General features: G+C 45.5%; 3 protein-coding genes and 2 long non-coding RNA genes across 5 annotated transcripts; 3 read left to right on the top strand and 2 right to left on the bottom strand.

Moving 5' to 3' along the window:
- The first annotated feature begins 19,628 nt into the window (after positions 1 to 19,628).
- TNS3 (tensin 3) lies at positions 19,629 to 101,124 on the top strand. Its single transcript, XM_082196064.1, is given in 20 exon segments — positions 19,629 to 19,699; positions 34,395 to 34,470; positions 40,042 to 40,168; positions 41,016 to 41,054; positions 41,057 to 41,080; positions 42,703 to 42,807; positions 55,834 to 57,084; positions 61,056 to 61,216; positions 63,729 to 63,855; positions 85,669 to 85,828; positions 88,247 to 88,878; positions 89,325 to 89,411; positions 90,934 to 91,065; positions 93,406 to 93,501; positions 94,614 to 94,691; positions 96,721 to 96,798; positions 97,252 to 97,420; positions 98,081 to 98,149; positions 98,280 to 98,306; positions 99,458 to 101,124. Coding segments are annotated over 20 exon segments (3,639 nt in total). The 5' UTR covers positions 19,629 to 19,643; the 3' UTR covers positions 99,603 to 101,124.
- LOC309517101 lies at positions 44,153 to 44,531 on the top strand. Its single transcript, XR_014213152.1, has 2 exons — positions 44,153 to 44,237; positions 44,491 to 44,531. It is a non-coding gene; the product is annotated as an uncharacterized lncRNA (long non-coding RNA).
- A 2,423-nt stretch (positions 101,125 to 103,547) lies between the features above and the next one.
- SART3 (spliceosome associated factor 3, U4/U6 recycling protein) lies at positions 103,548 to 130,240 on the bottom strand. The gene is made up of 19 exons (XM_082196074.1): positions 130,000 to 130,240; positions 128,721 to 128,847; positions 128,188 to 128,292; positions 127,169 to 127,353; positions 126,148 to 126,253; positions 125,521 to 125,645; positions 116,406 to 116,561; positions 115,244 to 115,382; positions 114,580 to 114,687; positions 114,298 to 114,375; positions 113,721 to 113,779; positions 113,461 to 113,570; positions 112,508 to 112,620; positions 111,335 to 111,411; positions 110,687 to 110,864; positions 108,387 to 108,850; positions 105,447 to 105,599; positions 105,085 to 105,266; positions 103,548 to 104,591 (listed from the first exon to the last, which is right to left on the bottom strand). Exons 1-19 carry the CDS (start codon positions 130,195 to 130,197, stop codon positions 104,411 to 104,413), a joined length of 2,844 nt encoding a protein of 947 aa, XP_082052200.1. The 5' UTR covers positions 130,198 to 130,240; the 3' UTR covers positions 103,548 to 104,410.
- On the bottom strand, positions 109,772 to 110,676 carry LOC309517100. Its single transcript, XR_014213151.1, has 2 exons — positions 110,479 to 110,676; positions 109,772 to 110,430 (listed from the first exon to the last, which is right to left on the bottom strand). It is a non-coding gene; the product is annotated as an uncharacterized lncRNA (long non-coding RNA).
- A 1,627-nt stretch (positions 130,241 to 131,867) lies between the features above and the next one.
- On the top strand, positions 131,868 to 136,166 carry ISCU (iron-sulfur cluster assembly enzyme). The gene is made up of 5 exons (XM_082196150.1): positions 131,868 to 132,025; positions 133,566 to 133,679; positions 133,830 to 133,940; positions 134,519 to 134,597; positions 135,362 to 136,166. The coding sequence occupies exons 1-5, from the start codon at positions 131,927 to 131,929 to the stop codon at positions 135,457 to 135,459; spliced, it is 501 nt and encodes a 166-aa protein (XP_082052276.1). The 5' UTR covers positions 131,868 to 131,926; the 3' UTR covers positions 135,460 to 136,166.
- Positions 136,167 to 142,742: the final 6,576 nt, after the last annotated feature.

Below are 142,742 nucleotides of genomic sequence, written 5' to 3' on the forward strand. Positions count from 1 at the left end.
TTTTGACTTCCAAGTAGCCATGGACTTCTAGGGTCAGGGCACACACATCAGAAACTTTAACTATATATATATATATAGAGAGAGAGAGAGAGAGGCAACAATGTTTATCATTAAGAGGATCCTCTTTTCTAAGCAATAAATGAAGTTTACTAATTTGTGGGTATGTAAAGTAATTCTAAAAATGCATCATACTGTTAGAGGTTTGTAGGTGCTAGATTCAGGCTTGGGCATCAAAAGCTTATTAAGGTAGGCTAGTCTCTGGTGTGAGGTGAAAGCTGGACCCATGCCTGTATTTGAGCTCTGTGTTAGATTCTTTTAATTCTCTGAAATTAAAGGTGTGAAAGAACTAATTTAGCTAGACCAGGGGTGGGCAACCTAAGACCTGGGGGCCGGATGCGGCCCTATCACCTTCTCAATCTGGCCCACAGACGGTCCGGGAATCAGCGTGTTTTTACATGAGTAGAATGTGTCCTTTTATTTAAAATGCATCTCTGGGTTATTTGTGGGGCATAGAAATTTGTTCATCCCCACCCCAATATAGTCCGCCCCTCCCCCAACAAGGTCTGAGGGATGGTGGACTGGCCCATGGCTAAAAAAGGTTGCTGACCCCTGAGCTAGACAAACCTCCTAAATTGTGTCTTAGACACCTTGCTAATCCATTGGAATTTCATTGCCCGGCATCCAACTGTCTTAGGAAACAATGGAGGAGTGAAATCAAATGGTTGAAAGGTTGCAGCGCCTGCTGTGGCTGTAGAGACCAATATGGGAGAGACATGCTTTGTTGCAGCTGGGGCAGATGAAGGCATCCGATTGCACTGATTCAGATGCACCAGGGCGTTTATTTTCTCTGCTGCTCCTCTGGTTACTGCTATGAATGCATGAGCTGACTGGCTGTCTCTAGGCACGGCAGGGTTGGAGCAAGACAGGCACTCGGAGGCAACAGGATTTCTCCTTCTTAGAACATGCTGGTTCCCAGGATTCCTGGCTCACCCTGTATGGAGCTGTTATCCAAGATGTCTGTCTTGTGACAGATTCAGGCTGGCCAGAATAAATTTAGCCTCTCGAAGCATAGATGCCATCAGAAACCCATCAGCCATTACTGTAAGTTGAAAAGGGAACTCCCACCAATATTGTGTCCTCGCCTTTCAAAGTATTTATGTAGTAGGTTTGGACTGTCTCTATATTTTTAACATTTCTGGGAAGATTACCTGAAAAATTTGGCGTGCTGCATATTGATATTAGACAATTTTAAAATTTCACAAGGCATCGTATGTTGCCTCTTCAGTGCAATATTTTTTGAAACACGTGATGAAATTTCTAGAGGTCCCACCATTTTATCTGCAGGGCCCTGGCACTCTGTGCTTTGAGGGAAGCATGCACTCAAGATCTGTGTCTTTAACCCACAAGGAAGCTGCAGAATTCAAACAATCCCACCCTCTTCCTGTTCTCATATCTCATCTACAGCAGTAAAAGGGGAAAGGAAAAGAAGCACCAGGCTTGTCTGTACTTTTAATCCTCTTTCCTTTCAGGCATAGGAACCGTAACTTTAGGAACTCTTCTCATTTATACTTACACTTGCTAAGATTCAGTGGCCACCAATCAGCCATGGAAGTAACAGAATTTTTTCTTAAATGAAAACTTGGCACTGACAGGAGTCCAATGTCTCTCAAGGCATGAATAAATCATGCAGCCACCCTCTTTCCCTTGGAGCAGAGAATGGCGTCAGAAGGCAGAACATACATTTCACTAAACCACTACACAGCCTCCACTTTATGCGATGTGGCAGGCACAGCGGGGGTGTCCCTAAGCTGAATGCATTACAAGGCAATGCAAGTGTGCTTTGTCTGTGCTTGGAGAAACAATATTTTGGTTAGCACTCTGTGAATACCTGGACCATGTTTTCTCCTGTACTTAAAAGCTTTGGGAGTTGATGCAAACGGTTATGTTGCCATAGGTGGGGCCTGGAATAACATCCTCTTTTTATGACAGAATGTGTGTGTGTGTCTGTCTGTCTGTCTGTGTGGGTCCATGTTCTGTGTCTCCAGAAAGGCTTTGCAAACTGCAGCGTCAAGTGGAAGTGGGAAAGCAGGATGTTTTCTTTGCAGGAAGGTCCCCCGTGCAGTTAGTCTGCTATCAGCATTTGACTTTCAAAACAGGAGTTGCCTGGTGCGAAGCAGGCAGGGGAAAGTCCAGATGCCACCACTGAAATCATCTTCCCCTGTGTCAGTTCTCAACTGACAAAGCAGAATGAAAAGAACACAAGGATTTTCCACCCATCAAGGCCTTTTAAACCTTTCCTCTGCTGAAACTCTAGTAGTGGTGTTAGAAAGAAAGTTCTTGACTTGGTCAGTAGGTGTTGGGTAATTTGTTCAGACATTTTGAAATGAATGTCAAAATTAGGGATTTGTCCTTGTCTGAATGGGCCTGCCACTAAATTAAACAGCAGAAAAAGGGGGGGACCACATAAGAATCTCCACCCCTTGTACATGCACGCAAATCACCTTCTTGCTCAGCAAGTGGATTGCAAATGCAGCTGTTGTTTCCTCCAGATAAAGTTATTTCCGATTTTGAAGTAAAGCTGCAATCATAGGCACACTTAGTTGAAAGCAAGTTCCACTAAATTTAGTTCTGTGTGATTTGCTTTCAACTAAGTGTGCCTTGAACGACAGTCTTACTTACAAATCAGAAATCATTTTACCCAGAGGAAACCATGGCTGCAATTATCATTAATACTTTTTTATACCGCCCTTCCTCTGATGATCACAGGGTAGTTTACAGAATAAAGACAAAAGCATCCAGTTGCCTTAGATAGATGATTTGAGGCAACGCATCCCGGGGGGGGGGCACCTCTCGGGGATGCTTGCGCGGGGGCAGGGATGGCGGCCTCGCCAGGGGCCGGATCCCCCTCCTGGGCCGGGCGCTTCCTCGAGGAGATGCCTGCGCAGCACAAGCCCCGCCCGCCCCCGGCTTGGGCTGCAGGCGCGGCTGGGAGAAAAGCGGCAACGGAAAGGCAACCGGAGCCGCTTCTCGGCGGATCCCGCCCGGGGGCCGCGGGCGCGGGGCGCGCTTTGTCCCGGGAGCGCCTGGCAGGGACGCGGCGGCGGCGGCAAGGCCAGCAGGTAAGGCGGCGCGCTGCCTTCCTTCCTTCCTTCCTGCAAGGAAATCTCAGCCGACCTCGCTTGGCTCTCCGGCTGCTCCACATTCAGTTTGTTGTCGGTTTGCTTCTCGCAGTTGCTTCCCAGTGTGGGGCGAATTCCGGAATTGCGCGGCGGGATTCTGGAAAGGAAAGGCTTTTGTGGGGCGCGTGTGCTCTTTGCTCCCAGGGCTCGGTGCTCCTAGTCCCATCAGGAACTGTGGAGCTAGAACTGGGAGCTGCCAGCGAGGGGCCACGGGGGGGGGGGTGCAGGGGGAAATCTTTGCAGAGCTCTGAGCTCCATTCCGTGGGGCACACACTCCAGCAGCCCCTGGGTGTTCCTTAAGGAGGAAGAGGTGCAAACACTTCTGGACCAGCCTTTGCTCATCTGCTCTGTTCCTTGTCCTGGGGAGTCCTGCTCCTACTTTCTCGCTCCCTAGGGGGCCTGTAGCCTAGCAGCACACCATGGGGAGCCCCACTCTTTGACCACTGCCAGGCTTTGGAGACTGGCCACCAGCTAAAGGCAGCGAGTGGTGGATGCCCCTAGGCTGTTTCCATAGACTGTACTGGTTCCAAGGCACATGCAGACATTATTCCCGTGTGCGGTTAGGGACACTGAGCATTCCTTGGGAGCAGAGATGATGGCCCTGAGCACCCTAAGCCCAAACCCTATTGGGCCGTGAGAGTGAGGCTCCATGTCTCCAAAGGAAGTGGAGGATTTCATCCTTAAGGAAGGCGATGGATTGGCTTTGGATGACTTTGCCACTGGAGACAAGGCTCCTCAGAGAAGCTGCTCGTGACTGTCAGATGTCTCTGGAAGACCTTTCTATACCTACAGGCCTTTACAGCTGATTGGCCAGCAATGCTAATGATTATCTATAGTGCTTCATGTGCTATAGTGGCACACCACCTTGATGTTTACGGAGGTGTAAGGAGAGGGAGAAGGGACGCGGGTGGCGCTGTGGGTAAAAGCCTCAGCGCCTAGGGCTTGCCGATCGTAAGGTCGGCGGTTCGAATCCCCGCGGCGGGGTGCGCTCCCGCTGCTCGGTCCCAGCGCCTGCCAACCTAGCAGTTCGAAAGCACCCCCGGGTGCAAGTAGATAAATAGGGACCGCTTACCAGCGGGAAGGTAAACGGCGTTCCGTGTGCTGCGCTGGCTCGCCAGATGCAGCTTTGTCACGCTGGCCACGTGACCCGGAAGTGTCTCCGGACAGCGCTGGCCCCCGGCCTATAGATGTGAGATGGGCGCACAAACCCCAGAGTCTGTCAAGACTGGCCTGTTCGGGCAGGGGTACCTTTACCTTTAAGGAGAGGGAGAGACCTCTAGTGGGAGAGACCTTTGGTCCCCACCCTGAACTCAGCTCTCACCTGTGGCCCTAAGAAGCCGTCAGCCTGTGACAGCAGCCACACACGGGAAAGCTAGCTAGTGCTCCTCTGTATGCAATGGATGGAGCAAGGTTTCTTTGCTCTTCAGAAAACAGTGTGTCCATTTTGGGGGGGAAACCCCTCAACCAACAGATTTGTTTTAATAATTGGATGCTCTGTTTCCAGATTCCAAACTCATTTGCTTGTGTCTTGCTACATTTCACACACGGATGGACGGGGATGCTGTTCCCGCCCCCCTCCAATACTAGTACAGGCGAACCTTGCTTCTCGAATGCCTTGTGACTCGAACGTTTTGGCTCCCAAACACTGCAAACCCGGAAGTGAGTGTTCCTGTTTGCAAATGTTCTTTGGAAGCTGGTCGTCCGATGCGGTTTCCGACTGAGTGCAAGGAGCTCCTGCAGCCATTCGGAAGCTGCACCTTGGTTTTCAAAAGTTTCCGGGAGTCGAAAGGACTTCTGGAACAGATTCCGTCCGAGAACCAAGGTATGACTGTAAGCCCATCTTTCATGCATTGTTGAAGAAATATTTGGACCCTTTTAGTAGTTGTGTCTTTTCTTTGCTTCCCTGGGTTTTTCTCTTCAGCAAAGCTTGTCTTTGATGTTGTGCAAGAGGCCGGGTCGTCTTTACCACCATTCCGGTTGCATTTTCTTACCAAAAAGGCTTCCATGACATCCAAAAGGATTCAGCTGCCCCTCCTCATCTGTATCTCCACTTGCTTCCTGTTCCTTCTGCCACCTCCTTTCTTTCTCCATCATTCTTTTCTTTCCTCATGTCACCTGTCTTGCCTTTGTTTCTCTCTCTTCTCTCTCACCTTCCGCCTTTTTGCCTCCTTCCGGCACTCTCTCAGACTTGCCGCCTTCTTTCACAGCCCTCCAAAGACCAGCAGTCTCCCTGTTGCTGTTTCCTCTCTACCAACATCTTCTCCCACGTTTCAGTTCTTTCTTTTTCTCACCACCTTATACTTCCTTTCATCTGTTCTTGTTGCCTTTCCTATTAGCATTCAGTTATCCCATCCATGTTGAGCAGCTACAATTCCCTCTCCACAGCTACCCCCCCCAGTGCTGTCTGAAGTGAGCGTTTGGCCTGAAAAGATATCCTGAAATGGGCACAGGGAGGAGGAAAAGGGCATTAGGAACTTTGCCACTGCAAGGAGGGAAGCTTTTCGCTTAGCCCAGCTCTAGCTCAGGTTACAGGCAGTGGGGTGAGGATGCTGTAGGCATTGCTAGAAGAAGCTGGGCCTGGAATACCTATTGTATTGCAAAGGCTCACTTCCGGCCCTTCTCCTGCCACACTGCAGCACTGGTCGAAAAAAGGAACCTTTATGGCATTAGTCCTAAGGCCAGTGCTCCCTTAGTGGGTGGTGGGATTACCTAGGGGGCTACGATGCAAGGGGGTGGAGGGGCACGGAAGGTATAAACAACTTTGAAAAGCTAGCATCACTGGATCAAGTTCATCTTGTTGAATTAATTAAACTAAATAGTTTTAATTGGATTTTGAATAAATGTGCAATGAATTATGACTGAATTTTATTGTTTCTTTAATGGGTTGTGCAAACTGCTATTCTGAATAAAAGTGGTCTTTCTAGGGTAGGGCACTGGGGGTGCATTTATGGAACCAAGGGGTGCCCCCCAAAAAAAAGTTTGGAACCCCCACCTTAGACAGAGTGTGATAACAGCATTTCAACCAGGTAACAAAATTTACATAAACTTACATTAAAAAATCACTACTTGCTCACTATTCAAAATTCATGATAAAGCATAAAGCATACTCTTAAAATAGCACACATTATTTATTTAATACAAAACATCATAAGCTTATATCAAGGTTCATTTCTCTTGCTTGCAAAACTTCAGGGCAGTTTGCAGCCATTGTGCCCACGTCCTTTTCCCTTGGCATGGCAGCCTTTTCTGCAAAGGAAGCTACCCTTTGTGCCACATGATGATGAAAACCCAGTTTCTTTTTAGCAGCCCAGAAATTCATTTTCCTGAAACATGGGTCTAAATAACAATTTCTGATGTCAGTGTATAATCAACATTCAAAATAGAACATGCCAAATCCTGCACTCGAGGAAATGGGGCAAAATGAGTGCCTCGTTAGAAGAACATGTCACAGCCCAAACATTGTGTCTTGGTGTGTGATGCTCCTCTGGTCTGGTCAGCCTTTAATGGAATCTAATACACATTTGGACTACAGTGGTACCTTGGGTTAAGTACTTAATTCGTTCCAGAGGTCCGTTCTTAACCTGAAGACCACTTTAGCTAATGGAGCCTCCTGTTGCTGCTGTGCTGCTGGAGCACAATTTCTGTTCTCATCCTGAAGCAAAGTTCTTAACCCGAGGTACTATTTTTGGGTTAGCAGAGTCTGTAACCTGAAGCGCATGTAACCCGAGGTACTACTGTATGTCCCTTGTGATTTTGCTCTTAAAGCGATATTATTGTCATGAATTTGTGGGGTGCCTGGGATCCCCTTCCAGTTCTTGGGTGCCAGACACTGGATTTAGTATGTTAAAATGCAAGCAAGCCTAGTGATGGGTCCTTAACTGGAACAAAGGGAGTGGCTCTCTGCCAGAGGGCAAATGAAAGGCGACCCACTTTCAACTCAGTTCAAAAGACAGAGTGTATAGAGTTGGAAGGATTGCAGCTGGAGGAAAAGTCCTGGCCACCCTGACATGGGGAGAAGCGGGACCCTCTTGAGTGTAAGGCTGGAAGCCCCTCCATCCCAGGCTCAGGTAGTATATATGTGGAAAGACACCGCAATCTCCGCTTCGCCTCATTGTCCAAAGGGAAACTCAGAACCTGGGTAAACAAGACTGGCGCCCCTGGAACCTTACACTGCTCAGCGATTGGGTGGCAGCGTGTAACAGTATTAAGCAAATAAGATTCCCCGTTTTATGAAGGGGAGCATTCACTTCTTTAAAACAGGCTTTTTTTCTGGTGTTCAGCTGCAGTTCTGAGGCTGTTTGGCTCTCTTCTTGACACAGAGCGCTTGCTTTTCAGAAGGGGCAGAAACAAATGCTTGCAGTGCGAGGGTTGGAGGAAAGACACAGAAAATAACGCAATATTTGGTATTCTTAATCAAACAACCGGTGATATAACGGGGGGCAGCGTTGTACCACATGTGAAATGCAGCCTTCCACTGTTCTTCATTTCTGGGGCTTAGTGGCATGTTATGCTGGAAGAAGAACAACTACTATAGTGTGACATTATCTGCTTGCGTGGAGCAAATGTATTTAATTGCACAGGCAGCAACTGCTTACTAATTGTACCTTTTTGGGGGTGTAACACTGATATAAGAAAATATATTGGTTATCTTGATCATGATTGCTGCTGCCAGGATTCAATTTGGAGTTTAGTTTTGAGTGCAGTTTGGTGGTTAATCTTAAACTGCATATTGTCACAACAAGCAGGCTGGAACCCGTAGTTGGGACTAGCCACAGTACATAACACGGTATTTAGTAATCTTGTGAGAGTTTTCCAATATCCATTGTTTAAAGTTCACCAAATAAGTATTTTGGCTTTTGTTTCAACTCCAATCCCTGGGAATAAATACTCTCTCAACAGTGAGATCATCAAACTCCCTGTCAATTAAACATGCAGAGCTCTTTCTCCCCCCCACCCACCCTCCCGTTTCACGCAAAGAGCACATATTTAGCTACACAGAAACAAATATTTCCTAATAAGTTTTTCCAGATGAATGAACAGTTACAAAAGGCTGCCTCCGAATGTAGCACAAAACATAAATAAATCACAAGATAACCTCTGCAATATAATTACAGGCTATTTTCCATCGTTAGCTGGGAGTCATTTGGTTCTTTGTACTCTGTCTGAAGATATCTGAGGTTTTTTTGTTTGCTCTAGTTGCTTGTTAGACAAGCTAAGGTCAAACTCAGTCTCACACCCCTTGTGTACTTACGTGCACAGAAGCAGACATAACCAGAAAAGTTAAAGGCACAACAATTATATTTCAGTTCCCATGCATAGTATTTTTCTGGATTGCACCACTCTGGGGGGTGGTAACAAGGTGGGTCCCCCTTACTTGGAAGATGTGGGGCATGACAGCCGAGAGTTTGCCATTTTGTGCAAATGGCTGGGGAGAAAAGCTACTTCAGCCGGTACTCCACAACATCAGGAAGTCAGACAAAAGATAAGGACATTGTCTATGCCTCTTAACATATTCTATGAGTGGGCTTCAGGTAGCTAAAAAGTCAAAATGTTGCCTTTCTTTCTGACAATTGTGCATTGAGCATGTTTTTCTACAAGCACCATATGCAAATGTCTATGGAACTGTTGCTCAAAAATTAAGTTGACCACCGGCTTCCAGGTTTTTGCAATTTCTAGTTCAGCATCTAGTATCAGAGACCCCTGCCTGCTCCTCAGAGTCTTTGTTTGACCTTTGGAGTGTCTGCTTTGTCCTTTGGATTCTCCATGCTTGGTACCAGGTCAGGGCCACACATGATGTTCCACCCCTGCTCCACAGCAAAGAAGGATAAGTACATAGAACTCCATTTCTCTTCTGTTACCCCCCAACTCTCCATTTCTCTCTTGTCAGGGGGCTTATCAACCATAGTTAGCAGTTATGCCCACTGTGAAGCTATTGTTGGCGTCCATCTCAAGCAACAATGGAGTGCGCCTCCAGGGATGAAGTCCAACCCTTGCATTAGCAGCATCAGAGAGACTTCCCTGGGGTGCACGCCTGTGTACAGAGGTCCTGGGCAGTCGAAACACAAGACCCGCTCTCGGCCACGCTCTTGTGGTCCAAAAGAAAGCAGAGCCAGACGCTTGGCTTCAGGAGTTGCTATAAGGAGGCGGACAAGGCACCATCCAACTGTCTCCACCCTGGATCTGTGGAGGGTTTCCTCCTGAGCCTTTTCTTCTCCTGAAGATACCCAGAAAGGCAGTGGAAGTTTAGGATCAGAGTTTTCCTTCTGCTAGATGGGCTCCTTTCCCAGGCGGACGAGCCCCATCTGCCCCTCACTTCCCTCTATGGCAGGGGCAGAAACCGCTTTCTTGACCGTTGGACTCACCCACTATTGGTCTCATCTGCTCAATCCACTATAGCCCGTCTTCACATGCAGGAAGGTCCCTAACTCCCCAAGGGTTTGAGACCCATTGGCTACCCTCCCCTGGTTTAGCTGGCAGTCGAAGCCGTTTCCTGGGATTGTGGCCACAGTTGCATGCTGACAGCTTCTAGGAGCCACAGGTAACCTGGTTACAGTTTATTTATATACTGCTCCTTGACCCAAAGGCTGCCAAAGTGGTAAAGGACATAATCAAGCAAAAATTACAATATTTTATAATAAAATGTGATAAATCAATCAGTAAGTAAAGTAATGTAAGACCAAAATCACAACATAGGTCAAACAAAAACCTCATTGAGCTCTCAACAGCCCTCTATCTCTCACACCGAGGGATTAAAAGTATACCAAGGCAATAAGAAATGGTTTTAAAATGGGAAGAATTAAGGTTGACAAAATGAGTGAGATGTTGAAAATGTGGTCTGAGTGGATCAAGGTGGTGTTCAGCATGTATCAAAATTTCCATCTTTAAATATGTTGTCCTGCTTTGGAGTCTTCATTAAGATGAATAAAAAAATTCCTTCCAGTAGCACCTTAAAGACCAACTAAGTTAGTTCTTGGTATGAGCTTTCGTGTGCATGCACACTTCTTCAGATACACACGAAAGCTCATACCAAGAACTTAGTTGGTCTTTAAGGTGCTACTGGAAGGAATTTTTTTTATTTTGACTATGGCAGACCAACACATCTACCTATCTGTTCATTAAGATGCTCATTGAAGCCACCCGTTACCTGCAGTGAGAGAGCACGTGGTGTTGATACATGCATTATGTATAGGCACAAGAAGATTTCCCCTGTCTTTCATTTTATAGTTTCATTCTGCTGTGTCATCTATTTCTCCTGAAAGCTGGTTTAACTGACTGATTTCTAAAATTAATTCTGGAATCTGAGCCTATGAGGTATTCAGTTCTTCCTGCTTCCCCAAGGCCATCTCTCTCTTGGAAGGTTTTCCGTTCAGGAGGCCTTCAACCACAGTCTTTCAAAGAGCAAATGTGCAAACTGAGCCATCTGGCCAAAATGTGGCAGTGACTCCTCTAGTGTCAGCCATGTGTTGAGGCAGCTGTACATACTGGGCTGCACCTGCACCTGCAGACTCCCAGACAAACCTCCCCTGAACAGCTGTTGGGTGAACAATGAAATTGGGAAGACAGGTGAACTTTGTTCAGTTGATCTTGGCTCAAACATTAAAGCTCTTTAAGCCTTCACTTTTTCTTAAATGCGCTTTGAACTTTGTTATGGGTTGAACTGTTCCTTTATGCTCATTTAAAAGGTAACACTCTCAGGAAATGTTCTCTTGCAAAATGCATTGATGGCAGCCTGGATCAGAACAGCAAAGCAGGAAGACTCCTGAATCCCAGCTGTAGATGTTTGGCTGAATAAGGCCGTGGCTGGGGGTGGCTGGGCCTCGTTGCACTTCCACTCAGGCCTGGCCAGCACAGCCAATGGTCAGGGATGATGGGAGTTGTGATTCAGGAACATCTGGAGGGCCTGACCCACCCAGTGGCCCCGCTTTCCTTGAAGGTGCCCCAGGCTCTGCCTTTCTCCCGGGGTGCCCCATTTCGCGTGGCCTCCGGATGTGGGCCACGGAAGCAACTCCTGGATGGCCACAGGGTAACCTCCATTGGCATAGATAGATGGTTAACAGGGTGCCATTGCAAAGATTGTGGTGTCTGAGGTTTAGGATTCTTAAAATGTGAGTCATGCTAATTGGAAGGCAGAATCCCATGTGTTGTTATCTGCTTAAGAAGACGGATTAGTATTTTGTGTTATCTAATTAATAGATGCATGTTTAGATTATAATGGTTCTTTACAACTTTGTCCCTTTTTTTAAAAAAATGTGATGGTGTTGTCTGATTCTTATTTGTAACAAGGTGTTATTATTCCTATTGTTATATTTGCACAATTCATAATGGCATAGAGTTCCATGACATTTTTATTTTGTTTTAAACGTAAATAATATCCTTTGATCTGAAAGGTGGTTTACGATAAAACACGCTTCAGTCCATTCTCACGTGTTCACAGCTGCCCACTGCGGAGGAACGGCAATGAGGCTCAGCAAAGCCCTCTTCTGCCTCACCTTCACCCCTGGCCCTGCTCTGTTAACAGGAGCGGACCACTCCTATCTCCACGCAGCCCTCCCTGAGCACAAACATATCATACATGGGCTGGTTCATATATGACTGCAACCTCAAGTGAAGGCTGGCACAGGGGAATGGGCTATCATAGATCATCACCTCAAATGCACATTTTGCTGTCTCACCAGTACTATCCATTTACAGTGGTACCTCGGGTTAAGTACTTAATTCCTTCTGGAGGTCCGTTCTTAACCTGAAACTGTTCTTAACCTGAAGCACCACTTTAGCTAATGGGGCCTCCTGCTGCTGCCGCGCCGCCGGTTAGCGTAGTCTGTAACCTGAAGCGTATGTAACCCGAGGTACCACTGTATATCGAAATCAGCCCCTCCTGCTTCACCCTGCCTAACATGTAAACTTGCACAGAGTTCGCAGAGAACCGAAGCATCTTAAGTTCTGTGTCCTTTCTCCACATTGAGGAGTTTTCTAAAGGCAAAAAGAAAGAGAAGGCAGGAAGACCTGAACACTTTATATTCTGAAATAGACTCTATCAAGCAGGTAAATCCGAAGCAAGGAGCCCTCCTTTTTCCAGGTTCTGGGTGGGGGCTGGCCTGACCTTCACGCTCCACCCCTTAAGAAGTTGTGCACCATTTGCAAAGCTATAGAATTCTGGCTGAGCCGTGACCCTCAGCATGTGGTGGTGATCCATTGCCAAGTAAGTGAGCTGTACCTGTGGGAAAAGGAGAAGAGGCCCCAGGACTCCTAAAAGGGGGCAACTGTACCCAGAGAAATTGCCTTATGCAATCAGCATATCCACAGGATCCCTGCAGGGTTGTGAGCCTGCTAACAGCCTGCTTGTTTGGGAGGATGGGGGGGGGGGGAGATAGAGAGCCTGGAAGCTGCTCTGCATCTCATCTGTGTCTTTAATCTGGGCTGACAATGGTCCTTTAAGTGGAAATCCTGCTTATTCCTCAAGCAGATTAGGAGCTCTGCAATTGAGGGTGATGCTGGAGGACGTTCTTGATAGGGATGAGGCCTCTTTTCAGAAGGAACAGTCAAGGTCCTCTGAAACCCTCTGCTTTCTTGAGCTTTTTGGCCTTCTTTTGCTCCCTATAAGTGGGTCTAAACTTAATATCTTTCCTCCTCACTGGATGCAGATGGCATCTCCTGAGTGTCCACAAGGCTGTGCTGTTGTCTTTGGACAGGCCTCTGAATGTGAGAGCATCTGCGTCCCTCTGGAGCTTTACAGGTCCCTCTGTAGGGAAGAAAGTTGGAATGGCCTATTCCTCATTGCCTGAGGGAGGGAAGCAGCCTTGGTTGTTTTGTACTCTTCCTCTGCTGGAAATTTGTAGGACACCTCTGTGAACTGCCTTCTCACCTTCCATAGACACTATATAATCAACTCTTCCTAATCTTGGAGACTGTATTCAGTGGGAAGATTCCCTAAAAAGGCTGTGAGATGCCAGGGAGAAGCATAGAGGACGCCTGCCCAAGCTCTCGATGCTGCTCTGACCCATCGCCATCGGAACGTCCTCCAGCAGCATCTGGCAAACACAGAAACTGGCCTTGCTGTGGATTTCTGTTTGGAGATGATGCAGGAGGACATTCTGCCCAGCTCTCCTTCCTCTGGTGTGGGGCTGATGGCTTCTTCTGCCACCTCACATACTGCCAAAGCCTTTCTTAGGCAGTTGCTCCTTAATTGGAGGTTTCCACTTTTTCTTATAGGGGAAGTTCTTTTTGTTACTGAAATAAAAAAATCTGGAGCAGATCATTAAGCAAACAGTCTGTGAGCACCTAGAAAGGAATGCTGTGATCACCAATAGTCAGCATGGATTTCTGAAAAATAAGTCATGTCAGACTAACCTGATCTCGTTTTTTGACAGAATTACAAGCCTGGTAGATGAAGGGAACGCAGTGGATGTAGCCTACCTTGATTTCAGCAAGGCATTTGACAAGGTGCCCCATGATATTCTTGTAAAGAAGCTGGTAAAATGCAGTCTTGACTATGCTACCACTCAGTGGATTTGTAACTGGCTGACTGACCGAACCCAAAGAGTGCTCATAGTCAGAAATCCATGCTGATTATTGGTGATCACAGCATTCCTTTCTAGGTGCTCACAGACTGTTTGCTTAATGATCTGCTCCAGAATCTTCCCTGGTATTGATGTCAGACTGACTGGGCGATAATTATTTGGGTCCTCTCTTTTCCCCTTTTTGAAAATAGGGACAACATTTGCCCTCCTCCAGTCTGCCGGGACGTCGCCTGTTCTCCAGGAATTCTCAAAGATGACTGCCAGTGGTTCTGAGATCACATCTGCCAGTTCTTTTAATACTCTTGGATGCAGTTCATCTGGCCCTGGAGACTTGAATACATCTAAACTAGCCAAGTATTCTTGTACTATCTCCTTAGTTATTCTGGGCTGTGTTTCCTTTGCTGAATCATTTGCTCCAAATTCTTCAGGTCGGGCATTGTTTTCTTTATCAGAGAAGACTGAGGCAAAGAAAGCATTGAGGAGTTCAGCCCTTTCTGTGTCCCCTGTTTGCATTTCCCCATCTTCTCCTCTGAGTGACCCCACTGTTTCTTTGTTCTTCCTTTTGCTACGAACGTACCCATAAAAGCCTTTTTTTGTTGCTTTTAACCTCTCTAGCAAGCCTGAGTTCATTCTGTGCTTTAGCTTTTCTGACTTTGTGTCTACACGTGCTGGCTATTTGTTTGAATTCCTCTTTGGTGGTTTCCCCCCTTTTCCATTTTTTGTACACATCCTTTTTTAATCTGAACTCAGTTAAAAGTTCTTTAGATAGCCACCCTGGCTTCTTTAGGCACCTTCCATGTTTCCGTCTCATTGGTATTGCCTGTCGTTGTGCTTTTACTATCTCCCTCTTAACAAACTCCCAGCCATCATGAACTCCCTTTCCTTTTAGTATTACTGTCCATGGGATCTCACCCAGCACTTCCCTAAGTTTTATGAAGTTGGCTTTCTTAAAGTCAAGAAATTGAGTCCTAGTGTGCTTGGCTGCTAAGTATTTGTCTTTACAAAAGACTGGCCAGGATCCCCAGGGTATCCAATCAAGTAACCATTAACAGGTAGCCTGCTGGACAGGAGATAAACAACACTCTCAGATTTCTGTTGGAGGTATGTGATGGAGGTATGATGTTTCTGAGGGTGGTCTTGGACTCCAGGACAGGCAATTTAAAATGTCTATATAAGGACGGGCACACCTTGGTTCTGGGTCCCCCTTCTCCTGCATGTGAGGGGAGCACCCTGTTGCAACAGCTCAATAAAGATCAGGCTTTTCAGCTGCTTTGCTTCTCAATATTCTCTGGTTGGCCTGTTATTTTCTCCGACCAATGGAGAACCTACAAAGGACTCCGGGAGTTGTTGGCTCTGCAGGTTGGTCTGCAGAAAGGGATGACTCCGCCTTCCCTAGAGAGGCGGCAAAAGGGAACCTGCCTGAGTCTTCCTGTTGGAGGAGCCACCAATCAGGAATGTTCTCCAGCAGCATCTTCAAACAGAAATTCTTGCTAAAACAAGTTGCTGTTTTTCAAAAAATCAACTGGTTTTGTAGCAGTATCACTTTGAACCAGGGGTCGGCAAACAACGGCCCCCGGGCCAGCTAAGGCCTGGGGGGTTGTTTAACTGGCCCCCAGCCCCTGCCACCAGCTCGGTCAGTCCCCGTGTGGAGCTAAACGGCACGGCACTGGTTCGTCGCACGGGGACTCACTTCCGCTATGCTGGAGCGGCTTCCTATTGGCTGCAGGAAGTCACGGACGCCTCTTCCGTGCCTCCTCCGTGTGTGCGGAAATAGCACATGTGCGGAAATTGCACACACTCCAGCCCAGCAAGAGGTCTGCGGGGGAGTTAACCGGCCTGGGCTCGGTAAGTTTGCTGACCCCTACTTTAAAAACACTTTTTTTTTAACTCAGTATATCAATGTGCCATTTGTTCATCAATCTGAACTTCCCACCATAGATATGTTGACTAAGTAATTATCTATCAGTAATTTGTACTAACTGCTTGTCATACATTTTAATAAGATTTTGAAACATTGTGAAAAGGGTCTTAAAATGCAGTCATTGCTATAAATCATAAGTGTCAGAAGAAGATTCTAGTAATCATTTTTGAATACACTTGTTTTCCAGAATATATATATTTTATAACGTATCGTGCCAGACATTGCAAAGATGCCTAGACTTGTCTTGAATAACTACCAAATCTATTCTCTGAAGGGAAGAAATATCGACACAGAGCTACTTCAAGTTGCATTTGGGCTTCTTTGCTACAATTTATTGCTTTGTTTTCATAGAATCATAGAGTTGGAAGAGACCACAAGGGCCATCGAGTCCAACCCCCTGCCAAGCAGGAAACACCATCAGAGCACTCCTGACATATGGTTGTCAAGCCTCTGCTTAAAGACCTCCAAAGAAGGAGACTCCACCACACTCCTTGGCAGCAAATTCCACGGTCGAACAGCTCTTACTGTCAGGAAGTTCTTCCTAATGTTTAGGTGGAATCTTCTTTCTTGTAGTTTGGATCCATTGCTCCGTGTCCGCTTCTCTGGAGCAGCAGAAAACAACCTTTCTCCCTCCTCTATATGACATCCTTTTATATATTTGAACATGGCTATCATATCACCCCTTAACCTCCTCTTCTCCAGGCTAAACATGCCCAGCTCCCTTAGCCGTTCCTCATAAGGCATCGTTTCCAGGCCTTTGACCATTTTGGTTGCCCTCCTCTGGACACGTTCCAGTTTGTCAGTGTCCTTCTTGAATTGTGGTGCCCAGAACTGGACACAGTACTCCAGGTGAGGTCTGACCAGAGCAGAATACAGTGGCACTATTACTTCCCTTGATCTAGATGTTATACTCCTATGGATGCAGCCCAGAATTGCATTGGCTTTTTTAGCTGCCGCGTCACACTGTTGGCTCACTGTTGTACCTCTCATTTTTTTTGCCCAAGTGCAATACTTTACATTTCTCCCTGTTAAAGTTCATCTTGTTTGTTTTTGCCCAGTTCTCTAATCTGTCAAGGTCGTTTTGAAGTGTGATCCTGTCCTCTGGGGTGTTAGCCACCCCTCCCAGTTTGGTGTCATCTGCAAATTTGATCAGGATGCCCTTGAGTCCATCATCCAAGTCGTTGATAAAGATGTTGAATAAGACCGGGCCCAAGACAGAACCCTGTGGCACCCCACTAGTCACTCTTCTCCAGGATGAAGAGGAACCATTGATGAGCACCCTTTGGGTTCGGTCAGTCAGCCAGTTACAAATCCACTGAGTGGTAGCATAGTCAAGACCGCATTTTACCAGCTTCTTTACAAGAATATCATGGGGCACCTTGATATTGTTATGATTTTAAAATACCATAAAATACTGAAAAAGTATGAAAAGAGGGTGGAATGCTACTGAATCTCAGGGTTTTGTAAACTGCCTTGGGATAAGAGTTAAATGAAATAAAATGAAATGCTGATTTTTCTGTTTATAGGGTGGAAAAGGAAGAATTCCTGCTTGGCAGGGGGTTGGACTCGATGGCCCTTGTGGTCTCTTCCAACTCTATGATTCTAATAGGAGTAGTGATATCTGCATACATGCCCTTTGCAGGTGTGTCTGCCAGGTAAGAGGAAGCAGGTCTTCTGCTTGCCTACGTCTAAAGTCTCAACCTCACCCCTTCCAGATGTTTTAGAGTGCTATTTCCATCTGCCCCAGCAAGTGCAGTTAGTGGTCAGGGAATGTGGGACTCACAGTCCAAAGCATGATTTATTTATTATTATTTATTACATTTGTTGGTCACTTTTTAACTTTAAAAGTTTTGAAGTGACTTACAAGATAAAATACAATGGATAAAAACAGTTAAAGTCAGAAAATTTAAAACAATACAAATATAATACAAAATAACTAAAATGCTCATTCAATAACATAATAAGTACAAATGAATAAAAACCAAACACCAAAAAGAATAGATCACCTGAGTGCATGTTTCTCTGTGGAGAGCATTCCACACCTGGTGGGCCACCACTGGAAAGGCCTGTTCTTGTGTGGCACACGGACAAGGGCCTCTGATGAAGACTGCAGGGTCCAGACTCATTCGTCTGGAGGACACACGGTGAGGTAAGGCTAGATTAAAATACGAAGTGGAGAAGACGGGATCCTCAATGGTGCCTGTTCACTTCCAAGATTGATCAGTATAGCCAGTACCTGGACTCTGTATCTTTGCCGCCATATCAAATGACCGAGAAGTGGAATCCAGGGCCTAGCTATCTGTACAAATAGGTTGAGATCTACAGATGTGGTTGAGTTGGGTTCTCAGTGGTGCCTGCTGAGGCCTGGAGATGCTAGTGGACTGCAGTCTGAGATTCAGTTGCATTGAGCAAAATCTGCCCTGTGCCTCCAACCGTGGAATTGCGATAGCGGGGTAGAAGAGATTTGGAGGGGCGGAATCACACCTGGCAGCCAATGCCCCCCCCCCATTGGATAAAAGGTAAAGGGACCCCTGACTGTTAGGTCCAGCCGTGGCCGACTCTGGGGTTGCATGCTCATCTCGCTTTACTGGCCAAGGGAGCCGGCGTACAGCTTCCGGGTCATGTGGCCAGCAGGACTAAGCCGCTTCTGGCGAACCAGAGGAGCGCATGGAAACACCATTTACCTTCCGGCTGGAGCAGTACCTATTTATCTACTTGCACTTCATGCTTTCGAACTGCCAGGTTGGCAGGAGCTGGAACTGAGCAATGGGAGCTCACCCCGTTGCGGGGATTTGGAGGGGCAGAATCACACCTGGCAGCCAATGCCCGCCCCCCCCCCCGGGTAGATGAGTCTAAAAAGCCCAAGACACAATTTTTCATGGCCCTCTTGCAGTTATGGTGGCTCATTTACCCGAAGTAATGTATTTAGTGTTAAAACTGGCAGCGCTAGTGCAATGGCATGTTTGGTGAATGATGTGCATCTTCCATGTGGAGAGGAGCATGAGCCAGTTTATGTCAAGAACTTGTGCTTGATGGAGAAGTCACTGTCATGTGTGTGAATAAAAGGACGACTGGGTTTCTTGCGTTTTTCTTTTGGATAACTTCTGAATCAGCCAGGAGGATATACATATCTTTCCACAACTTCCAATTTCCTTTCTTTTTTAAAATGTGGTTGTACTTATAGCCTGCTCTTCTTGGGCTGGCTTAGTAGCCTTGCATCCAAGAGGATGAGCCGGTCCAGGCCTACATAGCTGGAATGGCGCTGCATCTTTGTTCCACATCCTTCATTGGGCCCATAATTTTCTTTTTCCTCCAGAAGGACCCAGAGCTCGTCTTAAAGCATGCTTTGGTATTCGAATGGCAGGGAAACAGCTGCGACTTCCCTTGCTTAAAGCACTGCTCTGATGGCTCCATGCACTGAGTCTCCCTCTGCCCTCCTAAAAGCACAAGAAAAGGTAGGAAGTCTCCAGGGTTAGACTTGTTTTCTGTCCTTGGGTTCAGAGCAAATGTCAGGTGGATGGAGCATTTCAATAGGGGCAGAAAGTCATTCTTGGCACTCAGCGGAGCTTCAGTTACCAAAGCAACTAACCTTGGTTGAAAATGAGGAGAATGTTGCATAGCAATTCCCACCCCCACTCCTTAAGTATGTAGTTAATTACCCTTCCAAGGTTGAAATGTGCTAATTGATTCTATGACTCATTTTTTAAAATGTGCCTGAGGGTCAGGGCTTGTCTTGTCCTGGTGGAGCAGGGAAGGAAGCATCCACATTTTAATACGTTTTTGGCCAGTTTTCAAAACGAAAAAAGATTGCCAAGGCAACTACTGTAAAAAGATCCATGTTCAAACAATAATGGCCCTATCAGATCTAGAATTGAGTGTGTTTGCCAATCAACCCAGAACGTGATTCAGTTGGTATGAATCTATGAAATATCCTGATTTCAGAGCAGCAAAGCTACTCCCGAAAACAATATAATTTTTTCCTCCCCTTCTCTCAGCAGTGCAGATCAAGCCCTAGATAGATTTGCTATGAAGAAATTATTTGATGATAAAGTTTCTGCTTTAATGCAACCATCCCAGAAAAGGTATTTTCATTTATCTTCTCATATACTTCTGTTTAGGCAAGTACCATACTTCCCTCCCTTCACCACAGTCGGAGGGCGGTTTCCTGCATCTTTCACCATCCATTTCACCACCCTTCCCTTCTTGAGGGTGTGTATATTTTGCTGGGCTCATATAAGAGGGAATCTGCATTATAAAAGGTGTGGTTAACCATGTTTTGGCCCCAGTCCACACTGAGGGTTAGGCTGCCCTCCAAGGGCCCTGTGTGCAAAGTGTGCATATGCACACACACACACACACACACACACTTGCCACACACACAACATGACTACAGACAGCCTTCTGCATTTTGTTTTCCCATCATGGCAACTTTGGGCTTAGGAAGGACCTCCCCACCCCCAGTCCAGTTCTGCCACAGGGTGGGAAAACCGTACAATGAAGGTGCCTGCTTGATCTCAAAGGGTAGTTCCAAAGTGCAGGTGCTGCCACACTAAGCATAGAATCATAGACTCACAGAGCAGGAGGGACCCCAAGGGGCATCTACTTCAACCCCCTGCAATCCAGGAATCTCAGCTAAGCACTGCTCTTCAGCCATTTTAGTTCTGCAGAGTTGTTCGCTATACTAAAGTCAGATTTACAGGCGGCTGAAATTGCCTTCGTAGTAGCAGATCTTGATTACCAGATCCTGTTGATCATACCAAACAATAAATGTAGCATGAGAACCCCAGTTTGCATGTAAGAAACACAGATAACATATTCATAGAAGTGGTTACAATGCAAACATGCCTTGACGTTATGTGACTGGAATATTCATTCAATTTAGGATTAAATTAGTGGGCCTTGTAATACCAGAATGAGAAGAGGAATTAGGGCACAACAATTGGCCAAAAAGAACAGAAGCAATCAGCCTGGCAGCTCGGGTTGGTAACCCTAGTGACCCATCCATTCCCTTCACCAGAAAGCAGATGAGTATTGTAGAACTTGTTTGGAGAGGGAGGCTCTTGCTAGCCATTGAGAGGACAATGTTTGGTAGAAAGCCAGGCCAGCCAGTGCATCTGTTTGTCTCTCACTGCATAAAAGCTTTCCCAGTGAGCTGCTGCACTTTTCTCTGGAGACCTACACAGCTGCTGCTGAAGTGGAAAAAGAACAACACATCCCCTCTGAGGCTTTAATAAATATTTAGCCTTGAGAGATCCTTTCCCATTCTGCTCCAGGTCAGCAAATAAATGCAGCATTATTCGGGCGGCTGGGTGTGCTTGCAAACATTGCTTTGAAAGGCGCAGATGAGCAGTGCCGTGGGATCGAAAGGAAGAAGATGTTTCCATTGGCCCCTTTGAGAGGATGTGCAATATAAACTGTTCTGATTTTCTCACAGCCTTTCTCTTCTGCAAACAAGGATCCATGAAAAGCAGAAGCCCGCAGAGCAGCATTTGCAGAAGGTGCTTCAGGGCAGTAATTGCAGCCATGGAGGATGGTCAGGGTGGAAGGTGTCAAATTGTGTCTTCAGTGTACGACACCCCACCCCCCACTTGCAATATAATCATTTTTGAAAGGCTTGGGGAGAAATTCAGTTTTATGGCAGATGCAACTTCCTGTCCATTGGCATACCTGCAATGCCTTGTGCTGTACAGCTCTTCAAACTGTGTCGGGAATTGGGATTGTACTGGAGCATCCTTCCCCTTTTTGCCATTTGCATATTAAGTCATTACTAATATCTATGAGACAAGTTAGTAATGACTTAATTTAAATGCCATTGGTGTAAGCAGGCCTGTGCAGAGCTTGTCTGAGGCCTGAGGCTTGAGTCTTGTTAGAATAAAGTTATATACTGTACTCAGAGAAGAAAGCAGCCTGTCACTGGTGGGAACTGGATTTAAGTGATTACTAAGTGCACCTAGGGACGCGTGTGGCGCTGTGGGTTAAACCACAGAGCCTAGGACTTGCCGATCTAAAGATTGCTTCCCCGATTGCTTGCCGATCTAAAGTTTGATTCCCTGTGATGACGGGGTGAGCTCCCGTTGCTCAGTCCCTGCTCCTGCCAACCTAGCAGTTCGAAAGCACGTCAAAGTGCAAGTAGATAAATAGGTACCGCTCTGGCGGGAAGGTAAACGGCGTTTCTGTGCGCTGCTCTGGTTCGCCAGAAGCGGCTTAGTCCTGCTGGCCACATGACCCGGAAGCTGTACGCTGGCTCCCTTGGCCAGTAAAGCGAGATGAGCGCCGCAACCCCAGAGTCGGCCACGGCTGGACCTAATGGTCAGGGGTCCCTTTACCTTTACCTTTAAGTGCACCTAATGAATCTGAATGCAATGAATTGTGTCTAGGCCACTAATGGAATTTTCCCCATTTGCTCAAAATAATTTAGGACGGCATTTCCGTGCGCTCTGCCACTCATCATGGTCTTTCGTGCATCAGAAGCAGTTTAGTCATGACCCGGAAAAGCTGAATAATGGGGAGGAAGGATGGGATGCAAAGGCTAACAAATCGTAAGAGTAACTGCTATCACCTTAGTAATTCCAAAGCAGTTTGAAGGACTGCACTGCCTACTGTTGCGCGGGAGTGTGAGCAGACTGTGCCTTAAAAAACACGGCCAACTATATATTTCCCCTTTCAGCTATGCACAATTCTTAAGTGGCCTTCTCTCTGGATCTGTAAAAATGAACACATCATCTCTCTTCCTGCATTACATTATCCTACACAGAATTCTGAATTTTGATGCTGGGGGGGGGGGTGACTTTATTCTGCTTGCAGTTGTCCTTGCTCCTAGCTGTATTCACATGGGTCCTGATCTCATGCTAATACAAGCTCTGCAGAGGCAGGTTTGGGATTGTGCAACCGGTGCAGCCCGTACCGGGCGCCGTGTTTCAGAGAGCACCACAACAATGCTGTCAAATGGAGTGGGGGAGCCGGGCGGGGTGTGTGTGCCAAATTTTAGCACAGGACACTGCAAAATGTGGGGGCCATACCTTTCTCTCACCAGTGGTGGCCATAATCCTTAGAGGAACAGGTGGTAAATAAATCTAATAATTTCATTTATTTGCTTGCCCGACCTGCTCCATCAGCTGTCACACCATCTGTATTGCTTTGGCCTTGGGCACCACTTCCTCATCCCCTAATGTAAGGAAATCTAACCTGTGGCCTCCCGGATGTTGCTGAACCCCAACTCCCCTTAGTCCCAGCCAGCGCGGTCAGCAGTCCAGAACACAAACAAGCTGTAGGAAGGCATCCTCCAGGTCTTCAGTCTGGCTTGGTGATCTATAGCAGACACCCTATTGGATCCTATTGGATGGGAGTAAAGAAATCCTCACTGCTTGGAGGAATTCTGGGTAGTTTGTGGCATCTGTTCCCCAACTGGAGGCCAGAAGGCAGAATCTCTCTAAAGTGAGAGCACTTCCTGAAGATGGAAGAGCAGACCAGCTCCTGCTTGCCCACCTCAAGGACTCCTGCCACAAGGTAAATGAAACTGAAACGATATCAGTGCCCGAGAACTGCGGGATAATTGCTGTTGCATCAACAGAAGACGAAAGCAAAAGACATCCCTGGGTGGTCTTGCCAACTTCTAATCACATGCAGCTAAGCAGGCACATGTGGCCTAAACCAAGCTCTTGCCTGGGTAGGTAGCTTGGATGTGCATTCTAACATAACAGTGTAATCCATGATGCTATGGGAACACCCATTTTTAAAAAGCCAATCCCCTTTCTTCTCAGATGGTCGGCTTTTTCTGAAGGTGTAGCAGGCCATGCAGCCAGTTTATACCTCAGGAATATAGTAAGTAGTAAGCAGCCCTTCAGTCCCTTATCTGCTCCTGGCTAATCTAAAGTTCTTAATGGAGCTCATGCGCGATAACAACCCATCACTGAACAGTTTCAAATTGAAAGCTGTGGGTTATTTGTTTGAATGCCTCCCCCCGCCCTTTTAAAATACTTTTTATCTTCTTGTTACAAAATTGTACACACAAATAATAAAACATGAGTGACTAACAAAAAATGGGTCATTAGGTGGGTAAAATACTAAACATATTATTTTATAATAATGAGGTGATTACAGTAAACCAATAAAACGAGTTCTTCCATCAACTTGGAAAACACAAAGCAAAACAAGTCAGCTAATGAGTAGTACCTGCTTATCTACGCCATATTGCAATATACTGACAGGATTGAGCCAGGAAGAAATCACAGTGGGCAAGCTGGAGTTTTTATTAGCAAAAATAGGATCTGCACAGGAGTGTCTGGCCTAATGAGCATCACAACTCATCTCTGGAAGGTCTTGCACACATGAAGCAGTTGCTGAGACTGAAAGTCCCCTCCTCTCCAGGTCCTCCCCCCCAGCAATCTGAGACTGCACCAGCGGGAAGGTAACTTCTCCTTGGCCCTCTTCATGCCTCTCCTGGTTCTGGGAGACCTGGTGGGGAGGGGAGCTTGCCGCAGTAGGAGGGAGAGACGCCTGTGTCTCTTCACCAGCCGGACTCATCTCTGCTTCTTGGCCTCCCTCTTCTCCTACTTCAACTTCTGCCTCTGGGTCTGAACTGCTCTCTGCCCCAGACTCTGCCCGCTCACTAAGCCCTGTTTCCTCTTCAGCTTCCGACACCTCCCAGTCTTCTCCCTCTTCTCCCTCTGACCTCTCATTGTCGTCCCACCACCAACCCCCAGAGCCTTCTTCCCCAGGGGGTTCCCTTAGGGGTTCCCCAGATGGAATGCCAAGAGCTGTAACTTCCGGAGTTTACTTTTTAATTGTGTTTTTATCTTTCTCGCTGTTGGCTTTAAATTACTGCCCTGGAGCTGCCATGCACAAGCAGAAATGAATCAGCACCTGCGAGACAAGGTTGGCTTGTTGCTGCTTAAGTTTGGTGAAAGGCAAAAGCAGGAAGGATTTTAGATGGGAAGTTGTAATCACTCGCTTCATCCATAGGGCTCACAAAAGGGGCAGTTGTGCCTCTGTTGCATTGAACAATTCTAGCTAGCCAGAACATCAGGGGGTGTCGTTGAACTCCTGTACCCTCCTCCACCCCGCGGTTGGCATCCAGCCCCTGGATTTTCTACCTCCATGATGGCACTTACCCATGGTCAACCCCGTAGGCGCCCCCCCTCCTCCAAAAGCCCCAGGACGTTCCCCACAGTAGAAGTCTACACTGGACTTTTTTGGAGAAAGGAAATACCATTTGGGTTTTTTTTATAAATTTTTTATTGGTTTTTCACAATTTATATAAACACAAACAATACACAATACAAACAAACACATAAACAAACATGTATAATTTCAAATCCTTTTTTCTTAAACCTTACTTCACCTCCCCTTTCTGCATCCCAATTTCCAAATTTGTTTCAGCAAATCCTCCCCCTTGATTTTATCTAATTTTCCCTTGTTCTTTTCTTTTACTTAATCTTTTACAGCTGTAGTCCCCTTTTTTCTATACCCTCAACATTTTAGCACTCATTAATTTTACAATATTTCTTAAGATAATTTTTGAATTTCTTCCAATCTTCTTCCGCCGTCTCTTTCCCCTGGTCTCGGATTCTGCCAGTCATTTCAGCCAGTCCCATGTAGTCTATCACCTTCATCTGCCATTCTTCCAGAGTGGGTAGATCTTGTGTCTTCCAATACTTTGCGATGAGAATTCTTGCTGCTGTAGTAGCATACATAAAAAAAGTCCTGTCTTTCTTTGGCACCAATTGGCCGACAATGCCCAAGAGAAAGGCTTCTGGTTTCTTGGGAAAAGTACATTTAAGTACCTTTTTCATTTCATTATATATCATTTCCCAGAAGGCCTTAATCTTCGGGCACGTCCACCAAAGGTGATAAAAAGTACCTTCAGTTTCTTTACATTTCCAACACTTATTATCAGGCAAATGGTAGATTTTTGCTAGCTTGACTGGGGTCATGTACCACCTGTAAATCATTTTCATAATATTCTCTCTTAAGGCATTACATGCCGTAAATTTTATACCGGTGGTCCACAACTTTTTTTATATATAAAAAAGGAAATACCATTTGGGAATGACCTTGCAAGCCTAGAGAGTCCTGTTGCTATAAACCAGGGGTCGGCACCCTAAGGCCCGGGGGCCGGATGCGGCCCAATCCCCTTCTCAATCCGGCCTGCGGACGCTCCGGGAATCAGCGTGTTTTTGCATGAGTAGAATGTGTTCTTTTATTTAAAATGCATCTCTGGGTTATTTGTGGGGCATAGGAATTCTTTCATTTTCCCCCCTTCAAAATATTGTCCAGCCCACCACATGGCCTGAGGGACGGGGGACTGGCCCCCGGCTGGAAAAGGTTGCTGACCCCTTCTATAAACCAACCACTGCTAGATTGCTATCTGGGTTCCCCTGCTAATTTTGAATCTGGTTTTGCCACAGCTGACGAGGTGTTTCATTGGTGTATTGATCTGGGCCTTGGTGGTGAGGTCTTTGCTGACAGTGGACAGTACCAGTTCCCACAGGACAAAATTACACTGATCGTGGGAAAAGACGCCCCAAGGCCAGCATGGACTACTGGAATCGTGTGTAAGGCCACCTGTGCTAGTACCTGGAAAGATTCACTTCACCCCCTGGCGCTGTCCACCTCTGCCCCTGAGCTAATGGGGGTGGATGAGCTTGGAAGGCAGGATTGTTGCAGGGCTCTCCTCCACCCACATGCGCTTGCCAGTGCTATGGCTGCCAGACTTTGATGCCTTGAAAGAACAACATTCCCCGGGAAATGGACAACTCTTTTTTCCAACATAGAGAGCAGCTGCCAGCAAGATGATTGGACACCACTTCCATGCTCCCATGCTGATGTGGTAGCTACTATTGAGGCCCCTAATCTTAAGGGAGCTAACTCAAAATCTCATGCTTCTGTCCAGGGCTCGAGCTCTAAGGAGATCCTACGCAACTGGCCAGTTCCACATTACCATGGACTGGAGGCTGGACTGGAGGTTGAACTGTTAGCGGACATTCGGGACATTTTAGCGCCATCTATGAAACTAGACAATGACCTCTGCTGCAGCTGGGTGGACATGTACGAGCAGAGGGGCAGCATTGAACTGGTTTTCCATGACTTAGTGTTGCAGAATAACTTCTGGTATCTGATACATTTGTCTGCAAATAGAGAGCTCCTTGTTGAGTTAATACAGGCCTGTAAATATACTGAGTGCAGACACATAATGGAAGTTGGGCTGCAAGGAGAGGAAATGTGAGGCAGAGCGGTAGAGGCAGGGAGAACGCGAGGTTGAGATCCCAGCGTTTGTCACCTCCCCCAGTAACATCCAGATCTGCTCTAAGAAGCTCCCCGGCGGCAGGCAGTTCTTGGCTCATCTTACAAGAGCCCCATGAGTCTTTGGAAGCGGACAAGAGACATGTAAGGAACTGTCTCTGTTGAAATGAAGTGGGAATTACTGATCCAATTTCCTTATTGGATCAGTTATTCCCCCAAGATGGTGTTCTTGAAGCTACCAGCATGAGTTTGACCAAACTGCGGGAGGCAGTGGAGGACAGAAGTGCCTGGCGTGCTCTGGTCCAGGGGGTCACGAAGAGTCGGACACGACTAAACGACTAAACAACAACAAATTCCCCCAAGAACAAACCCAGGTTGGTCTGGGTGTATATAACTGCAAGTAAACATTTTTAATCTAATGACCAGAATGGCTGTAAATATTTTATAATCTAGATTTAACAAAGAGATTGGTTGGTGGGATCCTTGGGAAGAACCACGATGCTTGAATGCTTTGAAGTTGCAGGAAGTGGGTTACTGGCTAAAATAGTGTTGTGTTGCATTCCACCCCAGTCTCTGAGCGGTGAGGGGTCGCAGCAGGCACTTACCCAGGGTTCGTGCTTCCTCTGCAATGAGGTTATTTGCACATGTATACAACCTGAGCCCACGATGGAGGAGTTCACAGCATTAACGCCTCAGGATGGTATTGCTTCTCCCAGAGCCACAGCCTTGGATCCCAACACAAATCAGGCATCGCTCTGTCTCCCAGCTGCCCAGCCTGCAGCTTCTAGCTTGCACACCCCACTCAAGTTTTTTGTCTTTCAAGACACGGGAGGGAAGGGGCCCCCTCATTTGTCCTCTGGCACAGAGCCACTTCCTTCGTCACCTTAACAACCCAGGCTTAGGCCATTACCTCATCAGGAAGCTCGTCTGGCTATTCCTGGAATTGAATCTTACAGCCCCCCCCCCCACATTGTATAGCCTGGCCATTTGTGGAAGTGTGTGTTCCTTAAATGTTTTGTAAAAGGGTGTTTCAAAACCATCACGACGGGTTGTAAATAATAAAATAATAAAATAATAAAATAAATAATAAAATTATTATTATTATTATTATTATTATTATTATTATTATTATTATTATTATTATTTATTAGGGCCGCATGATTTCCCCACCTTCAAGTTTTAAATTACTTCTTTTATCTTCTCCTCTGATACCTATTTTCCATACATTTACTGTCCTCTTCCTTTAGTATAGGTATTGCTTTGGTATCTAGTAATTTATTCTAGAGGGGGAGTGGGGAGGAGTACAGAGAAGAAAAACTTATTAAATTCTGATTTTGTGTTATAAAACCTTTCTTCTGTTTTCATTTTTATACCTGTAATTACAGCTTTGTTTCTCATTTTTTGCAACTAGCAGCTAATAGTTTGGATCCCTTACCCCAATATTCTTAATACTTTTGTTTTTAATGTAGAATTTGTACAATTGTTTTATCAATTTCTATTGCTTCTAGTTCTTTTCACATAATATGTTGTTGTTATTTAGTTGTTTAGTCGTGTCCAACTCTTCATGACCCTATGGACCGGAGCATGCCAGGCACTCCTGTCTTCCACTGCCTCCCGCAGTTTGGTCAAACTCATGCTGGTAGCTTTGAGAACACTGTCCCACCATCTCGTCCTCTGCCGTCCCCTTCTCCTTGTGCCCTCCATCTTTCCCAACATCAGGGTCTTTCCCAGGGAGTCTTCTCTTCTCATGAGGTGGCCAAAGTACTGGAGCCTCAGCTTCACGATCTGTCCTTCCAGTGAGCACTCAGGGCTGATTTCCTAAGAATGGATAGGTCCATGGGACTCACAAGAGTCTCCTCCAGCACCATAATTCAAAAGCATCAATTCTTCGGTGATCAGCCTTCTTTATGGTCCAGCTCTCACTTCCATACATCACTACAGGGAAAACCATGGCTTTAACTATATGGACCTTTGTTGGCAAGGTGATGTCTCTGCTTTTTAAGATGTCTAGGTTTGTCATTGCTTTCCTCCTAAGAAACAGGTGTCTTTTAATTTCATGACCGCTGTCACCATCTGCATTGATCATGGAGCCCAAGAAAGTAAAATCTCTCACTGCCTCCATTTCTTCCCCTTCTATTTGACTGGGGGTGATGGGACCAGTGGCCATGATCTTCATTTTTTGATGATGAGCTTCAGACCATATTTTGCGTTCTCCTCTTTCACCCTCATTAAAGGGTTATTTAATTCCTCCTCACTTTCTGCCATCAAGGTTGTGTCAGGTGGTTGATATTTCTTCCGGCAATCTTAATTCCGGTTTGGCATTCATTCAATCTAGCCTTTTGCATGATGAATTCTGCGTATAAGTTAAATAAGCAGGGAGACAATATACAGCCTTGTCGTACTCCTTTCCCAATTTTGAACCAATCAGTTGTTCCATATTCAGTTCTAACTGTAGTTTCTTGTCCCATATAGAGATTTCTCAGGAGACAGATGAGGTGATCAGGTACTCCCATTTATTTAAGAACTTGCCATAGTTTGCTGTGGTCAACACAGTCAAAGGCTTTTGCATAGTCAATGAAGCAGAAGTAGATGTCTTTCTGGAACTCTCTAGCTTTCTCCATAAACCAGCGCATGTTTGCAATTTGGTCTCTGGTTCCTCTGCCCCTTCGAAATCCAGCTTGCACTTCTGGGAGTTCTCGGTCCACATACTGCTTGAGCCTGCCTTGTAGAATTTTAAGCATAACCTTGCTAGCATGTGAAATGAGCGCAGTTGTGCGGTAGTTGGAGCATTCTTTGGCACTGCCCTTCTTTGGGACTGGGATATAGACTGATCTTCTCCAATCCTCTGGCCACTGCTGAGTTTTCCAAACTTGTTGGCATATTGAGTATAGCACCTTAACAGCATCATCGTTTAAAATTTTAAATAGTTCAGCTGGAATATCATCACATAAGCAGTGCTTTCTAAGGCCCATTTGACTTCACTCTCCAGGATGTCTGGCTCAAGGTCAGCAACCACACTACCTGGGGTGTACGAGACATCCATATCTTTCTGGTATAATTCCTCTGTGTATTCTTGCCACCTCTTCTTGACGTCTTCTGCTTCTGTTAGGTCCTTTCCACTTTTGTCCTTTATTATGGTAATCTTTGTACGAAATGTTCCTTTCATATCTCCAATTTTATTGAACAGATTTTTGGTTTTTCCCATTCTGTTGTTTTCCTCTATTTCTTTGCATTGCTCATTTAAGAAAGCCCTCTTGTCTCTCCTTGTTATTTTTTGGAAATCTGCATTCAATTTCCTGTATCTTTCACTATCTCCCTCGCATTTTGCTTGCTTTCTCTCCCCCGCTATTTGTAAGGCCTCGTTGGACAGCCACTTTGCTTTCTTGCATTTCCTTTTCATTGGGATGGTTTTAGTTGCTGCCTTCTGTATAATGTTATGGGCCTCCATCCATAGTCCTTCAGGCACTCTGTCCACCAAATCTAAATCCTTAAACCTGTTCCTCACTTCCACTGTGTATTCATAAGGGATTTGACTTAGATTGTATCTTACCGGCCCAGTGGTTTTTCCTACTTTCTTCAGTTTAAGCTTGAATTTTGCTATAAGAAGCTGATGATCTGAGCCACAGTCAGCTCCAGGTCTTGTTTTTGCTGACTGTATAGAGCTTCTCCATCTTTGGCTGCAGAGAATATAATCAATCTGATTTCGATGCTGCCCATCTGGTGATGTCCACGTGTAGAGTCGTCTCTTGTGTTGTTGGAAAAGCGTGTTTGTGATGACCAGCTTGTTCTCTTGGCAGAACTCTATTAGCCTTTGCCCTGCTTCATTTTGAACTCCAAGGCCAAACTTCCCAGTTGTTCCTTTTATCTCTGGACTCCCTCCTTTAGCATTCCAATCCCCTATAATGAGAAGAACATCCTTCATAATAGGTAGTTGTTTGTAAACTTGTTTTGAACTTGTTGCCCTGTGTCTTGGCTCCAGGGAAGAGACTTCCTGTTGTAACTGTGTATTTTGTGCCTTGTAGATTTTATTCACTCTTGATTTTTCTTGCATACATAGACCTTTAAACACTGTCTTCATTGTTTCCCACAGCAATTCTGAAACTCTTCCTTCTGTATTATTTTTCTTTTTTTAAAAAATCTAATGATGTCAAGGACAGGACCAAAATACCAAGTATGGGTCACAATTTCTGACAGAGTTAATAGGAACTGTGCACTCACTGGAATCATAGAATCATAGAGTTGGAAGAGTCGGAGACTCCACCACACTCCTGGGCAGCAAATTCCACTGTCGAACAGCTCTTACTGTCAGGTGGAATCTTCTTTCTTGTAGTTTGGATCCATTGCTCCGTGTCCGCTTCTCCGGAGCAGCAGAAAACAACCTTTCTCCCTCCTCTATGTGACATCCTTTTATATATTTGAACATGGCTATCATATCACCCCTTAACCTCCTCTTCTCCAGGCTAAACATGCCCAGCTCCCTTAGCCGTTCCTCATAAGACCTTTGACCATTTTGGTTGCCCTCCTCTGGACACGTTCCAGTTGGTCAGTGTCCTTCTTGAACTGTGGTGCCCAGAACTGGACACAGTACTCCAGGTGAGGTCTGACCAGAGCAGAATACAGTGGCACTATTACTTCCCTTGATCTAGATGCTATACTCCTATTGATGCAGCCCAGAATTGCATTGGCTTTTTTAGCTGCCGCGTCACACTGTTGGCTCATGTCAAGTTTGTGGTCAACCAAGACTCCTAGATCCTTTTCACATGTACTGCTCTCAAGCCAGGTGTCACCCATCTTGTATTTGTGCCTCTCATTTTTTTTGCCCAAGTGCAATACTTTACATTTCTCCCTGTTAAAATTCATCTTGTTTGTTTTGGCCCAGTTCTCTAATCTGTCAAGGTCGTTTTGAAGTGTGATCCTGTCCTATTTTAGATTGTGAGCTAAAAAAAGGGTGACAAATGTGTGGATTGTGTCCCCTGGATTACTCTCATTCCATACATCCCTTAGACCCCACTCCTACAATGTTCTCATCAATTTTAGTTGTTTCTTGCCCTTCCCCCTTTTTTAACTTCAGTGTTGTTTTACATTGCTTTTTCCATGCGGAATCAGAAAAACATGAGAAAAGCCTCTTGAATTCTGATTTTCTTCCCCCGCTGAGCTACCTCTCTCCCTGCTGGGTCCCTCTCCAGCATCACTTGAGACCCTTCCCTCCGCCTCTGGCTCCGATGTCAGTTCCCTGACAATTATTATTATTATTATTATTATTATTACTACTACTACTATTATTATTATTATTACTACTACTACTATTACTACTATCATACAGGCAGTGACCACTTTAGGCGTGTCCAACTGATGCAAACACTGACGCATGCAGCCTTTTGGACCTGGAAGAAGGCCGAATGGGGGCAGACCAGGGGTGGGGGGAATTCGACATGTGGGTTCCAGGAACAGAACCGCCATGCAGAATGATTGCCGCCTGTAATTAAAAAACAATAAAATAGAAATAGAAATAAAATTATATCTCTACCTCTATCTGTATTGATCTATCTAAGACCTATTAAAACATACAGATAATTCCAGTGGAAAGGGCGCAGCATCAGTCTTTTCCTTAAAGGCAGTCAGATTCCCAAAGCCGTTTGGAACAAGAAGATCTTCACTTGCTGACGGAAGGACAACAAGGAGGCAGCCATTCTAGCTTCTCCAGGGAGAGAGTTCCAAAGTTTGGGAGCAGCCACCAAGACGGCCCCAAGAATCCTAGCTGCACCAGTTCTAGTTTACTCATAAGCAGCAAGGATGGTCAACTTCACAGAAAGTCCAGTTTGGAAGCCTGATGCTAAGAGGGAACCTGGATTCCTGGTGCTGCAAGAAGCGGATCAGCTTTTTTAAGTTTTTCGCTTAACGTGGGAGGAGTGACCCCCAGACTCTTTCTGACCATTAAGATTTTGAGTCGGTCACATATCTCATGTCTCAAGTATCTTCTTTGCATGTGAAAAGGACTTGCAAGGGATACCTGACAGACTGGCTTGGAGAAAAGGTGGGCAGCTCAGTGCTTTTCTTCACATGGTGGAGGTTCTCCAGTCTGTTAAGGTCATCTTGAGTCCTGATTCTATCTTCTGCAGTATTAGCTACCCCTCCCAGTTTGGTGTCATCTGCAAATTTGATGCTTCTTTGGGTTCGCTCAGTCAAATCCACTAGCATTGCACAGCCCACATTTTACCAGCTTCTCCACAAGAATATCATGGGGGACTTTTTTGAAAGCTTTATTGAAATCAAGCAATGTTATATCCGCAGGATCCCCCTGATCCACTAAGCTTGTAACTCTCTCTATATTTTAAAAATAAATAAGATTACTCTGGCATGACTTGTTTTTGAGAAACCCAAGCTGTCTCTTAGTAACCACAAAATCCTTTTCTGACTGCTCACAGTCCAACTGTTTAATGGTCTGTTCCATGACTTCTTCTGGTATTGATACTAAGCTGTCCTCTCCCCGCCCCTAACATTTGTCCACCTCCAGTCTGCAGGAACCTCCCCTGCTCTCCAAGAACTCTCAAAGATTATAGGTAGAGGTTCTGAGATTACAACTGCGAGGTTCTTAATACCCTTTGGGTGCAGCTCATCAGGGCCTGGAGATCTGAATTCATTTAAAGTAGCCAGGTGTTCCCTGACCACCTCTTTTCCTCGCTTGGGCTGCAGCTCCCTCCTTGCCTTGTTTCTTCTGTTACCACCATCTTGGTCATTGCTTTCCTTTTGGGTGAAGACAGAGGCAAAGTGGGGTTGAGCAGTTCTGCTTTCTCTCTGTTACCCAATAGCATTTCTCCATCTTTTCCATGCAAAGGACCTACCATTTGCTGCTCTTCCTCTTCCTTCAAACAGAAATGAATAAACTCTTGTTATTATTGCAAGCCTGAACTCATTCTGAAAGTTAGCCTGCCTGACTTTCTCCCTGCAAGTGTTGGCTACTCATGTAGATTCCTCCCTAGTGATTTCCCCTTTCTTTCTTCCATTTCTTAGACTGTACATGCCTTTATTAACTCTCAGCTCATCTGTGAGCTCCTTATGCAGCCACACTGGTTTCCTTAGATGCCTCCCACTTTCCTTTCTTGTTGGAATTGTTTGCAATTGTTCCTTCAATATTTCACCTCTAAGAAACTCCCATCCACCCTGAACTCCCTTCTCTTTGCATATTTCTGACCATGGATTTTCACCCAGTTGTTCCTTAAGCTTTTTGAAATCAGCTTTTTGAAATCAAGTCCAGAGTGTGCATCTGAATACACTCCATGTTCTCTTCTGTATCAGGAATCCCAAATGGAGAGAGCCACTTTCTCCCTAAGCAGCTATTTTTCTGTGTGAAAATGGTTCAGTTAAACAATATTATTCCTGCACCTACTTGAGTTGGTACAATCCCAGAGGGGCTGAGATTTTTTAAATGTATAAATCAGGTTTCAGCCATTTGGACTCCTGGAGTTCAAAATTATCTCTTCTGAAGGCACTTTGAAATACAGCCTCTCACATAATTCCCCTTCTTTGTTCTTTAAGTAGTGTGGGGCCAGAGAATAAAAACAGTGTCTCTATTGGAGTGGAACCAGCCCAGCTGCTGAAGGGAGATGTTATGGTAAGCATTAACTGGACTTCGTTGATGTTTAAATGCTCTGGGTGTATTTTTTTCTACAGAAAAACACTGTCTCCATCTTCCTTGGAGGAAGAAAACCTACAAATATTTAGTATTTTAGCTAAATTTAGGCAGCTCAAAAGGTTATCCAGAGATGAGCCAAAGTAAAGAGTCATCAAGAAAACCATAGATAAAAAGTCACTTAGTACATTATACTGGGTATTACTAGTACATTATACTGGGTATTATTATGACTTTATTTACAAACTAAATTGGATCCTTTCTGTTCAATATGTCTAACAACAAGGCAGAGAAGTAAGACTAGAAGGCCCTATAGAACAGGGTTGGCTAAAATTCAACATCCTGTAAATTTTGCTTAGCTTTGAATCAGGTTCTTAGGTTGCAGGCTGCACTGGGCAGGAACGGTGCCGTCTGAAATGGTCGAGATCTAGAGACAAGACTGATTAAGGTGGATGGACAGCCTAGAGGGCCCAGCCCATGTTGCTTTCCAAGGACTAAGAGTGGCTATGGTCTCATTCTTACTATAGCCCTGTGAGGTTACTCTGAGGGATTATGGCCAGAGGAACAGTCTGCATTGCCTGAAGCTATCCAGCAAAATTCATGGCTAAGCAAAGTTTTGCATCTTGGGGTTCTCATGGCTAAACCAATGCTTACTGTGCAACACACATCTGCCCCACAGTACAGTATATGAATTTTTTTGCTGATATATTCTGTTACATACCTAAGCATTTTGTGCCTGCATGAATACTGGAAGTTGCCTTACCTGTGTTTCTAGATAGAATCATAGAGTTGGAAGAGACCACAAGGGCCATTGAGTCCAACCCCCTGCCAAGCAGGAAACACCATCAGAGCACTCCTGACATATGGTTGTCAAGCCTCTGCTTAAAGACCTCCAAAGTAGGAGACTCCACCACACTCCTTGGCAGAAAATTCCACTGTCGAACAGCTCTTACTGTCAGGAAGTTCTTCCTAATGTTTAGGTGGAATCTTCTGTGTAAAGGTCAGAGGGGGCAGGGTTTCTGTTGAGGCAGGGGATTAGCTGTGGGAGGAGCTTATCAGAGTTTGCAGGGCATCAGTTGAAGAAGGAGCAAAAAGGGTTTTCTTGTGTGTGTGTGTTTCTTTGTGGCTCATTAGCTGTTTTCCCTGTGTAAAGGTCAGAGGGGGCAGGGTTTCTGTTGAGGCAGGGGATTAGCTGTGGGAGGAGCTTATCAGAGTTTGCAGGGTAGCGGCGCGCGCCTAGCGGCGCACGCAGTTAGACCCATCTTTTAGATTTAGGGGAGCTAGTCTCAAACGTTTGTTGGGAAGATCTAGGTGTTTTTTTGTGTGGGGGAAGTTATTTGTCCTGTCTTCAAGCTTTTTATGATGGAGGACCTCTGTAGCCAACCCCAACGACACGATCTCAAGATGGAAGGGGAGGGAACAGCTGCAGTCGCCTGCGATTCCTGCGCAATGTTTGCCATCTTGCCAAAGGTTGCAGGCAGCTTTACCTGCAGCAATTGCATGTTGATTCCCCTCTTAAAAGACAAAGTCCAGCAACTGGAGGAACGTGTAGCTACGCTCCAAAGAATTAGAGAGCTGGAGCTCTTCTTGGAAGCAACAGAGCACACCGTCTCCACCAAGGAGGAGACAGGGGACTCCCCTGAGAAGGAGTCTAGTTCACCAACACAGGAGCCAGATATATGGAGAAACGTGACTCAAAGAAGTAGGAGGCCCAGGGTTCACTCTGATTGCTTAGAAATACACAATCGCTTTGAGGTCCTCTCCCCTAGCATGGAAGACGAAGAGCAGACTCCATTTGAGGATCTCTCCCTCATTACAGTCGATCAGGTATATGAAGACGAGCAGCAAAGTCAGTCCTCAGGGAATGTGCAGGCGACCTTGGAACGGACAGCTCACGGAAGAACCCCGACCAAACCCAAGAGGAGGCGTGTAGTGGTGATAGGGGATTCCCTACTGAGGGGAACAGAAGCAGTGATCTGTGGGCCTGACAAGATGTCTCGGGAAGTGTGCTGTCTCCCCGGGGCTAAGATCCAAGATGTAACTGAACGACTGCAAGGAATCATAAAACCCACTGACAAATACCCCTTCCTCTTGGTTCATGTGGGAACCAATGACACTGCAAGCAATAGCCTCCAGAAGATCAAAAGAGACTACGAGGCTCTCGGCAGGAAATTGAAGCAACTAAATGCACAAATTGTCATCTCATCTGTCCTCCCAGTTGAACGACGTGGCCCAGGGAGAGAGGGGAAAATAGTGGAAGTGAACAGCTGGCTTCGCAAATGGTGTAAACAGGAACGGTTTGGATTCTTAGATCACGGACTGCAGTTTCTTGAAGATGGACTTCTGGCAAGTGATGGGCTGCACCTCACAACGGTTGGGAGAAATGTTTTTGCCAAAAATCTCAGAAACCTCATCAGGAGGGCTTTAAACTGACTAATGTGGGGGAGGGAGACAGTGCTCCTGAAGGTAGGAGTCTATCAATTAATGAAGATGATCATCCAAATGTCATAGACCAAATGGAGCAAACAGCACGCGGACCTAGTGGTGGGAGGAAAAAATCCTTAAATAAGAGACACGGGGGAATGATTAATGGACTTCAATGTCTGTACACTAATGCGCAAAGCATGGGAAATAAACAAGATGAGCTTGAGCTCTTGGTACAGCAAACTAAATATGACATAATAGGCATCACTGAAACCTGGTGGGATAAGTCCCACGATTGGAATGTAATAATGGGGGGATACAATTTATTTCAGAGAAACAGACCAGACAAGAAAGGAGGAGGAGTGGCGTTATATGTCAGGGATGTGTATACCTGTGAAGAGATCCAAGATTTAGATCCTCAAAGCCAAAGTGAGAGCATTTGGGTCAAAATTAAGGGAGAGAAGAATAACAGAGACCTCATTGTGGGAGTTTACTATAGATCCCCAAGCCAAACGGAGGACATAGATGATGCCTTCCTGGAACAGATGGCCAAGCATGCAAAAGGAAGGGAGATAGTAATGGGGGACTTCAATTACCCGGATATTTGTTGGACGTCAAACTCAGCCAAGAGCATAAGGTCAAACAGATTCCTCACTGGCCTTGCAGACAACTTCGTTGTCCAGAAAGTGGGAGAAGCAACAAGAGGAACAGCCATTTTAGATCTGGTCCTAACCAATGTTGATGACCTGGTTAGTGGGGTAGAAGTGGAAGGATCATTAGGCGCGAGTGATCATGCTCTTCTGAAGTTTACTATACAGCGGAAAGGAGCAGCCAAGCATACTAGGACTCAATTTCTTGACTTTAAGAAAGCTGACTTCATAAAACTTAGGGAAGTGCTGGGTGAGATCCCATGGACAACAATACTAAAAGGAAAGGGAGTTCATGATGGCTGGGAGTTTGTTAAGAGGGAGATACTAAAAGCACAACGTCAGGCAATACCAATGAGACGGAAACATGGAAGGTGCCTAAAGAAGCCAGGGTGGCTATCTAAAGAACTTTTAACTGAATTAAGATTAAAAAAGGATGTGTACAAAAAATGGAAAAGGGGGGAAACCACCAAAGAGGAATTCAAACAAATAGCCAGCACGTGTAGACACAAAGTCAGAAAAGCTAAAGCACAGAATGAACTCAGGCTTGCTAGAGAGGTTAAAAGCAACAAAAAAGGCTTTTATGGGTATGTTCGTAGCAAAAGGAAGAACAAAGAAACAATGGGGTCACTCAGAGGAGAAGATGGTGAAATGCAAACAGGGGACACAGAAAGGGCTGAACTCCTCAATGCCTTCTTTGCCTCAGTCTTCTCCGATAAAGAAAACAATGCCCGACCTGAAGAATTTGGAGCAAATGATTCAGCAAAGGAAACACAGCCCAGAATAACTAAGGAGATAGTACAAGAATATTTGGCTAGTTTAGATGTATTCAAGTCTCCAGGGCCAGATGAACTGCATCCAAGAGTATTAAAAGAACTGGCAGATGTGATCTCAGAACCACTGGCAGTCATCTTTGAGAATTCCTGGAGAACAGGCGAAGTCCCGGCAGACTGGAGGAGGGCAAATGTTGTCCCTATTTTCAAAAAGGGGAAAAGAGAGGACCCAAATAATTACCGCCCAGTCAGTCTGACATCAATAGCAGGGAAGATTCTGGAGCAGATCATTAAGCAAACAGTCTGTGAGCACCTAGAAAGGAATGCTGTGATCACCAATAGTCAGCATGGATTTCTGAAAAATAAGTCATGTCAGACTAACCTGATCTCATTTTTTGACAGAATTACAAGCCTGGTAGATGAAGGGAACGCAGTGGATGTAGCCTACCTTGATTTCAGCAAGGCATTTGACAAGGTGCCCCATGATATTCTTGTAAAGAAGCTGGTAAAATGCGGTCTTGACTATGCTACCACTCAGTGGATTTGTAACTGGCTGACTGACCGAACCCAAAGGATGCTCATCAATGGTTCCTCTTCATCCTGGAGAAGAGTGACTAGTGGGGTGCCACAGGGTTCTGTCTTGGGCCCGGTCTTATTCAACATCTTTATCAATGACTTGGATGATGGACTCAAGGGCATCCTGATCAAATTTGCAGATGACACCAAACTGGGAGGGGTGGCTAACACCCCAGAGGACAGGATCACACTTCAAAACGACCTTGACAGATTAGAGAACTGGGCAAAAATAAACAAGATGAATTTTAACAGGGAGAAATGTAAAGTATTGCACTTGGGCAAAAAAAATGAGAGGCACATATACAAGATGGGTGACACCTGGCTTGAGAGCAGTACATGTGAAAAGGATCTAGGAGTCTTGGTTGACCACAAACTTGACATGAGCCAACAGTGTGACGCGGCAGCTAAAAAAGCCAATGCAATTCTGGGATGCATCAATAGGAGTATAGCATCTAGATCAAGGGAAGTAATAGTGCCACTGTATTCTGCTCTGGTCAGACCACACCTGGAGTACTGTGTCCAGTTCTGGGCACCACAATTCAAGAAGGACACTGACCAACTGGAACGTGTCCAGAGGAGGGCAACCAAAATGGTCAAAGGCCTGGAAACGATGCCTTATGAGGAACGGCTAAGGGAGCTGGGCATGTTTAGCCTGGAGAAGAGGAGGTTAAGGGGTGATATGATAGCCATGTTCAAATATATAAAAGGATGTCACATGGAGGAGGGAGAAAGGTTGTTTTCTGCTGCTCCGGAGAAGCGGACACGGAGCAATGGATCCAAACTACAAGAAAGAAGATTCCACCTAAACATTAGGAAGAACTTCCTGACAGTGAGAGCTGTTCGACAGTGGAATTTGCTCCCAAGGAGTGTGGTGGAGTCTCCTTCTTTGGAGGTCTTTAAGCAGAGGCTTGACAACCATATGTCAGGAGTGCTCTGATGGTGTTTCCTGCTTGGCAGGGGGTTGGACTCGATGGCCCTTGTGGTCTCTTCCAACTCTATGATTCTATGATTCTATGATTCTTTCTTGTAGTTTGGATCCATTGCTCCGTGTCCGCTTCTCTGGAGCAGCAGAAAACAACCTTTCTCCCTCCTCTATGTGACATCCTTTAATATATCCTTTTCCTCTATTTCAGCTGAAATGCTGCCATAAAAAATACGGATGTACCACCTGTGATATTTTCTGCCTGCAATTCCACACAGGGGCTGTTCAAGGATATAGTCTGGTGTTTGACAAAGAGGACTTGGAGAATGCAAACACAGGCAAGTATCCATCTACCTTTGAAGATGGCAGAGGAGGATTTAAGCACATCTATGTGCTTAAACAGTACTTCTGTCTTGTCAGGATTCAGTCTCAATCTGTTAGCTGCCAACCGCCTCCAGACACTCACACAAGACATTCACTGCCTTCACTGGTTCTGATTTGAAAGTGAGGTAGAGCTGGGTATCATCTGCATATTGATGGACCCCCAGCCCAAACCCCCTGATGATCTCTCCCAGTAGCTTCATGTAGATGTTGAAAAGCATGGGGGATAGGGCGGAACCCTGAGGCACCCCACAAGTGAGAGCCCAGGGGTCTGAACACTCATCCAGACAGAAGTACTGTTTTGGGGGGACGGGGCGGGTAGGTGTGGAGGACTACCTGATCCTGAATGGGGTAACTGCCCCTGAAGGACCAGGTGCACAGCCCACTCCCAACAGAGCAAAAACAAAAAAACCCCAACATTTAAAACACCACAGATTAAAAACTATTTAAAAGCATTTCCAGCAGCAGCCATGTCCCAGTGGCCTCCCAGGAGCCTTTTAGCTGTTCCGGGTGGGGGTGGGCCCTGCCCCTGAGGCCAGGTAGAAAGGGGCCTTGCAGAGCAGGGGGCAGGGTCTCCTTCCAACACCCACATAAATAAATACGTTGTGCACATTAAAAAAAAACAAAAAATGTTTGGTAACCAGGCATTGGATTTTTTAACTCCTTTGTCCTTTGGGCCAAAGCATCAATAATTTTAAGTGTCTTCAGATGAAATAATCCTTCTATAAAATCTTGATTTCCATATGTGCCCGACTGTTCACTGGGAAATTAACTTTCTAAAACAAATTGTGGTACCTTTCACAGATGAACATTTCCCTGATTATGGAAAAGCTGAACTGTTGTTTTAGGATCCTCAGAAAAAATCCAAGGTGAGTACCCCTCAAAAATTTCCTGCCTTACAGCTGAATCCTATAAGTTGTAACTCAAGACTAGGCTCACTTGAGTCCAAAGGGCTCACTGAGGAAGGACTCATGGGACTTTAGTCAATGGCTGGGAACCAAAGGACGTTGTACATGTTTCAGCACTCCCTTCGGGAGGAATGGGGGCTGATAACCTTCAGTACATAGAATCATACGTTTCTTTTAGAGTTGGATGGGACCTTGAGGATCATGTGATCCCAACCCCGTACAATGCGGGAATATGCAGCTGTCCCGTGAGTGCAAGTCTGTGATCTGTGCCTTTGCATTTCAGCCTTCATCTGCAATATCCTAGTTTCATTTAGAAATACTTCCCCTGGCTTGGTCGGCAACCAGTAGCTGGCAGTAATCTGTGTGAAACTGATTTCAGTGCATCTCAGAATGCAGCTCTTACTTCATCCCTTAGGAAACCATGTTAGAATTTTATTTGTTTTTAAACCTATGTGAAGCCCACTTTACCTTGATGGTTTGAAAAAAGGTAAGCCCTCAGTATGTCCCCTGAAATGAAGCTGCATAAAAGGAACAATAAAAAACAATTGTTTATTTGTGCTTCTGTTTGTGCTTCAGGAGGGTGAGTTTTGCTTTTTCTGGGGGTACTCAAGGGTACACATCCCCCCCAAAGGTTATAAGTGTGGCATTTACTTGTAAGAACTTCCTGGTGAGAACAGGCACCTTTTGTTCTAAGAAAAAGCCCTGCTTAGAAGGCTTAGGGCAAAGACCCCATGATACAATTTGGCATTCAAATTGGAAATGCTACCTTGCATGTATAGATATGGGTTTAGGCCAACTCTGGGTCTTGCTGTCAGGGCTTCCTCTGGGCTAGAGATGTCAACAGGATTTTCTGGACACAGTACTTTGCAGTAGGCCTTCCACAAATTGAAGTGGTGGGTGACTGAGATCTCATCACCATTGTGCTTTGGCTGCTCTAGAAGCAAAGTAAGAAAAGAAGCAGGATCAGGGCCTCCCTCCAGCTAAACTCTTGCTTGCATGTTGCATCACCACTGCGGTGAGCTTTGGACCTTATTACACAACCATGTTATCTGCAGTGATAAATTCCTTGGGCTGTGGTGGGGGGTGGGGAGGAAGCCCAGAATTTCCAGTTAACTTTATTGGGAAATGAAAACATCAGAAATACTGATAGTTAAAACCCTAGGCATGATTTTATGGGCTTACATTCATTAGTTATTTAATGCAGAGGGGAAAATGCACCTTTCAGTTCTTCCCCACACCTGAACTGTCAGCTCAAAGAAAGCTAGAACTTTGGGAAGAAGCAACTAACATCTTCACTTACCGGTATGTGCTAGCTTTTTCACATACAGAGAGTTTTGAGGTGGGGAAGAATTCAGCCATGAGACCTTCTCGCCTATACTACTAAGTGGTGCAGTCTGCCTTGCAGCATAGCTTCTCTTTCCCTGCACATTTGAGTCACTTCTTGTTCTAGTTCTTGATGAGGAAGTGAAACTCAAAAAAGTGATTCTGCCCCCCATAGTGACCTCAGTAAACTAGCCAGTGCTGATTGGGGGGGGGGTGTATTTGGAGATGCCTAACTTAAACTTCTGGTTCTCATCTTTCAGGACGTGAACAACTACAGAATGGCCATGGTGTATTAGTGGAGTTCAGCTGTTCCGATCCACTGATTTGCTGGGATTCTTACGAAAACATGAGTGCTGATGAGGAAGGTGAGTTGCTACCAGGAAGTGAACAATACAAGCGATGAGGAAGCCAACAAGATCCCTCTCAGCCTGTCCAGCTGTGCTTGCAGTCTTGCTGTCATTCATGGCTTTTGTTTTTCCAAAAAACCTAGTTTATTCGGTTTATCACATTATTACAATAGGACAGTACAGTACCGTATTCACCTTGCCAGCTTCCCTGATGTCCTCTGACCTCATGCCCTCTTTTTTTAAAAAAGCCATCAGCTAACTCAGTTGTTTGGCATGTTTTGCAGTGTTCAGATGTGCACACAGGGGCTTAGAATAAATGAATGACAATGCTCTAGTGAAGTCCAGATTAGGATCCATTAAGTCATATTGACAAATTCCACATCAGTTGCAGTTTCATAGTAAGCAAGGCTGTTATTTATAGTCAACAGTAGCAGACAGGGCCAAGTTCAATGGTTGTTTATCATCTGCAGAGACCTCCCTGGTTTTAATTAGAACTCCCACAGCTTTGCAGTTTCCCAATATTGTTTCCCAATATTGATTGCAAGCTACATGGTAGAAGCTATGGAAGCAACAGTGGGTGATATGTTTCTTGGAGGCCGGATCTGCTGCCCCTATGAATCCTGCCACCCGAGGCGGTTGTCTCACCTTGCTTCATAGATGAGTCGGCCCTGCCTATGGCACTGTATAACTACATTGTTTGTAATTACTTTATTCCAGCTGTGGTTTGTTTTCTTGCACATATGTTCTTTAAAAGATTCTCCACTGGTGTAGAAGCCAACTTGTGTGCAGTAAAAAGAAGAAGGAAAAAGTGAAATTTGGGATTGTTTGGAAGCTGAAGTTGAATCCCACATTCCTTTTATTTATTTATTTATTTATTTATTTAATAATACAGAATTATGGCATTCGATGGTCCTGGTAGATAGATGCCAACAGTGCCTGCAGCAATTTAGCAGCAATCCATGAAAGTGCCATGTGTCAGTAAAAAGAGATTTACACTTGGAAAGAGAGGTCCACTACAGCGTTAGTGGAAAGCAGCCATTGGTAAAAGACTCTTGCTGACTTTTGGTGAAGCTTTCAAGGTTAGGACAATAAGTGCTGTGAAAACCAAAGCTTTAGAAACTGCCCTTGTCTCTCTGGAGTTATTAAGAACTGCATCCAGGTGAGCAGCAGCTGGCTTTCAGGAATTCACCTATGACAAGATGATTGTTTTTCCCCTGGGACAGTTGACTTTTCAGTTTATCTTTCTCCCGCCCTTTCTCCCCTTTTAACTCAAGGTAAATAGTAGTTGAATGGGGAGGTGCCCTCTTGCATAGTTAAATACTTGGTTTCCCAGAGGGCTACTCTGTATTACAAAACTCTAGATTTGAGGCAAGATTACTTTGGCTCTGGTGCTTTGGAAGGAATGCAAATGCCTACTAACAAAAACAGCTCAGTCAGTGCCGTTTCTGGTAAGTGAATAAATGTGTGGTTTGATTTCTGAGCTGTATATGCAGTTCTTTGAAAGAAGTGTGTGTGAGAGAGGGGAGGGGTGATAGAAATTTGGGAGACAAAATAGGTGAGTTTATTTTAAAATCCAATATATTATGTACTGTTACATTTCCCTCTCCATTTCCATGTGGCAACCAAAGCTTTATCTGACAAAACTTTAAATTCGCCTTTTAACTGATAGCTCTGATAGTGATTTCTTATCTTTTATTGCAGAATCTGTTGTCAAATCAATAAAACACTCATGCTTCTGTGTTCTTAGACAAGCTGGCTTTTCCTGACACAGAGAATGGGTTTACAACACAAACGTTTTCTTTAATTTTTTTTCATGGAGTTCTTCCAGAAAACAACAGTTGAAACCAGGACTATTTTTCTAGAAAAGGAGGTGCTGAAACTCAGTATGAATGCCTCCCTTGTTCTCTTATAATGGCAATGGTGCCCACCTGAGAGGTTCCCTATCAAGCAAACTTAGCAGATGAATGTGAAACTTATTTAAGATATCTCCTCATATGTCAGAATCTAGTTCTTCTCTAAATTCTTTTCCCACTTGTGAAGAGATCCATGCTTTGAGCAAGGAAGGCAGATGCAGAGAGAGGGTCAGGAGGGCTTGCATGAGAGGTTAAAAATAATAATAAAGGTTTCTTTGGCTATGTCTGAAGCAAGAGGAAGAACAAGTAAGCAGTAGGTCCCTTGCGTGCAGAAGACAGACAAATGCTATTGGCTGACAGAGAGAAGGCGGAACTACTCAACACCTACTTTGCCTCTGTCTCCACCTAAATGGAAAGCAATGGCCAACCAGGTGATAGCAGAATAAAAGGTGTAAGGAAGGAGCTGCAGCCCAAGATAGGAAAAGAGGTAGTAAGGGATCACCTAGCGACTTTGAATGAATTCCAATCTCCAGGGCCAGATGAGCTGCACCCGAGCCTACTAAAGAACCTTACAGATGTCATCTCAGAACCTCGCTCTGTAATCTTTGAGAGTTCTTGGAGAACAAGTCATGCCAGATGAATCTCATTTCTTTTTTTGATAGAGTTGCAAGCTTCGTGGGAATGCTGTGGACATTGCGTACAGTGGTGCCCTGCAAGACGAACGCCTCGCAAGACGGAAAACCCGCTAGACGAAAGGGTTTTCCGTTTTGGAGGCACTTCGCAAAACGAATTTCCCTATGGGCTTCCTTCGCAAGACGAAAGCCCATAGGGAAATCTCCGGGACAGCGGGGAAGCGCAGCGCGTCTTCCCCACTGTCCTTGGACCTCCTCCGAAGGCTGGCGGTGGGGTGGAAAGCCCTTCTCCCCGCGCCAGCCTTAGGATGGCTGTCCTGAAGACTTGCGGTGGGGCGGAAAGCCCTTCTCCCCGCACCAGCCTTCGGAAGGCTGCTCCGAAGGCTGGCGGTGGGGCGGAAAGCCCTTCTCCCCGCGCCAGCCTTCGGATGGCTGTCCTGAAGACTTGTGGTGGGAGGAGGGTTTTCCTTCCCACCGCCAACATTCAGAATGCTGTTCTGAATGTTGGCGGTGGGGAGGAAAAACCCTCCTCCCACCGCAAGCCCCGGGAACAGAGGAGAAGCGCTGCGCCCCTTCCCCTCTGTTCCCGTACCTGTCCTGAAGGCTTGCGGTGGGGAGAAAAGCCCTTCTCCGCACCGCCAGCCTGGCAAGCGGTTTCCATAGGAACGCATTAATTGATTTTCAATGCATTGCTATGGGAAACCGTGCTTCGCAAGACGAAAAACTCGCAAGAAGAAAAAACTTGCGGAACGAATTAATTTCGTCTTGCGAGGCACCACTGTATCTTGATTTCAGTCAGGTTCTCAACAAAGTCCCCCATGATAGGTGGATTTGTAGGTGGTTGACTGACCAAATCCAGAGTGCTCATTAATGGTTCCTCGTCATCCAGGAAAAAAGTGACCAGTGAGCTGCCTCCGGGTTTTGTCCTGAGTCTGTTGTTGTTCAATGTCTTTATAAACAACTTGGAAGACAGAATTGAGAGGATGCTCATCCAATTTGCAGGTAACACCAAACTGGGAGGGGTAGCTAATGTCGCTGAAGGCTGAGTATATTTAGCCTGGAAAAGAGGAGACTGAGAGGAAATATGATAGCCATCTTCAAATATCTCAAGGGCTGTCACATGGAAGAGGGAGCAATGCAACAGATTCAAGTTGCAAAAATGGAGATTCCAACTAAACATCAGGAAGAATTTTCAGTCCGCTTAGCAGAAAAACACCCCCAAAGCATAATATGTCCCCCTCCATGTTTGACGGTGGGGATGGTGTTCTTGGGGTCGTAGGCAGCATTTCTCCTCCTCCAAACATGGCGAGTTGAGTTGATGCCAAAGAGCTCGACTTTGGTCTCATCTGACCACAACACTTTCACCCACTTCTCCTCTGGGTTATTCAGATGTGCATTGGCAAATTGCAGACGGGCCTGTACATGTGCTGCCTTGAGCAAGGGGACCTTGCGGGCTCTGCAAGATCTCTGTCCTTCACGGCGTAGTGTGTTACCAACTGTTTTCATGGTGACTATGGTCCCAGCTGCCCTGAGATCATTGACAAGTTCTGGGCTGTAGTTCTGGGCTGCTTCATCACCGTTCTCATGATCATTGCAACTCTACGAGATGAGATCTTGCATGGAGCCCCAGACCGAGGGAGGTTGACAGTTATTTTGTGTTTCTTCCATTTGCGAATTATTGCACCAACTGCTGTCACCTTCTCACCAAGATGCTTGGCAATGGTCTTGTAGCCCAGCCCAGTCTACAATCTTGTCCCTGACATCCTTGGACAGCTCTTTGGTCTTGGTGGCTACTTTGGAATCTGCTGGATTGATTGCTTCTGTCGACAGGTGTCTTTTGTACAGGTACTGTAACAAGCTGGGATTACAGGTAAGACCTCTCCCTTACAGCAGGTGCTTCTAATCTCAGCTCGTTACATACAGAGAAGATACCAGGTAGCCTGACATCTGGCTGGTTAATAGGGGATCAAATACTTATTTCACTCATTATAATGCACATCACTCTCTGACTTTTGTCTTCTGGGTTTCTGGGGGGTTTCCTGTTGTTATTCTGTCTCTCACAGCTACAATAAACCTACCATTAAAGTTATGGGCTGGTCATTTCTTTGTCAGAGGGCAAAGAGGCAAATTTAGCAGGGGATCAAATACTTTCCCCCCTCACTGTAACACCAGGAAGCCCAACTTAAGCTGATTTAGTTCAGTGGCCCAGTGCGAGAAGATAGCAGAAACAGCTGGCCCTAGGAACTGGTTCCATCAATATCAGCGTTTTTTGATTCCATATAAGTACACTTGGAACTTTTTAATATTAGAAGCCTTGAGTCTCACACACACTGTCCAGTGAAGGAAGTGGGTGATCGCCATGCCTGCCCACCCAGAGAGAGAGCAGGGGCAGCTCGGGTGGAGCAGTTGCCATGCACTCGCTGCTGCCTCCCTTCTCCAATGGGCAATTTGACAAAATGGGTTGTTTTCAAAGATGCCTTGCTCTTGGGATTCAAGTACTAGAACTTTGAGTTCTAGTCTTTTCATTTCAGGCATCAAAGTTTAGTTTGTTAGCTTGAATACTGTTTGATTGCCTTTGTAGTAATTATAGTCATCATTGTTATACAGCTTTTGAAATGCCTGTTGCCAGACAGGCAGCCCCTTTCCTGCTCATAATGTAGACTCTGAAACAAGAAGCCTGTGGCATGGCTCATTTGGTTGGGATGTGTTAACATTAGAGAATGTTTTCAGGAAGTTTTCATAGGGTTCAAAGAAAGTTTTGTGGGCTGTGGTGTGGTAATGATTTGCTGGAGTGAACTGTAGATTTTTGCAGACTTATTTATTTACGTATTAAATTTGTATTCCGCCCTTCATCTGAAGATCACTGAGCAGTTATGAGTATGTATGTAATGAAGCATGTAATGAAGGTGCCAGGGAGGACTCCTTGGGGGGAGCATTCCACAAATGGGGAGCCACCACCGAAAAGGCCCGTCCTCTTGATGCCACCCTCTGGACCTCTCGTGGGGGAGGCACCCAAAGAAGGCCCACAGATTATGACTGCAGGGTCCGAGTCTGTCTGGGAGAGGCTGTCTGGGAGCTCTTACAGTCCTGAGCCCTTTAAGGCTTTATAGGTCAAAACCAGCCCTTTGAATTGGGCCTGGAAACTAATTGGCAGTCAGTCCAGTCCAGCCAGGATCAGTGTAATATGCTCACACTGTCTTGCCCTGGTGAGCAATCTGGCCGCTGAAGTCCACATCAGCTGGAAGTTTCTAAAGCATTTTGCGTTGTAGTAATCTAACCTAGAGATTAGCAAAGCATATATGACAGAAGTTAAGCTATCCCTGTCCAGATAGAGGAACAGCTGGGCCACCAGCCGAAGCGGATGGAAGTTTGAGTTTATCCAGATGAGGAACCAGAGCTTGCTTTTTTGAGTGCGGGAAGCTGCTGTTACCAAATAAAAATCTGAGTGTGGTCAGGACTGAACAAATCTTTTGCAGCTTGCTGCACAGAGATGCATAGAGAGTGAGCCAAATGAGGATGTGGGCATTCAGAACAAATATTTGCATAACAGTTCCGGGGAGAACCTCACAGAACACTATCTGTGTCATTTGGTGATGCAAGAATTTAGGTGGACTCGTGTTGGGGTCCAGCATCAGTTGACTAAGGCTTAATGGTGGTGAGATGGGCAGAGGGGAGAAGAAAATAACATTTGTGAGAAAAAGTTTGTAGCCTGAAACACCACTGCTTCACTCTCGCTTTGCTGCAAGGGTTCAAATTTCACAGAACCTGACTGCACTCTCTGGCTCCTCCCTTATGTTTACATTTTTACTCTTTTTCTTCTGAATCCAAAGTTTCCTGCTTCTCTAGTGAGAGCGATTTACCTTCAGCAACTGCTGCATCGAGAATGGCAAAGTAGCTAAAACTGATGGTGTTTTCCAGCTGCTGCAGTTTTGTGTGTGTTGCGTTTGCTGTTGTAGTGTGTGAAGCTGATTTTAAAATAGGGCAACCATTTTGCTGCTTCAAAAAGTTATGGGGCTTCTGTAATTCCTCTGCAAGGTAAGATACCATTTTCTTTAGACTCTGTTTGTTTGTTTGTATGTGAGTGAGAGAGACATGCTATGTTCATACAATGCTTTGTGAGTTTGTGTTTAGCAAAGGAGGCAAGGCAAAACAGCAGAAATGACTTACCCTTGCAGAGAATGCAGTTCTGGGCTTGTACAGCTTTGCCTAAGGGCGGAGATTTATTTCTTACGTGTGGGAGGGCACCTAGATTACTTCCTACCTAAACAGGGATAGCTGGTGGTGCAGGATAAGCAAATAAGTTTCATATATAGCGTTATCCAACCCAATTTAGAAAAAACTGGGTCAAAACTGTCATTACTGGGCCCTACAGTTCATGAATTTACCTCGCTAGTTTGCTTCTTTGAAAGTGCTTTCTCAAGTCCTGAATGGCTGGAAAGGAGATAGCTGTGAGACAGATCAGAAAAAGCTGAGAAACAGAAGTGGGTGGATTTGCACAGAGGAAGTTTAAGAACTCTCTCCTAATCAACTTTAGTTGGTAAGTGTTCGTGGCTTTGGCGTTGCTTTTGTTCATGGGATCTGCTTTCAGTGTGTTCGTTTGTAGGCAAAAAAATACACATGCAGCCATATTTCTGTGTGTGGCTGCTGATCCCATTCAGTTTATAGTTCAGATTCAGGGCTGGCATTTTACCAGGTCTCTCGGTCATTCAAGAAGAATTTCCTTTCCCCCTTTCCTGGAGGGAGTTGAGCTTAAGAGAAACGGTGTAGGGAAAGAAAGGGGTTGTTTTCAGTTTGATGTAGACAAATTCCATCGCCACTAGCTCAGCTTTACAGTTTCAATCTGCTTTTGGTTTCTTTTCTTTTGGGGGAGGGGAGGGCGGAGTTTGGACAGCTGTGTTACTGTACCATTTTTGCAGGAGGCTGTTTCCTTGGAAAAATGAGAGCAAGGTTTGAAGTGAAATGAAGTATTTCAGCTGTTAATGAGAGTGTCAGCATATTTGGTAAGGTGATCATTTCAGTCAAGTCTTGCTCTCCTAGCCTATCTCCCTCCCCCTGTTTTTGGAAACTTTCTTTCCTTTCATGCTGTGCCTGAGCATATTAGTTTCGCAGCTTTTGATCAGTCTCTTTGGCTTTTAAAGATGTGAGCAGGTGATGCAAGTGGCAAAGAGACTTGCCAGAAGTGTCTTCACAGCAGAGACTTTCCATGTGTGGGACTTCAGAAACAGGCAAATGACCAAGCACTGGGCTGACAAAATACCAAGCTTATGTGCTTTCCTAGAATCCAACTGTTCGTATTTTGGTTCTTCTTTTAAATAGAAATGAGAGGTTTATTTTGCCCTGTTTCATAACAGCTTAGAATAATATTGAGTGCCTCATCTCTAAAATTCTTCAGTCAGGTCGAGTCAAGGTAAGTTGAGAGATGCAGCCCGTTAAATTGGAAGGAAAACTTTTTGCAGACTTCACTGGCGCATGAAGAACAAGGCCCTTCTTTGTATGGTGGAGTTAAAAGGGGCAGGGATTACTGAGGAACCATGTAAGCTCCTTATGATTTGGTATAAATAATTTGAGTGACTCATATGGAAAGGAATGTTCCTTGAAGGTCAGGTGAAGAAAATGTTACCTGCTGCGTATTCTCCGTAAATATTTAATTTTATCAGACATGCAAAGCACACAAGCTGGGTGTTTTGCCTGCCTAGTGCTTGTCCCTTTCTTAAGTTTCACTCATGGAAAGCCATATCACAGTGGCTTCTTCAGCCTGAGAGGATGATTTGCAGGGTTTCTCAGGGGTGGGACAGAGCAACTTCATCCCCACTGAATCTCTCCACCCAAGTTGTATATCTGAAGGATTTCCATAACTAGAAGTTCCAGGACGTTTCTGAAAACAGCATACTGTACAAAGTGGATCTAGCACAGTTTGAAAGGCACATGTGCAAGATCCCTGCCATGCCTGTGGAGCAAGGGGGTGGTGTCATTACCCCAAGAGATGTTAGGTAGCTTTGTTAGTTCCCCTTGAACACGGTACAGTGGATTGTGGAATCTGTTCCAGGTTTTATAAACCACCTCAGAATTTGGACAAAGTGAAATAAATGTATTCTGCACTCCACCAAAATTTCCAGAGAGAAGCTGTTTTGCTCATTCCTTGCATCAGTGCTTGTCTCATAGTGGGCGCTTGCAGGCGAAAATCTGAATTGGGTCTAAAGGGAATATTCACTCTGGCGGTGACTGCTGAAATTATTGTCCTTTGGCAATTCTAACTATATGTGAAGCTGTGGTCCTAGCCTCTGGTCATGTCGTGAGGTGAGTGTTGCCATCTTTTGCAACGGTGATTCAATCTTCTCTCTGTCCATGAATAGCTTTAAACATGACTCAGCTGAGAGGCCCTGGGGAAGGATTGACTTGTAGGGACCATACAAGCTGGGAGACTATTGTTCATTAACAGATTCCTATCACATGCTCAGATCTCTGTCGTCTTTTCCCTATGTGGTGGCATAGAAAGCTGCCTTATCCCAAGACAGAGCAGTGGACCATGCAGCTCAAGATGACCACAACTGGCAGCTGCTCTCCTGGGTGTTCCAGCTCCACCTGAAGTTGCCAGAGATGGAATCTCTCACAGAGCTCCAAGGGTTTGCAAGGAGCAGCTTGTAGGAGGTTGGACTGGGACACTGGTGCGCCTCCCGCATGAGTAAAACCTGCACTCTTGTCATAGGTTTTCCCTCATGGGCCTGGACTGCATAGCAGGATTGAGGCAGCCACAGTTTTTATCAGGAAAACAGCTTGAGGGGTTAACCCCGCCTTCTCTTACTGCTGCGCTAAGTCAATGTGGGACCATGTTTGCTCAAAAGAAAATAATTACTCTGCAGTTGACGTTTTGTTTTTCCTTTAAATGGAAAAAGTTTGATTGTTCCATATAAACTGTACAATATTTACATGTAACTATAGTTACCGTAGTAAACAAATCCACAGAGCAGATTTCCCTCTTTGATCAAGCTGTATAATCACAGGTTTGAGATACATCAGTTGATATCAAACCTGCAAGCTCTTGCTTGGAATCCAGTGCGCTGCTGACAGAATGGCTGTGCAGTCATTCATTTGTTTTTCCAATAGGTTAGGGCTCTCTCAAAAGACCGTTAAAATTTTCTGCATGAGCTTCAAGTGCAGAGAGTGTAATGCAGAGCTTTGGAGAAAGCACCTTGTTTATTCCCTCAAATCATAATTCTTTTCAAAAGCCCATTAGGGTACTTCATAGAATTGTGGAGTTGGAAAGGCCCCGAGGGTCATCTAGTCCAGCCCCCTGCAACGCAGGTATCTTAATTAAAGCATCCAAGACAGATGGCCATCCAGCCTCTGCTTAAAAACCTCTAAGAAAGGAGAGTCCACCACCTTCTGAGGGAGTCCGTTCCACTGCCAAACAGCTCTTACTGTCAGAAAAGTTCTCCGGATGTTTAGTCAGAATCTCTCTTCCTGTAACTTGAAGTCGTTGGTTCAGGTCCTACCTTCCAGAGCAGAAGAAAAGAAAAGCCTGCTCCATTCTCTATGTGACAGCCCTTGAGATATTTGAAGATGGCTCTCATATCTGCTCTCAGTATCCTCCTTTCCAGGCTAAGCATACCCAGCTCCTTCGACCGTTCCTCATCAGGCTTGGTTTCCAGACCCTTGATCATTCTGGTTGCCCTCCTCTGCGCACCTTCCAGCTTGTCAACATCCTTCTTAAATTGTGGTGCCCAGAACTGGACACCATATTCCAGGTGTGGTCTGGAATAGAGTGGAACTATGACTTCCCTTGATCTGGACACAAGACTTCTGTGGATGCAGCCTAGAATGATAGCATTAGCTTTTTTTGCTGCTTCCTCACACTGATGCCTCATGTTAAGCTCCTGCCAAAGTGCAGAACCTTACATTTGTCCCTATTAAAATTCTTTTTGTTAGTTTTGGCCCAGTTCTTCAATCTGTTAAGGTCATCTTCAGTCCCAATTCTATCTGCTGCGGCATTAGTTACCCTTCCCAGTTTGGTGTCATCTGCAAATTGGATGAGCGTTTGTGGAGCTTATGCCCATTAGGGGCAAAAGCGTGCCAGAAGACCTGCAGCAGCAGGTGGTATTTCTAGGAAGCTGGGAAACGGACTCACCCTCCTTTCTCTCCCATCCATTTGCCTTTGGCTGCTGTCCGCCTCCTCTGGAGTAAGGATGTGCTTAACTTCAGCTGGGCTATGTACTATAGTTTTTAAAACAAGTGAAATAGAATTATAGAGTTGGAAGGGTCATGAGGGTCATCTAGTCCAACCCCCTGCAAATGCAGGAATCTTTTGTCCAGCGTGGGGCTCAAACCCACGGCCCCGAGATGAAGAGCCTCCTGCTACGTGTGGCGTGAGATAGTGGATTATCAGGAGTACACATTGAAGTAATTGTTTTGGGAGTGGGGGGTAGCCAGAATTTTATTCTTACTCTCTCCTCTTTAAAACCGTGGTTTGTAATTGGTTTTTAAATTACTGTATTCTCTGTGGGCCACTAAAATGATGTTCTGAGTGAAATAAAGGTAAAGGGACCCCTGACCATTAGGTCCAGTCATAACTGACTCTGGGGTTGCGGCGCTCATCTCGCTTTACAGGCCATGGGAGCCGGCGTACAGCTTCTGGGTCATGTGGCCAGCAGGACTAAGCCACTTCTGGCGAACCAGAGCAGCGCACGGAAACACCGTTTACCTTCCCACCGCAGCACTACCTATTTATCTACTTGCACTTTGACGTGCTTTCAAACTGCTAGGTTGGCAGGAGCAGGGATTGAGCAATGGGAACTCACCCTGTCACGGGGATTCGAACTGCCAACCTTCTGATTGGCAAGTCCTAGGCTCTGTGGTTTAACCCACAGCGCCACCCGCGTCCCTTCTGAGTGAAATACCCTTAAATTAAAGACCCCTCTCTATATTGCATGATGTTGTATCTATTGTTAATGAGGAAGTAAAGTATCACCTTCTTAAATATTGAATAACCTCTTCCCCTCCACAAGTGTTTTTCATTCGCTTTTTTTCTAAAACAGAAGTTGGACAATGTAGAAAAATCATTCCCATCCTTGGGCTGCTCATAGAACTGATGCAGAAGTCTAGTCACCTCAGGGCTGTACATTTGCAAATAAATAAATACATAAATAGCCAGCGCTGTAGGTTGTGGAGCCAATATACAAATGCAACTTTGCACCAGAATAATTCAATTTTCAGAAACAAAGTAGGGAAATGTGCTTTTCACCCCTTCCACGCAATGCTCTGTTTTTGTGAGTCTTGTTACAGAATTAATTGTATAAGGCGAGTAAAATGATTGTGATTTCATCATCCATTCTGGCACAGTTAATGATAGCAATGTCTGCTGCTATTTTTATTATTAATATATATATATATTGCTACAAAAGTTGTGTGCCACCTCCCCTCCCTGAAAGATCCCAGCGGGTTCCAGGCACTCACCCAGGGTCTGTGCTCCTTTAGAGAATTGAGACAAGGAGGAGATTGTCGTTACTTTAAGAAAAATGGATTATTCACCTGTTTACACTTTCAGTTGCACGGAGGGCATCCAGATCTTACAGCATAGTCATTTCAAGGGAGCCAGCTTTCAGCCCACCTACCCAAGATGGATTCCAGTCTTCCTTCCTTCCTCTTCTTCCCAGCAACCCTTCCTCAAGACTCCGCCCCCCCCCACTCACCTCCCACCCAGTTACCCTGCCATCCTTCCAACCCCGCAGTCTCTGTTCACACCTCAGGGCAAGGGGGGAGGACAGCTCTCTTGCATTGCCAAGGGCTCTCAATCGCCCTCTCTTGTTTCTTAATGGCCCTAGCTTGGCCATGTCATTTTGCCCAGGATAACCCAGGAATTCCTCGGCAGCTTGCATTTCTCCCTTCGCATTCCAAATAATCAAAATCTCACCATTTACTAAAATCTAGGGTTTAGGAGGGGTTCCCCCCCCAAAAAAAAAGTCTATAATGTGTGTGTGTGTGTGTGTGTGTGTGTGTGTGTGTGTGTGTTGCCTCGATATTAGACAGGATGAAAGCCAATAAACTGAAGCTCAGGCCAGATAAGACAGAGGTGCTGTTGGCGGCGGGGGCGGTTTCCTAGACCAGATGGCTGTGAAGATGCCTCCTCTGAAAGAGTGGGCACGCAGCCAGTGGGTCGTTCTGGATCCTTTGCTGCAGCTTGAGGCTCAGGTGGCCTCATGTCACAAGTCAGTAATCACACTCTTCAGAGTTGAAGTCAACTCATTATTAGCAAAAATACGATCTTCTCAGACTTGGTTGAGTGTCAGGCCTAATGAGCACAGCATCTCATCCCAGGTAGGTCTGGCCCCATGGATCACTTGCTAAGACTGAAAGCCCCGCCTCCTCACAGCCTCCTTTTCCTTCACGTGGGGCTGTGAGGGTTGTCTGTTTGGTTGTGGGTTGCTTTGGGCTGCCCTGGGCAAGATAAAGCAACCAAAAATTTAATAAATAATAATAAACAATATTAAATAGTTTCTTCTTGCCCCCATTCCCCAACTCTACTCTGTTTCGTCTTATATAATGCCTGCTGTATTTCTTTGCAGCCCTGCGCACCCAGGACCCCACGGGGGGCAACTTGTATGCTGAAGCGAGGAAGAAAAGCTGCTGTGAGAGCCCCCTTCCCCGCAGGGCCCCGGCTGCTGCAGTCACCAGCCCTGACCCCAGGGACTATGCCTGGTCCGTGGGCAGCGACTCGGGACACTCTACAGCCTCTCTGAGGACGGACAAGACTGAAGAGCGCCCCCTGCCAGAAACCCAGAGTGTCCTGAGCCCCCTGGAGAAAGAGGGGCTGGCGCGATTGCTGAGCGGCCTTGGTTTGCAGCACTCAGCCAGTCCTCCTAAGGATATGACCGATGCCCAAAGCACGCTCAGTGGGACTCGCCACATAGTACCCGCCCAGGTTCATGTGAATGGAGGTGCGGAGCACAAGGACAGGGAAACAGACATTCTGGATGACGAGGTGTCCAGCCACGGCCTCCACAGTGTGGGCAGCCTTGGGACTTTGTCCTCCTCCGAAGGGCAGCATTCCAACCACCTTGGAAACTTCCGCTGCCACAAAAGCAGCCAGAATTCTCTTCTGTCAGATGGCTTTGGAAGTAATACTTTGGAGGAGGAGTACAGCAACACTCTGGTCCCAGATTTGGACATTGATGGAGACGCCAGATATGAGAGGCACTTTGGAGGCACTGACCCAAAGCTGTCTCAGCAGCTGCCGAGAAATCCTGCCGTTTCCCCCGAGCCACAGGCCTGCAGCCTCAGTGGCTGCCCAACCCAGACATGGGTGTGGGAACAGCAAATGGTCGTCGCTCACCAGTACGCTTACAGCCCAGAGAATGAAGTACGGCTTGGTATTCATGGTGTGGCTGAGAACTCCGGCAACCTGCGCAGCCAAGCCAGAGGTCCAGATACCCCTGTGCGGGGATCCAGCAGCAGAGGTGCTGTGCAGAGGAGTCTTGGGAGTATGCCGCCGTCCAGCAAGATAGCACAAATCCCTGGCCCTGAGGTTTTGAAATTACAACACAACCTTGAACTGGGATTGAACGTGGGAAACGATTCAGCAGGCTTGCCATCCTCCCCCACCCTGGATATTGATCAGTCCATTGAGCAGCTTAATAGATTAATATTAGAACTGGACCCAACATTTGAGCCTATTCCCACATGTATCAAGACAATCAGCAGAGACACAAGTCAGCTGAATGGCCTTGCAAGCCCTAAAATGGACATGGGAGGGTTTGGGATGAGCCCCAGATTCCATGGGAAGGCAGAGGTCCTGGACAGAAACCTGCCTCAGCAGGGTGAGTGATTCTTCATGATGCATCAATGAAATATGTTTTTCTCCAGTGATTAAAAGCTTCCATTTGCCATTGCATAGTGTGAATATGTTAAAAGTTTGTCACCGAGAAATGGAGTATCTCCCTATTACACATCTCTGGAACATTGGGATGGAACTGAAGTCATTTATCTTTTTTCATTAATATGGTTTTTTCTACACCTTATATCAAAATAATTTCTATCTTTATATTTCAATCATTATATTAAACCCAAAGAGGCACGCATAGACCATGAAATCCCAAGATTCAAAGTGGCCAATCAGATCTTCCCTGTTACGATTTGGGTCTCTCGTGTCACTTCCTCTCCCGCCAGATCCTCCCTAGGAGAAGATGTTGGGGGGTGAGAATGGCAGGCGACTCATCAAGTAGTTCTCATTCTTTTCAGTTGCTTTAGTTTTGTGAGGTTCAGGTTGGGGAGACAGATGAGTAAGGGGAGAGTATATTCAAATATTTATTTATTGTTATTTTATTAGTTAAATTTGGGTAACGCCCTTCATCTTTAGCTCTCACAAAATGTATAAGGAAAACAAGAAGAAAAAAGCACAAACCAGTAAACCCCCTCCCTCCCTCCTCTCACAAACACATTAAAAACAGGGTATAAGATGTTAATCAAGCCAAAGGCCTGGTTGAAGAGAGACATTTTTGTGGCACCTAAAGGTGTACAGTATAAAGACAGTCTAGAGTTGTGAACATTTTTGGAATTGTGAGCAGCGTTTATTTTGGAGACAGTTACAGTGGCACCTCCAAGTTAATAAGAAAGAGCTGTTCACAGAGTTAGTTGCTGAGTCCTCCTCCCAAGCTGGAATGAGCATATCCTATTTGTGTGATTGTACAAATAACCCCACATTGTATATAGTCGAGGGGACTGCATGTGTTTGTGCCTCCACAATGGGAAGATGGTCAGAAGCAAGCTTTAGGGCTGCTTAGAATAAATCTTAATTATTTGGTAATATTCTATCTAGCCCAGCATTCTGTCTCCTTAGCAGCATACATAGACCCAGGAGAAGTAGACTTACTTTTTTATTTTGTCTATAATGCAGGTACTTTACTTGTGATTTGCCATTTATGGGGGTGGAAATGTCATTATTCATTTACTTTTTTCCCCTTAGGAGAAACTCAGGAGACAATAATTATGAAAGACTCCCTTTTTATTATGAACAGAGTTCTCAAAATACAAGCAATATGTAAAAAAGAAAAAAGTTGTAAAAATTCATCATCCTCATCATTTGTTATTTATACCCCGCCCATCTGGCTGGGTTTCTCCAGCCACTCTGGGCGGCTTCCAGCAAAATATAAGTAAAGGTAAAGGGATTCAAACCGCCGACCTTCTGACTGGCAAGTCCTAGGCTCTGTGGTTTAACCCACAGTGCCACCCGTGTCCCAGCAAAATATTAAAATACCATAAATAATGAGACATGCGGAAAGCATCAAACATTGGGAGTGCTTTGAATCTGAGTGTAGTGTTTCGTGTGTGTGTGTTCATGTTCCCCATCCCTTTTAAGCTCTGAAAGACTTTTGGAAGCATTTGTGAATGTCCCCCACCTTTAACCGTGGCTGTGACAAGGAAGACCTTGAAGGTCTTGCGAGAGCATCGCTGACCCTGTGTTCTGAGCAGGACTTGCCCAGTAAGCAAGATGGAGAGCTTGAAAGCTCTCCTCCAGCTCCGCAAAGGTAAGGATGCTCACACGGGGCAGTTCCAAGGGGACGCATACTCATGTATACTCATTTTTGCATATACGCACCATCCCCCAAACAACACCCCCACATAAGATGCAAATGTGCTGTATTTTCAGAGACCACTGAAACATCTCTAGGAGAATCTTGCTGATGAAAAGCAGATCTCAGAAAATAGGCGCTGTGTTCTCTGCCCGGTGTGTAGAGGAGGAATCTGCTCTTCCCAGTTTAAGGCCAACAGAAATGGCTTCGTTCACAGCTGATCCAAGGGTTGAGAGGCCTTTGGCTAATGCCTCTGGCCAGGCCACTCTCAGCTGAATACCTGGCGGGAACGGAAGTAAACACAATCTCAGGGTTCAGGCTAATGTCTCTCAGGTGTTTCCCTTCTCATTCACCCCAGTTCTCCCCTCCAGCCAGGAAAGCGGCAAATGTTTACTGTGCTATTTCGAAAATTGGATCATCCAAGTTTTCTGTGGTGATAAGATATTTCATAACTTGAATTATGAATATCCAGCTCTTCTGGACAGCAGTCATACAAGAAATATGCAAAACAACTAAGCAAGTATTAGAAGTCACCCCAGAACTGGCCCTACTAAACATCTTCCAAGACAACAATGCCCATTTACACCACAAAGAGCTCATAACCCACCTACTCTCAGCACCCAGAAGCATCAAAGCCAGACACTGGAGAGACCTGTCAGGAGTAAGCCTGGACCAGTGATACCAAATAGTAGGGGAAACAGCCCTAATTAACCAACAAACTGAAACTGACACAGGGACAAATAGAAGAAGACGCCTTCACCACATACACAACCCAGCAAGACCACAACAGGAACCCGCCAACAGCATTCAAATCAATCTGTCTAACCTGATCCAAAAACACACACACCCCTCACTCACACACGAAAACAAAGTTCATCACAAACAAGCAACAATCACACCCATGGCCAACCCCAACCTCTCTCACCACCAAAGGAACACAAGCGAATAGTAAAGAGAACCCGCACAAGCAACACTGACACAAAACCCCACAAATCATAGAATCATAGAATCATAGAGTTGGAAGAGACCACAAGGGCCATCGAGTCCAACCCCCTGCCAAGCAGGAAACAATACAGTAAATAGAATAGAAGCATTGCCCCCCAACCCCCAACCCCACCCCCCTCCACCCCCACCTCTTTCTCCCTTTTCTTCCTAATGTAACACTAATGTCTCAACAAATGAAACTGACCTGTAGAAAATGTAACTTGAAAAAAGAGACATTGCACATAACTTTTGTAAAACAAGAAATCTTTAATAAAAATATATTACAAATAATAATTAATTGAATCATAAACAGTGTACTAGAAGCAGACCACTTTTTGCCTGTTCCCTGGAAAGAAAACATTTTAGGATGGAAAAGGGGCTTTTAGCCTAACTTTCCCTTAGGCTGTGCTTAAAAAGGAAAGCTTCCATTTTCCACCCTGCTATGTCTTCCCCATTTCTTTCTCCCCTGCGCTTACATAAAAATACACGCATGTGCTGGCAGCTGTAGCATTTCTGATAAACAAGGAAGAATGTCTTATAAATATTCAGCAACCGGTGTTAGTTCCTTTTTATGAGCAAATAGCAGTGCAGGGATGACATATGGCAAGTACTGACCAGAGCTCACTTGGAATGCAAAATGTTAGAATTTACTTTGGCTGGGTTTGCTGATGACACTGCAGTCACTGATGCCATTTTAAGTAAATCTACTTGATTTTATCCTTGGCAATGAATTACATCCCTTTACTGCAAACTCACTTTACCTGGTGGTCACTTTTTATATTGCCCAATAGATTTTGCTGCAAAGTATTTGTCTGAATAGGGACGCGGGTGGTGCTGTGGGTTAAACCACAGAGCCTAGGACTTGCCGATCAGAAGGTCGGCGGTTCGAATCCCCGCGACGGGGTGAGCTCCCGTTGCTCAGTCCCTGCTCCTGCCAACCTAGCAGTTTGAACGCACGTCAGAGTGCAAGTGGATAAATAGGTATCGCTCCGGCGGGAAGGTAAATGGCGTTTCCGTGCGCTGCTCTGGTTTGCCAGAAGCGGCTTAGTCATGCTGGCCACATGACCCGGAAGCTGTACACCGACTCCCTTGGCCAATAAAGCGAGATGAGCGCCACAACCCCAGAGTCGTCCACAACTGGACCTAATGGTCAGGGGTCCCTTTACCTTTACCTTATTTGTCTGAATGTTTAACATGTAACCAGATCGAGCTTCTCTGTGTGTTTGTATCTCCAGGCTCTCAAGCAGATGACGTATTGAGTGGACTAAACAAGAAGTTAAGCCGGGCACAGTTTGAGAACAATGTCTCAGCCCAGCCATTATATCCAAAGTGTGAATGGGCGGAGCCTTCTGCGGAAAGACTAGGTTCATACAAGCCTGGAGGGGAGTCAAATGAGGTAAGAAAGTTGGTTGGCATCCATCTGTCTTGAGAGAGAATGGAAGAGTGCGCCTTTGGGGGTGAGGCCAAGCTGTTGGAAGGTTGCAGCACCTGCTGTGGCTGTAGAGGCTGATAGGGGAGAGACATGTTTTGCTGCAGCTGGGGTAGAGGAAGGCATCCGGTGCTGCTGCTGCAGGTGTACCATGGTGTTTCTTCCTTCTGCACTCCTCTCAGCAGTCATTCCTCCTCTGGTCACTGCTGTCGATATGTGACCTGACTGGTTGTCTCCAGGTGCTGCTGTTGTCTACAAGGGAGTCCCACATGGCAGCGTTGATGTTGCCAGCTTTCATGTCCTGTTTGCAGATACCTTTGGGTAACACAGTTGGTCTGCCAATGGGTCTGATGCATGAGGCCAGCTCCCCGTAGAGAATGTTTGGTGAATCCTTAGAGAATCCTTGGTGAATGTTGCTGGTGTCAGCAGCAAGTTGGATGCTCTGGCACAGCTCTCGGAGTCATTGGCACATCGTCTGGCAATCCGCTGGGCATCGCTCCTTGCCTTTCTCAGTGTAGCAAGTGTATTTTCACAGGGTACACTCTTGTAGTTGAGGAGAGCCTCACAGCAATAACAGATTCCATGTCCTTTAATGCCAGCCTCTAACCAGCCGGGAGTCGGTTTGTTTCTGTTGCCCAAGGAGGACATAGCTGTGTTGTAGGTTGCCTCTTGGACGCGGTCTCACCTTGCTTCATCACTATGTCTGGTGCAGGTCAGTAGAGCTTGTTCAACAAAATCAGGGAAGCACTCAAAAAGTTCCGGCATGACTGTTCTGGCAGTGTTGATTCAAGGCCGCACTTTCTACTTTGGGCTTTGGGCTGTCTTTGGCTGGAGATGGATCTTTCTTGCCACCAGGGAGTGACTATCTGTGTCACAGTCAGCATTGTGGTAGCTCCGTGTGGCACGAACACAGTTCAGTGCTGATTGCCTGGGGACAAAATCAAGTCCAGCTGGTTCCTGTGGCCTGATATTGGCTGTTTCCAGGACACTCAATGTTTTGCCTTGGTAGAGAAGAACGTGCTCATGGTGCAGAGGCTGTGCACTGTTCAAGCAGGCCTTCCTTTGCCCGTTTTCCTTCATGCTGCCAATAATACCAAAGTGGCCTATGCAGTGTCCAATGTGTGATGATCGTTCCCAACTCTAGCACTGAATTCTCTCAGCAGGAATAGGTGTTCTCAGGCTGGGACCCTCCTGACAACCTGGTCTTGCTCCTCTTAGAACTGGTCCTTGGTCTGTATGGTCAGAGCACAAAGTGGGAGCCTAGACACTCAAGATGCTATCCAGACCGGAGGTTGTTGAGAGGCGGAGGGAAAGCAAGCATTCTGAGACCTCCGGCTGGTGGTTCTATCACAGACAGAAGAGAGTTCCTCACTGTGAAAGCTATGCCATGAACTTGCCCTCCTTGCCAGAAAAAGGTGTAGTTTTACTCTCAGAGGCTGCCATTCGAAGTGAGTCTGGTGTCCTGTAGAGTGGCAAGGTCAGTGTTGAGCCTTTTCAGCTCACGGTCAATGATGGCCATCTTCCATGAGTCATTGACCTGTAACAGGCTGGTGGACAAGCCAGGACACATGGTCCCGATGTACCAGCTTGCTAGGCACAAAGGAGTTTGTTTCCATTGCCTTAGGGATTTCATTCTGGATTTGTGTAGAGTTTACTCCTTCACCTTTTCTTCTCCGCAAGGCATTGGATTTGGATTGTTCCTCAGGGTTTACTCCTGAAACTTTTCTCAGGAATGAGTATGGCTGCAAGGCATGAAGGTTTAGGATCAGCATTGTCCTAGACAGGCTCCCTTTCCAAGATGACAAGCCCCACCTGCCCCTCATTTCCCTAAGCAGCAGGTGCAGGAAGCGCTTTACCGACCATTGGACCCAGTGTTGGTCTTGTCCACTCAATCCGCCAGAGCCAGTCTTTGCGTGCAGGGATGTCCCTCACTCACCAAGGGTTTCAGACCCATCAGTCAACCTCACCTGTTTAGCCAGGCATTTGAAGCCATTTCCCCCCAGGGCGTGTCCGCTGTCGCCTGCTGACAGCTTCTAGGAGCCTCAGGTGAGAGCTGAGTGCAGGGGGGGGGGGACCAAAGATGAGCAAACTGCCCAAGAAGGAGCGCTGCGTGTCCCCCACCAGAGGTACTTCCCCTCCCCTGACACCCCATACACCCCAGGTAAGAAAGTATTACTTGAGTAAGAATGCCTAATCTATCACTGTTTTCGGGATTGTCTGCATGCCTTCAAAGATTTGGAACCAGCCCTGTGCTGTTGTTGTAGTTAACCACTTTGGACCCAGGAGATGTAAATCTGGCAATGGGGTCAGTGGTCATTTCCCCAGGTTAACTGTGACTGGGCTGCATGTGTCCACTTGTCTGCAGCTTTAGGAGCACTGAGATCTTTTCATTTTAAAAGTGGGCAAAAGGTTTATGTAGGCTGACTTGATCATGCCTGGGAAAAATGGGCTTCCTCCATGTTTCTGTTTTATATTCCAGAGGCGTGTTGAACACTGTCAGGAAGACCTGGATGAAGCAGACAGCAGCATCTTCTCACCAACAAAAAATGGGAATCAAACGCTCCAGACTACTCCAGCATATCCAGTATCACCAGAGACTCCCTATGGTGAGACAGCGTCTTTTGGATTTTGCTTCTATATCCTACAACCAGGGTTTGTTCAGCCAGAGCTCACCGGAACTCAGTTCTGGCGCCTCTCAGGTGCGTGCCACTGCCATTGTCCTCACAGCTCTGGCCTCTCAGAGCTGTGCTCTTAGAACTGTTAGAATTGTTCCACAGTACAGACTAGACTTTCCTTGTGCAAAATAGCTGCAGCTTCTTCAACTGTTTGCTTAACATTAATAACGGGAAGCAAAACAAGGAGTATAAATAGATTAAAAAGTAGGTATCTTGTGCACTTAATGGTCATATAAAAGGCGGAATTTCAGCAGACATGTCTCTTCAGACTCTCACATGGCAAGGTGCACCTGCCAAAATTCCCTTTTCTGTATAGCTGTTGAACATACAGGGACTTCGTTCTTCTTTGCATTTGATCACCCTAGAGACCCAGACCCGTTGCAGCATTAACAACAATAAAATTGCTGAAGTGTGCAAGAGGCCTGAGTTGGATCAGATGCTATATTTAGCTTTGCATGTTTTGTCAGCTAAAACAGTTAATCATTTACAGAGAATCCAGGTACACATATTCCTGAATGTGGACTCTGCTCATAGGTGACATTTTAAGTATATTTTCTCCTGCATGGTTGATGAAGTTTGGCGCTTCGTGAGAACAAAGAATTTATAGAATATTTTTCCTGCTGCTAACATTTCTGTGGACAGTCTGCAAATTCAGTCATTTTGGCTGCTTGAGCAATGATACTATGCTAATTACTGAAACATTTCATTGCATAAATGATATCTTAAGCACTGCCTTCAGAGTTATATAATCTATTCAATACAGAAGGCTTTTGGAGTGTGGGGTGTCCAAGTGTGAACTTGCACATGCATCCATACTCACCTTGATTATTATTACAGGCACACACACACCCACACACACACACACACACCGCTTACACAGGGGTTACATTCCAGGAGCTTGTGCATGTAAGTGAAACTGTGTAAAGTGGGGAGCACCCCACTTTAATAGGGAGAGAAGAAAGAGAGACAAGTGTCTCTAGAGTAGAGAGGCTTGGAAGTTGGCAACTCCCCCCCCCCAGCACATGAAGAGGCAGTGGTGAGGGCGGGGGGAGTAAGGGGCACCAGGTGAGCAATAGGGGGTTGAGGCTAAGCTGGACAGGTTGACCTTCCCTCCCCACTGCCTCTCCACGCACTGGCACCTCATTCCCAAGTGGGGGTTGGGGTGCTTGGGTTGCCTGCAGGCTCCACCCCAAGGCTGCCAAGTCATCTCAGCTGTGGTGCCCTGCTGCAAGCTGGGCAAGAGGGCAACCGAGAGCAGCCACTGTCCTGCCACCCACCGCCTTGATGCTGCCGCCCACCACATCCTGGTGCTTCTGCGCTGCAGCCTTTCCCTGGTTGGGCAGCAGCCCCAGCGAGGGGAGGGAGGACAGTCTATGTATTTATATATTTTGTGGCCGTCCACATAAATGCAGTCACACAGGAGTGGGAAGAGAGGGGGTATATAAAAACAGGATGAAATAGATTAAGACCACAGAGCCATCCATATTCCCACCTAGGCAAAGAGAAGGGGGCAGATCTAACCTTCATAATATACATACAGAAACATCACAGTAGAGGTGGTGAGACCTACTAGGGGCAGGTAACAGAAGCCTGGAGATCCTCTTAGCAAAATGGGACCAATTGAGCATAAGTTGCCATACTTTGTGCTATTTCTAGTGTGTCCCTTAATGGTGAATTGTCCCAGAGCTGGACAGAACTTCTCAGAGGGAGCTTCTATTATTGGGCATGTTCGTAAATGAACTGTTTCTGGTGGTATTTTTCCCTTTTCTCCTTGACAAAAACATGTTTGTCAGAGAGGACTATGATCTGTGCATGTTCAGTCAAGCCGGGTGCTTTCTGTTTCTGCATACCAAAATATGTTGTCACTGTCAGTGAAAATGACTTGGAAAAAACAAATGATCTGCAACCAGACTATTTCTATGAAGATCTGTCAGATAGATGCCCCAGAATTCTTTGGCTTGTTAGGTTCATCCAAGTTTTTGATTAAACTGGTGTGAGATTCCTCTTTTGAAACTATAAAACAGAAGCCACTGATAGGACCTTAAAGAAAGTTAGTTTTTAATGTTTACTCCATGAGTATGTTCTTGTTTTCTCATCTGTTTGTTAAAAATATACCCTGCCCTTCACCTCAGTTAGACCAAGACAGCTGGACAGTAAGCATAAATGCTGCAGCGCTCTGAGCACATTATAATACATGGGTGTAGATCTGGAGCAGATCCTGCACCCAAGATCCTGCCCACCCCATTCCCATATCCATACATTATATCTAAATGAATGTCTGAGAAGGGCTCTAGTCTGCACTGAGCTAGCGTCTTCTTTGAGCCAGGAAGCTCTTAGTTCAAATTTCATCCATGAACTCCCTTGGTGGTCTTAGGGAAGGCACTTTTCTGTCTATCTTGTGCTATTTCCCCCCACTATGTCGCTGTGAGAATAACTGCTTTTTCTGCACCCTGCATTTTGTGCTATCATAAGGTACCTTTTTGTGCCTTGCTGCTAATTTATTCATCATGTTTGTCTGCAGGTTTAAATTCTGCATTTACTGGATGCTTCTGTTCTTATGTTGTGTTCTTACCTGTTTGGGGGTCAGATAATGAAGGATTGGTGAGATTGAGGGCCAGGACACTACTGATTGGGCTTGCCTCCCCTGATTGAGGGGTCTGGGGCCATGCAATGTCACCACACACATGCATGCACTCCCCACAACATGCACGCATGACGTCAGCACGCCCCACGGCCCCACATAGATGGTGCCCCTGCCACTGATGCTTGGGTCTCCAGCAGAAGGAGTTATGGCAGTGGAGATGCGAATGGCCATGAAAGGGAACCGAGCAGCCTCACGCTGTCTCCTCTTGTCCAGGAGAACCCTGATTGTTGAATCAGCAGCTCCCTTGAGTCTTCAGCTCCTTCTGTTCAATGCCAGTGGAACATACAGTGGTACCTCGGGTTACAGATGCTTCAGGTTACAGACGCTTCAGGTTACAGACTCTGCTAACCCAGAAATATTACCTCGGGTTAAGAACTTTGCTTCAGGATGAGAACAGAAATTGCATGGCAGCGGCTCGGCGGCAGCAGGAGGCCCCATTAGCTAAAGTGGTACCTTAGGTTAAGAACAGTTTCAGGTTAAGAACGGCCCTCCAGAACGAATTAAGTTCTTTTTTTTTTTTTTTATAAAATTTTTATTGGGTTTTCACATTTTATATAGACAAAAACAAAGACACAAAAAACAAATAAACACATAAACAAAAAAGAAAATAAGAAAACAACAACAAACATATATACTTTCCCGAAAATGTTATTTCCTAACCCTGGTCATTGACTTCCCCCTACCCCCTCCCTTGCATCCCCATTTCCAAATTTATGTCAGCAAATTGGCATTTCCCTGTCTTAATATTAGTCCTTTTATAAAAACAAACAAAATTATTTTTTTCTAAGTTGGACCTCAATTCCCTTCCAACGATTTCCCATTTTGTCTTGAATAATGATCTTTTTAACCAAATCCCATAATCATGAGTGTTGTTAGAACTTAATTTTTCCCTCCCTCCCATCCCCGGTTTGCGTCCCTTCCCAAAGCATGTCCAAAATAACAGTTCCTAGCCCGGGTTCCTCACGTCCGAGGCCCTCCAGTCTCTTTCAGTCCCTCTCCGCCGGTCTTGTTGGTAATCCTTTATGCCAGTCGTCACATCTCGAAAGAGTTCTTTCACCATCAATCCAAAGTCTCTTCCCATATTTGCAAACAGCTGCTGAAGAGTTTCCACAAGGCATGAATCTTGAAGGTAATCAAAGTCAGAGTCTATGTGGAGGCCCCGATTATATTTCTTTATTTTAAATTCCTTAATTTCATAGACTCCCAGGACCTCCACTTTCGTCTTCTGCATCTTTCGTGGATTTATAGTAGATTTGCTCCAATAATCTCCTTGTTTGTATTCCACAGGCGTCAGCTTCTGCTCTGTATTTTCCCACATCACTTCTTCTCTTTCTTGTTTTGTCTTCTCCTCTTCTTTTATTATCATTTCTGGTTCAGCTGTGGATTCTTTCTCATTGAGGTCCTCGTTACATTCAGCAGAACTACTTGTTTCAGAAGTCAAGGTCATCAATTGTTCACTCATAGCCGTAGTCTGCTCTTGTAAGATTCCAACCAAATAGAACATCCTTTCGATTTCTCCCAGTATCTTTCCATCCACAGCCATTGTAATTCCACAGAATTCCCTCTAGAGGGAATCTGGTTACTTAGTATTCTTTTCCCCAACAGTCCTTTGTCTTGTTATTGTTTCTTTATTTCCAACAATTTTAGATCAATTGTAACTCTTTTTAATCCAGAGGTAACTTAGGTAGCAATTTTCCACTATTAACAGTCCGTTTGACAGCTTTGACAGCTGTCAAACTCTGCACTTCTTAAACCAGCTCCAAAGCAGGACGCTCCCGGGCCCGGGAGGGGGGGTTGTTTACAACAGAACACAAAACATCCAACACTCCTCTCTCCTGCTCAAAATTTCCAAATCTTGGAAGTTACTGTCTTTTTTTTTAAAAACTCACCCTTTACAGGGTGGGCACTCCAGCTTAGTTCTTTTTTCGTTGCTCTAGATCGTCTGCAAGGTGGGGGGTGCGGACTTCCTTTTAGCACATCCCCCGATCGTCTCAAATTCAGTGGATAAATTTCTTAAAAGCCAAGTCCAAATTACTCACGGGTTGTTTTTTCAGCCGAATTTCAAGGAAGGAAGTCAGCGCTCTCCGGTCATGGCTCGCGGCTTCGCTCAGCAGAGGTAGCGATGGACTCTCAGTGCCACGCCACCCCCCGTATCCCCTCCGCAGCCTTTAAAAAGGCTCTTCGCGAATCAGGGGGGGCGCTTAAGGCACCCGCCGAGTCTTCAGTCCGCAGGCACCGCGCCTGCGGTTTTAAGGGTCCCCGTGTCGCCGGCACGGCAAAGACCCGTCCCCTGCTGAGCCGATTCCCTCCGGAGCTCGGAGGGAATCCGCCATTCCCAGATCGCGTCAACCCCGGAAGTCCAGAACGAATTAAGTTCTTAACCCGAGGTACCACTGTAGTTCATTTAGGGTCTAATCCTGGATAAGCATGTTGTTCTGGTTTGTATTACTAATACCTAGCTGGAGAAATGGGGTATGTTTGTAAGCCCCTCCCAGTTATGTCCATGAGGTTTCTTGGAATGGTCTTCATAGGCAGGAACCTGCAATCTTCTAATTTCAAGTTCTGACATTGGGAATGGGCAAGGCAGAGACAGGTTAAGAAATAGGGGTTCAGCCTGTCTTAGGTGAGGTGGAAGATTCAGGTTCACAATTTGGGCATTCCTGGGATTATTTTATGTTATTGATTTATTTATTTTATAAGACTACTTATAAACCACCAGCTCATGAAAAATACCACATTGGTATCATTAAAACATCATAATACAGTGGAACCTCGGTTTTCAAGCTTCTCGGAAGCCAAACGTTTTGGAAGCCAAATGCCAAAAACCCGGAAGTAATTGCTTCCGTTTTTGAAGACGCCTCAGAAGTCAAACGGCTTCCGCTGCACGTTTTTCTTTTTTCTCAGTGGATTTTGCCGACTTCCCCTTGCTCCTGATTTCCAACGTTTTGGAAGTCAAACGGTCTTCGAGAACAGATTATGTTCAAAAACCGAGGTTCCACTGTACTATAAAATTATAAAATACAGAGAAAAATACTGCTGCAATCCCAGGAGTTGCTGTGGAAGATACCCACAACTGGCCAGTTTACATATTGCATTTGTCCATTTGAGGCTACGTCCTTGTTTGCACAAAAGAGCACTGTGGAAATGTGTCTTCCTCTACTTTTAAGTTGTGTGTCAGGTAAGCAATCTGGCCCACGAACAGCTAATCCCATTTTGAAAAACAGGTAGCCTTCTTCAAGCAGTATGTAGTTCCCCCTGGCTTTTCAAATTAAATGTAAACATCAAAAACATCCAGCAGTGGAAACTTGGTAGCTGGCATTGTGAGGGCAGCTAGTTTTGCAATGGAGGGTTCCTGTGTGCTTCTGAAGAAACAAGAATGCTCTGTGTCTCCCACTCTGGGACTTATAAAGACCCTCTTGTCTTATGCCTCACGCAGTGAATTGAGGTCCCTTTGTGTAGCTGCATTACACAAGCTAAAACATTCTGCACCAAGCCAATTGCCAGAGATTTGAGCTGCGTCTCACAAATGTTCTGTGCTTGAACATTTGCTGCCATAGAATCACAGGACTTGGAAAGGATTTTCAAAGGTCAGCAGAAGCTGACACAGAGACTGGATTCATTAAGCCAAAACTGTCCACAGAGAGAGGTTTCTTCAGTCTAGCTTTCAAAATCTCCAGCCCATTTATTAACCCACTCCTGCAAAACTGTCCCAGCGTGCCGGGGGGGGGGGAGGGGGCAGTCAGGACATGGCAGAGGACCACTTCTCAAATGGCTAGGCTATGAAGAGGCCTGGCCTGGCTAGTAAGCAACAGGTTTTTTTGGAAGCTTGTAACTGAGCTCACAAAACACCCCACCAAATAGCATTTGTTGTCTTTCTTTCTTTTAAAACTTCTCTTAGTTCAAGGAGCCTTAAGGAAGAAAGGCTCACGAGAAGGAAGAGAAGTGGACTGTTCTGCTTGGCACCATTGCTCTTGCCTTGTCAGGGCCTTCCTGAGAAGCAAACTAAGCACCCAGGCAGAGAACAAGCACGCCTGCAAAAAGTGTGTCCCTTATGTGCAGACAGGAAGGGCCAGGCAAGCGTCTTTTTTGCTTTCCTTGCAAGCGAAATATGCCTTTGCTCTCTTTCTCTTACTGGCACTGGGAAGCAGTTCTTGTGGGGAAGGTTCTATAGGTTGGGCAGTGAGGCCCATCTCTTCAGTCCCTGGCCATGATCCAAACAGAGATAAGCCCCCATAGCAAGGGAAACTTCTTTCTTAAGGCTTCTGGGTTCAAGCAGGGGTGGGGTGGGGAGTGATTTCTGTGTTGTTATTGTGGATGGGGAGAGGAGTGGTCTCTTTCTGCCTCCTTTTCAAGCAACCCACCAGCAAAATTTGCCCCATTCCTTTTTTTTTTTTAAATATATATTTATTAAAGTTTTTCAAAAAATAAAAAAAGTGTTTCCAAAAAACAAGAAAAAAAAGAAAAGAAAAGAAAGCATATGTAAAACATTTCCAAGAAAAAGGAACACATTCGTTATACAACCATCATATCCATTTTTGACTTCCTTCAGCGTCGCTGACAATCATTCATAGTTATCCTTTTTATACACATTTCATCTATCATTCCATATTGCCACTTGACTCTCCCTTCCTCATCATCTCTGCTAAACAATATTTATCAGTACTTTACAAAGCCTCTTTAAATCCCGCTAGCGTTGTTTTTACACCATAGTTAATTTCCAGATAACACACAAATTTCTCCCAATCCTTTATAAATTTTTGATCTTTAGTATATCTAATTTTCCCTGTTAATTTATCCAATTCGGCGTATTCTGTCAATTTTGCTCTCCACTCCTCTACTGTTGGGACTTCCTCCTGTTTCCACTTCTGCGCTAACACAATTCTGGCAGCTGTCACCGCATATTGGAAAAGTTTACAATCTTTCCTTCTCACATCCTTCCCGACAATGCCTAATAGAAAGGCTTCTGGTTTTTTCACGAAGGTGTACTTCAACATCTTTTTCAACTCGTTGTAAATCTCCTCCCAGAAGCATTTAATTTTTTTACACTCCCACCACTGGTGGAAGAAGGTCCCCTCTTTATCCTTACATTTCCAGCATTTGTTGTCCACCTTGTACATCTTTGCTAACTTCGCGGGTGACAGATACCATCTGTAAAGCATTTTCATCATGTTTTCCCTCAGTAAAGTGCAGGCTGTGAATTTTATATTCTCTTTCCACAGCCTTTCCCAATCCTCTAATTGAACATTATAGCCGAAATCTCTTGCCCATTGGGTCATCACTGATTTTACCTCCTCATCTTTCATGTGCCAATCCAACAGTATTTTATACATTTTTGAGAGATTTTTATTATCGTTATTTATTATCTCTTTTTGAAATGTTGATTCTTTTTCTACATAATTCCTTTCCTTCAACTCTTTTTTAAACATTTCATTTATCTGAAAGTAGTGTAACCAGTCATATGTTAAAGCCTTGACTTGATCATAGGGTTTTAATTTCCACTTCCCTCCTTCATTGATAACCATTTCTCCATAATTTCCCCATTTCTCTCTCATGTTCACTTTCTTTATAGCCATCATCTCTAACGGGGATAAGCAGTGTGGGATTTTTGGTTCTAATATATTTTTGTATCTCTCCCAGACCTCTAATAAGGCACCTCTGAAGATATGATTGGTAAAGCCCTTGTGTGCCCTCTTTTTATCACTCCATAAGTAGGCATGCCATCCGGCTTTGTTATTAAAACCTTCGAGATCTAGTAATTCCCTGTCATCCAGCTTTACCCATTCTTTAACCCAGCACAAACATGCTGCCTCGCAGTAGAGTCTCATGTCTGGAAGGGCGAAGCCGCCTCTTTCTTTTATGTCTGTCAATAACTTAAATTTAATTCTGGGCTTCTTCCCCTCCCAGACATATCTCGAAATTGCCTTTTGCCACTCTTTAAAAAATTTTGTGCCTTTAATTATGGGTATAGTTTGAAATAGATATAACAGTTTGGGGAGTACCATCATTTTTACCATCGATATTCTTCCCCAGAATGAGAGTTTCATTCTGGCCCAGATCTCCAAGTGTCTTTTTACACCTTTCCATGTAGTTGTATTGATATAGGTCTATGTTCTTATCAGAAAGCCAGATTCCTAGATATTTAATCTTCTTTACTACTTCAATCTCCGTTCTTTGATGTAATAAATCAATTTTGTCTCGGTCCATATTTTTCACTATCATTTTGGTCTTTTTCTTATTCAATCTGAATCCTGCTAGTTCTCCAAATTGTTCCATCTCCTTTAAGATTTCTTTTATACTTTCTGTAGGTTCTTCCACAGTCAACACCACGTCGTCTGCGAATGCCTTAATTTTATATTCGTTTGTCCCTAGTGTGACCCCTTTGATTTGCTTATTATGCCTGATTGCATTAAAAAGAACTTCCAAGACCACGATAAATAGTAATGGCGAGAGTGGACAGCCCTGCCTTGTGCCTTTGCATATTTTTATTTCCTCGGTGATGGAATTGTTTACTATCAATCTTGCTTTCTGATCTGTATAGATTGCTTCAATACCGTTATAGAATTCTTGACCCACCTCCATACACTTTAAATTTTTTAACATAAATTCCCAAATAACATTATCGAAAGCTTTTTCCGCGTCCACGAATATTAAAGTTGCTGGTTTATCACATCTATCGGACAGATATTCTATGAGATTGACTATATTCCTTATATTATTTTTTATTTGTCTGCCCGGTAGAAAACCTTGTTGGTCTTTATGTATGGTCTTTATCAGTATCTTCTTTAATCTTTTTGCAAGAATTCCCGCGAAAATCTTGTAGTCTGTGTTAAGTAGCGAGATGGGTCTATAATTCTTAACTTGTGTTAAGTCCGAGTCTTGTTTTGGTATTATTGTAATAAATGCCTCTTTCCACGTTCCTGGGATGTCCTTTTCTGTTAAGATATTATTCATTACTTTTATCATCGGGGCCATCAGAGAGTCCTTCATTTCTTTATAATAACTTGCAGTGAAACCATCTGGTCCCGGAGCTTTCCCTCTTTTTAACTCTTTTATGGCTTCTTCTACCTCTTCTTTACCTATTGGTGCGTTCAACTGTTCTTTTTGATTTGCCGGAATCTTCCTTACCATTTTATCTTTCAAATATCTCTCTATTTTCTTCTTGTTATTCCTTTCTTTGTTCCTGTATAGTTGCTTATAGAAATCCACAAATGCCCTTCTAATTCCTCTTGGTTCTGTTATTTCTTCACCGTTTAGCTCAATTTTACCAATTGTATTTTGTTCTTTTCTTTTCTTATTTGCCCCATTCCATCCATCCCTGATAATGGCCCATCTGGCTTCCATTGAAAACTTCTTACCAGTGGGGTTCATGTAAGAAATTTCTTCAAATATATAATGTATATATTGCATTGCATAAATTCTGCTGCCTTTTATTCATTTTGGGTCTAATCCAACCCAAGCTGGTCATGGTGCCTTGTCTAACTTCATTGTTGGATGACTGGATTGCATTGGAGATATTTTATGGCTGCCAGATCTACCCTATGTAAGTATATGTCTGTCTGTCTGCATTCACTCCTTTACTAATATCAAGGCGATGGTAATTGCTAGAAGTAGAAATCAAACAAGGTGTGGATCAGCCCATATTTATCTGACTTCATCTCGCTTTTTTTCCTTGCTAGTATCAGTTCTTCAGAATTTCTAGCATCTTTTGGAAAGGTGGTGACACTTTACTGCCTCTCAAACCAAGTTTGAATAATTATAAATGTGCTGTCAGGAATAACATTTATTGTTGTTACATGGAAAGCTATCCATGTTTCCTTGAGTGGGGGGGGGGCACTGTGGCCCCTGAGATGTTGTTGGCTGCACCAGCCCAAGGATAAGCGTAAGAATCAGGGACAGCTGCACTCCAACAATATAGGGGAGCCTCAAGTTCCCCATTCCCGTCCTCAAGGATGTCAGTCCCCCCAGCTTCCTGGATTATTCTTGCTATCAAATGTTTGCATTGTTCTGTTTCTTGTGTTTACACTGAACTTCCAAGAGTTTGTGCATCTCAGAACTCAGGTGGAAGGTATTTGATGAGATGGATACCATTTTAGCTTCCAAGAATAATACCCTAAAATTTGTAATCGCAGATAAAGATAAATATTTGCTACAAAGCAAAACATGTGTGTCTCTTGTTCAGTATGCAGCAGGCTGGATTTTCCTGAATAGATTTTAAAAGGTTGTTTGTTTTAATAATTGGTAGGCCGCCCTTCTGCATAAATATTTCTAGGATGGCTTACAAGTTAAAATATAGAACACATGCAGACAATGAAAATCAAGATAAAAGATAAAGCTGTGACGGGGTGGGAAAACGCTCTGCCCCACCCCCTTCTTTGTCCAACTGCAACCCAACAGTCTTACAGTGTTGTCAACGGGTCTTACTCTCTGGTAGTTGCTGCCACCAGCTTCCCACTTATGGGAGGGGACCTGGGTGCACCAAACAGATTACTTTTGGAAAGGCTGCAAGCCAGTTCACTTGGCACTCCTCAGTTTAACCGTGACACAGATTGCTAGGGAAAGCAAGGCTAGCTTCCAGCTGCCAATTCCTTGTCCAAGATCAAAGAAGCTTGCTGATTTCCCCAGCAGACCCTGGGGACTCTGGGACCAACGCGCCTTTGTGTTTCCCAGGCAGTTCCCTTATTAGTTACTCAGAGTGTACAAGCATCCTACACTCCCCGAGTCTCTCCCACGTCTCGGAAGAGCACGCTGGTCTCTTACAATTCTGATCCTAAACTTCCTAGCCTATTCTTTACATGACAGATGTTCTGGTTTACTCACAAGTAAGCAGCAAAGATAGCCAGCTTCATAGAAAGTCCATTCTGGACTGCAGGGAACTTGACTCTCGGAACCCCTTCCAGCTCAACAGTATGTGTGTGAATGTGCTTATTAAGATTTTTCCTAAGTAACAAAAGTACATGCAGCATCTGTTTTCAAATCATAGAGTCCTTCAAACAGGTCACTTACATTCAGGGTGAGACATTATTGTCTCTCTCCCCTCTCCTGGGAGGAGTGAATCCTGGCTGTTTCTGACCAGTAAGATCCCAAATGTTCATATTATTACCAAGCAAAGTATTAAAAACTGGTGGTTTATTCTGTATGTTAAATGTTGGAAGTAAAGAATGTTTGCTCATTCATTCATTCATTTATTCATACAAGGAAACAAACACTGAACTTTATTTGCTGCTAAGAGTGCATGGCAAACTGATAAAGAGCACACTCTGAGAGGGAAACTCCAGAGCCTGCAATCCTAAACTATGAAATAAATTCAGTGAATTTAGTGGAACTTACATCTGAGCAAACATGCAAAGGATGGCACTGGGAAAGGATGTTTTGCTCTATGAAACTTGGAAGTAGGTGATGAGCAGGTCTGCCTTCTCCATCACCCAACAGCCTTTCTCAATCTTCTCCACGCAAAGGACCTTCTCCTTCCTTGCTCTTTCTCTTTCTTCAGCCATAAGTGAAAAAACCACTTTCTATTATTAACTTCTCTTGCAAGCCTGAGCTCATTCTGAGCTTCAGCCTGCATGACCTTCCCTCTGCAAGTCTTGGCTACTCATTTATATCCTTGTAGCATTTCTCGCCACAGTGCCCTATGTTTGACTGCTAGGCCCATTTGTGAAAGTAATTTTATACAATAATGTCCTATTTCACTGCAGATTGTTCAGCTTCTCCTGAACAGGGAAATACCATCTGAAAGCTGAGAGGGAGGGAGAGATAACAAATCATGTTTGGGGAGTCTCCAACTTCCTTCTTGGGTCTCATTTTTTAATGTGGAAAACATTAACCCCCCCCCCCAAAAAAAAAAACAGGACTGCTTGCTTGTCCTTTGGAGAGGCCCCAGCAGCAGACATGTAATCTAAGGAAATTAACCAAGATTACTTTCTGGTGGGAAATGGGGCTTCTGTGCTTTCTCTTTTAAAATGTTGGCAAAAACGCTGAGATATTACAGTCCACGATGGAATGGCACAAGCAGGCGGTTGTGCTGCTTAATTTGAAATGGCTGTGAAAACAGAAGTGCTTGGCTCTTTTAGCAGGTTATAATTTTCCAGAGAGGATTGGGGGACATTCAGTGAGTAGGATGACTTTTCCTCACCTGGACCAGACAGGCTTTGCAGGCCTTTTGCCTCCTCCTCCTCCTCCTCTTCCAGGGCCCTCCTTTTCCCTTAGGTATTTAAATGCACAGTGTTTTTTTCTTTCCTTTTCCTGGCCCAAAGCTTTCTCTCCTGGCGCCTGGGGCTCACAGGGTTGGAGCCAGCACTCAGTTAGCCACTCGGCCTTCCTTCCAGGGCTCTTCTTTTGGCTTCTCGCCTTCTGTGTTATTAGCGATGGGGAGGGCGAAGCAAATCACAGTCTTAAGCCTGTCTCTGAGGAGAGTGGAGGAGGGAGTCTGCAACGCTCCTGCCTTCTCTTGCTTGGACTACTTTGCTAATCTTGCAGAGTTCATTGCTCCAACAGCAGCATGCCTGGTATTGGTGCAATTCTCCTTGTTGAGTAGCAGGATCTCCTTTAAGAAGTTGGCAGGTGTGGTCACTGTTTTTTTGGCAGGAACCAATGTTCTTAATTCACTTTGAGCGGGAGATTTGTTGGCTTTCAGCTGCTAGCCTAGGACAGTGAGGTCCTACACAATACAGTCATACCTCATGTTACGTTTGCTTCATGTTACGTTTTTTCAGGTTGCGTCTCGCAGCGACCCGGAAGTACTGGAAAGGGTTACTTCCGGGTTTCACCACTCGCACAGAAGCACTAAATCGTGCTTTGCACATGCACGAAAGTGCCAAATCACGCTGCGCACTTGCGCAGATACGGCGCTTCAGGTCGCGGGCTTTTCATGATGCGAATGGGCCTCCGGAACAGATCCCGTTCGCAACCAGAGGTACCACTGTGTCTTGAGATTGAAGAGTCACGGTTCTTTCCGCCTGCAATGCATTTTACAGTTCTCTTTGGGTGGTTTTTTAAGTTGTATTTCACTGCATCTGTAATGCACTATAATTGCTCCTGGCCATATTCTGTGGGAAAGGAGGGATCTATTCTCTGCCTGTGTTTACTATAATTCTGGTCGTGAACATCCCTGGGCAGGGGGAATATCTTTGTATTGTCCTTTCTGTAATGTCTCAAGAGGTGGGCTCAGTGCCACCCTCAGTCATGTTGGGGGGCTCAGGACTCAGGCTGGAGTCTCCTTTCTCCCTCCCTCATAGTAAACACAGGAGGGGAAGGTCTCTTCCTAGGAAGCCCATAAGGGAATGAGTTGGCACCACCCGCGAGGTTTATAAAAGAGGCCCTTACAGAGCTCTCTCCGGTTGCCATTCTGTGAGGTCTCCTTTCTTCCTCTGTTTCAGGGATGGTTCTTCTCCTGTTGTCATGGAGCCAGCAGAGAAACATGCTCAGGGGCCAGAGGGTGCTGGTCATGTTCTCGCCTCTCCACAGTGATCCTCTGTAAGGAAGAAGGAGCACGGTCTGGATCTGACCATTCAGCCTAAACCTCTTGGGGTGGAGGGTGAACTTTCTGAGGAAGAAATGATGGTGGTTGGCTTCTCTCTTGTGCAACATTCTTGGTTTTCTTTTTCTTCAGGATGGGATAAATAAGCAGCTTACCGCCAACACCTTCAAAGACAAGTGACCTCTTGTCTGCATTGTCTTTCCATCCTATGTTCAAATGTTTCTTCAAGAGAGTTGTGTTGTCTTACTCCCCGGTCATATAGATTCCTTTTCTACAACCTAAATTGGTTTGTCACAGCTCTCCTGACTCCCCATTTTGAGTCCTTAGCTAACTATGATCATAAGTTTATAACCGAAAGCTAAACCCAGAACAAACTGAGTTGGTCTTTAAGGTGCTACTGGACAATTTTTTAAAAAAATGTTTTTGACTGCGTCAGACCAACACGGCTACCTAGCTGACTCTAGAACCTTAAAACTGTTTTCCTAGCAGCCATCTTCCTGCACTCAGGCCATGCCTGTCAGAGTGATGGGTGACCCAGGAGAGCTGCTAGTTCTCCCTAGCATAGCACATGTTGGGGCAGAGGCTTTGCTGGGAGGGCAACCTGTGCCCAGAAACAGAAACTCTGAATTGGCATCTACTGTACTATATAGGTGTATGTGGGAGGCAGTGGGAGACAGGAGGGCCTGGCCTGCTCTGGTCCAGGGGGTCACGAAGAGTCGGACACGACGAAACAACAATTAGCCGGTGGGACTCCTTGCGCGGGGGAAGATGTTTCCCTGCAAGATGCCTGGTAGGGCAGCGCATTCTCAGGAATTGCCCAGTGGTCAGCTCAGGGTGGCCCGTGGGGCGAGTGCCAATATGCCTCTTCAGGGAAACATCTTGAGGATGCCGCCTGAGGCTCCCTCTGCTACTGGGCTGCGCCTCCCTGATCCTGGTTTCCGCTCTTGGTTCTGCGAGGGTGCAGCGTGCCAGGTGGGAAGCTGCCTTTCCCGGAGCCCCCGGGCTCTAAAGAGCCGGGATGCCCAGGAGCTTCTCCCCCCCCCCCCGCGGCCTGGCGGGCTCCTCCTTCCCCGGGCGGGCGGGCGGCTGGAGGTGGAGCCTGGGCGGCCGCGTCTGGCCGGGAGGCTTCCCCGGGGAAGAGGCGGCGGCGCGGGGCTCGGCCATGGCGGCGGCGCTAGGTAGGCGGCGGCGGCGGCGGCGGCTCCGAGGGGCCTGGACGGGGCGGGGGGCGCGCGGGAAGGCGGGCAGCTGGCGAGCCCCAGGCCCGGGACGGGGCGGCGGCGGCGGGCGGCTCCTGGGCTGCGCTGGGAGGAAGCAGCCGAGCCGCTTGCCCGGAGTCGGCCCCGTGGTTGGCACGGGCTTCCCCGGAGCAGACAGGGACCCCGGGGCCCCGATCCCCCCCCCCCGAGGAGAAGGGTCTTCCGTCGGGATGGGAGCGGGCCTTTGTTGGCCGCGGAGGGGGACTGCGCTCCCGGCTCAGCGCGCCATCCTGCACGGGCTCTTTCCCCGCAGCTGAGGGGTTGGGGTTTGGTTTGCGGGAGGCGCAAGAGCTGAGCCACTTGTCGTGTTTCTTGCAACTTGGCCCGGGGGAAATGGCCAGGCCCTCTCTGGGCTGGAGGAGCTCTCCAGGAAGAGATTGCGCGCAAAATATGGGGCAAAGCGTAGACTGGAAGGCAGAAGTCTTACCGGGATCAGCATAAGAAGGCGAGGCCCTTCAGAGAATGGGCAAGCAAACAGGCTGCTAGAAAACATGGTCAACAAGGTCATCTAGGAGGACCCTCCTGCCTCCAAACAGAGCATCTTCCAGCCTCATAGTCAGAAAAGGAAGTTAACATATTGATGAAATTTAAACCTGCTTTCTCTCTAGGAGGGTGCCTGTTTGGCTCCAGAATCTTCATTTCTTCTTGACAGACATAATATTTTGTTTTGCACTGAGGCACCTGCTCATCTGGATGCGGGTGGCGCTGTGGGTTAAACCACAGAGCCTAGAGCTTGTTGATCAGAAGGTCGGCAGTTCAAATCCCTGCAACGGGGTGAGCTCCCGTTGCTCGGTCCCAGCTCCTGCCAACCTAGCAGTTTGAAAACACGTAAAAGTGCAAGTAGATAAACAGGTACCACTCCGGCAGGAAGGTAAACGGTGTTTCCATGCACTGCTCTGGTTCGCCAGAAGCGGCTTAGTCCTGCTGGCCACAGGACCCGGAAGCTGTACGCCGGCTCCCATGGCCTGTAAAGCGAGATGAGCGCCGCAACCCCATCTCAGGGGGCACCATCACCCGGTGGGAGAGTTGCTAAATTCTCACAGATTAAAAGTGCATAACTGCTGAGATGGTGCTCAGTGTCACTTCTGAAGAATACCATTTGTGCTAACAAGCAAATATCTACTTTGCCCACTGCCCAGATGACTCTTGCTTTTCTCCTCAGAGGCTTACCTAGAGGGCACAAAATTTGCACCTCTTTTGGAGGAATGAGTGGGCCCTCACAGCAGCCCTGCGGAGCCCCTTTCCCAGCCCGCCTCTGTAAAGTGTGCACTGGGGAGCAACCTCCAAGTTAGTGCCTTTCTGCTGGTGCCTCCTCAGAAGTAAGGAAAAGCCAAGCAAGGTATTGTCAGAAGTTCTTGCCTCTGGCTTGCCAGACTTAGGCTGCAGTCCTGTGTACCCACTTTTCCAGGACTAAGCCCCGTTGAACTCAGTGGGATTTACTTTTGAATAGACATTTATAGGACGGTGTTGTGAAACACCCAGTTTAAGAGTTGCTTGTGAAGGCTGAATTATGTCTCTTTTTTGTGTCTGGACGTGGTGGGAGGCACAGATACATCTCCTTGCCAAGGGCGCAGAGGAGCCTAGGTGCACCTCTGTCTCCTCTACGAGTTCTTTTTATGTTTCTGATGGGAGTTTTAGTCCTACCTGTGGGGTACCACGTTCACTACCCCTTCTTACAGTGGTTCAAGCCAGACAGGTTTATTACCAGTGAGAACTGGGCCAAAGTTGCTCAGGAGTGATGATAAGAGGGTTCCTGTCTGCAAACGTTCTTTGGAACCCGAACATCCGACGGGGCTTCCACGGCTACCGGAATTGGCTGCAGAAGGTTCCTGCAGCCAATCGGAAGCTGCATCTTGGTTTCCGAACTTTTTGGAAGTCAAATGGACTTCCAGAACGGATTCCGTTTGGCTTCCAATGTATGGCCGTACTTGTAATTGCTTCCAGATATTTCAGAATAAACCAGGATGAGTGCACAAAGAGACTTGTATCTGTCTGGTGGCGTATGATTAAAAATACACCCTCACTTTGTTTTTGTCCCTAGTCAAACGAAAGACATCTCTGCCTCATTTGAAATTAAAAGTAGAGCACTCCTAGTTTTGCTCATAAGCTGGCACTAGTGTGAATGGCACCACTGACATTCCAGTGTGGCCAGGAGGGTCTCTCCCCACCTCCAGTTTAGTTTGATCCCTAATTAACATAGCTGTTTTGGCAGAATTATCCCTCACCCCATTTATCTCCTTTGTGTCCTAACCAGCAGTATGCAAGTTGCTATCATCTAAGAATTTCTGCCATTCCACCACATAACCCAAATCAGCTAAACTTTTGGGAGCCTCCCAAAATTGCTGATGGAGCTACTGCAGCTTCATTGTGAACATCTGAAGGGCTTTCAAGGCTCAATTTAAGAACGTATCCACAAATTGAATTGCGGCATATTAGTAATTACAAATCACAAAATCATTCTTTTTAAAATAAATAATATAACAGCTGGTATTTAAAGCCCCAGAAAGAAGTAAGTTCCTGAGAGCTAACATTTCTAATGCTCCCCCCCCCCATGCAGGGAATTGGGGGGGGAGTGTTGTTTTTCATCTGCTGGATCCTAAGTGTAGGGTTAAAAAACATGGGAATGCGGGTGAATTTATTTTTAAAAAATAAATAAATACGTGGTTATCGTGTGCAGTGTTCATATACCATTTTAGAGACAGTCTGGGGGGAAAGAGTGGAGTAGAATGACCAGTTTGGTTCCTGAGTCTTGTTGCGCAGACTGTAATTCAGTCATCCCTAAGCTGGGACCTCCTGATGTTTCAGACCACAGCTTTCATCTGCCCCAGGGAGTGTGGCCCATGGTCAGGGAGCGGCGGTTCAAAACATCTGCAAGTAGATGGTCAAGGGCTTCGTTATTCCCTACACAGACACACCAAGAGGCTGTTTCTTTGTAGGAGTCATGGCACACGTAGAGAGGTTTCTTTCTACCATGAAAGGAAATTTGATCTGTGGGCCATGCTGGAGATACAACTTCCCCACCTCCAGTTTAGTTTGATCCCTAATTAACATAGCTGTTTTGGCAGAATTATCCCTCATCCCATTTATCTCCTTTGTGTCCTAACCAGCAGTATGCAAGTTGCTATCATCTAAGAATTTCTGCCATTCCACCACATAACCCAAATCAGCTAAACTTTTGGGAGCCTCCCAAAATTGCTGATGGAGCTACTGCAGCTTCATTGTGAACATCTGAAGGGCTTTCAAGGCTCAATTTAAGAACGTATCCACAAATTGAATTGCGGCATATTAGTAATTACAAATCACAAAATCATTCTTTTTAAAATAAATAATATAACAGCTGGTATTTAAAGCCCCAGAAAGAAGTAAGTTCCTGAGAGCTAACATTTCTAATGCTCCCCCCCCCATGCAGGGAATTGGGGGGGGGGGGAGTGTTGTTTTTCATCTGCTGGATCCTAAGTGTAGGGTTAAAAAACATGGGAATGCGGGTGAATTTATTTTTAAAAAATAAATAAATACGTGGTTATCGTGTGCAGTGTTCATATACCATTTTAGAGACAGTCTGGGGGGAAAGAGTGGAGTAGAATGACCAGTTTGGTTCCTGAGTCTTGTTGCGCAGACTGTAATTCAGTCATCCCTAAGCTGGGACCTCCTGATGTTTCAAACCACAGCTTTCATCTGCCCCAGGGAGTGTGGCCCATGGTCAGGGAGCGGCGGTTCAAAACATCTGCAAGTAGATGGTCAAGGGCTCCGTTATTCCCTACACAGACACACCAAGAGGCTGTTTCTTTGTAGGAGTCATGGCACACGTAGAGAGGTTTCTTTCTGCCATGAAAGGAAATTTGATCTGTGGGCCATGCTGGAGATACAACTTCCAGACTACACCCAGTGTATGTTCTGAATGCTGATGACTCTCCAGAAGTGGATCTGGCCCCGTGATGCCTGGACAGGAGACTACTGGAGAGCCATATATACAAACCACTCTGAGCAACTCAGAACAACCTGTGTGATTACAAAAACAAGGACCAGTGCTTACTTAGAATGATTTCAGAATGTGTTTAGGTGCCAAATTTTCGGACACAAAATCTCTGCAGGACAAGAAAATGTTTCTGCTCTAGAGACAGTAGTACCAGCAGCGGTAACGGTGTACCAACACAACCCACCAAGCACTTTCTATCTTTGCTTTATTTGAAGATAAAAACAAATGTACAGTGGTACCTTGGCTTTTGAACATGTCTGCTGATGAACATTTTGGTTTTGGAACGCCGTAAACCCAGAAGAAAATGCTTCGGTTTTCGAACACACCTCGAAAGTTGGAACATGCCACACAGCTTCCGTATTGAGTTTTCGGTTTTTGAATGTTGCAGAACTTGAACTTTCTTCCAGAACAGATTACTTTCAAAAACTGAGGTACCACTGTATTGTTGTATTCCGTCTTTGTTTACACATGCCTCTTTGGAGTAGCAAGGCTTCTTCTGGTGCCTCCTAATGTGTGAACTCTAGGGAGGGCTGTGGTTGGCTACCACCTGCATGTGACACTGGGCTATGTTTTGTGAGCCACAGGCTATACATGATGCGTGACAGTGATGCACATTTGTATACTCGGCGGTATTTAAAGTATGTGATCAGAGACCTATCTGTGCAAATTAGAGACCAGGAAAGGGCTTGTAGTAAAACTGCCAGGGGCCCCGGGATGGTGTGGTCTTGGCACCTCTTCTGTCTGCTACCAGCCAAGTAAAATTGTGGCAGAAATCAGTATGTAGTCCCTCAACTATGTCTGAAGAATTTGTAGCTAAGGATGGGAAGAGGAGGGACCATTTTAATCAGTCCCTATTCTCCAGCTTTGTTTTGATGGTGGCCAACAGAATGAGGTTGAACCCGACAAGACATAACCCCAACAAGACTGTTTGTGGGGTAACTGCCCCTGAAAAACCAGGCGCACAGCTTTGGGGAAGTTTGGTACTCACAGCTGCTTTTGGAGGCACAGGTCAATTCTGTGTCCAGGGCAGCTGCCCGGAGTGGCTGGGGCAACCCAGTAACAAATTATTATTATTATTATTATTATTATTATTATTATTATTATTATTACTGCTACTACTAGAGTAGCTAAGAGTTCTGTGTCTAATGTGATCTCAGCCAAGTTAAAAATTTAAGGAGTGCTGAGAGAGAGTCTGGTGCACAGATGATGTTTCTTTGGGTATCTTGCCTTGCTTTCAAGTGAAAAGTGGCATGGATTTAGCTTTTAACTGTATTTTTTAAAAAAATAATGATGTATAGCTGGAAAGTCCAGGAAACAGGTCTCTTTCAGGAATTAAAAAAGGAAGTGTCAGGCTAAAATTGGGGAGCATGATGTCAGTAGCAACAGGTGATCAGTGATCTGGCCAGGCTGCTTAGAAGTCTTGAATGTGCGGGCAATGAAATAATGGAGGCAAGACCAAGTTGATCAGGCTTTCTCCCCATCTTCCTCCATTTCAAAAATATCTGAACATTTAAGCATTAAGTACAAATACTCTGTTTAGTTCTGGTTATTTCCCTATCCTCCTCCTTTGCACTTAAGCGTTAGACCACACGCCATTTTCCTCTTGGTGTGTTTTGTTGTTGATTTAGTAGATTGCATACCTACATCCTATTAGCAATTGTGACAATCCTTTAGAAAAACAAACAAGTTTCCTCTTGTTTCATTTTTCTGTAGCCTCTTCCGTTAAAATTCAGTAAAAATAAGGAGGAAGTAAAAGTTGTTCTATGGTGGCTGTTCAGTTGAGTGATGAAATTTGTGTGTGTGAATCTACCTTGGGAAGAATTCAGTAAAGAACTCAACACCTTTAGTTTCTAGGCCCAAGTGGGATACAATACATTCATTTCTCTTCACTCGCATCTTCATTTGTTCTTTTGCTTAGGCAAAAGGTAACAAATGCACTGCAACTATTGTTTAGTTTAGTTTATTTCCAGCTGAAGTGGCCATATATTGTTTGCTTCGTATCCTGGATAGCAGGATTGTGCAGCAGAATGATACTGACCTTGTGAAGAAGTGGATCCATGCAAGGGAAGAGGGATGATGGCACCTTCTGCCTCTGAGCAACTTGTGTCCAAGATGAGCTGCCATGCATTCCCTTCTCTTCATGAACCTTCCTAGGTTTCATGTAGGGGACCTAAACACATACGTTTGAGTGCCTGCGCAACAGCTCCTGCACAAATAACACCTTGTTGAGGTGGAGGTGGAGGTGAGCCTGCAGGTGTGACCCCGATTTCCTCCTCTTCCCCCCTTTTGGCTGCAGCGCATTCCATTTCTATTAATATGCATAACTAGACTGGTGACCATTGCAGGTTTATGGACCATAACATCCATTTCCTTCTTTTCACTTCTTCAGAACCCCAGAGTTACGTGGAAGGCCTCAGTCATTCCACTGTGAAGCCTGAAAGCCCCGCAGGCCCAAATCCTGCTTTGTTGCGGACGGATCCTTCCTGCCGGCAGCCTTTTGCAGCTGTGTGCTCAGTCCCATGTCATCGCCCTGCCCAGCAAGGAGACAGGTAAGACAACTTCTGCGTCTCTTAATTTTCAGCCACCTCATTTGGATGTAGAGGAATCTGATTCCAGGAAGAATTCCTTAAACAGTTTATAGACCCAACCCTGAATTGTGTCACCTTGAGGCGTAACCCTGAGGCAACCTTTCTGAGTGCTTAATGGTCATTTTTGATACTTGGTTTGAAAGTAAGGAAGAACAGATTATTCTGTTTCTGGTCCATGTCAATTTCACATTTATTAATAAATCTGTCGCATTCTACTGCCACATTAATCTAACTTTAAAAAAAATCTGCATGGCAATTTGCATTTAAATACATATTTGTATACATTTTATTATAAAGTAAGTATTTAAATACTTACTTCATTGAGTTGAGAACTGTATCACAGAAGTCAAAGAAGTGTTCAGTCTGAAGAAGTACATTCAAATCGTCACATTAGTCTGGAGAGTGTAGATCAGATCCCTTCTCACCAGAATTTGCCATGCATTCCCTGGGCCAGTGTTTGGATGCAGTGTTGAGATGGATGAGGAAAAACAAGCTAAGCTTGAATCCTGGCAATATGGAAACACTCTAGTTGTCCGTTTCCTTTAATTTGCTCCCATAATCTTGTCTGCCACAATTAACTTGCTGGTAAATGTTTAAGCTGATAGCTTCAGTGCCTCTAAATGTTAAATGGGAAGCTGCCATCATTATTTATATAGCTGCATACTATACACAACACTTTTTGCAGTAACTTGAGCACAAAGCAAGTCCTTACTCTGCAGCGCTTGCAGCCTAAACATCTCGGTTCAGAGGGACCAGCAAGCGGACAGGAAGGAAGACATGGGAGAGGCAGATAGAAGGAGGAATAGATGAGGCAGTTTAGATAACTTCCTGTCTTCCTGAAGTAGTTCCATCCTGTCTGGATCCTGTTTGTTGCAGCCCTACAGACCCCAAAGGTTTTCCTGCAGCTGCACCTTTCAACTGAATAGGGAGCTCTCCTGAGAACTGTGCTGTGAATTGTTCCCCAAAGTTAGTTTACATTGAGAAAGCTCAGTCTCCAGGATGTGCAGTGCTGCGGTCAGGGAGCATCTTCTGCAGCTGGTCCAGTGGAGGCGCACAAACAAGGACCCTGAGAGGGCCCTTTCTAGGCTCTTTGGACTTGTGGTGCAGGCCCAGAGTACCCGTGGTTGCAGGACAGGAGCATTCACAGCTGAGTAAGATTTCTTTTGCCTGTCCATAGATTGGCCTTGCCGTGGCAGAAGGTGTTATGGACTTCATAGATTAAACTAACCCTTAAAAAGGTCAATTGGTCGCACTTGACAGGAAAGTGCAGGAGTTAAAGGAGAAGAATGTGGCACCTTCAAAGGCCAGCTGCTAGGAGCTGTGCCATCCTTAGCCAGATGTGGAGCATCTTTGAGGCTAACCTCACCTGTCTGAAATTGTGGGGCCTAGGTTTGGGTGGGGTCAGGAGGGCTCACATGAAGGGCCAGGTGTGTCTTTCCTATGGCACTGATTCAGGCTGGTTGCCTTCTCTGTTCATTCCCCCTTTCAGTCAAATGTGGCCCTAATTCAATCCATGTTATGCGTCCCGCCTCTTATTTTCTGCCCTTCAGTTCTCAATGTATAAAACCATCGGTCTTCAGCAACCTTCTTTGAAGATGCAGCCAGTGGTTGGTTGGAGGGAGCACCTTTGAAGTCTCCGCAGAGGGGGAAAGGCACCTAAAATGGGAGCATTTTCCTCTGTGCAAGGAAAGCACTGGGGGAAGCATTCTGAATGCAGACTACTTCATTGGGGGGGGTCCTTTTAAGAATGAAGCATTCTTTTCTTGCCAAAGGTGTTTGGAAAACCCCTTCCATTTGGGAGGTGTTGCACTTTGCACAGTGCTTTTGAAGCGCCCAACAACCAGCCTATTCCGTCAAGCGCTTCCCTGACCTGTCCCAAAACATGATGAATGTGACTGAACCAAAAAGGTCTCTCAAGCCAAATAAGGAGGTCCCCCAACCCTGCCAAAAAAACTTGGTTTGTGTAGGTGGCAGAGTTGGTAGGGAAAGCTGAGTCAAGTTGCCTCTTTAAGTGACCACAAAATGGATGATTATGTGGCCACTGCAGACTGTGCTGGTGTTTTTGAAATGAAAATTCCCTAGAATGTGCCCAAGGTTGCAGTCTTTTCAAGCAACTTAACATCTCTCACATTATGTTTTTAAGTCTTTGAATGTATTAGTGAACACGGCAAATAGAAGTTACGTTTGTCAGGGATCGAACTGAATACAGAACACTTTTGAGTGTACATTCAGTAGCAAACTTGAGTGTGCTGCCACATAATGTGAGGTATAGCCATTGTACCACAAACTAAAACGCAGCGCTGCATATTCAGATGTTTTAAAGTGCATTTTTGAAATGGTTTGATTGTTGTTTCACATTGTTTTCACTTTTTCAAACAGTCCAACTAAACAAGTTTGGCAGCAAGACAGTTCTCAATCCTCCTCAACATCCCAGTTTTCTGGAATAAACGACAACAAGTTCACGGGAAATTATCTCACATCTCCAGAGTTTTCTGTTCCTGTTCAAGATTGCTCACACTTGTCTCACTTCCAGATCAAAGGACTTCAAGCTGGGTCATTTAACAGCCAGGAAAGTTTGTCATTGGGGCAGCAGCAGGAACCTGGGGCAAATACCAGCACCCAAACATTCCTCACTTATGGAGGGATCAGTGCCAACAGCTGCCAGCCACTGGCGGAAATACAACCTGCTTTTACATCAAATGCCAATAATGTGTCTCCCCAAACTCAGAAATCTCCAGGGGACAGTGACATTTTGCCACACCGTTTTCTTGCAACAACTTTTGGACACAACAGCCAAAGCAGTGCAAATCAACAAAATCATGGAATAAGCATGCCCCCTCAGCCCCCTCTTCCAGAGAAGAAGAGGACATCGGAGGGAGAACGTTCTTTCAGCTCTGTCTCACCATCTTCGAGTGGCTTCTCCAGCCCACACAGTGGAAGCACCATCAGCATTCCATTTCCAAATGTTCTCCCAGATTTCTCTAAAGTTTTAAACACTTCACCGTTGCCAGGTATGCTCTGTGCTCATCAGAATGAATTCCAGAAGAATAACTGTGTTAATCTGAAAATGAGCCTTGGGCCGGGTCAGGGTTTTCCAAACATGGGTCTCCAGCTCTGGGTCGTGTTGGCACCCACAGGATTCGCAAATGAGGTGGTGTCGTGAATTGCGCTACTCCAGTCTAGGTTTGGAACGCTCCCCTCATGTGAAAAAGAAATTTGTCTGCAGATAGAAAGCCAGAGGATCAGAGGGAGAGGTTCTGGCTCGGCACTTTGCCTCCCATGCTCTGAAGTGGCCCAGCACATTCTGCCCCTTGGGCACGGTCGTTCCGCTGCACGTTTAGACTACAGCCAGCTCCTCAGATGCTGCATGTTATGTTAGGACAGCCATAGTGTGCTGCTGCTGCTGCTGCTGCCGCCTTTCACTTCTCTTGGGCTCACTTCTCTTTTTACCCCATAGAAAATCCAGCTGACAAGCAGGTGACTGTGAAGTTTGTCCAAGACACCTCCAAGTTCTGGTACAAACCGGAGATTTCAAGAGAGCAAGGTTTGTCAAGTCATGCCAAGTTAAACACCTTCCACAAGGAGGTAGCTTAATAGCTCTTTGTATCTACTTACAAATACTTTTGATTCATTCTAACTTGGAGCTGCAGGGTGAGTGGCACAGGGTTCCTTTTCAGTTTTCACTCCCAAAGAGAAAAAACGCCCAGCTTCTAGTGGGGACTATCAGTAGGCCAGAAGAGGTATATTTTAAGAATGCAGGGAGCATGTGATTGCTCTTCAGGAGCACTCTCTCTCTTCCCCCGCCCCCTTCGTCTTAGATCGCATATGATTATTCACAGTACCACCTATATCTTTGGTCATATAGAAAAGTCAAAAAGCAAGTGTTAGGGGAAAGTTATCTGTTTAAAACACGCGTGGGGGGGGGGCAAAGTTGGTGTCCTCTGACACTTCTACAGATCCTCCATGAACTTTGTCCAATTTACACTGCCTGCTGGCAAACAATAAATCTGTTTTAATATAGGTTTTCTGAAACTGCCAGTTGCTGCAGGTGTAGCAAGATCACAGAGTAGAAAAGATTATCAGAGAACATACCTGCTTGTTTGCTTTGGATTTAGAAACCCAAAAGCTGAACATTAAGTACTGTACAATTAACAGACAAAAGGTGGTTTCTCCTTTGGGGGCGGATGCAAATGGTTTTGGGGAAATTGACTCTGGGCAGCGAAGTATTGCTAGTTCCTAGAGATCAAATATTGTTACAGGGAAGGTTGTAAAGGTTGAATAACTGGCTTTTGGACCAAACAGTTTTCTATTGCTTCTCTCAGTCTTCTGCTGCTTTAGCCAGGTACAGACAGAAGGTTTTACTATCCCAACCATGGTTAAGATATTGTAAAAGCACCCCATAGGTTTTTTCCCCCTTCTTCCTCACCCTTTGAGGGCTAACCATGCTTGGTTTCAAATCAGAGTTTGCAATGGTGCTTGGCAAATTGTGGTTCCAGCTAACCCCAGTTTATCATCAATATCCCTACAGACCTAATACTTCTGCCTGACAAGTGAGTAGGTTCTTCTGGAACTCAGAAGTGACTGAGAAGTGTGTTTGCTCATTTCTGGTACTTTTGACCGCTTCACCTGGCAGTCTGTGGGTGGTCAATTAAATTTCCCATAATATCTTTTATGCAGCATCACTCTGGGGTATTGTGGGAAAATTAAATACCTACGCGCCATTTCCAGGTTAGCCAATGGCTGGGCATCCACCAATGTGAGGGGGTCTTCCTTTTCACAAGGAGCTCTGCTTATGTGGCTCCCGGGAGACTAGACTGACTTCAGAGAATAAGGAACTGAGACCATCCATGGTGTGACACGCTAAGGGGTGTGAGTGAGGCTTCCATAGATAGACCCAGTCAAACAAAAATGAGGTACTCCTTTTAAACTTGGTTTGCCTTGTTTTAGGAGAGGAGTTTTAGAGCACTTTCCTGTCGGATTACCAGCTACGTTTGTTTGTTTGTTACTTGCCTAAAAGCAGCTCGCTCCCTCACTCTTTTCTCTTTCTTTTTTCTTCCCTCATGCAGCCATTGCTGTCCTGAAGGACAAGGAGCCTGGATCCTTCATTGTCCGGGACAGCCACTCTTTCAGGGGAGCCTATGGCCTTGCCATGAAAGTGGCTATACCTCCTCCTTCAGTGTTGCAGCTGAACAAGAAAGGTGTGATATGTTTTCTCTCTCCAGTTTAGGGAAAGGGGTCTATACCTCCAAAGTTGAAAAAAATCCTTTGCCCTTTGCATTCTAACGTAAGAGGTACATTTTTGAGATTGCCCCATCGCTGTTCTCCCGTTAGTGTTTGGCATTTGTTTTTAGCAGATGCTGGGAATTGGCAAGTTCTCCATTATTTAGTGCAACTCCGAAAATAAGTCTGCGCAACTAAAAAGAAAAATGAAACAAGCCTCCCAACTGCACCACCGCCACAGATGCACACACACACGATCAGTTATTTGTGGCTTAAAATACTAAAACTTACCAACTTGCATTGGGCTTCTTTGCCTGATTGCCTGGAGCTCAGAAGCTGTTTACAAGCCTGGCTGAAGTATTGCCTCACTCTCTGAGCCTCCCTAATTGTTAGGGACCCTGGAAAGAGTCAGATTCCATTGCATAGGAATTCTATCTTTTTCTGGAGGCAGTAATGCAATTCCTTGGAGGAAATAGGGAGGAAAGAACCCAGAGCAGGTTTGAAACAGTAGCTCAGAAAGGCCTTGACAAAGGTAGCAGAGCAATAAGGAGCCCTCTCAAATCCTTGTGCTTTGCCACATAGCATGCCAGTCTTGCTGAGGGAAAAGGAAAATGGCATTCAGCGTCGGGCTGCAATCCTATACAATTTACCTGGGAGTAAACCATATGTAACTCCGTGAGGCTTACTTCGGAGCAGACATGAATCGGATTGTGCTGCAAATCAGTATGCCTTCCTAGAAGAGACATGGTTGGTTTTTAAAATATTTTATACTCAACAAACTATTCTTCATTGAGGTAAAATCCAGCGAAGTAATATTTTGTGAATGAGCAGTGGAAATGAAACTGCAAGTGTTCCATTTTATGTTCCTTACACCATGTAATATTTCAGCAGTAGAATGCAAACTGCCATGCACAATTTGAGGATTGTGTTTTCTTGCTATGTACCAATTAAATTGTGTGTTCTGTGTCTTTCCTTCACAAGTTTCTTCAGTGGAGATTCTGGGGTGTTCCAGTGCTACTTGCTTACTCTTAGGAAGTCTAGTAGTTGGATCAAATTAGATCAGTTTCCTCTTGTTTGTATTAGCTGCTTAGCTATTTGAGAACTGTACTGCCCCCACCCCTCCATATCCAGGCAAAGGTGGCCAGAGGTATTTTAGTGCCCCAGTTGGATACATCTGAGAGGCGTTTCCAGCTTTTCTTGCAGTGTTGCAAATAATACAGTTGTGTGCCTTTTGGATTACAGTGGTGCCTCGCAAGACGAAATTAATTCGTTCCGCGAGCTTTTTCGTCTTGCGGTTTTTTTGGTCTAGCGAAGCACGGTGTCGGAAAAGTTTTGGAAAAGCTTCAAAAATCACCAAAGTCTTCAAAAACCTCAAAAAAGGCCACCACACCGCGTGCTATGAGTTGCTCCTCGAAGTCAAGTCGCAACTGTATTAACGGTTTTAAGAAAAAGGAAACAAACTTGCAAGACGTTTTCGTCTTGCGAAGCAAGCCCATAGGGAAAATCGTCTTGCGAAGCAACTCAAAAAACCAAAAACCCTTTCGTTTTGCGAGTTTTCCGTCTTGCGAGGCATTCGTCTTGCGAGGTACCACTGTACATGGAAGTTTTTCATTGCACCCTGAAGTAAATAAAGTAATAAATAAATAAAATAAAACTATTGGTGTATTCCAAGCAGCCACCCAAGATGGATTTAGGGGAGCGTGACCCATTCAGTCACACTGGGTACCAAGCCACAGGGGGCACCATAACTATTATGTAGGGGGGCAAATTTTGGTGTCACACGGGGCACTGCTGAAATTTGAGACCTCAAGGACCGCCACTGCAGCCACTAGTGATTTGTGTGGTCATGAGTGGCTTCTCTGGATGTTTTCTGCTTCTCCATCAAGCGTTGCTCTCCGTTGCTGATATGATATACGTTTCCCCTTCACTGCAAATGCAGATGAACCAACAGCACGATCCGTGTGCTACGGTCCTCATGTGTACAGTCCTTTTCTTGTGTACTGTGACTAGGCAGCCAGCTCCAAGGCATGTACAGTGGCACCTTGGTTCTCGAACTGCTTAGTTGTTGAACAAATCGGCTCCCAAATGTCGCAAACCCGGAAATAAGTGTTCTGGTTTGCGAATGTTTTTCAGAAGCCAAACAATTGCAGCCAGTTGGAAGTCGCACCTTGGTTTTTGAACAGTTTCGGGAGTCGAAGAGACTCCCAGAACGGATTACATTCGAGAGCCAAGGTGCCGTTGTACTTGTGGGTGATGCCATTCCTTCACATTCCTTCACTTGGTCTAATGACATTGTTTTCTGTTGTTTTCTGCCGCAGTTGGAGATCTGTCTAATGAACTTGTCAGGCATTTCCTGATTGAGTGCACCCATAAGGGAGTGAGGTTGAAAGGATGCCTCAATGAGCCATATTTTGGTAAGGATATTTTATCTATCTATGGTTCATAAGTGGTGGGCTTTAGGAAGGTGATGAATGAAACTTGGGCAATTTTTAAATTCCTGCCTTTGAATACCATTTAAGGCCTTGCCTCCCCTTTTTCAGTGTTTGTTTTTTTTAAAAAAAGTTTTATTACACTTCTCCTTTTCTCCTCCATCCCACACGGATGCCTTGGCAGAAGGAAGCACCACTGGAAAGTAGGCAGCAGCTCCTCCCAGGAGTGGAGCTCTCAGTCTCTCTGTGCCCCTCACTCTGCCCTCTGCAGAAGTGCTGCAGCTGCTCCACTTGGTCCTCCTCCACTTTCCCTAGTAATGTAGAGATTCCCAGAGAAGAAATGCAAAGCGGAATTCAACTTAGGGGGCCAGATATGTGATGCCACTTTAAACCAAAGACTCGTACAAAGTCTTTTCAGATCAGGCTAAATAAGGGCTGCTGAGTCCTGGCATATACAGTGGTGCCTCACAAGACGAAATTAATCCATTCCGCGAGTCTCTTTGTCTTGCGGTTTTTTCGTCTTGCAAAGCACGGCTATTAGCGGCGCTTAGTGGCTTTAAGAAAAAGGAAACGAACTCGCAAGACGTTTCGCCTTGCGAAGCAAGCCCATAGGGAAATTCGTCTTGCGGAACGACTCAAAAAACGGAAAACTCTTTCGTCTTGTGCGTTTTTCGTCTTGCGAGGCATTCGTCTTGCGAGGTACCACTGTATACAGAAACTACAAGTTGAGACACTAGCATTTCATGGCCTCCTTCCACTGCTGCTTCTACATGTGATAGTCAATATTTTTCATACTTGGTATTCCATGTTGGAAATTCAAGTAGATGAGAACTCTGTATGCATGGAAGTGTTTAAAGAGTGATCTAGCAAGTAAATCCTGGGTTAGTTTGCTGAATTGAGAGGCCCACGAGAAGATCAGATAGAGGTAAGTTTCAAGAGATAAGTTATCCAGTGCAATCCAGTTCTGTGCTGCCACAGAGAGAAGCCTGTTGAGAAAGGATAGCTGCTGGCTTAAGATGCAGGACGTAAGAACAAAATAAGAAACTTGTTACACAAGCCAGAAGTTAACTTGATGCCTTCCTTTGTTTTAACCACAGGGAGCTTGACAGCCTTGGTGTATCAGCATTCAATTACTCCTCTGGCCCTGCCCTGCAAGCTGCTCATCCCAGACCAAGGTATTCCCATTAAAAAAGGAACAGGCTGTGCCTAATCCAGGTCTCGTGTAAACGTCTGAACCAATATGCATGTCCAGCACACTCACGTATTCAACACACAGCTCAGAGAGGACTAGGAACTATTATGGACACACCGGAGGAATAGAGAAAGGCTGGTTTATTTATGGAGGCTCCTTCAGAGAGCAAGTGGGCAGCAAATCATACAGCAAACACACTTTTAATTATGAGAACAGAAGAGCGAGTGTAGCCTTTCACTACAGTAAGAGAAAGAAAAAAGGAGAGGAGCAGTGGGTGAGCCTGATCTAGTTGTGAACAGAGAACTTTGGCCTCCATAGGTGTCAAACTCTCCCCTTAGAGTGCTTTGCACTGGCAAGGCTACAAGTGTCTTCCACACATGCCTTGGTCTGTGGTCCAGCGAAGCATGAATGCAAGGTGCCGTTGGAACTGTGAGCTGCCCAACCATTGAATATCTGGGGTTTAAATGCCACTTTTAGACCAGCTAAAGTGGGGGGGGGGGGGCTTCCTGAGTAAGTACTGTCATGCTTTAAGTCCTTTGCTTATTTTGCTCAAGTTCCTGTCAGTTTACTAATCTGTTCTCTAAGATAAGTTTGAAGTTGAAGTGACGTGGCCATAGTCTGAAATGTATATTAATTGAATAATAAATTTATTCTTGGATATTCAGTTTACTTCTCAGCAGAATCTCAAATTGTGGGAATCTAATTGGGACATAGAAATAGAAGAGGAAATTTGGAATAGAAATACTTTGTAAGTCAATTTCTTCCAAGAGAATGGGGCTTGTTAAAAATCTCTTTGGGCTGCTATCATACCCCTAAGCTATCTTACCTAAAACCTAATAGCTCTCTTCTCTGCTGGACAGAGTGTGCCACCAGTCTTGGGACACACAGACATAAGAGGTGCTTGGACTGTTCAAAGATAGAAACATTTTGGAAACATATTTTTCAGGAAATGTTTTTACTCACATGCCCAAATGTCCTTATAATTCTTTCTTTGGCTCTTTTTAATTTATATAAAGGAGAAACAGAGCAATTAAGAAGGAACTCAGAATGTGCTTGCTAACTGCAGCACATACAATTATAGCCAGACATCAGAAATCTTCAAGCCTTTTCGCTATCAGTGGTATAATACAGTGGTACCTCAGGTTACATACGCTTCAGGTTACAGACTCTGCTAACCCAGAAATATTACCTCAGGTTAAGAACTTTGCTTCAGGATGAGAACAGAAATCGTGCTCCGGCGGTAGCAGGAGGCCCCATTAGCTAAAGTGGTTTTCCAGGTTAAGAACAGTTTCAGGTTAAGAACGGACCTCCAGAACGAATTAAGTACTTAACCCGAGGTACCACTGTATAGTTAATCAAACTGTGCTACTAGGAAAACTGTCAACAAGTTAAAGGTGACAATCGAGCAAAAGAAACGTGGCAGTTCTAATGCCACTTGGTATGATTTTATTGTTTATAAAATAATGAAGCACACGGAAGCTATGTGCCATCTCATATACAATACGGTCTGGCTTGTATAGACTTGAGACGCTGCTGCATTTTGATCCATCACCAGCTGATTTGTAATTAAAAAACCTGAATTTCTTTCATCATGTGATCTTATAAAGCATACAGTATTTAAAAATGAATAGTTTCAGTTCCTTTATCATATATTGACAGTTAAATAAACACTATTTTAACCGTCCAAAGCAAATATATAAAAAGCAAGCTTGAATTTTCAATCTTGTACTACAAGAGGCTGCAAAGTGGCTGTTTGCTTTATTTACAGTCAAGCACTTTTAAATATCATGCACTCACTGAAATGATTGGGACTTAAAAGTGCTTGACTGAGTTTGAATTGTTCCCAGAGTTTTCTCCTCCCTTCTCAGATGTAGCTGAAGGGGTGAGTGTACTTTGGACCTGGATGCTTTTCTTTATAATAGCTCCAATAAGGTGTCATGTAACACCGAGAATCTGACTAACTTCTCAATCCAATTTATACGGAAGATGCAAGTTTCCATTTCTGTCTGCAGACCCCCTGGAGGAGATACCTGAAAGCTCTCCACAGACGGCTGCAAACTCTGCCGCAGAGCTTCTGAAGCAAGGGGCAGGTCAGTGAATAGCTCTTGGCGCATCAATATGAGGCGGCTTTGCATGCCACATAAGCACCCAAGTGAGTTGTGATTAAAGGCTGCAGACTGTTCTAAGCTCTTTTAAAGGGAAACCTAGAAGTATAAACAGTTATTTTTTTCATCTTTTTGGTGTAGCCTGTGAATGTTATAGTAAACTTCTCTGTGTTCCTAAGAGAGGGGTGGGGCAAAAATAAATAAAAAGTTTAATTAGTGCACAGTGGGTCTGAATTTTCAGGCTAATAGCTGCTGCATGGCATTCTGTGAGCTTGTATACATACAAGCCTGAATGTCTACCTAAACGTTGTGTGAAGGAAGTTCCTGTGTCTTCTTTGCAATATGTCTGCCATCAGAACCAAAGTAAGATTTTCCTGTACAGATCCTGCTCACTTTTATAGTTCTTTCCTTGTATTTCTTCCTTTATTGCATGAACAGCATGCAATGTTTGGTACCTGAATTCTGTTGAAATGGAGTCCCTCACTGGTTATCAGGCAGTGCAGAAGGCCCTGAGTTTAACCCTGGCTGAAGAACCGCCTCCTGTCTCTACTGTGGTCCATTTCAAAGTCTCTGCACAGGGCATCACACTGACGGACAACCAGAGAAAGTGAGTGCTGGCACTGCTATGTGCTTGGTTTGGGGGTTGTTGGAGGTTTCAAAAGAATTTCTTTCTTTTTTAATACGTATGAGCCTATTGGAATGCTTCATGATAATTTTAGTTAGTTTCAATGTTTACCTGCTGTTTTTCTGCCAGGCTTCCAAAGTACACATCGTGTTTAATGCCTAGTTAGGTTCTTTTTTTTTAACATGGAACAGCAGCCATGATAAAGGGCCTAAACAAGACCTATTCAGTAGTGAGGGTTTTTCTTAAGCTTTTATGCTGTGATTTCAGTTGAAATCGCATCCCCCAGCAGCTGCCGCTGCATTGCAATGGCATTACCATTGATGCAAACAGCAGCCTTCCTCACAGGTGAAATAGCAGCCTTAACGGCATGAGAAGAAAGGATTAACATCCTCATGCACCACAATCCTTATTCTGATTGGCACCTTCACAACTGTCAGTTAAAGGTTTATAAAAGAATCATGCAATGCCCGTTGCAGAATGTATTTTGTTCCTACAACAAACATTGTCTTGCAATTGCCTATCCCCTCAGGAAACCGCCCCCTGGTAGAATGTGCCTGAGATGTAAGCACATAAATTTATGTAGCCATAAATTTATCACAACATTTCTTAAACCTATTTTGTCATATTTTCTCTTTCCCTCAGGCTCTTCTTCAGGAGGCACTATCCGGTCAACACTGTTATTTTCTGTGCTTTGGATCCACAGGACAGAAAGTAAGGACGGCAAATGCTTTTCCTAAGTCAACATTCATAATACTGTGTGAGACTACAAAAAACACTAATAGAAATATTAATCTTTTCTCTCCCCCACCCGCCTCTCCCTGCCTCTTCTGTATGCAACAAGATGGATGAAAGAGAGCCTTTCAGCAAAGTAAGTAACAGCATGCATCTTACTATCCGACCACATTTGCAAACAGCTTATAGCATGTCCAGGACTCTACATTTCCTTCAGATATCCTCTAAATCGGGACTATTGAGCAAGGCTTGGGGACTCTTATCAGGTGGCAATTTGGAGTCTCAAATGTGACCCATGGCATCTTCCACACTTCCTACAATTTTTGGAACAATCTTTATGTCCTGGAAATGATGCCCTTAGTGGGACAAGAGCAGAGACATACAAATGGCGTCTGCTTCTCTTCTCAACATCCCCCTTTCCTCTGCATTCTGATTCAGCGAGCATTGCAGGAATTGGGAATCATGGCATTTGCAACTTGCTAGTATTTGTAGCCAAGGAAGAAAGTTGTAGGAGTGATGGTCTAGTCTTGTTGGATTGGGTGAAGCAGAGTCTGGCAAGCATGTCTTTTGGAAGGCCAACAATGACATGTTCAAAATGGGGCTTAGATGGTAAAGTACGAAGAGATGCTGGTCAAGGGATTGTGACTATTTTGAAGAAGATGGCACTTGCAGTTAAACAATGAGTGACATTTTCAGAGGTGTACCAATAATATTGGCTCCTTCCTCCTCCAGCAAAACTAGCTTTGGATGCATGTGGGAAATTTTGGTTTGGCCCCGTAGCATTTGCTTGGTGGGGAGTTTGGTTGGGCATTTTGAGTGACTCCCCAGCTCTAAATATGCAACTTCAGTTAAATTTCTAAGTATTTCTAAAATGGAAGTCCTGAGGTGTTAAAATGCTCTAGGGCAGAATGGTGATTCTGTGGTAGGTGTTAACTATTGGAGATCCCTGGATCAGATCTACCCCTGTGAGAGGTGCCCTCGGGGCACAGGAGAGGTTGGAGGAAGTGAACAGCATGTGAGCGCTGACCTAACATCTCCTGTAGTCGCAGAAGACAGTTGGGAGTGGGGGGCAAGTCTGCAAACTACTTTCTCTTATCTGAAGAAGTGTGCATGCACACGAAAGCTCATACCAAAAACTAACTTAGTTGGTCTTTAAGGTGCTACTGGAAGGAATTTTTCTTACTTTCTCTTAGTTTGTTCTGGCCCCCAAAGTAATTCCATTATTCGCTCTGTGGCTTGATGCTTCTTTCTTTTCATGCGCATTTCCTTTGCTTTTGCTTTCTACAGGGTGTTTGGGTTTGTTGCAAGGAAACAAGGTGACGCTGCAGACAACGTGTGCCACTTGTTTGCAGAGAATGATCCAGAGCAGCCTGCCAGTGCCATTGTAAACTTCGTATCAAAGGTCATGATAGGTTCCCAGAAGAAGAACTAAGAGCTTCCAACTGAGTGCTGCAGACGAACTCACAGGAAGGATGTTGAGGCAAAGTGTTATGAGATTATGGCCACTCAGCCTGCATCTAGCGGTTTCCCAGGACGACATTCCACATACAAGGCTGTCATCAGTAACATCACCTGACCATTTGACAGGTTTTGACATACAAGTGCAACGTTAAGCAAAGAAGGGAGCTAGAAGTCAGCAAGATCCCTAAAGCCCATATCTGAACAAATTTTGGAAGAAAGACTTAAAGCAAGGGAGCCAATAGTATTTTCCATGATTTTTCGCCACATTGGGCTAGAATCATAGCATTGTAGAGTTGGAAGGGTCTCGAGAGTCATCTAGCCCAACCCCTGCCATGCAGATAGAATGGGAGGTGGGAGCCACATTGCTTTTAGCTGGAATTCTTGCTAGGAAACACACAACCAAGGGCAGAACTACACTTAAAGAAATCACAAAGGGAACAGCCTCTGGGTGCACTTGTAGGGAAGAAGTGGTAGCTACAGTCTGGGTTATAATTGCAGGTTCTCCTTTGCAAGTGCCCACCTCTGCATTAGTGTTATCTCAGCAAATTCAGCTTTGGAAATGCATTTGCTGATACAGCATATATCTCCACCTGTAAATAATTGTTGTAGCTTCATTTGATGATAGCCATGGCCATTCTCTTCCCTTGTTTTCACAGAACAATCAAACTTTAAATGGAAAAATGTTGTGTTCAGAGGAAATTGGTGCAGATTTATTTGGGTGGGATGGTGCAGAGGGAGGGAGAGAGAGGGGTTTTTGGACTGCAAAAAGAAGCTTGGGTGCCTTTAATTTATTTGAAGGTAAATGGGAGGGATTGGTTAAAAAAGAAAAATGCAATGCATGTTATGTTATTTTCATGTTGCTTCTTATACGAAGAATTTAAGTAGGGGATGTAACTCTTTTCATGGTTGCAGGATAAAAAGGAGGGGGAAAGCACACAAGAGAACATTTCTGTATAATTTATAATATATTGCTGTAGTCAGACTATTTATAGCAGGCGTGGAGAACCTGTGCCTCCACATGTTGCAGGATGGCAACTCTCATCAGTCCAAGCCAGGAAGGCCGATGGCCAGGCCGATGGGAGTTGTAGTCCAATGGTATCTGGAGGTTTCTCAACCCTTGTGGCGCTAAGCAGGCCTCTCTCTGTTGTACAGTATTCTAATTCTGAGCATACTGTTCATTATGCTAGGACTTGGGCAGGAGATCCATTCAAGCCCTGAACTGAATGGGGGTTCTGCTGCAGCGCCACTTGGAGCAATGCTTTTTTTAATGTATCCTGTATTCCTTCAGTAGCGGAGACTTTGCTTGAGCCTTGCTGTAGGAAGTAGTTTTGTATTCTGACTTTTAAAGCAGCCTTTACGTTTACAGTAAATATTTTCATATTATTTTCTATTACTTAAAATGATGGTTATGAAATCCAATTTGTATGGATGGTTTTTAAGCTGATTTTTATTTTTAAAATCTGGAATAAATAAAACATAAAGAGGAAAAAATATTTTTGTTGCACTTACCCATATTTTGAAGATGGTCTGATTCTGTTTTGACAGTATGGCACATCCTGTGCATGTATTGCTTATGAAGACAACACATGTGACAACTGCCTCTTTAAGATCCATCTTGCGACTTCCTTCACACACAGACCCAGCAAGATGGAGAGAAACTTTCCATTGATTTGAGCCCATGCCACAGGAATCCATGTGTGAATATGCAACCACATACGCCTTTGAAACAGGGTAGTTGAGTGAATCAAGCCTCATAAGCAGCATTCTCACGGTCACTAAAGGAGCTAGGTTTAGCCCCCCCCCCAACCAGATATGTCAATCTCCCTTCTTTTTTGTTCTATGAGTTTTTTTGGCTCCTGTTTGTTTGCAGCGTTTTGAGAGGGTTGTGATATCCCGTTTTTGTTGGTTAATTTCTGAGGTGGTTTGCTTTTAAGGGATGCTTTTTCTTTTATGCACGTTTCTCTGACAACCACTTTCATTGCATCCCAGAGGAGGGGGGTCAGGCATGGCCAAACTTGGCCCTCTGGATGTTTTGGGACTACAACTCCCATCATCCCTAGTTAACAGGACCAGTGGTCAGGGGTGGTGGGAACTTTAGTCCCAAAACATCCAGAGGGCCAAGTTTGGCCATGCCTGAGGGGGGTTGTTGGGTTCTCTACACCATTGTCCTTCAAGTAGTTTTGGAGGGTCTTCGAGAGACTCTCTTGCCATTTGGTTTGTGTTCAGTATGGGACTAAAGGACCATGATGAGGTGGCTTGTATTTTCTCTCCTAGTTTGAGAGAAGGCATGGTCCATGATCTTAAAGTTACCAAGTGGATCAGGCCTGGTGAGAGCAGAATGCTAGGCAATCTGCACATTATGGTGTGGTGCCCAGACTTGAACATGTGTGGCTGGTGTTGCCTGGGTTCTTTTCACCCCATATATCGTACAGGCCTCCATTTTTTAGCCTTTCTAGTAGCCTATGAGAGTCTGTTTTGGGGTTTCCCTTGAAGGAAAGTTGCCCATGTGGTTGTGGGGCAGATGTCTCTCAAGGAGGTGCCTCTCACATTTAGGTTGAGGTTGCCTCCCAGGATTGCTTGCCCTTTGGAGATGAATTTATTTAGTGTTTTTTGGACAAAGTCTCTTTTGAAATTGGGAGCATATATAGAGCCAATCGTCAATTTAGTTTTGCCACCTAGTGTTCTCTTGGAAAAGATGAATCTGCCTTTTAGTATTGTTGTAGCTTTAACATTTAAGTCTCTGCTGAGCACTATGGCCCCTCCACATGCTTTTCCTGACCCAGGGGACACTCATTGTTGGCTAAAGCAGAATTCATTTAGAAGTTTTCTACCTTTAGGTGGGCTGTGTATCTCTTGTAGGAAGAAAGTTTGGGTTTCATGGTGCTCATGTAAGAGGTGATGGTGGTTGTTTTTTTACAGGGTTCCCTGCCCTCCTCACATTGTGTGATTGCTTTTAAGGTAGCTATTTTTGTTTGTCTGCTTTGGATGGTGTTTCCTTGTCAACCCACCTGTGATGTTCTGTGTCTCTTGTTTCTAGAGAGTTGGGCCTAGTAGGTAGCGCTGACAGGGTATGATGGTGGGGGGACAGAGGGGAATCAGAGTTAGGTTGTGGGTTACATAGAGTAGCATATAGTTACATAAAGACTTACTGAAGGTAACTTGGACTGTGTGGCTTCCAGCCGGGTGGTCTCAGGTAATGTGGAGAGCCTTGCTTAAGAACAAGTCACCTCCATTGTCACTTGTGATAGGGGAGGATCAGTGAGACAGTGCCAAGCTCCTTTGCAGCACTTGGATTGCAGTGTAACAGTTAAAGGTTTTTAAGCAACATTGTCAGCAGTAGTAATAACATTGCTGGATTGTTAGAGCAAAGGGGTGGAGCTGTAAATATGTTCACCATTCTTGCCAATAGTGCCAAAATCCCACTCTACCACAAAGTCCAAACTTGTGACTTCCATTTACCAGGAAGCGGGTAGGGAGAAATTCGGATGTTGCATTAGCTTCCTAAATCATCTTTGTCAACCTGATGCTCTCTAAATGCTCTAAATTCCAGAGACTGCAGCAGTTGGAAGCTGTAGTAAAATAGCAGCTGGCTGGTTCATTTCCATTGACAAATTTGGAGCATGTGTTTCTGGATTCTTCCTTGCCAGGTGGTTTAGCATATTTTGCAAAATAACCCATTTCTTTCAACGGGTATTGAAGTCCATCATGCTCTTACAGGCCGCTTAAGGGAGAGTTCCATTAAATCTGTAGAGTCAACAGGGCACTGTCCAGTGTTGGAAATCTATCAGCCCTAGTCAGTGGTGGGCACAACACTGGCTGCCCCTGTATTGCTTGAAAGGGCTCTTGCCCGTCTTCTGCAGCCTAAGACACAAAGGCAGTGTCTTCACAGCCACACAAGCAAGAGGCCCCAGGCAGCTTTCAAGAACTTGCTTTAATGGAGCCTGGAGTAGGAACATAGTCTTACACTTCACATGGTGTACAAAACCAAACAAAAGTCTGAAGCCAAAAAACAAAGAAACAAGATATAGACAAGTACAGATCTTTGGCAAACGAAATGCCAAATGGTCCACAGAGGCAGCACATCCGAGTTTACAAGTGATCCTTCTAGTATCGTGTCAAATCTGAAAAATAATGGTCTGGCACATCTTTACAAATACTCAAATATTTAGATAGATACATCTATTTTTTAAAAAAGCAGACCAACTTGAGCAAATGGTCAATAGAAATTCTTACCCCTGCACCCCAGTACTAAAATAGGCCATTACGGTGAAGTTACTAGCATCTGCTATTTATTCATAGGAGGAGGAGATGAGTAATGCCACAGATCTGAGGGTGTCTGGGTGTTTGTAAAGTTACTTGCAGGTGAGACAGAGAAGCTGCCCCAACAAACTGGATCTGAGCCTGCCATAGGACTTGTATAAACTTAGAGCCATAAGCGTTCACATTATAAACTTCTCATTTGTCAAAAAGTTTCCCTTAAAAAAAGAAAGAAGCTCCATGAAGCATCATGAGGAGCCACCTCTAAAGTGAATTTACATCCCTCATCACATCCCTCAATATGAGGGAGCATTTAAAGCCATTTCAACCAGGATTTCCCCTCCTGCCCGCAAAGTACATCATCTTTGCCACCTGATTTTCAGAGAAAAATCAGACCATTCCCATATCAGCAGCTCCCTGCTTTGTATAGCTTGGTAGGTGTGGAAGTCCAGAGAAGTGAGGGGTGGTCACCAGCTGCCTGTTTTTCTCACTGGCGCAAGCAACACCCGCCCCCCAACTTGCTCACTTGTTCAGAAGCAGCCGGGCAAAGTCTGCGTTAGACATCTTCTTAGGCTCCTCTGCCCTGGGGAGGGATGGCGCTGCTGGGTTCTGGGCCATTCCATTCTCTGCCTTGGCCATGGGGGTGCTCTGGCGCTGCAGAGCACGAGGGACCATCGAGAGCTGGGTTCTCCCTTTGCCGCGGCTTTTGAAAGAACAGATTAAACGAGATATAAATGTTGGGGGCTTTGCTTACTGCATGCTAAAATTCTGTGCCTTGCATTCATTGTGCAGATTCAACTGTTTTTACTACTACTGTATGTCTAGCCATGAGAAGACAAAAGCCACACCTAAGACCCAAGTGCCTGGGTAAGGCTTTACATGGTCCTGAAAATAAGATAAAGATGCCATCCTTTATTTGTTTTTGATGCCAAGTAAGAGCCTCTCTGCAAAGGGCTTTCAGGAGACACAAGGTTCTTTTCTGGTCACGTCTGCACAACACAGAAGTCTTGACTACTATGAGAATTACTCATTGGCACCATTGGATTCAGTATTCTTCAGCCCAGAGGTCTCTTTTTTTTTTTAAGTGACAAGGCTTGGGAGAGAGGGAGGTGTCCTAGAAGATGTTGTGCTGCTGTGCAGGGTGCAAGCCATACTGCACTCCCTGAAGGAGGAGACCACACCCAAAATATACTCACGCGCCATAGATCTGCCGGGGTCCCATGGCTCTCCCTGCTGCCTCAGACTTCTCAGGGAATCTTCGGGCAGGCGGGTTGCTAATTGCCACCTTAATGATTTGATCTTTGATTGTCAGGCCATCCATTTTCAGCACCGCTTGGGAGGCCTGCATCTCATTCTCGAATTCCACATAGGCTAGGCCCTAACAGTAAAGAGAAGATGTGCTATGAAGGCAGCACACTGCATTTCCCGTTCCTCTTAATGGGCAATTTGGACGATGATCCAAATACAGTTCTCCAACCAAGCTTTTTAAAAGCCACTCCCCAATATGGTCTCTCTCTTGGGGAATCTGCTCAAACTACTAGTGGTGGTCAAGGCCTACCTTGGGTTTGCCAGCACGAGTTGTGACCAGCCGGATCTCCTTCACACTCCCATGGGCTTTGCACACTTCCTCCAGTTCCTCCTTAGTACAGGAAAAAGGCAATCCAGAGATAAATAGCTTGTGTTTCTCCAAGACAGTGCGATACTTGAACACCTTGAGGGAAGAGAAACAAGAATTTCTAAAACTCCAAAAACAAGCAACGTTTGAGAAAGATCCAATCTATTCAAAGTTGTGTGGGTTTAATAAAAAACATATACAGTGGTACCTCGGGTTACATACGCTTCAGGTTACAGACTCTGCTAACCCAGAAATAGTACCTTGGGTTAAGAACTTTGCTTCAGGGTGAGAAGAGAAATCAGGCTCCGGCGGCGCGGGAGCAGCAGGAGGCCCCATTAGCTAAAGTGGTGCTTCAGGTTAAGAACAGTTTCAGGTTAAGAACGGACCTCTGGAACGAATTAAGTACTTAACCCGAGGTACCACTGTATGCAGGATTTCAGTTTCACATCATAAAATTCAAAAAATGGAAGTTGTGTTGATCTTTAGGGGTGGGGGCTCACATCCACAGCTGGGCAATACCTTGATTGGGACCACGAAGTGTGGTAAGCTTTTGAGGTCTCCAGAACTTTTAAAGTTTACATCTTGGCTGAAGAACTCAAAAGCTTACCGCACTTCATGGCATTTTGATTTGTCCCAATTACGTATTGCCCAACTACTGATCTTAAAATTCAAATGCCTAGAACTGTACACTGACGGTCTTGGGAGAAACTATATACAGTCATACCTCATGTTACATCCACTTCATGTTACGTTTTTTCAGGTTGCGTCCCGCGGCGACCCGGAAGTACCGGAAAGGGTTACTTCCAGGTTTGGCTGCTCACACATGCACCGTAGCGCTAAATCGCACTTAACGCATGTGCAAAATCGCGCCGCGCACATACGCAGAACGGATCCCGTTCGCAACCGGAGGTACCACTGTATTTTCTGTGTGTGTGTGTGTGTGTGTGTGTGTGTCCGTCCGTCCGTCTGGGAACCAGGTTGCCTTTCTTCACAGGCTCCCTGCAGGAGCCATCTTACTGCAGACTAACTGCAGTTAGAGAGGAGGGAGATGGTGAGAACAAAGAGGGAAGGAAGCTGCAAATGTTTTTTTTCTTTAAAAAAAAAAAGTAGAAGAAAAGCAGCAACATGCACGTAAGAGAAAGGAGTTTAGAGCAGGGGGAGCCAATGCCATCCTCTCGGCCAACATGGCCAAAGGGGATTGGCAGGGGGTTGGACTCGATGGCCCTTGTGGTCTCTTCCAACTCTATGATTCTATGATTCTATGATTCTAGGATGAGGGGAGCTGCCGCCAAGCAACATCCAGTGGGACACATTGGTTGCCCTCATTTCAAAGAGTTAAGTAAAGCAGGCCTGAGATGCCTATTACCATGCTTCTTACTGTAAAGCCAGCCTGTTTTCATGTTTGCGGCACTCCCTTTCCCTTTCCTGTCTCTTTGCAACACCTAGGAGGTCACCCCCTGCCCCCATACAATGAATTACAACTGAAATTCAATACTCTATGGAAGGTTTGGAATTGGGATAGGTTAGCTTTGTTATTTTATTCTGGTTTTATTCCCAACTACTTTGTCAATTAGACTTCTAAGTGAACATTTGTGGCCCTTTTGGGCCCATTTGATGCTACAAACTTTTATTTCGTGACAGCAGTCCCGAAATTAAAAGATGCCTGCTTCTTGGGAGAAAAGCAATGACAAACCTAGACAGCATCTTAAAAAGCAGAGACATCACCTTGGCAACAAAGGTTCGTATAGTTAAGGCTATGGTTTTCCCAGTAGTGATGTACAGTGGTACCTCTGGTTAAGAACTTAATTTGTTCCGTAGGTCCGTTCTTAACCTGAAACTGTTCTTAGTCTGAGGTACCACTTTAGCTAGTGGGGCCTCCCACTGCCGCAGCACGATTTCTGTTTTCATACTGAAGTAAAGTTCTTAATCCGAGGTACTACTTCCGGGTTAGCGGAGTCTGTAACCCGAAACATTTGTAACCTGAAAAATTTGTAACCCGAGGTACCACTCTATGGAAGTGAGAGCTGGACCATAAAGAAGGCTGATCACCAAAGAATTGATGCTTTTGAATTCTGGTGCTGGAGGAGACTTGAGAGTCCCATGGACTGCAAGAAGATCAAACCTATCCATTCTGAAGGAAATCAGCCCTGAGTGCTCACTGGGAGGACAGATCCTGAAGCTGAGGCTCCAATACTTTGGCCACCTCATGAGAAGAGAAGACTCCCTGGAAAAGACCCTGATGTTGGGAAAGATGGAGGGCACAAGGAGAAGGGGACGACACAGGATGAGATTGTGGGACAGTGTTCTCAAAGCTACCAGCATGAGTTTGACCAAACTGCGGGAGGCAGTGGAAGACAGGAGGGCCTGGCGTGCTCTGGTCCAGGGGGTCACCAAGAGTCGGACATGACCAAACGACTAAACAACAACAACCTTTTATTTTACTATTTCTTAATAAATCTACCAAATTTAAAATTGGGGTTGATCTACTTGGGTGAAGCCTTGGGGTACTAAAGTCCAGTTCCTAACTTCTTGCTTGCTTGTCAGCTGATGACCCTGAGGGGTTCATGGAGCAGAGAGCCTCCTCCTCAGCTCTTGCTTCTCTAGACACCTTAGTGGTCTCCCTGACCCAGGCTGGCTGAAGGGGTGGCGGCAGGGTGAGTGGTAGACTCTGAAAACCAGATCCAGCTAAGTCACCAAGGCCTGGTACCCGGGGTTTGGGGAGCAGTCCTTGGCAAACCTGAGCCAGCATGACCAGTGAGTGGCAACATGCTCCCCAGTCCTGCCACAGCTGCACCACAATGGTCTTTGCCCCACCTGACTTCCTCACCCGATACCCAGAGACCAGCAATGGGGTTAGCAGCTTAAGGAAGGAGGCAGGTGTACCTTAAACTCTGGATTCTTGTTCTTATCGACGCACGGGGACACAAACATGGGCCTCCCCTCCACATTTGTCCGATCTAGGCTGAGGGCTTTCAGTGCTGACTTCTCTTCCTTGAATTCCACGTAACAGTAGCCCCGGAAAACCCCTTTGTTGGTGAAGATGGGACGGACCTCCACCACATCCCCACAGTCTGCAAAGAGATCTTTCAGCTTCACCTCAGGCTCTGCCATGCTGTAGGAGAGGTTGCTGACGAAGACAGTGACGTTGTCCTTTTCGCTGTCATGAAAGGTTTTGGGGGTGTCTTTCCACTTGGAAGCGGCCGCTGCCGCTGCCTCCTTGGGTCTCAAACCTGCATTTGTGGGCATGTTCTTTCCGAAGAGCCCTGTTTCCATCTCCATGTCTTCAACCTCCTCTTCAGCCAAAGTATCACCGCCCCCCGTCTTGTGCCTCTTGCTGGGCTGTTCAGCTGGTCAAAGAGACATTAAACGACTGAGATATTCCCAACTGAAGTGGCTCCATTGCCACATACAGGCTTTTGCAGTACAAAATATTAAGCATAGGCTATGAAAGAGAAGGAGGAAGTTCCACCTGAGGCTATCGCTTCACATCCCACTGCACGTACTGGAACTAATTTATGAAAACCACACAAAAAAGGGGTTAAGGAGCAGGAGGGGGCAGCCATTGGCTTTGTTGCTCCAGTGTCCACAGAAGGAAGGCAAGGGAGAACTGGGCAGCAAACACTGAAGCCACAGTCACACCACACATTTACAGCACTATGGTATTATTTGAAAACACTAATGAAGCAGGCAGAAAAACCAGGAAGAGAGGGATGGTTCTGTCTCTCCCACTGGCTAGAAAGCCCCTGCCAAGTAGACGACTGAGTCGTTGTTTAGGGCGTTCCATGCAGAAGACCAAAGCTGCACAATTTATTGGGGAGAAGGAAAAGATGCAGGTCGCTTTTTTACTTTAATCTGTTATGTTTACTCAGATGTTCTACCAAATTCAAAGCACTAGCTCCCTAGCAGCTGTGCACAGGATGCTATTTAATTAGTTACTCAAATGTTTTAAATGGCTAACTTTGATTTTACAGATAATTTTGTTTTATCCTTTTGTAAACTGCTTTGCTTTTTAAAAAAACCATTCAAGTGGTGCAATTATTTTACTCATAAAATTTATAAACCACTTGACTGTCCAAAATCCTCCATGCAGTTTTCAAAAATGATGAAGCAATAAAATTGTAACTTAGAAAAATTAACAATAATTTAAGACATATGGAAAGTTAAAATAACAATAGACTAAAAACAAGTTAGAACTTGTATCAGCTTTCTGAACACCTGCCAGGGTGAATAAAAATCAATGACATTTTTTTAAAGTTTTTTTTTAAAAAAAAATAAAGTTTTTTAAAATTTAAATCGGATTTTTAAAATAAAATGCTTTTGGAGGAAAAATATTTCTAAAGATAGTTTTCTATTTAAGTTACATTATAGTCCAAAAGCTATCCATCAGGAAATAAGGATTTGTTATAAGTTTTTCATGTGTGCTAAAACTCAGTCTAAGTTTTTTTTAAAAAAAAGTTTAACGCCACATCAGTTAACAAACATGGATACATATGCTATAATGTTATTGTTTTAGTTAAATAAATTGTTTAAATTGTTATTAAGGAAATGATTATTTTTCTTCTTCCAATAAAGTACAGCAGAAAAGTTATACAAATATAAAGTTAACTTATTAAACCTCACAATCATTTCATAATTATCTGTCTATGTATTTCTAATAGTATAACCAAATCAGTAATTTTTGATACAACTGTAAAAATCACTCTGAAAACTTATTATTCCAAAAATGAAGCCTACATCTGATTGTAAATATTAAGATTATACCAGCAAGAATGAGTCTTTCTGTAAAAAAAAATGACTTAAATCAAGTCTTACTGACTAGTGATTTAAACTGTGATTTATATTTATTTGATTTAAATCAAATCCACCCTGACACCTGCGTAGGCTAACATGGTTTTATCAGGTGCTGAAAAGCATACCATGAAGCCCCCTGCTTGACAGGGACAGGCAGGGAGAAGCCAAGGGCAGGTGCTGCCACACTAAAAGTTTCTTACAAATGCTGAACAGGTAATTCTGTGGCACCACTAACAGTGCCAGTTCCGCCAACCAAAGAGATTGAGTGGGCACATATAGGGGAAGGCACTAACTGCAGCTTCTGGATCAAGCGCGAGGGAAGCCCCACATAAAATGCATGCACTGCAGCACATACGTTTTGTGAAATAAATAAAAACAGGTGGAGCCAGTACCTTCTTCCTCCTCCTCCTCCCGCCCCCATTCGCCATCATCACTGTCGGCCTTGCGCTTCTCTCCGGTTTTCAGCTTCCTGGACTTTTTGGCAGCCCTCTTCTTCTCTGCCCGCGATGGCTTCTGCTGCTCAGCTCGCTGTGCCTCCTGTTTCGCCAGGACAGCCTCCTTCTCAGCAACCTACAAACAGATGCAACAGTGTGAGCAAAAAGTTCAACTGAGACCGTGGCCTCCTAACAGACTCTGGTGCCTACGAAGCAGAGGAACCCCCAGGCCTTGCGCCTTCAGATCCAGATTCCTTCCCACCCAATTGAACTAATCCAAGGAGCTGCTGGACAATAATGATGGATAAAGACCAGTATATACTGTAAATTAATAAAATAAAATGAATAACAGAAAACCCTGTCACTACCTGAACCACAGGAGACCTCATCCCACCCAAGGTTTAGTGAAAGTTTTGCTTAATTTGCAGGGTCTGCAATTAAAAATATGTCTTTAAAAAGGAAGGAAGGAGCACTATGTTTGAATAAGGAAGACTTCCCAACCAGGTGCAGGATGGAGCCGATTGTATTCATAGTCCAAAACACCTGGAAGGAACCAGGTTGGGAAAAGCTACAATAGGAGATTTAAAAAGATGCATGTATCCTGACCTTAACTCTTTGCTCATTGACTCGAGCAAGCCGGTTTTCTGTCTTCTGAACAGCTGCATCCCAGTCTTCCAAAGTGCCTGAGAGAAAGAGAAGGATTTTATTTTTTTAACCATCTGCCAATTCTGCATATGCCTCCTTCAGAACTAGGTATACATTCCCAATATGCAATATCCAAGGGACGCAGATAGCGCATGGTCTAAACCACTGAGCCTCTTGGGCTTGCGGATCAGAAGTTCGGTGGTTCAAATCCCCATGATGGGGTGAGCTCCCTTTGTTCAGTCCCAGCTCCTGCCCACCTAGCAGTTCAAAAGCACACCAGTGCAAGTAGATAAATAGGTACCGCTGTGGCAGGAAGGTAAACAGCTAGAAAAGTGATGTTTATTGTTGTAATTATTTTATGTGAACCACTTTGTGAGGCATGCCTGAATAACCTGAATAAATAAACAACCTGAATAAATATATAAAATTAGTCTTCTCAAGCTTATGTAGCCAAAACTGCATCACTCACGCATAAGAAAAGGGCATCAACAGACTTGGGGAGATTTGCAGAGAAGCAAAAAATCATTTAAAGAAAGTTTGTAAAAACCCTGAAAGAGTCAGGTAATAACTAGACGGCACAGAATGCTGTAGGAGGGAGGAACAGAATGCAGGGGCTAGAAAAGGAAAAAGCACAGTAGAGAAAAAAACCATCTCATTGTCTGGGGAGATGACTTCCTAGTTCACATTGAGAAGTCATTTTTAAAGAAGCACCAGAGACAGAAGTTAAAGGCAACCCACAGAAATTATTGGAGAAATCTAAGTTTTTAATATGGTTGGTGGCTGGGGCACAGTGTGTCCCAGCACAAGCGAGCAAGAAATTTAACTATGGGGCAGGGAGAGAAAACAAGCCAATAAAGATTGAGCATGCTCAGCAGCCACAAAATATTGACCACTGGGAGGGAGAACGTGGAAAACTAGTGGAGAAAATCATTTTTTGCTGCAGGGTCTAGTTTATTTTCTACAAGAAAACAACATACAAATCACACCAAGAGAAAGAGGAAGCCAGGTCCGAAGCCCCCTTGCTTCCCTAGTGAACAGCTTTCAGAACATTCTGTGACACCAAACAGTTCAGCCAATCAGGGTTTTAGCCACTACAAATGCAATACACACAATAGCTTCACAAAAGCAGCTGACCTTCAATTCTCTCCAGCATAAGCAGCACCTCACAGACATGCTCTGGGTAGTCGTTTGTGCACTGCACAGCCCGGTGTAAGGCCTTCCTGCAGTGCTGGGTGTCGCCATGCGCCCTGGAATCAGAGGGAAAGAAGGGTTTGGCAGCTGCAAATGTACATCAAGCACAGCCTGTTTGTTCTTGCAGCACATTTATGCTTCATGAGTGGCGTTCAAATAATTTCACTAACTGCAGCCTGTGGACTCATGTTGGACCCAAGCTTTCAACCTGGGAGAGGCCCAAAGGCCAGAAAGGCACACTGGGAACAAAGTGAACCCGTGCAAGAACACTTGGGAGAGCTCCGGACACGGCTTAAAATCCGAAAGTACTTTGACCCCACACAAAGGGAATACGATATTCAGGTCCTCCCCAACCTGGTTCCCACCAGAACCTTCTGGACTCCAACTCGTATCAGATCCAGCCAATGCCAGCGATTACTGGCCTCATAGTCTAACACTATAGTGTGGCAGCAACTACACTTTGGAACACCTTGATATTGGTATCAAGCAGGTGACTTCACTGTACTCTTTTGGTGCCTGCTAAGAACATTGTTTAAACAAATGTACCCAAATGCTTGGAAAGTAGACATAATTTTAATCTGTTTTAGTATTTTAACCCCTGAATGTTATAAAGTATGGCTGTACTTTTTCCCTTGATTTTATTGCTTTATCTTTTTGTAAACTGCTTTGAGGGTGTTTGTTTTTACAATCAAGCAGTATACAAATGTTATAAAATAAAGATAAAAACAAACAAATCTTGAGGGTTAGGGAAGGCTGCCAAAGAGAAAACCCTGGCATGAGATCTGAACGATTGTTTTCTTAACTGTAGGGTTTCTGAACAGGAACCTGGGAAGCCGTAAAATAGGTCCAGGGCCAGAGCTGAAGTATCCCAGGAAGGCAGCTGCCAAATCTCTTACCGTTCCAGGTTGTAGTACTCCAGCCACATGTTGGCATACTTGGCATTGCCCTTGGTCATGATGCTGTCCCAGAGTTCTCGTGCCTTCTGCATGTTGTTACACAGGCGAGCCTAAGAAGGAGAAACAAGAGGATGCCCGGCATCCAAAGAAAGGGCAGCCTTTTAAAGCTCTGATAAGAATAGCACATCCTTTTAGACTCACAACCCCCAGCCCCAAAAGCAGAGCAATACATACACCATGGTGGAAGGAGCAAAGGTTACCTCAATCCTCGCCCAGGTCTGCATCACGGTGCATGAAGGATCCCCACTCTCACTAAACCCTGTGGGCAAAGTAGGGAAAGTAGGATTCCTATAAGATAGGAAGTGGCAAATAAAGCTCTGATAAGGAAAGGTCTTGTGTATTATTATTATAAAATTGATTGCCCACCCATCACCGGCAGGTAATTTGGAATTGTTAACACATATTACATTCACAAGAATAGGGTGGGTCCTGAAAGCATACATCTCAAGTGTCAAAAGCCAGGGTAAAGAGGTGCGTCTTCACCATTTTCTGGAAGCTGTATAGTGAAACTGCCAGATGCACCTCAGTGAGGATGGAATGCCACAGCTTAGGGGCTGTCACAGAAAAGGCCCTTTCCTGGGCCACCACCACTTGAACTTCTGAGGGAGGTGGAACCATCAGGAGGGCCCCATCTGATGAGTACGGCCCCCAAGAGGGTCTGTAAGGGCTTGGGCAAGTAAGCAGGGGTCACAAATTGAATCAGAAGCTTTCAGTGCTGAATGCATTCACAACCCCAAAATATACATATCCTTTTTAAAAATAGAAGCCCCAACATACGTTCTTCCACTTCTTGCTTTAAGTATTCTATTGCATGGGCAAATGCAGACCGAAGTTCTTCCAGCTCTTTACTGGAGTCTGAAAAAGACCAAGTGAAAGAAGAGCACCATTCAGAGACCAAAATGCTCTTAAGAGTTTTCTGCTGTGCTGTTTCTGTACTAAAGTGGCAGAGACCAGAGACAGGATGGCTACCTCACTGACTGGCTGTAGGAACTAAGTCTAGAAATACAGCAATTGCCCAAATGACTATTAGAAGATTCTCCAACACGTATTAAATTTTACCTTGAGTAAAATCCACCCTTCTCCTCAGGTAATCCAAGTACGCCTGCCAGATTTCCACATAGTCAGTAGCTTGAATGAAGCCAGCGTTCAAAGCCTTTTCAAAGTTCTCTAAACACAAGAAAGAAAAGCAAGCAGCATGAATGGGGCTTTTGTGATCTGCCCACCCCACCCTTCCTGGTCAATTCTTTAGCATTGCAGGGGGCTGAACTGATTGACCCTTTAGGTCCCTTCCAACTCTATGACTGTATCCTACCATTGGTAGCAGGATTTGGAGTTCAGCTCCTGGATTTGGGAGTGACCAAGCTTAAGACTTCCCTCAGAGCCTTCCATTCTCCCAGTGGCTGGGAGGGTGTGGGCTGGCTAGTCACAGGAAACTGTCAGTCCACTGGCCCATCTAGAGCCTAGTGTTGCCCACTCTAACTGGCAGTGGCTCTCCAGTGCTTCAGGCAGCCCTGCCTGGAGAGGCAGCCAGGGACCTTCTCCCTGAAGAGCAGATGCTCTACCAACTGAGCCCTTCCGCCAGGGCCATTCAGCATCAAAGGAAGCACCACAGCCAGGACAAAAGGGACGGAGGCCTTGTGTGAGCCATCGTCACTGCTTGTATAACACCCAGTGTAAGGTAGTAACGCAAGTCTGTGTTCCATTAAACTGAGTCCTTCTTCACCTGAAATCAGCTCATGCTCAACATGATGCCTCTCCATGGCCAGGAGGTACTGGTTCCACAGCTTGACAGTCCACGGGCAATTCCTGACGGCTCGCTCATGGGCGGAAAGCACCAGCTCCTTCACTTTCAGCTGCCTGTCCTGCAAGACAAAGCCGATGTCAAAGTTAGTGTGTGTGTGTGCGCGCGCGCTCAGTTCCACAGGCGCACAGAACATGGCCTCTGGGTGTCACTTTCTGCTTTATAAATAACTTTTTATTGGGTTTTATAAATAAGGATCATAGAAATAATAAAGGATATAAAATAAACAGCCTTCTCGTGTCGTTTGGGTATCACAAAAATAGTGGCATAAATTTGCAATAATATCTACAGCATATGGTTCATTATTAGCGGTTAATGTGTAAGTTTTTAATTTGCAAATTGGTTTAAACCAAAACAAAGGGGAAACAGGATAGAACTGAGTTAACACATAACATTCAACATCACATAACTAAAAGCCTAATCCAAGAGCCCTTGTGGTTGTGCTCAGATTAAGAGAGAGAGTAACAGTGATTTTTCCTCTTATGTTACCAATGGAACAATATAAAGTGTTGGTGATAAATGTGGAAGCGGTGCTCAAAGTGAGGATAATAATTTACGTTTAAATTTAAATTTAGATAAACCAAATTGAACAAAATACTGAGGGGAGGGATTGTTTGTTTCCTAGAATACTAGCATATGTTACTGAATTAAACCACACCAGACTAAAGCCATCTCTGTTCACACTTAGTTTATTTGTTAATCTCTCAAGGACATATGCTTCCCAATCTGTTTTGAACTTCTGCTTTGTGAAGGTCTCTGCTCAGGATTCTAGGCCACATGGAGAAGATACACTTGAAGGCAGGTGACATCTGCTAAAACCACATTAAGCCAAAGAAAAAGCTAAAATAAGATGCCTGTGATTCAGAAGCCCCCTCCCCACAATGAGCAAAATCAGAATAAGCTACACAGCGTTAAGAGCAATCATGCAAACCTGCACTGCACATTCATGGGGCCTGGATCTCTTGGGAGAAGCATTTTAAATTTCTTATAGCAAGCAACACAGCTCTGGTTAGAACTAGTGGCCTTAGACTACAAGAAAGGTGCCTCTCCGGAGGCTCAGAGAAACTCTCTCAGGGCTCCTTACCAGATACTGCGTGTAACGAGCCCAGAGGTCTGGCACAAGGCAGTTCTCCGCCAGGGCACGCTCATAGGTCAGCTGAATGCGAGCCGGGTCTCCGGCCTTCGTCTCAAACTCAATATAGGCTTGGTATTCTGCCAGCTTTGGCGTCTCAGCTACTAGCTGAAATTAAAGGGGGTGGGGGAAGGAAGGGAACCATTTCAGGATGTTATGAAATTATCATTAGTAGTAGCAGCAGCAGCATATATTTATTTACACCTCATCTTTTTCCCTGACAGGGACTCAAGGCGGCTTAGAAATAAAATAGGAACAGCCGGTAGAGAAAGAACTTGATTTATTTACATGTGTTCAGCGTTTTCTACCAATAAGTCTCATAGCAAAATGCATTACAAATGTAGTTCACACAAATAAAATCATCAGCACACTAAGAAATGAATTAATGAATATACAACAAGTGAATAACTATGGATTTTTATCCTAATGTTGGATGTTTTTTGTTTTGTTTTGTTTTGTTTTGTTAAGTTGATATACTGAACTGGAGGAAGACTATGTTTGACATTTAGTTTGACTGGAGAGCCCCATTTAACTTTGGATGTCTGAGGTTGAAGATCAGGAAAACATTGCCTAGCAGAATGAGGAGCAGCTGGATATTGTATTGGAAAATAGCTGGATACCATCCTGGAGTGAACACTTTTTATTATTTTGAATAATAAAATAAAATAGTAAAATAAAATAATAATAAATTTTATTTATACCCCAGCCAGAGCCGGGCTCAGGGCGGCTAACACTGAATATAAATTACAATAAAACGTAATGCGGGGGGGGGGGCAGTTAATTAAAATACGGCTTAAAATACAGCTTAGTAGTAGCCCATAAAGCAAGACCATAAAGGGAGGAAACATCAGATATTCATCCAAGCCAGCTATCCATGTTGGTCCTACATGGGCCAGCAAAAAAACCAAGGGAAAAATTATATACCAAATCCCATATAAGGGGTCAGAGTGAGTCCAAGCCAAAGGCCAGGCAGAACAGCTTCATCTTGCAGGCCCTGCGGAAAGATGTCAAATCCCGCAGGGCCCTGGTCTCTTGTGACAGAGTGTTCCATCAAGTCAGGGCCAGGGCCGAAAAGGCCCTGGCCCTAGTTGAGACCAATCTAACCTCCTTGAGGCTTGGGACCTCCAAAGTCTTGTTATTTATGGACCTTAAGGTCCTCCGTGGGGCATACCAGGAGAGGCGGTCTCGTAGGTATGAGGGTCCTAGGCCACGTAGGGCTTTAAAGGTCAAAATCAGCACCTTAAACCTGACCCTGTACTCCACAGGGAGCCAGTGCAGATGGTAAAGCACTGGATGAATGAGATCCCGCGGCAAGGACCCTGTAAGGACCCTGCTGCATTCTGCACCTGCTGGAGTTTCTGGGTCAGCTTCAAGGGCAGCCCCGCATAGAGTGAGTTACAATAATCAAGCCTGGAGGTGACCGTCGCATGGATCACTGTGGCCAGATCAGGGCAAGAAAAGTAAGGGAGCAACTGCTTGATGCGGCGAAGGTGGAAAAATGTCACCTTTACTGTGGCTGTAACCTGCGCCTCCATAAAAAGAGAGGCGTCGAAGGTTACACCCAAACTCTTGACAGAAGGCACTGGCACTAATTGAGCCCCCGCAAGAGATGGGAGTTTGCCCCCCAACCCCTTGTTGTCCCAACCCAGCCAGAGGGCCTCTGTCTTCAAAGGATTTAACTTCAACCAGCTCCCACGCAGCCATCCAGCCACAGCTTCCAAGCATCTGGTCAGTGTGTCCGGGGCTGAGTCAGGGCGGCTGTCCATCAACAGATAAAGCTGGGTGTCATCAGCATATTGATGACAACGCAGCCCAAAACTCCAGACAATCTGGGCAAGAGGGCGCATAAAGATATTGAAAAGCATCGGGGAAAGGATTGTGCCCTGCAGCACTCCAAACACCAAGGAGTGCTGCGACAACTCCTCTAGCACCACCCTCTGTCCCTGACCTGAGAGCGCAGCCATTGTCGGACTGTGCCCTGAATCCCCACATTGGCAAAGCGGTGGTCCAAAAGTTCGTGATCGACCATGTCAAAGGCTGCTGACAAATCTAAAAGAATCAGCAGTCACAACTCGCCTCTCTCTAGCTGTCTATGGAGATCATCTGTTAGGGCGACCAAAGCCATCTTGGTTCCATGACCAGGGCAAAAGCCGGACTGAAATGGATCCAGAGCTGATGTTTCATCCAGAAACCTACCAAGCTGTTCAGCAACCACTCTCTCAATCACCTTACCCAAGTACGAAAGATTCAAAACCAGGCGGTAATTGGATAGATCTAAAGGATCTAGTGATGTTTTCTTTAAGAGCGGACGCATCACTGCTTCCTTCAACTCCGCTGGAAATGTCCCCGTGATGAGGGACAAGATGGTGATCTCACCCAAAGGGAGTCCGCACCTCCTCTGGACACGCTCTAATCAGCCAGGACGGGCACGGGTCAAGGAGGCAAGTGCAGCTCGGAGGAATCTGTCTACATCGCAGGGAGCATCCAATCGAAGTGGTCCAATACTGGACCCAAGGACAGTTGAGGGGCCTCAATTTCTGTTACTGTATCCAAATTGGCAGGGAGGTCACGGCAGAGCAGCAAGACCTTCTCCGCAAAAAAGCTCGCAAATGCCTCACAGCTATGGGTCAAATTCGTATTTAAATTTGGTTGTCCCTCTAGGGATGTTAGAGACCTGATTATTCTAAAAAGTTGTGCTGGGCAAGAGCTAGCGGATGCAACGGAAGCTGAGAAGTAAAACTTCTTCACAGCTTTCACTGCCATCTCATAGGCTTTCATAAGCATCCTATAAGATGTTCTTGAGGCTCTGTCGCGAGCACGCCGCCATACTCGCTCTAACTGTCTGAGGTCCCACTTCATTTTCTGGAGCTCCTCGATAAACCAAGGGGCCCGGTTTCAGCGGGGTCGCAGAGGGCGCTTAGGTGCGATCTCATTGATGGCTCATTATTCCAGTTCTCAACAAGCTCATCTACTGAGCCACCAGAGGGAGCAGGGTCCCACAAGGCCTGACAAAATCCATCAAGATCCATCAGCCTCCGTGGGTGAGCCCAAATTGGCTCGCCACCCAAGCGGGGTGGGGGCGGGAAGTCAATCCTGGCTTTCAGAGCATAGTGATCAGACCATGGCACTTCCACAAGGGAGGACATGATCACATCTATACCCGCACCAAAGATCAAATCCAGCGTGTGGCCTGCTTGATGTGTGGGACCCAAAACAAACTGGGAGAGCCATAATGTCGCCATGGAAGACACCAGGTCCAGAGGAGGGGGTGGCATCAGCATGAACACTGAAGTCCCCCAAAACCAACAGGTTAGGGAACTCCAAGGCCCAGCCTCCCACCACCAGCAGGCCTGACAGGGTGGCTGCTGGTGCACTAGGTGGTCAGTACACCAGCAAGACAGCCAAGCTCTCCTTGGTGCCCCACACTAGGCCAACACATTCAATGCCAGAGGTTGATGGTGCTGGCAGAGCCCTGAAAGAGCAATCCTCCCAGATTAACACCACTACCCCTCCCCCTCAACCCACAGTCCACGACTGGTGGACAGAGAAACCCAGGGGTGCTATCTCATGCAAGGAGACTATTTCGCCTTCACGCACCCAGGTCTCCATCACACAAGCCAGGTCAAAATAAGATAAAAAATCTCGCATGGTGGCGATTTTATTCCCTATAGACCTGGCAGTGCACAACACCAGTGACAGAGGTGGGTAATCCCTGCTCATCCTATCATTGTCCCTCGGAATGGGGTGTAGACTGAAAGGGGTTCGAGCATCACCCCATTTCAAAACCCTTCGCCTGTAGGGTCTACCCCCACCGCCAGACCTCCTTCTGACAGAACAGATTAGTTTTATTAGTTTGTTTGTTTTATTATATGGTATGTTGAAAAGTTTCAGTAAAAACACTTTGTTAAAAAACCCACCCCACCCAGCCCCACTGGCTGGAGTTGATGGAAGCTGCAGCCCAAAACATCTGCAGGGTGCCAGGCGGGGGAGGCTGGAAGCAGCTCTCCAAGGTCTCAGAGAAGAGAAGGGTTTTCGCTAGTCTAGCTGGCTTTTGGAACTGGAGATATCAGGGATTGCGCCTGGGACCTTCTGCCAGCAAAAGAGGTGCTCCAGCACTCAGGCACAGTCCTTCCCCTACCCGGAGTAAAGTAAAAACAACAAATGCAGTCATGGGGAAAAGAAAGTGAACCCTTTGAATTCTGTGGTTTTACAAATCTGGACATAATAGCAATCATTTGTTCCTTAGTAGGTCTTAAAACTAGGTAACTACAACCTCAGATGAACAACAACACATGACATATTACACTGTGTCATGATTTATTTAACAAAAATAAAGCCAAGATGGAAAAATCATGTCTAAAAAACTAAGTACACCCTTACTGCTTCCATAGGATTAAAAGGCTAAGTAGCAGACAGGGGCTGCTAATCAAATGTCCTTGCTTAACTGATCATCGGCAAGTGTGCCCACCTCTATAAGAGCCAAAGTTTTAGCTGTTTGCTGGTCTGGAGCACTCAGGTGTGTTTTCAATGCCAAGGAGGAAAGAGGACACAAGGCTCTAGGAGAAGCAAGTGCTGCTGCCCATGAAACTGGGAAGGGTTCCAAGGCCACCTTCAACCAATGTAAAGTCCATCATTCTACAGTGAGAAAGATTATTCAAAAGTGGAAAACATTCAAGACAGTTGCCAATCTTCTCAGGAATGGACGTCCCAGCAAATTCACCCAAGGTCAGACCGTGCAATGCTCTGAGAAATTGCAAAAACCCCAAGAGTTACACCTTAGGCTCTACAAGCCTCAGTTAGCATGTTAAATCTCAAGTTCATGACAATACAATTAGGGGGGGGGGGGGGACTAAACAAGTATGGTTTGTTTGGAACCATTTCCAGGAGAAATATTCGTCTCTCTAAAAAGAACATGGCAGCAAGGCTTTGATTTGGAAAGTTGCATCTGAACAAACCTCAAGACTTCAGGAAAAATATTCTTTGCACAGATGAGACCAAAGTGGAGATGTTTGGCCATAATGCACAGTGCCACGTTTAGCAAAAACCAAACACAGCATGCCAGCACAAGAGCCTCATACCAATTGTCAAGCACGGTGGTGGAGGGGTGATGATTTGGGCTTGTTTTGCAGCCACAGGACCTGGGAACCTTGCAGTCATTGAGTCGACCATGAACTTCTCTGTATTTCAAAGTATTCTATAATTAAAAGTGTGGCCCTCTGCCCAACAGCTTGGTCATGCAACAGGACAAGGATCCCAAGCACACCAGGAAATCTACAACAGAATGACTGAAAAGAACAGAATCAAGGTGTTGCAATGGCCCAGTCAAAGTCCAGACCTCAACCCAACTGAAATGCTGTGCAGGATCTTAAGAGAGCTGTGCGTAAACAAATGCAAGCAAACCTCAATGAACTGAAGCAAGGTTGTAAAGAATAATGGGCCAAAATTTGTCCACAATGACGTGAGAGACGGGAAAAGTCCTACAGAAAACATTAATTTCATGTTATTACTGCTAAAGGTGGTTCTACAGGCAATGGAGTCCTAAGGTGTACTTAGTTTTTCACATATGGCTTTTCCATTTCGGCGTCAAATAAATCATGACATGATATATAACATGTCACGTGTTGTTGCTCATCTGAAGTTGTGTTTACCTCATTTTAAGACCTGCTAAGGAAAAGATGATTGTTATAGAATCATAGAATCATAGAGTTGGAAGAGACCACAAGGGCCATCGAGTCCAACCCCCTGCCAAGCAGGAAACACCATCAGAGCACTCCTGACATATGGTTGTCAAGCCTCTGCTTAAAGACCTCCAAAGTAGGAGACTCCACCACACTCCTTGGCAGCAAATTCCACTGTCGAACAGCTCTCACTGTCAGGAAGTTCTTCCTAATGTTTAGGTGGAATCTTCTTTCTTGTAGTTTGGATCCATTGCTCCGTGTCCGCTTCTCTGGAGCAGCAGAAAACAACCTTTCTCCCTCCTCTATGTGACATCCTTTTATATATTTGAACATGGCTATCATATCACCCCTTAACCTCCTCTTCTCCAGGCTAAACATGCCCAGCTCCCTTAGCCGTTCCTCATAAGGCATCGTTTCCAGGCCTTTGACCATTTTGGTTGCCCTGCTCTGGACACGTTCCAGCTTGTCAGTGTCCTTCTTGAATTGTGGTGCCCAGAACTGGACACAGTACTCCAGGTGTGGTCTGACCAGAGCAGAATACAGTGGCACTATTACTTCCCTTGATCTAGATGCTATACTCCTATTGATGCAGCCCAGAATTGCATTGGCTTTTTTAGCTGCCGCGTCACACTGTTGGCTCATGTCAAGTTTGTGGTCAACCAAGACTCCTAGATCCTTTTCACATGTACTGCTCTCAAGCCAGGTGTCACCCATCTTGTATTTGTGCCTCTCATTTTTTTGCCCAAGTGCAATACTTTACATTTCTCCCTGTTAAAATTCATCTTGTTTGTTTTTGCCCAGTTCTCTAATCTGTCAAGGTCGTTTTGAAGTGTGATCCTGTCCTCTGGGGTGTTAGCCACCCCTCCCAGTTTGGTGTCATCTGCAAATTTGATCAGGATGCCCTTGAGTCCATCATCCAAGTCGTTGATAAAGATGTTGAATAAGACCGGGCCCAAGACAGAACCCTGTGGCACCCCACTAGTCACTCTTCTCCAGGATGAAGAGGAACCATTGATGAGCACCCTTTGGGTTCGGTCGGTCAGCCAGTTACAAATCCACTGAGTGGTAGCATAGTCAAGACCGCATTTTACCAGCTTCTTTATATATAAAAGAATATCATGGGGCACCTTGTCAAATGCCTTGCTGAAATCAAGGTAGGCTACATCCACTGCGTTCCCTTCATCTACCAGGCTTGTAATTCTGTCAAAAAACGAGATCAGGTTAGTCTGACATGACTTATTTTTCAGAAATCCATGCTGACTATTGGTGATCACAGCATTCCTTTCTAGGTGCTCACAGACTGTTTGCTTAATGATCTGCTCCAGAATCTTCCCTGCTATTGATGTCAGACTGACTGGGCGGTAATTATTTGGGTCCTCTCTTTTCCCCTTTTTGAAAATAGGGACAACATTTGCCCTCCTCCAGTCTGCCGGGACTTCGCCTGTTCTCCAGGAATTCTCAAAGATGACTGCCAGTGGTTCTGAGATCACATCTGCCAGTTCTTTTAATACTCTTGGATGCAGTTCATCTGGCCCTGGAGACTTGAATACATCTAAACTGGCCAAATATTCTTGTACTATCTCCTTAGTTATTCTGGGCTGTGTTTCCTTTGCTGAATCATTTGCTCCAAATTCTTCAGGTCGGGCATTGTTTTCTTTATCGGAGAAGACTGAGGCAAAGAAGGCATTGAGGAGTTCAGCCCTTTCTGTGTCCCCTGTTTGCATTTCACCATCTTCTCCTCTGAGTGACCCCACTGTTTCTTTGTTCTTCCTTTTGCTACGAACATACCCATAAAAGCCTTTTTTGTTGCTTTTAACCTCTCTAGCAAGCCTGAGTTCATTCTGTGCTTTAGCTTTTCTGACTTTGTGTCTACACGTGCTGGCTATTTGTTTGAATTCCTCTTTGGTGGTTTCCCCCCTTTTCCATTTTTTGTACACATCCTTTTTTAATCTTAACTCAGTTAAAAGTTCTTTAGATAGCCAACCTGGCTTCTTTAGGCACCTTCCATGTTTCCGCCTCATTGGTATTGCCTGACGTTGTGCTTTTACTATCTCCGTCTTAACAAACTCCCAGCCATCATGAACTCCCTTTCCTTTTAGTATTGCTGTCCATGGGATCTCACCCAGCACTTCCCTAAGTTTTATGAAGTCGGCTTTCTTAAAGTCAAGAAATTGAGTCCTAGTATGCTTGGCTGCTCCTTTCCACTGTATAGTAAACTTCAGAAGAGCATGATCACTCGCGCCTAATGATCCTTCCACATCTACCCCACTAACCAGATCATCAACATTGGTTAGGACCAGATCTAAAATGGCTGTTCCTCTTGTTGCTTCTCCCACTTTCTGGACAATGAAGTTGTCTGCAAGGCCAGTGAGGAATCTGTTTGACCTTATGCTCTTGGCTGAGTTTGACGTCCAACAAATATCCGGGTAATTGAAGTCCCCCATTACTACTATCTCCCTTCCTTTTGCATGCTTGGTCATCTGTTCCAGGAAGGCATCATCTATGTCCTCCGTTTGGCTTGGGGATCTATAGTAAACTCCCACAATGAGGTCTCTGTTATTCTTCTCTCCCTTAATTTTGACCCAAATGCTCTCACTTTGGCTTTGAGGTTCTAAATCTTGGATCTCTTCACAGGTATACACATCCCTGACATATAACGCCACTCCTCCTCCTTTCTTGTCTGGTCTGTTTCTCTGAAATAGATTGTATCCCCCTATTATTACATTCCAATCGTGGGATTTATCCCACCAGGTTTCAGTGATGCCTATTATGTCATATTTAGTTTGATGTACCAAGAGCTCAAGCTCATCTTGTTTATTTCCCATGCTTTGCGCATTAGTGTACAGACATTGAAGTCCATTAATCATTCCCCCGTGTCTCTTATTTAAGGATTTTTTCCTCCCACCACTAGGTCCGCGTGCTGTTTGCTCCATTTGGTCTATGACATTTGGATGATCATCTTCATTAATTGATAGACTCCTACCTTCAGGAGCACTGTCTCCCTCCCCCACATTAGTCAGTTTAAAGCCCTCCTGATGAGGTTTCTGAGATTTTTGGCAAAAACCTCATTTTTTACTATGTTACTATGTTATGTTACTATGTCTTCATATGTAAAATCACAGAATTCAAAGAGGGTGCACTTTCCTTTTCCTGTGACTGTATGTGAGAGAGAAAAATTCATTATCAGAGGCCAGATAAAACACACACTGTATTTGAGCTTCAGTGACATCAGAGATTTTGTCTAATACAAGTTTGCTGTAAATAAGTTTACACTGCAAGAGGTGTAGAGTTGGACAGGACCTGTTTGGATCCTGTCCAGCTCTGCATTTCTATGATTTCCACTGCTGGTAAAGAGCAGCCCCATTCCACCCAGCAAGGAAGTACCTTACCAGGGCCTCTTCGTACGGTTTACATTTAGCCATCTGCTGCAAAGCCTTCTTGTAGTTTCTGATCACTGCTTCAGGGATTGGCTCCTCAGACCACTCTGCATACTCTGCATATGTAGCCTCCATATCTTGGCATAAGTAACAAAAACCATTTCAGAATATTTCCTACCTGCTTAGCATGGCTCTCAGCATTTGAAATGAGAGTTTCTTTTCATGAGGATGAAAAATTATACTGCAACCAACTTGAGACTTGTTTCTCTGCCACAGGAAACCAACAGCAAAAGTTATTCTTCCTTAAAAAACACATGCCACATTGGAAGTTACCTGTTTCCCGCCTCCCCCTTCAATTCCCTCCTTAAATCCCCAAGATCCATTTAAAATAAACATTCCAAAGAGAAAGTTGTGTTCAAAGGCTCTCTGGGTAATACATCTTATTGATGGCAGGAGTCCTTTCTGTGCCGCTGCCAAAAGGACTGCCTGCAGTCCCCCACAAGTTCAAATGGAGAAGGCACCCAGAGCTTTGCACCCAGATCAGAATCACAGTAGATTTGTCTCGGGGTGCACACTGCACACACCCCAAGCAGATGCAGTTCCACCAGACTGGAGCCATTAAAGCTCACAGGTTCTTACCAAGAAGTGGGATCCCCAGCTGGCGCCTAAAAAGCACATGAATCCTTCCAAGCTGTGCGCTGACTGTCTGCTGCTGCTCAGCAGATGGAACGCTGCCGGCTGCTGGCTGCACAAGGAGAGAGGGAGAAAACAATTGGTGAACATCAGACAAGGCTACGAGATGCAGCAAGGAGTGGAAGGCCTCTAGGAGCCCACCAGCCTTATCAGAAACAAATGTGCACATACACAAAATGAAGTCCCAAGCATCAAGGGCTGCTGATAGGGCCCCCTAAGTTGCACCATCACCCCCGGCTTGGAATAGGGACAGAAAGCAGACCTTCCTCCCCAGATGAAGGCTCCCCTCAGAAGGCTACTGACCCCCACCCCACTGCACTTCTTAGTGGCCAATTATTCAAAAAGAGTTTGCAGGGAACCAGGAAATCCCACTTCCCCAGAGAGTCAATATGTCATCCTTTCGCCTCAACAGAATACAGTCCCTTCTTGGGAGATTTGCCATCCGCACAAGTACAAATTAAGAGTAGCAAAGCAAGGTATTTGTATACTGCTATACCATTAAAAAATCAGCATGTTATATATATTAGATTAGAAACACATAAAAACCTATGCTCAAAACTTAAGCTCATAAAGCAAATTATGTATTCTTAACTCCCTGCATAAGCTTGGACATAAAAAGTTGGCACAGAAGGCATCTCCTGAATCTCTACTGGCAGAGTGTTCAACAAGATTGGGCCAATGACGCTCCTGCAGACTATCGCAGTAATCCGACTGTGATACTGTATAAAGGTTCAGGAGATCCCAGAGATACCCTGGACTCAAGTTGTTCAGGGATTTGTAAATTAATACAAGGACCTTGAATCTGGCTCAATGGCAGCCAGAGCACTGTTGCTCCATCAGCAATCTGGCTGCAGCATTCTGCACCAGCTGAAGCTTTCAAACCAGGCCCAAGGGGAGCCCTGCATAGAGCACATGGCGGTAAATCAGCCTCAAGGTTACCAGTGCATAGACTACAGTGGTCCTTTACCTGCACTGTTTCCAGGATGGCATTTTCAAACTCCCGATATGCCTCCCAGATGGCAGCTCCTTTCGTCATGTGAAGACCAACAGCCGTTAGCGCCCTTTCAAAGATTGAACGAACTTTATCAATGCCTCCCTCCTGGCCAATGCCTCCAATCGAGTACTGGGCATATTCCAGCCATATTTCCGGACCTAGAAAAAAGCACCAGAATGCTGCCCACTCAGGTCTGCAAGCGATTTATTCCAAAAGTGCAGCTTTAAGATCTTTTAACTGTGATCGGTTTTAACTGGGTTCTACCCACTCTTTTTCGTTATTGACTTCTGTACTGTATTTTTTGCTGTTGAATTATGTGTAAGCCACCCTAGTAAATTTTATGTGAAGAGTGTGGAAACAATTCTTTTAAAGATGAACTTACAGATTTCACTGCTCAAGCATACACATGGATAAAAGCAAATTCAACAGTCAGCATTTGTACTCATTTGTAAGGGAGTCTTGGGAAGTTAACCAGAGACCAGGAACCTCTAGCCCTCCAGATGTTGTAGAACACCAAAGTCCCATGAGCCCCAGGTAGCATGGCCAATGGACAGGGATTATGGGGACTGCAGTTCAACACTATCTGGAGGACTACAGGTTCCCCATCCTGGGTCTAAATTATCTCTGTACTGGGAGAGCAAAGGCAGAAGACGACAAACCAGCCTAAATGGACCTCACTTTTGCCTATCCCTCAGCTCTTCCCCTAGAGCTACCTGAATTCATTCTCTCCCCATTCCAATTATTCTCTCCATGTACCATGTTTTCCAACATGGTACCCGAACAGAAATAAACAGCAAATATTTGGAACCCAGAACTTTGCAAGCCAAACTGCCAGGAATAGTTAAAGAGTCGGACAATCAGTCTTCAGTTTTCACTTGCCTGTCTTAAAATTTAGCATCCTGTAGTTTAGGTGGCTTGTTTAGGCTGTTTTGGCTTAGGAACATGTCAATGTTTTGTGGTGTTAAGTTTTTTTTTTTAAGGTGAAAACTTACAGATGTAGTCTTTCACAGCTCTCTCAAAGAGATCGTAGATCTTGTCTCTCTCCGAGTTTTCTGAAGCCATCCGAATCTCATCCTTCAGCCAGTCTAGCCAGATTTCTGCAGTATACAGGATATGTACATTCATATCAACAGAACACGAGCACAACAGGCATACAGCCTTTCAACTTGGAGATAGCACATAACCGTTATGACTAGTATCCTTTGATAGGCAATCCATAGGAGACAAGGCTAACTCCCTTTTAAAGCCAGCACCACATCATGTAGTGGTTAGAGTGCTGAACCAGGACCAGGGAGACCAGGGTTCAAATCCCTGCTCAGCTATGAAGCTCACTTTGTGACTTTTGTGCCAGTCACTGTCTGTCGGCCTAACCTACTTCACAGGGTTTTTGTGATGATAAAATGGAGAGGGAGAGAAGTGTGCATGCCCCCTTGAGCTCTCTGGAGAAAATGTGGGATATAAATGCAATGATAAATAAAATAAATAGCATAAGGTTATGGCAAATCAAGCTATAAAAACAGCCTACCTTCTGTAAGGGGAAAGAGTTCACTCATCTTCTGACGGGCTCTTCGGAGTTTGACTAATTCTCCTTCCTGGTGCAGCAATTTTATGAGATCCAGATGACAATTGTAATCAAATACATTGATGGATAGCTTAAAGACAACAAAAACAGTTTTATTTGTAAGCTTTTAGTGGATGAACAGGTAGCAGTCAAGCCTCATGGGCTTTTTTCTTGGGTGTGTTCTTGACTTAACAAGGCACCGCAAACAATCATTCTAGGGGGAATCTATGCATTCGTTCTCTCAAGTCCCTGATATTTCTTCACAGCACACTAAGTTGCAGTTTGCACCAGCTCCAGCTCATAGACCAGGAACCTGAAATCTATGCACGCCACCGTCTAGTTATGATGGCTTCCGCTACATCTCTGTACATGTCATCACCCAGGGCTGGCCTCCTTCCCCAAAACGTCAGGCATGGTTTGCTCAAAACATGGTCTCAAAAAGTACCTCAGGGAGATCTCTCTCTCTCTCAGTGCAGAGGCACAGGGGATCTGCCTACATTGGAAGGCAATAGTAGACACCAGGTTTGCATGTAGAAAGTCCCAGGTGCAACCCCTGCTTCCTCCAGGCAGGGCTGGGAAAGACTTCTTGCGCATTTTAAACTGAGTTAATTAGGCCAACAGGAGCCAGTGTGGCACAGTGGTTAAGAGCTGGGGAGACCAGGGCTTCAGCCACTCACTTTCAGCCCAGCCTACCTCACCTCTCCCCATGTGAACTGACCCGGACCCCGCAAGCATCACCGGAGGCCCTTCTTCGCATGCCCCCTCCACGAGAGGCCTGGAGGGTGGCAACACGGGAATGGGGCCTTTGTTGCGTATCTTTAGGTGCTGAGCAAAAACATTCCTCCTCTCCCAGGCCTTTCTTTAATCAATGAATCTATTGGGGGGGGGAATGTCTGCTTGTTATTGTTACATATCTTTGTGTTTCTATGAAGCGAACCGCTCTGTGATCCTCGAATGAAGTGGCATAAAAGTGAGTAAGTTATAACAATGAAAAACGAGGAAGGAAAAGGTGCGATAGAAAGGCAGCAAGATAACGAACTAAACGATCTGCCTGGGCATCAGGCACCTCGGTGCTGCCAGCTGCACCCGAGACTCTTCCCCAAGCACACGGCGAGGGGAGGGGAAAGGAGGTCCAGGCTCACGCAGGAAGACCCTCCTCGCCGCCCCCCCCGGCCCCGTCTTCGCTTCGGGCGGGGGCGTGGCCTTCTCCGCCGCAGCCCCGCCCGCCCCGCGCGGCCCTCACCTGCTCTTCCAGGCGCTGGATCTCGGCCTCGTTCTCCTTCTCCGCGTCCTCATCCTCGCCTTCCCCGCCGGAGGACTCCTCGGACTCGGACTCCCCCTCCGCTTCTTCCTCTTCGCCGTCGCCTTCCTTCTCGCCTTCATCTTCCGAGGCCCGCGCCTCCCGCATCTCCTCCTCAGCGGCTCCGCCAACGGCCGCCATCTTGTGCCGCCGCCGCCGCCGCGCGCCCGCGCTTCTCTCCCCCTCAAGGAAAGGCCCCCTCCCGCCAGCCTTTTCGCCCGCCGCGCTTCTGGGCTGCCCTGCTCTAACGCCTGACTGAAAAATAGAGGCAGCTGCTGCTCCGAAGGCGTCTGGTACAAACAAGGCGGGGGGGGGGGATGTCGGTCCCGCAGAGCTCTTAAGAAGGGCCGCTGGACAGGAAGCGTCCCCGGCAGGTGAAGGGCATCGCCATTTGGTTCTTTTCGAAGGGGCATAAATGTCGGGCTTTCCCAAAATCTCGGCGCGCCGCAGTCGCCTCAAGGAAGGTCAGAAGGACCCTCTCCATCGCTTAGGGGAAGGCAGGCCGGGGCCGCCATCTTGAGTGTGTCAGCGCGCCGCTGCTCTGGTTCCGTTGGCTTGAAAGGAGCTTGCGCAGGAGACCTTCCTGTTTGGTTGTGTCTCGTGTCGCTGAGTGTAACTTTCAAAATAGGCCAACCCATTTGCCAAAGCAGTGGCGCTGAGAGAGCGGGGGAGGCATCTGCTCTTAAAGCAGCATGACATTTGCTCCCCAGGGCCCCTGGTTGGGTGATGGGGCCCCAAGAGCCACGCATAAAAGCTTGGTCCTCTCCAGAGTCTTGTCAGGCCATAAATAAAAGTATTTCTACGCACACACCTGCTTCAAATAATAAATCATTTATTTACTCCCATTATTTGCATACTTCCCAATAAAATATTCAATAAATAAAATAGTGTAAAAATACATATAAAACTGTAAAATCAAAGCGGATGCCAACACTGATGGCATTCTCTCGTGACTGCTAAACATTTATGCTCTCAATAATTAAGTACAGTAATTATGGTCAGCAAATACCGGTTTGGCCTGACTACTATTTTTTCTGTAAGTTTCAATGTCGTTTAATGTATTTTTGTGTCCCCTGCCTTGTGATGCTGACATGAAAAGTGGGATAGAAACAGTTCTAATAAATAAAAGGCAACAAAGCAAAAAAAAAGCATAGCTCCTTTGCACCCCAAAGCTAAAAGGCATTGGGTGGCGGCAGCGACGCAGGCTTTCCCCTAACTGGGCCTGGGCCTGAGGAAAGCTGTGGCGCTGAACAGCCTCGGGCTTGGGAATTCTTCAAGAGGTTTTGTTGGGAGGTGGGTGGGTTGTTACAGTTATTGACTGTCATCTTTTGTATTTCATTTCAGATGTTACAGTGCTCTGATTTATGCTTGGTTATGCGTTTTTTGTTATATTTATTATTTATGACTACTGCTGTTACGTTGGAATTGTGCTTTTTCATGTTGTAAGCCGCATTGAGCATGGTTTGAACCCTGGAAAGATGGAATTCTAATAGAATTATGTATGTATGTATGTACATAATGTCTACTCAGAAGTAAAAAGAAATGAATTCAGCAGGATTCGCGCCCAAGTGGAATTAGGACTGCAGACAAAGCAACAAATCAAAACTAATAATAATAATAATAATAATAATAATAATAATAATAATAATAATAATAACAACGATAGTTATCATGACAAATGACAATAACATCCAGACTAATTCCCTCCCCGGGTGGGTTAAGTTTCTTCCTCCCGGAGGGCGTGGCTAATGACGCCCGTTTCGTTTTGCCCTCAGCAGGGCGCTGTGGCCTCACCTGGCGCTGCAGGCGTGGCGTCACAATCTCGCGCCGTCCTTGTCTCCTGCGTCGCAGTCCTCCTCCAGCAGACAAGATGGCGGCGCTGAGGGCGAGCGTTGCGCAGCGGGCGGCGGCGGCTCTCCTGAGGCCTGGGCCGGCCCAGGCTCCCCTCGCCGCGGGATACCACGAGAAGGTAGGGGCCGGGGGCTGGCTCACCCAAGGTGGCTTTGAGGGTCGCAGGAGAAAGGCGGGCGAGGGGGGAGGACCCAGCAGAACAGGGGTTTTTGGTGGGGGGGGGGGTCCCTCAGAAGGTGGCGGACCCTCCTTCCCTGGAGGGTTTTGAGAAGCAGAGGCCAGGCGGCCCCCTGTCAGGAATTCCTCAGCCGTCACGCCTGCATCGCAGGAGGACGGACTCGAGGACCCTTGGAGGGCCCCTTCCGTGATTCTATAAGACATCGGCTGTCATTGTAAATGGGTAGCTGGATTATGGGGGGTATCACAGGGGGAGTGTAAGGGAACGCTGCGCAGGTATGGGGGTCACAAGGGGTGTTGGGGGTAACCTGGGGGGGTGGAGAGGAGGTGTGATAAGGATTTGGGGGGGACTAAGGTAGAATTGGGGATCTTTGTAGACCTGGGGCTGATACAACAAGGGTGGCTGGAAACTGAGTGGAACACCAGAAAGAGGGTGAGAAGGGAAGCCTGCACAGATTTGGGGAGGGGACAGTTTAGTGGGCTTCAAACAGAATAGATGCCTGGGAAGAGTTAATTAGTATAAATAATGAGGACACTTCATTTTCAAAATAATAATAATAAATTGAGTGGTGACCTTTTAACAAATTGAGGGAGGCATGGGGAAAGGCCTCGCAATGGGGCAGGGGCTGCATTGTGGGTAGATAGAGAAGTTGGTGACTGAGGTTGCCCTTTTTTACTCTCATCCCTTTTCCATTTTGTATCATGGCTTCTAGATTGTTAGCCTGCAGGCAGGGACTGCCTTTCTCTTGTGTACAATGCTTAGTGAAATCCATGTGCTCTAGGAATGATTAACGGTAATTATAAGCTGTGGGAGTTGGCGTGATTCATGGAGGGAAGGAGGAAGGATGCAGAAGGAACAGGGCTAACATAGTCGGAGAGCTGGCATATGAAGGGTGGTATACCAAAAGGAGGCACAGAAGGAGAGGCAGGAAACGGCGCACAGTGGTGGGGGTTTGCAGACAGCTGGCTTAGAATGTTAGAGTACTGGCTAGATACTGTGCACCAGTATATTCCCTGCTGGGTTCAAAGGGCCATGCTGTTTGTTTCTCCTGCCCATAATGTGGAGGAGCACTTTGACTACAAGGTTGTGTACACAGGGCATTGCAGACACTCCCCCTCCCCTTGACAGATATTTTATGAGACTGGGATAAGTTTTAGTCATTTTTGGGGGGATCTCTTTAAGTTGTGCTGGACTGAGTGGCAGAAATCAAACAATTGGAAGGATCCCTGTAGGCTGCCTTGTCCAGCCACCTGTGTAATGATGCAGAAAATCCAAAGATAGACACCCCTGATGTCTAGGGCTCAGTCAAGAAATGTCTCCAGTAGGTGGCAGTCAGAGACTTTGCGACTCTATTAAATGATACGTGAATAGCCCTAATCATAGAATTGCAGAGCTGGAAGGGTCCAGGATGATTATATCATTCAAGGATTCACCTTTGTCCCCTGAAGATGCACATCAAACCTTTGCTTTTGAATTCCAGGTTGTTGATCACTATGAGAACCCACGAAATGTTGGTTCCCTGGATAAGAATGCAAAGAATGTTGGGACTGGCCTTGTGGGAGCACCAGCCTGTGGGGACGTCATGAAGCTGCAAGTAAGTTAGTGCTGCCTTGAGGCACCAAAGGCTGTGAGACAATAAAGCCTCTTTCAGTCTCTCACCCTCTATTCTCTGTGATCGTGAACAAGAGAAGTGCCTCTTTCGTTTCAATGCAATGCTTAGTCACTCTCATGAAAATGTCCTCAGGTTGAAGTAGATGAAAACGGAAAGATAACAGATGCCAGGTTCAAGACGTTTGGCTGTGGGTCAGCAATCGCTTCGAGTTCCTTGGCTACTGAATGGGTGAAGGGCAAGACGGTAAGTCTGATGCCTGTCAATATATACCTTGGCCTTGTTTTGGGGAAAAACCTTTCATGCTGCATTACCATCTCTTAGGCTGCTTGAAGAAAGACGTTTCCAGTCCAGGGACGGTAGATGTTGAAGTCAATTGTGGAGGCCTGCAGCTGGATCAGACCAAAAGTCCTTTTAGTCCAGCATCCAGATGATTCTGTGAAGCCTGCAGACAGGATATGATTGCAGCAGCACCCTTCCTACCAGTTCCCAGCAGCTGAATTTCAGAAGCATGCTGCCTCCAGCAGAGGGGTAGTAAGCTGGCAAAGAAAATGAAATTGTGTCTGTGGAGCAGAGTTAGCAGCAGTTGCTATGGAAAAGCTGTAGCTTACGCACCTGTTTTTTGTTCAGAAAGTATTAGGTTCAATCCTCAGCTTCTCCAGGTAGGACTGGGAAGATACCTTCTCTGAAAGAACCACTGCCAGTTATTCTAAACAATACTGCACTAGATAGACCTGAAGTCTGGTAGTGCAAGACAGTAGTCCTGTGTGCCTAAGTCCATGGTATGAAATGGAAGGCTAAATAGTAATTTTTGTATGTTTCAGGTTGATGAAGCCTTGAAGATCAAAAATACAGACATTGCTAAAGAGCTCTGCCTTCCTCCAGTAAAATTGCACTGCTCCAGTAAGTAACTTTTTTTTGTTCTTTGTTACCATTGAAACTCTTTGCAGACAAGTTGTTGGAAAGAAGGCCCCACAAGGCCCCAAATGTAAATAGTCAATCATGAACAAGAAATGTGAATGTAAGTGAAGTTCTTTTACAGCGATGCCTTCTATGTAGTTGGTATGTTCTTAGAGAAAGTGAAGAGCTAGAATATAAGGGCATATGCCTTTCTCTGATTGGTGCTAAGGAGAGTTGTAATCCAACAACATTTGTACAGCTACAAGTACTCCAACCTTGGGAGGCTGGAAATTGGTTTTGGAGCTAGCGTTGTGATAGACTGAACCAGGAAGTTCCTGTTATAGTTCCTGCCGTTAAACTCAGTGGAAGGCTGTTGAAAAGGGAGTCAGGGTTGAGACACTGAGAATAATATTGGCTTATCTTTATGGGGCTGTTGTAAAGAATGCTGAGAAAGCAAGTGAACTGATTTGTGCACAAGTGCTCTGCCCATGCTAAGTCATAAACTGGCCTAAGAACACCCCTCAAAACTCAGAAATCTGGGCACATAGGAAATCTCTCCTTCACTTTAGAAATGCCTAAAGGTCACCACAAGGTGAATGTGGGGGTTTATTGCCAAGGATGTGAATTGGCCTGCTGAGTTGCAGGGGAGAGCCAGAAGCACGGCTCTTCTCCCAGAGTCCTTGGCACTCAGGATTGAAATTATTTTGCTTATTCGACTTCCGCTGTTAAACCAGTCTAATATTTCACTTGTGTTCTTCCTCTCTTAGTGCTGGCAGAAGATGCCATCAGGGCTGCCTTAGCAGATTACAAGTTGAAGCAGGGGCCGAAGAGCAGTGAGCCAGGAAAAAATGCAAGCATGGCCTAGAAGGAGGTGCTGCGTGGAGGCCTGTCCCGCGACAACCTTGTCATTCCGATTGTAATTTAGCAGGGCAACAAATCACCTTAGTGCATTTTGGAAGCATGCACAATGTCAGGCTGCATTGGAACCACCTCAGGGCAGTCGCCTTGATCATCTTTGCTACCAGCTTTTCTGTTTTCCTTCCACATGTGGGAGGAAAGAGAAGAACCTTCTTGTGATTTCAGTGTGAGAATTTTGCTATAAGTAATCGTTCCAGCTTTCAGTGTGTAGGAGGCAATTGCCTACATGTTTGCTAGGGCATGGCCTGCTGTTGCAAGGAGCAGCCCCATCTCCGCTTTGGGCAAAGCTGCCTGGTACGAGAGAACAGTCAGGGACCTGTAACCCTCCCCACAGGAAGGGAAATTGAGGCCACTCTAGATATCTTTGGGGACTAAAGAAGGTAGAAGTTCCTCTCCTGCTGTTTCCGCAGATGAGGCAGCAAGAATCTCCCTTCCCGTTGCCAGCAGCATGTTCTTCTAGCCGGGAGGGAGGAGATTTACCCCAACAGCAGATTAAGGCAGAAACAACCATGTTCCTATCCTTATTCCCTAGTTTGGGTTTTAAAGAAAAGGATTGTGTGATCAGACAGTTTATGCATAAGTTTCAGATTTATTTTATGTACAGTGTATGCTATATAAATATATAGAGATAATATATGCTGTGCTCTGGCTCAATGAATTGTGTGTTTCTTCCTAGCAAATTTCAGGCTGAATTTAGAAGAGGAATTTGTATAAATGCCTTATTTGGCGCAACAGTATTCAGCCAGACCACAGAGAAATAAGAGAGAGGTATCAGCCTGCTTGGGGTGGCAAGGGAGGGTGGGTGTGGAGGATGCAACATAGAGTGACAGTGGGAAGAGAGAAAACAAACTGAGGGGGGGAGGGAAGACTGTGGTGCCTTCCTTGGTGGGAATGGCTGGCTGGGACCCTGTAGGGTCGCTCCTTTTGGGAGATAATACACAGTGACATTTTGTTGCCGATTGCTTGTATGGCCCTTCTAAAAGTAGGGCATGTAGGCCACAGTCCTCTTGCTCCCCAGCAACCGACACTCAGGAGATTTGCTCATCATCTTTGGAAAATGCCAGCCCTGTGCTCTTTGAAACAGCCTTGAAAAGCAGTCAGCCCCATTAGAGAACAGCATTGCGTAGAAGGACAAGATAGCTCAGTTTCTCAGTAAGAAAGGCAAAAAGTCCTTCACCAATGTGAGGGGTGTATTCATAGCAAAATCTGCATTTATCCCCCCCCCCCCCCGGAGGAATGGGATGGGAGGGGGGTGCTATCGCCCAGAAGAACTCAGTTGGGGTTTTCTTACACAGCCCTTAGCTTCAGGAATAGTGACAGGTCAGAACTACATTTCCAGGTTCCTTGGCTGATTTACAACCAAAGCAACCTGAAAAAATAAAAAAGGTTTAATGAACTAGTACTTAAGGAAGACTTCCCTTTTTAGTTTCTGGGTGGTGGATAGGAGAGGAGAGAAAAAGTCATGTTTCAGTTGGACTGATTCTTGAAGTGTGTTTAGTAGTGGAAGGGGTTGCCTTGGGTGGCATATGATAGAGAGTGGCAATAAGAAGTCCCTGAGGGCAGCCTGCCCCGTGCTCCCTAAGCTGTCTCACAAAGACATCATCAGCATCCAGACAAGATTCAGCTGCCAGTCCAGCTTCTGTGCATGAAATGGGGGTGCCATCTTGTCCTTTGCCAAATGTCTGACCTTGCTGCTGCTGCAGGGCTCCCCTTAAGTTCTTAACCAACCGACTATATCCAGCCTGTCCCAGGGGAGCATTTCAGATTGAATCACTTCCCCTTGCTTTACACCAGGGGTAGTCAACCTTTTCATACCTACCGCCCACTAATGCATCTTTTTCGATGGTAAAATTTCCTTACTGCTCACCAGCACTCGATGGAAGGAGGATTCAGCTTGTGCCATAGAACCCCCTACCGCCCACCTAGAATCCTGAAACACCCACTAGTGGGCGGAAGGGACCAGGTTGACAATCCCTGCGTTACACACTCCAGAGAGCTGCCCAGCACCAGCAGTGAGGTGAGTCCACTCACGTGTGAATCAGCCCCACTAACAGAAGACATGAAGAACAGCGCTGCTGGACCAGGCCAGTGTGTGCCCATCTAGTCCAGCCTCCTATTCTCACAGTGGGAAGCCCACAAGCCAGTGGCGTAGCGTGGGGGGTGCAGGGGGGGCCGGCCGCACCGGGCGCAACATCTGGGGGTTAGGGTTAGGGGGCGCAAATCCACGGGTTAGGGAGCGCAAATTACTTGCCTTGCCCCGGGTGCTGACAACCCACGCTACGCCACTGCCACAAGCAGGCCCTGGGTGTAAGAGCCCTCTCCTGCATTTTCCAGCAACTGGTATTCAGAAGCATTCCTCTGATCATGGAGGCAGAGCACAGCCATCCGGGCTAGTAGCCATCCCCCCCCCCCATGAAATTATCCAGTCCTCTTTTAAAGCCAGCCAAGTTTGTGGTTATCACTGCTTCCTGCAAGAGGGAGTTCCGTAGGGAGTTGCATAACTGATGCATGAAGTACCCTCTTAAATCCCGAATCTTCTAATGCTCAGCTTCAGCGGATGCTGTACATAAATACCCTCAACAATTCTGCTTTGCATCCCTCTGCGAGTGAGAAACGCTTGCCACTTTTGCAAGGGATTTGCGAGTATTCCAGTTCATGCTGAGCAGCAGTTGCTCTCTCATTGGAGGTCTGTGGCACGTCAAATAATTTAGGTTTCTAACTGAAATGTCTCTACAGCTGCTCCAGCATCGTGGTTTGTAACAGCAGCTGTGCACCATAAGACAGACTTGCAGGCTGTAAAACTATTCCTGTTGCCAATGTGTCGCTCCTCAAATGCAGGAAAGGGGGGTTTATATATATTTTAAAAAACACATCTGAAATGTTTAGATTTTAAAAGCATCTGGTTCTTGAGGGAAAGTCAAGATGTCCCAAAAGGGGCAAAATCTGAAGGGCAGGGCAGCTCTGCCCCCTCCCACTGCTGAGCTAAAGAACAAGGCTGCTTTTTGTGTCCAGCACAGCTCATGTCTAGCGATCGGACTCTTCTCCAGGGGTGTAGCAAATGATGTAGTGCAGGAGCTTCCTGTGATGTCCCCCATAGCCACATCCTGATGGAGAGCCCCCAAAAGCAGGCAGCTGTTTTGATCCATCTACATACATAGCACTCCCGAAAACAGCAGCACAAGATGCAATCTTGTGTTTAGTTTGCTGGATGCAAACCTTTGCAACAGCACTGGTGTCTTGCTTAGTTGTGCCTTTCTCAAGTTGGGGAACAGTGCTCTTCTCTTGTCTGAAGATTGAAGCCCTTCACCTGCCTTCTGGAGGTGGCCAGAAAAACACCTCTCAAAAAATGGCTGGGTACGAGAGGCTTGACGTCCTGGCGTTCTCTCCTGTTTTATCAGAAGCCTCTCCAAAAGGCCCACTGATAATGCTTTCCCTTAGCCCACAGAGCGGCCAAGGCATCAGAAAACCAGCACTAGGGCCTCTCGGCTTTTGCCTTTTTGCACAAGTATGCTGGCTATTTCCTCCTTTAATCCCAGGAGAGAAATAGATTTCATGACAGCTTCCCCGCCCCCTTCCAGATGTGGCACTGAGACATGCAGGCGCTGGGGAAGAGAGGCTGGAAAGGAGTTGGGGGAAATCCAGCCTTCCATTACTATTTCAGAAACTGGAGGGAGCAAGAAGAATTGCAGATCTCACAAAGGGCGCGCAGGCAATGACACGTGGCCGGTCTGCACGGTGGCAGAAGCGTCCAAAGCTTAACAGGGATCTCAAATGCAAAGAATAATCTCACTCCCTTGAGTGGATATTGAAACATGGCCTGTATTTTGAACAGTCACTTCATTCTGTGGGGTGTTCCAGAAATTTGCAATTTAAAAGGGAAGGTGGCAGATCATGAATTCTGTCATTTCGACTGAAAGCACCCACTTGCGTGTTCACCTATGGTGAGCAGGAATCACCTGTCGATAATCAGGGGACATTACTTTTAAAAGGATTCTACTTTTATGCCTCTGAGTGCCACAAATGCAAAATAAAAGCATGTGTGTTCAGATGGATTGCTAAAAAGAAAAAAGTGAATGCAAGTACAGTGGCATCTCGGAACTTGAACAGAATCCGTTCTGGAAGACCATTCGACTTCTGAAACGTTCGAGTTTCAAAGTGCGGCTTCCAATTGACTGACAGCTAGGTTTTTGCATAGCAGAAGCCTCGTTGGACATTAGTTTTCCAAGGATCGTTAGAAAACTGGAGCACTTCCTGGTTTTTGGCATTTGGGAACCAAAACATTCAAGAGCAGCCATTCAAGTTCCGAGGTTCCACTGTAGTAGTTTTTGTCTATTTTTAAAGGATGAATTAAAAGAAATCATTACCTGGTGTCAGGTATCTCAGGCTCATTCTTCATTTGGAGCACAGGGGAGAGGGCCTACACACACTTGCCTTGCTACTTCCCTAATATACAACAACCTATTTGATCATGAAGTGGGGGTGCTAGAGGCCTTCGGATTGTATGGGAATCAGATTCAGGCCACCCAAACAAAGATCACAAATGAGAAGGAATCTGGACCCCCACCACCCCATGAAAACCATCTCTGCTCGCTTACAGGAGGCCTCGCTCAAGGTCATCTTCCAATGGCACTGGACACTGGTCAGGCTGGCAAAAATGAATCCCTCCCTCTCCCCCATACCTTGAAAGGGTTGTGGGAAACATGGTTCATTCATTCACGTTGAGTGAGAATGCCCCCATGTTAAAAACTTTTGGAGCAGCAAATACCCCATTATATCTATAATTACAAGCCAACCTATTTCTCCAAATCCTGCCTTAGCCCTAATATCTTTGGACATGGAGGGGCTCCATTTTGCACGACAGAAAACCAACAGACGTCTTACTGACCACAACAAGATTAGCAATAGCTCAGCAATGCAAGAACAAGACTGAAATACCCCTGAAGATATGAGGAAATAATATTTGGGATAATACAGCAATGTCTGAGCATCTCGGCAGACACAGGAGGGCAATTAAAGGCATAACAAAAAGAGACACCTTCCAAGAAAGGTGGACCCCTTTCTTGAACTGTGTTAATGACCAAAATCAAGACCTTGTTATCCCAACCACTCAATTTTCTCAGTGGAGAAGTAAAGTTAAGTAGTAGGTTTGAATACTGAATGTGTAAGCTTATATATAAAGTCAATGGGTAGAACAAAGAGCATTAAATGTACTGCTGGATAAGTGTTTAATGGTTCTTTTATTTGTTTAAAAATCAATAATAATTACTTAAAACATTATAAGAATCATACCGGGAAAATAAACAACATTAGAGCGAAAGAACCTGAGAGGTGCATTGCTTCCTATGCCCATTGCTCCTTCCTATATGAAACTGATGGAGCGTGTCCACAAAATTGAACCAAATGGTCCTGCTGAGAACTAAGGGGGACTGTAGTTTGGTTTAACGGTCAAATCCTCTTCCCAGGGAGCTCTGGGAAGAGAACTGGGGTCTCCTAACAACTCTCAGCACCCTTAACAAACTACAGTTCCCAGAATTCTTTGGGGGAAGCCATGGCTAAAAGGGCATCATATTGCTGTTTGTGTAGAGTGTGGATATGGCCCCTTTGGCTTCCCAGCCGCAGCCCACCAGGTGCCTCTCGGAAGGCCACAAGCTGGACAGCAAGGGAGCAGCCCTCGCTTCTTCCCAGCAGCCCATATCCAGTGGCATTCATGGCTCCCCAGTGGCTATTCTGAGATACACTGCGGATGAACATGGAGGAACTATTATAACTTCCCATCTCAGTGGTGTCTCCCCTTTTATGGCATGCTCTCCACTATCTGCTTTTGTGGGAGACTAGCAGCCAACTTAACAAAGGCATATTCTTGCTAGTTAGCATGAGAAGGGGCCAAGTCCACAGAGCCATATTGCAGTATTGCTGAGACCATAGAAATACAACTGGTAGACAGGCCTTTGCGTGATGTCATTTCCCCTTGGGACATACAGTACTTGCGGTTCCTCTGTCTCTCCCTTTGACCACCATCGGATGCAGATATGCCTCCACTTGCTCCACATCCCTGAAGCTGCTTATACTGTAGATATAAGTATGTTATCTGCATAGTTTTTACTGCTGCCATTGCTGTGAACCAATGCATGAGTATAAGTAAGTAAATCTTTTTAAACTTACTTCCCAGGTTGCTGCCTGATTCTTTGTTAAGCGGGTTAGAAGGGGGGAGCCAGCTTATTTCATAGCTGGACTTGCTCAAAACAATATTTTACAGCCTGATTCCTATGCTTTAAATTTTGCTGCCAAAGGTGGGAGTTTGAAACTCTGTTCAACCTGCACATGAGGGGCCTGACTCCAGCCATGGAGACCAAGCCATTTTGGTTCATTGTGGTCATCTAGCCTTATCCAGTAAGAACCTGCCTAAGAACCATCCAAGTTGGTGATCATCACTGGCTCCTGTGGGAGTGAGTTCCATGGTTCTAACTATTGTGAGTTTTTGGTTGTGTCATCCTTGTTTTTCAGTATTTGTATGTCGCTTTGAGTTTCCCTTTTGGGAGAGGGACAGTGGCTAATTAAGAAAAAAAAAAGATTAATAAGTAACTTTGCATCAGCATCAATTTTTAAAAAACAGAAAGCACTTATTGTGCAGTATTTTCATCACCATCTGAGGCTCCATTTTGCTGACCCCAGAAAGTGCCTGGTAAACATTGGAACAGCTGGGACTTTGGGGACGGGGCCTAGCTCTGGGGCAGAGCATCTGCTTCGCTCGCACAAGGTCCTGGGTTCCATCTCTGGCACCATCTTTGGGTGGGACTGGGAGCAACCTGACCTGTAATCCTGGCAAGCTGCTGCCAGGAGACAATACCGTAACTCTGTTAGGTGGGCCAGTGGTCTGATTCTGTCTACAGCAGCTTCCCCTGTTCCTAAGCAAACTATCTGGCCACAGACTAGAAGATTTGGCAAAGGAAGGACCAGCTGTGCATGGGAACCACCCAAATTGCCAGTGACCAGAGATCTTCGAAAATGGCTCCCAACGCTTCTCTCACAGAATGGTTAGGGTTTTTTTTCTCCCCATCCACTAATACCAGACTTCAGTTTAGCCAGAACTGGTCAGGTTTTGAAGCTTTCCCAGCTATTTACTGTCTTTTTTAAAAATAAAAATAAAAGATTTTGTGTTATATAGATTTAGTTCAGTGGCAATTCTTACCTATATAATTTGATTGACCCCTAAACTAGGAGTGGCTAACA

This window comes from Podarcis vaucheri (genome assembly GCF_965113315.1).
Source record: "Podarcis vaucheri genome assembly, chromosome: 13".
Classification (NCBI taxonomy): Eukaryota; Metazoa; Chordata; class Lepidosauria; order Squamata; family Lacertidae; genus Podarcis; species Podarcis vaucheri.

Coding starts and splice junctions, on each gene's coding strand:
- ISCU (XM_082196150.1), top strand. CDS start 131,927: ATGGCGGCGCTGAGGGCGAGCGTTGCGCAGCGGGCGGCGGCGGCTCTC. Junction 133,941..134,518: donor AATGGGTGAAGGGCAAGACG/GTAAGTCTGATG, acceptor TGTATGTTTCAG/GTTGATGAAGCCTTGAAGAT. Junction 134,598..135,361: donor AGTAAAATTGCACTGCTCCA/GTAAGTAACTTT, acceptor TTCCTCTCTTAG/TGCTGGCAGAAGATGCCATC.
- SART3 (XM_082196074.1), bottom strand. CDS start 130,197: ATGGCGGCCGTTGGCGGAGCCGCTGAGGAGGAGATGCGGGAGGCGCGG. Junction 114,688..115,243: donor TGAGCATGAGCTGATTTCAG/GTGAAGAAGGAC, acceptor TCTTGTGTTTAG/AGAACTTTGAAAAGGCTTTG. Junction 110,865..111,334: donor TCAATGAGCAAAGAGTTAAG/GTCAGGATACAT, acceptor ATCTGTTTGTAG/GTTGCTGAGAAGGAGGCTGT.